The following is a 121,896-nucleotide window of genomic DNA, read 5'->3' as shown; positions in this document are numbered from 1 at the left end:
ACAGTCACGCTCCAGTCTTGTGCCTTAATCATCTGCTTCTGGAGCCCCTTCACCAGAACTGCAACCAGTCAGAGGAAAGGGAAAATCAGTATCGAGGTTAAGTGGAGCACCAGCTATGGGCCCAGCACTGTGGACAATGGAAAGGCAGCTCTGTCCTCAAGGATTTCAGTTAAACTCAAGATCAAAGCTGGCCAGGTGCGGTGGCTCATGCTTGTAATCCCAGCACTTTGGGAGGCCAAGGCAAGTGGATGACTTGACGTCAGGAGTTCGAGACCAGCCCGACCAACATGGTGAAACCCCGTCTCTACTAAAAATACAAAATTAGCCGGGTGTGGTAGCACACGCCTGTAATCCCAGCTACTTGGGAGGGTGAGGCAGGAGAATCGCTTGAACCCAGGAGGTGGAGGTTGCAGTGAGTCAAAATCGTGCCACTGCACTCTAGCCTGGGCAACAAGAGCAAAACGCCGTTTCAAGAAAAAAAGCAAAACAAAGATTAACGCTAAAGAAAGAAATTGATTGAGGGATACCATCTCTCAGTACAGCTGGGCTTTTCAAGGACCAAGGACCAGAAAGTCACCAGGAGGCAGCAGTCTCTGAGGCTCATTTTTCATGGCTACATCTTCGAGCAGTTAGCTCCATTCTCTCTCTGCAGAGTGGCTTCTTCTGCTTCACTTGTCTGTGGCCCATCCTGACGCCCCCCCAAACAGTCACCTAACCCCTGAGACCACATCACTCAGCTGAATTCTCTATCCCAAGCCTGGCTCCTGGGAAAGACTTGCCTAGCCAAACTCAGCTTCTGATTGATTCTCCCTGGGTATCCTGGGTACACACCTCAGATCCAATCAGCTGCAACCCGAGAGCATGGAGGTCACATGATCCCAACAGGGTGCTGAGATATGTTTGAATAGGGTGGGAATGCTGAATGGGGCTTAAAAAAAACCATAATTCATTCATATTTCTTCTTGCTGCTCGCTGACAGCCCTGGGGCCATGTGGGTTGCTACTTCCATTTCCCCCATCTTTGTGCTTTTATATTTACTTTAGGAACAAAAACATCATTGAGAGGAAATAAAAGAACTAGAATCTTCTGGTTCTTGCCTTCTTAGCTTCTCCCTCCTTCCCTTCCTTTCTTCCTTCCCTCCCCCTTTCCTTCCCTTCCCTTTCTTCCCCTCCCCTCCCCTCATCTCTTCCTTCCCTCTCTCTCTCCTCCCTTCCCCTCCCTTCCCTTCCCCTCTTCATTTCCTTTCCCTTCCGTCCTTCCTTTTCTCCCTCCCTCCCTTCCCCTTCTATTCATCTTCCTTCCTCTTTTCTCTCCTTCCTTTTTCTTCCTTTCTTCTTTTCCAGTCCAAAGAGAGAAAATCCTGAGGATAATACTAGCCCTGAACTGACAAGCAAACAGGACAAATGTGCTTTGGGGAATTTTGAGTGAAGGTGGCCTCCTGCTTTGACAGGTGGTTTTAACTCAATACTGCAGAGAATTTCCTTGCCTTGAGGCACTATTTAGGACTCCAAACCTGGCGGTTAAAGTTTCCAGCTAACATTCTCTCTGCCTTCATTTTAGAAAGAGGTGAGCCTATGCTCTGTATTGTGTATCACTACATGTCCATTATAATCTGAATAATTTTCTACTTGATCATTTCCAGGCATACAAGCAGGGTTCCTATATGCTATTTCCATTGCACTCCCATCTGTGGGAAGAGTCATGAACTGTTGAGGCCAAAGCAGGGCCTCTAGTGAGTTGAAGATTGAGCCCTTTATTGGTTTCCTATGAACTCTATAACAAATTGTTACAAAGTTGGTGACCAATAACAACAGAGACGTGTTCTCTCACAGTTCTGGAGGCCAGAAGCCCAAAATCATATTAACTGGTCTGAAATCAAGGTGTCAGCAGGGGGCTGCATCCTTCAGGGGCCCTAGGGGAGAATCTGTTCCTTGCTTCTTCCTGATTCCAGTGTCTGCTGGCATTCTTGGACTTGTAGATTCATCACTCTCATCTCTGCCTCTGGGATCACATTGCCTCCTTCTCTTCTGTGGATATACTCTCCCTCTTTTGCTTGTGAGGACATTTGTGGTTGGCATGAAGAGCCTACCTGGCTAATCCAGGACAGTCCCATCATCTCCAATCCTTAATTTAATCAAAGCTGCAAAAACTTTACAAGATAATAGTCACTGGTTCCAGGGATTAGGGTCTGATACCTTTGGGGACCACCCATCAGCCCACCCAAGTCCTACAACTCCTTCTCCCCCATGGAGGGTCTAGACTAGGGAGACATCCCAAAAGGTGTCTACCGGAAGCCAGATTGAGAGCTCTTCCACAAAGTCATGTCTCAAGTCATCTGGGTCCTTGCTCTTCTCTTTTGTTTTCCTCCCATTTATCCTCTGGTTGGAAAGAAGCACAGAGAGTAACAGGAAAGCAAGCCCAGCCCAGGGACATGAGACACAGAGAGCCATGAGTCAGCTCAGGAGTGGGCAGGGGAACGGACCAGGCCTCCGGGTGTCCCACGCCACAAAGCCAATCCCAATATCTCCCCTTTTAATAATGCATTGCATAAGGAAAGTGAAAGCTTGGAACTTTAGCTGCTGCTGCCAATCTTGAGATAAGAAAGTGATCACTGCCTGTCATCCCTTCCCTCTCCACCAGAGCTTGTTAGGAAACATCTGGGCCTGGGAATCTTCTTCCCACCAGGTTTGACACCCAGCAGGCTGGCTCCATGCCTACCAATAGCAGGAAGGCTTCCTTTGGACTTGTTTTCCTGGACTCTCACTTCATGGTCAAGACCCTGACCTTATAGGTCTCCATTCCCCTCCCGTGTCCCATCTTCAACCGTGTGTGATTCCCTGGGCATTTCTTATTCATTGCACTGCTTTTCTGGGCTGCACAGTCACTTTCCCCCTCCAGGGGGACATGCTCACCCACCTCCTACAATTACACAGCCTGTCAGTTCTGGGGGCAGAGAACAAGCTGCACTGAGCTCCCTCCTGGACTAGTTCTCAGGAGAGGGAGATAGGAAGGAGGTCTAGACAGGTAGAAAGCTGCTGTTTAAACAACCAGAACTTTCTTTTGGGCACATGGGTCAACAGGGACAACCTCTGAACGTGAGAAGTACAAGTCTCATTCAGAGTCTGGAAAAGCTCTTCATACTGAGCTGTTTGGTGGGGTGTTTAGGAACCTAGGTCTTGGAGCCAGGAAACCTGGGCTCAAACCCCAGCTCTGCCGCTTACTGGCAGTGTACACAGGGCACTGGCATTAACCTAAATCCTCCGTGAGCCAACCCAAAATGGCATTATTACCAGACTTGGGTCCGGACGAAATGGGATGATGTGTGAAATGCTCAGCACGACACCTGGCATAAGTGTTCAGTACACATTAGCTATTATTTTTGCTGTTTTTCCCTAAGAAAGTCAGTACTGGAAGAGCTGCTAAAGTAACTCAACACCCAAATGTACTACATATAAAATATTTTATTATAAAAAGCTCCATTGTGTGGCATTTCAAAAAGAACAGAACATTTCCTACAGTTTTCCTTTTCTCGCTATTACACAGAAGAGACTAGTTAAGTGTACCAATTAAGACTACCACGTATCACATGCCTAAGTTCATCAGGCCTCAAGCCCTCAACGAAAGACAGCACCAGGGGCTCTGCGAGGGCTGCCATCGAGCCTCACCACTTAATTCATAACACAGCCTGTGTCCTTCCTACAAAGCCAGGTCGTATTTCCTACCCTCGGTTCAGGACTCCAGCGAAGACAGCAAACACAAAACTTGTTTTTTTTTTTGTTTTTTTTTGAAATGAAACAACCACAGTCTAAACCAGCTGCTAGGAACCCCTTCCTAGCTGGAAAGGAGAATGTGACCTGCGATTCAGAGTTAAGAGGATTAGGAGATGCCTGTGGTGAGTGTGGTCCACAGATTCACCAGCTCCAAGGCAGCATCTCTTTCCAAGGCACCTGCAGCAGGAGGCAGTGTGGGACCACAGTCACTCCTGATACAGAGAATCCCCTCCCCCCATCCAAATGGCTCTGTGCACAGCTGGCCTCTCCGTTTCTCAACCGTGGCTCACGGGGCTTTTTTAGAGTCTTAGGGGCAGAAGGTGTGAGAGACAGGAGGGAGTGTGGCTCAAGTGGGGCCGTTCAGTCGGGTGGCCGGGTGTCGGGGGCCTTCTCCTGGACTTCATCATACTGCGGTGGAGGAGTCAAAGGCTCTATCGAGGGAGGAGGGACGTTTTTGTCTGGGAGGTTGATCCTAAAGTCTTTGAGGTGAAGCTTTTCGGATTTAATCCTACGAACTTTGAGCGGTTTCAGCCGTTTGGCCAACTTAGAGTTCTGCCTGTCAGGGGTGTTCCCGTGGCTGGCCTCCACATCAGCCCTGGTGGTTGTGGGGGTGTTCTCATCGAGCCCTGTCAGTGACTCATAGGATGGGAGAGAGATGCTCAGTCTCGGGTTCTGCTCCATTCCCCTTGCCTCTGAGTAGTTTGTATTCATCACTTCCTCGTAGCTGGGGACATAGTACCTTGAGGCAGCCTCCTCCTCCTCTTCTTCCTCCTGGCTGCGAGAAGACACACAGAGACAGGGAGAGTGTTAGCATGCACTCAAGTCATCCAAAAATCCCAAAGGGATGGGCTCCAAAGAGTCCACACACAGCAGCCTTGGAAGTAACAAATGGGTCTTAGAGGCAATAAAAGCGAACATTCCAAGTGTTGGGCTCTCTTCTAAGTACTTTAACACATAGGAACCAATTTCAGATTCCTAACAACACTGTAAGTATTATTCATGCAGGACAGGTGAGTCCCCAAACCAGGGCTTAGCCTGGGAGGGTACTTGGCTTCACCCAGGAAGGAATCCAAGGGTGAGCCAGTGATGTTAGACGATCATTCTTTACTGAAGGGCAGACACTGCTCCTTGTGGACGACTCATAGGCAGTACACCCAGAGTCGGCAACATAGGGGCTCTTGGAAATTGCCTTTATATCCACTTATACCCACTTTCAATCACATGCAAATTAAGGGGTGGGTTAATGCAAATGGAGGGGCAAGCTATTTAGAACTTTCTAGGAAAGGGGCGGTAACTTCTGGGTCGTTACCACGGAAAGGGATGGTAACTGTCAGGTTGTTGCCGTGGCAATTGTAAACTGTTACGGCACTGCTGAGAGTGTCCCATGCTGATGAACAATGAGGGCAGCTATGTTATCACCCTCATCACCGTTCGCTGGTTTTGGCTAGTTTGTTCTAACCTTATCTCATCTGGACCACATCCTGTTTTGGTCAGCAGGGTTATGACCAGAAAACAAGTCCTGCCAGTTTCTATCTCACTATTATTATATCCAATTTATAGATGGACTGGGATACATCAAGATTAAGTGACTTGGTCAGACCTTCAGGAAATGGGAGGCCAGAACTGAACACCATACTCTCAACTACTGCACCATGTTATCTGGGTGTTAAACTTCCTTTGCCTTGAGTCTGTCCCACTTAGCAACATGCCAGGTGAGCTCTTCCATGCTCAGCTGGGTCCTTTGGCCAAAGGCAACACAAAAATGTACGAAGTAGCTACCAACTTTCAGTAAAATGGTTGCCTCCAGGTAGAGGAAGAATATCTGAAATGTAACATTTATGTGTGTCTCAAATGATTCTGTAATTTTATCTTCCACGTTTACCCCAAGACTCAAAAAGATCAGGTCCTCCTCAGCCTTATTCTCATTTGACTGTTGAAAGAGAAAACCAAAAAGTCGGGATGTTTTCTCCACATTGACAGGAATTAACGCCAATAGGCACTTTCCAGGACCCTACACTTGAACCTGTGGGGTGATCATGGCCAACATCGGAAACCTCAAGGCCCACCTTGGTTCTCCTCCCACCTTCCTTTAGGAATGAGCCCAGTGTGCTCACAGCTAGGGGAGGGGATGATGAGTGATTGATATTCCTTCTTTGTTCTTTTCTATATTTCTCAAGTTTTCTAGAATAAGCATGTGTAATGGTTAATTTTAGGTGTCAACCTGACTGGCCACGGTTGTCCAGATTAAATGTTGTGAGAGTGAGGATGTTTCTGGAAGATATTAGTATTCAACTCGGTGGGCTCAGTAAGGCAGAGTCCCCTCTTCAGTGTGTTGGCACCCTCCAACCCACGGAGGCCCTCGATAGACGGAAAGTCAGAGCAAGCAGGAATTTGACTCTCCTCTCCCTGCCTCACTGCTTGAGCTGGGCCATCCCATTTCATCCTCTCCTGCTCTCAGACTAGGATTTACACCCTCACTTCCCTTGGTTCTCAGTCAGGCCTTCAAACTCAGAATGAATTACACCCCTTGATTTCCTGGGTCTGCAGCTTACAGAATCGTGGGACTTTTTAGCTTCCATAATTCCAGGAACCAATTCCTCATAATAAATCTCCATTAAGAAAAAAAAAAAAAAAAATATATATATATATATATATATATATATATATATATATATCTCCCACTGGTTCTGTTTCTCTGGAGAACCCTGACCAATATAGCATGTATTATCTTTTGTTATCAGAAAATGAGTTTAATTTGGAAATTGTATATACCCTCTTACACCCACTCTCAATTATGTGCAAATTAAGGGGTGGGTTAATGCATATTGAGGGGCAGGCTATTTAGAACTTTCTAGGAAAGGGATGGTAACTTCAGGGTCATTACCATGGAAAGGGGTGGTAACTGGTAACATTGGAGGGCAGAAATCACTTCAATATAATGAGATTTTTTTTCTTCTGGTGTATACCCACAAGCAGTATTGCTGGATCATTTGGTAGCTCTATTTTGAGTTTTCTGAAGAACCTCTAAACGTCTCCATAGTGGCTGCACTAATTTACATTCCCACCGTTAGTGTACAGGGTTTCCTTTAATCCATATTAAATTAAGAACAATTCCCCTCCCACTATAAAGATAAGAAATGCTTGTAGAAAATTCAAACGACACAGAAACATCTAATGAAGAAAAGAAAAACATCCCATATCCTTCTACCTGGAGACTGACCAGTGTAACATTCTGGGGTACACCTCTTCTACCCCTCCAATCCCACAGCCACAACATCTGATGGGACCAGAACCTGACCAAAGATGCCATATTACATCATCCCCTCCTCAGTGCTGTGGCTACGGTGCCACATTAACAAATCCAGATCAACAGCGGCTGCAGAGAACTCCACTGAGTAGGTACATCTGCATTTCACTTCGTAAATGGGTTTTTAGGCTGTTTCTAAGTTTTTGTTATCCTAAACAACGTTCTGATAAATATACTGGTACAAACTCCTTTGAACTTGTGGGACTGTCTCCCAGGGATAAACTCTTAGAATCTTCAGTATTGCCCCTTATGGTGAAACTCTTCAGAAAGTTTATAGCAGTCAACATTCCATCAGCCATTCATCTTCCCTACAACCCTCCAACAGTAGGGGCTGTCTATCTTAACCAATATGATGGGCCAAAAAAAAAAAAAAAAAAAAAAAAAAATATATATATATATATATATATATATATATATATATATCTTTTTGCTTGCATTTCATGATTAATGAAGTTGAACATCTATTGGCTGAACATCCAGGGAATATTTATAAGCTTTATCTGTTTCCTATTGGCATATTCATCTTACATATTCATTTGTAAGGACTCTTTTTATAATAGGGGTATCAACTATTACCATATGTCCCCCATATCACTTATCTTTTAAATTTGTTGGTGGCATTTTTGCACACGTGGAAAATTGCTTCCCAGCCATTTCAAATCAAAGCATATCCACAGCACGCTGGGGTGAAGGGACAGGCACTGAGTGTGAAGGCGCTGGTCACCCCAGGCCTTGCTCAGTGGCCCTGGGCAGGTCAAAATGTTGGTTCACTTAAGAGTAATGGACTCCAGCTCCACCCAAGTTGCTGCAAAAGACAGGTTTTTTGTTTGTTTTTTTTTTGAGGCAGAGTCTTGCTCTGACGCCCAGGCTGAAGTGCAGTGGTGCGATCTCGGCTCAGAGCAACCTCTATGCCTAGCTACTTTTCGTATTTTTAGTACAGATGGGGTTTCGTCACGTTGGCCAGGCTGGTCTCAACTCCTGACCTCAAGTGATCCACCTGCCTTGGCCTTCCAAAGTTCTGGGAGTACAGGCCTGAGCCACTGCACCTGGCCCAAAAGACAGTATTTTGTTCCTTTTTATGGCTGAATAGTATTCCATGGTGTAAAAATCTATTGTAATAAAATTAAAAAAAAAAAAATCTTGGTTCACCTGTAATCCATTGTACCACTCTATTTGGGAAGCTCTGGTAGAAAAGTCTAAAGTTATCTGTAAAATGATAAACTCTTTACAGAGCCTTCATAGGCAAACATGGGACAGTAAAGTCTTGTAGATGACAGTCTCTTCACCACAGAAAGGTGTGCACATGTGTGTATGTGCATGCATGCGTGCCCATCCCTGATCCGGGGAGGGAAGGGGACGGTCAGGCCTCACCTGTCTTCCTCCTGGGCATGATGCCCGGCGCCTGTCGGGTGCTGGACGTGGGCCAGGTCCTCACCCTGCCGCTGCTTCCTCTTGTCCCTGATACTCAGGCAGATGGAAAGCAGCAGCAGCATCACCCCTGCCCCGACCAGCACGTAGGCCACGGAGAAGGTCTTGCTCTTGAGGATGCTACCACCCGCCTCAGTCTTGTTGCTGCCCTGAGCTGTTGGCTTCTCAGCTGCACTGAAACCAGGTACCAGGTTCCACATGGCCATGATCACCCCAAGGACCAGCATCCCCAGGCCGATGGCGGTCAGCGCATAGTGCGAGCCGTTGGCCTTGGACTGGGCCATCCTGTCAGTGGGAGGAGGGCGAGGCCCGGTTCCAAGAGAGAAAATAAATATACAAAAAGGAGCAGTCACAACAAAGCCCCGTTAAATGCACCCCACAAAATTGCTCGCCCCACGCTAGAAAAACATCAGCCAAACTCCGGAGGGATGGTTCTGAGCAATCAGGTGGACTCCTGTGTAGATGGCTGCGGCGGAAGGGCCTGCAAGGAAGGCAGAAAGAGCAGAGAGAACGATCAGTTCCGATTCCAGGCGCTCTGTGAACGGGGCGGCTCTGCTCTCGAAGGAGTTAAGCCGCAGCACCGAGCCCGCTGGCTCTGGCTGGGCCTCGCCTTTGATGCATTCCAGATGTCTTACGTGTGAGGCTGCAAGAAGGGAGGCTGGTCTGCCCACCCCCTACTCCCTGAAAAGGAAAAGCCAGACCTTGCCCTGCAGGAGGCCAGAAAGGTCAGAGCTCAGGTCATTAAAACATTGTGTGGAATTTAATGAAATGCAGTAAAATCTCAGCTCTGGATGGAGGCTGCTCTCGGAGAGTGAGGGATGGGCTGAATGGGCCACAATTGATAGTTTTAACAGGCTCGCCTGGGGGACAGGGCCTCAACCAATGGTATGTCCAGGCCAAACAGCCTACTGCTCTCTGTCCACCACTCTCAAGGGCTCTCTATTTCCTGCAGGAGAAAATCCAGCTTCTTAGAATGTTGCTGCTCATGGTGGCCTTAGCCTGGGTCCTGCCTCTCCTATGGCATCTCCCAGCCTGCCTTTCTTTGCACATGCCCACCCCCCCCCCCACACCCTCCAGAACTCCTCAGTTCTCTGGTTACCCCAGCTCAGGTGCCTCTTTCATGTGCTCCCCAAAGCCTCCAGCAACCACTGTAGTGAGTCTCTCTCTTCCCATAACCACAGCATCCATCATCATCTCTAAGCCTGGCACACAGCAGGGACTCAAAAAATGTTTGCAGAGTCAATGCTGGATAAAATGAATAGAGGCCACGAGAAGCCACCCAGCAAGACAAGCTTCTCTGAAGCCGCACCGAGTTCTCCCTTTGTTAAAGCGGGCAGAGGCCTGCACATTCTTGCTCTTCACTCCTGTGCCCAGCTGGACAAAATAAACCTTCTTTCCACCAAGCAGCTCAGAGACCCTGCGCTAAAGGGAACAGCCCGCAGTCCCGGGATTCCACAGCATTTGTCGGTTGTGAGTGAGCCAGAGAAGCATTCACTTAAGGTTTTAGGTTAGAACATTTCCAAGGACCCAGGAGGAGAAGCTAGCAATGCCCCTGGCAAAACCGCACCCCCCATTTCTCAGCCCATAAGTTATTCCTGTGACAGGCACTTTTGTAAAACAGTAAAATTTACAAGATGTTTAGCTGGGCAAGGTCCTGTTTACAATTCTGCGTTCTTTCCAGTCTCTCCAAAAGGATGGCTGACCAGGCTGCTTGAAATCTGATGCTGTGAAGATATTTTCTTATGAAACTGTGAGCTTATCTGAAATTGACCACTTTGTTAAAAGATACTTTAAAAATATTTGGAGTAACAACCTTTATCAGCTTGAAGTCTGTTCCTTCTCTTTTTTTTTTGCTCAACAAATATTTCTTCTGCATCTAACTACCTGCTAAGCAGCATGTTAGGCACTGGAGAAACAGCAGCGAGCAAGTTAAGGATTAGCAGAGCTCACACCTGTAATCTCAGCACCTTGGGAGGCCAAGGCAGGAGGATCACTTGAGGTCGGGAGTTCGAGATCAGCCCAACTCACATGGAGAAACCCTGTCTCTACTAAAAATACAAAATTAGCCAGGCGTGGCGGCGCAGGAGAATAGCTTGAACTTGGGAGGCAGAGGTTGCGGTGAGCTGAGATCGCACCATTGTACTCCAGCTTGGGCAACAAGAGTGAAACTCCGTCTCAAAAAAAAAAAAGGATTAGTAGAGCTTCTAGGCCAGCAGGAAAATTATCTATAGGGAATACCAATAAAGTGGGAGGGAAATATAGGAACTGTGGGATTAGACAGCAGGGTGTCCTAGTTCAGGGCTGTGGGACACACGGCAAGTCTACGTGGGGGAAAGTCCCACTGGCGTCATTGGGCCTGCACTCTGAATGCACAGCACTGTGTGTGTGCATGTGTGTGAATGCACCGGCCCTGCTCTTGAAGGAGTTAGGAAGAAGCACCAAGGTATACTAGTGCATGAACACATGCGTTGGTGCATGTTTATGCACACATGAGCACGTGTGCATACCTGTGAGCACCTGTGTACGTATGCATCCATATGGATGGAATATGAACAGGTAGGTGTGGGCATGTGTGTGGTGTGCAGGGTGCTGAATAGGGATCCCACTGCAGACCGCTGCGGTAGGACCGGTCGGGAAGGGCATCACACACAAGGATACTTGTTTCTTACAGTATCACTAGTGGCTGGCAAAAGGAAGGATGGGGGCTCTGGCAGCCTTAGCAAAGCACTGGTTCTGTCAAATGGATCCGAGACAAGGTCGGATTCGGAGGGTGGAGACGTGCACACCAGGGGCTGGTGCCGGAAGCAGGAGTGATGCAACTACCACGTTCTGAGCACCTGCTAAGTGCCTGACAGGGAGGCCCTGTACCTGGGGCGCCGAGAGTGATTTGAGCTGCCTTAACCCCCTCCCTGCCTGCTCTCATTAATTCTCCATTCCAGCTTTAGCCTTGTGCTGCATGAAAGACAGGCTCCAGATGCGGGTCACGGGCGGAGATGAAAATGTCAGGACTGGCGGGGTACGATGGCTCATGCCTGTTATCCCAGCACTTCGGGAGGCTGAGACGGGCAGATCACGAGGTCAGGAGATTGAGACCAGCCTGGCTAACACGGTGAAACCCCATCTCTACTAAAAATATATATATACATGAAAAATTAGCCAGGCATGGTAGCACGTGCATGTAATCCCATCTACTCGGGAGGCTGAGGCAGGAGAATCGGGTGAACCTGGGAGGCAGAGGTTGCAGTGAGCTGAGATGGAGCCATTCCCTCCAGCCTGGACTACAGAGTGAGACTCCGTCTCAAAAAAGAAAAAAAAAAAAAAAAGGATTAATACATTTTTTTTGATCTGATAAACTGTCAGTGATTAAAAACAGGTGATAATACTCAGTGTGGAGAAAGGTGTTGGGATGGCAATTTCATGGTATTTTTTTAGATGACAAGTTTTGGCATTTGTAGAACAAAAGTTTCAAAAATGTTTCTACCCTTTGGCTCCAACGTCTAAGAATTATGTACAGAGATATTCATCACAGCTTTACAGTGGTGAGAAGCTAGAAGCTACTTCAATAGCCAATAATCCAGATCAGGGTAATAAATTACGGTTCATGCACTTATGAAATTATGGTCTCAAAGCAGCTAATATATTTTTAAATCAAACAACAAGGTTAAAACAACAGTATGTTCAGCTTGATTCTAATTTTATAAAAATTCTTTATACACAGATGAATATATGGGAAAAAGAAGCCTGGATGATTGTATTTACATTAAAATAAAAGAGACAATGTATTTAAATATATACACACGTATGTAAAAATCCCAGGGGACACCTTCCAGCCTTGTACCAATGATTGCTTCTGGGAATAAAGGAAACTTGGAAAGTGTACCCTTCACTCTCTATTTCTCTCTTGTGAATTTTTACAATCTGACCGTATTGCTGCATGGTAGCATCGCTGAGTGGTTAAGAGCGAGCTTGGGACCCAGGCTATCCAGGCTCAGATCCTCACTCTATTCCTTCCCGGCTGTGTGACCCCTGGCAAGTTACTTAACCTCTCTGTGTCTCAGTTTCCACAACTGTAAAATGGAGATAGAAACTCTCGGCTGGGTGTGGTGTGTCACGCCTCTAATGCCAGCACTTTGGGAGGTTGAGGCGGGTGGATCATGAGGTCAGGAGATCGAGACCATCCTGGACAACATGGTGAAACCCCGTCTCTACTAAAATACAAAGAATAAGCCGGTGTGGTTGTGCACATCTGTAGTCTTAGCTACTCGGGAGACTGAGGCAGGGGAATCACTTGAACCTGGGAGGTGGAGGTTGCAGTGAGCCGAGATCTCGCCACAGCACTCCAGCCTGGCGACAGTACAAGACTCCATCTCAAAAAAAAAAAAAAAAAAAACCCCAAAAAACAAAACAAACAAACAAAAACACACACAAAACTCTCTAGTACCTACCTCATAGGGGAGTTATGATAAATCAACAATATATATAAAGCGCTGAGAGCAGCATGTGAGCAGCACAGCCATAAGTGCTTAAACAGACAAAAACTTGTGATTTAATATTAGAACTTGTATTCTCAGTGGGTAAAATCACCCACAAGGGGCAAGAACTGTTTCCTGGGGATGGGGTGAGAAAAATCTTGGCTATTACTGTGGTTTGTGACCCTCCACAGGGCCACAGACATAAATAGATACACAGTGCATCCTTGGCGTTACATTTCAAGTACTCCAAAAAGAACGTCTAAAAGACTTCTCAGGGAGGGCAAGGTGGGGGGAAAGGCTGAGAACCACTATTTAATGTATCGTAGTAAGTTTCACAACAGTTGGATTATCTATTATGATGTTTATAGTTATTTTCCCTGTGTGATGGAATTAACGATGATTTTCATTTTCTTTTTCTTCCTGGGAGAATAAGAATTAGAAAACAGAAGTGCCTATGTGTTGCTTTCATAAACTAGTTTTGGTTTTCTGGGTTCGTGGCAGGGTCACGTGTGTGACGGTCACATACACTTGTTCTTCAGTTCAGCCCTGTCTTTGGGGACCGTGATCTTGATGGGTCCGTGGGGAGTGTAGCAACCTGGCTCCCAGAGGGTTAGCTGCTCAGCTGTTTGTCCTGTTTCTGGCTTGTTGACCCTGGACAGCACTCCAGTTATATTTAGCATGGTTTTCTTTCCCTTTCAAAAATATGGAAAGAAGCTAATTTTATGCTTAGAGAATTTGGAACACACAGCTTTCGATATGTCCCTGAAACAGAGCAGGCTTGGTGGGCAGTCTGGGGTTCTGGCTTGGCCAAACTCAACCTCTAGAGCCCTCCTCATGTCTGAGGAGGCCCTAAGGGGAGACATGAATGATTCTACATCTGAGTTTTTTTAAAAAAATTATTAACCAGTTAGAAAGGTTCCTACCTGTTGTTACTTGAGGAGACTCAGGGCAGGCCTGAAGGCAGCTCTTCATGCTAGAGTCTTGAGTTAAAGATCCACCTATAAAAAACCACAGAGATGCAGCCTTCTAAGTAAGCTGTGAGCATTGCAATTGGAGTCACCTGTGGGGGAGATATATGCTTTCTTTGTTTTTAGGGGGAAAGGGTAGGGGTTGGGGTAGGTGTCTGTGTAAGACAAGTGGTCCCAGAAGAAGCCAGAATTCTGTACGAAGAATATGAGTTGCAGAAGGATAACATGGTAGCTAACATTTATCAAGCCCTCTCATGGTTTTATCCACCTTAGACACATGCTCCAGAGAATATCAGAGGAAACACTCTCAGGTCATCTTATAAGGAACATATAGACCTTGACACCAAAACTAGAAAAGGACAGGCCAGTCTGACCCAACAGCCCAAACAAAAATCAGCAAATGGAATCCAATCTTTTTTTTTTTTTTTTTTTTTTTTTTTTTAAGATGGAGTTTCACTCCGTTGCCCAAGCTTGGAGCGCAGTGGTGCAATCTCAGCTCACTGCAACCTCCACCTTCTGGGTTCAAGTGAGTCTCCTGCCTCAGCCTCCCAAGTAGCTGGACAACAGGCGCACACCCCAATGCCTGGCTAATTTTTATATTTTTAGTACAGACAGGGTTTTGCCATGTTGACCAGGCTGGTCTTGAACTCCTGACCTCAGGAGATCTGCCCGCCTTGGCCTTCCAAAGTGCTGGCATTACAGGCGTGAGCACCCAGCCTCAATCATGTTTTTTAAAATGATAACACATCACAGCCAGGTGAGGTGGCTCACGCCTGTAATCCCAGCACTTCGGGAGGCCGATGCGGGTGGATCACGAGGTCAGGAGATCCAGACCGTCCTGGCCAACATGGTGAAACCCCATCTCTACTAAAATTCCAGAAAATTTAGCTGGGCGTGCTGGAGTGCGCTTACAGTCCCAGCTACTCAGAAGGCTGAAGCAGGAGAATCGCTTGAACCCAGGAGGTGGAGGTTGCAGTGAGCTGAGATCACACCACTGTACTCCAGCCTGGCGACAGGGTGAGACTCCATCTAAAAAAAAAAAAAAAAAAGAGATAACATATCACAGTGAAGATGGGTTTATCCCAAGAATGCAGGGTTTGGTTCAACATTAGAAATTGGTCCCAGGAGAAAAGATAAACCAGAACAGTGTCACTCTGTGGTGTACTACGCAGCAGTGAAGGTGAGTCAACTGCAGCTGTGTGCACCAGTGAGGATAATCCTGACAAACCTAATGTTGAACAGAAAAGCAGCCTGCGGAAGAAAGCACACTGCCGAAGTCCACTTAAAGGAAGTTCAAAACCAGGCAAAACCAAACCATACCTTGCTCCATTTTTGCACTATGAGGAAGAAATGCAAAGACTATAAACTAAAATTCAGGACAAATTCAGGCTATCTTCTGGCCAGGCACAGTGGCTCACACCTGTAATGCCAGCACTTTGGGAGGTCAAGGTGACAGAATCGCTTGAGGTCAGGAGTTTGAGACCAGCCCGGGCACTATAGTGAGACCCCATCTCTACAAAAATAAATAAATGAATAAAAGCCCAGTGTGTGGTTCACACCTGTAGTCTCAGTTAGTTGGGAGGCTGAGGTGGGAGGCTCTGCTTGAGCCTAGGAGGTCAAGGCTGCAGTGAGCCTTGAGTGTGCCACTGCACTATAGCCTGGGTGACAGAATGAGACCCTGTCTCAAAAACACAACAAACAAACAAAAACTCACTCCTGAAGAAATAAAGAACGAAGAATGGTATTGGGGAGGGGAACAGCGGAGGGTACATGAGTGTTTTACTACAATATTCCTTAAAATTCATTATATCTTATATGTACTCTTTTGAATGACTGAAATATTTTGTAACAAGAATGTCCAAAAACCCATCGACGTGTTTTTATTACTCTTAGCTTAAAATCCAAACTCCTTGGCCAGGGCCCTCAAGCCCCATCAGACGGGATGAGGCCCTGTCTTGCTGTGACAGCTTGTATCTCCTGCTCACCAGCCCTCGGTGGTTTCCTTTCTGCTCCTCAGCAGCACCAACCCCTTCCTACCACAAGGCCTTGGCACTTGCTATACCTACTGCTTGAAACCAACCTTCCACCTGTCTCTTTTGTCTGGCTATTTATTTTTGTACTGAAAATTTTTTTAAAAATTATTTTTAGAGACAGGGTCTTTCTTTGTCACCCAGGCTGGAGTGCAGTGGTACGATCATAGCTCATTGCAGCCTTGAACTCCCAGGCTCAAGTGATCCTCCCGCCTCAGACTCCCAAGTACCTGGGACTACAGGTGCGCACCATCACACCCAGCTAATGTTTTAATTTTTAATCTTTTTGTAGAGATGGGGTCTTGCTGTGTTGCCCAGGCTGGTCTTGAACTCCTGGCCTCAAGCAATCCTCCTGCCTTGGCCTTACCAAAGTGCTGGGATTGCAGGCATGAGCCACCATGCTTGGCCATCTGGCGACTTCTCAGTAGAGACCTCTGGTTTTCAGCTGGAATGCCACCTCCTCAGTGAACACCTCTCCGACTACCCAATGGAAATGTGTCCCCCTCCCCACCCACAGCTACACTCAGGTCCCCTGCTGAGTTCCTTGCTTTCCTTCCCAGGGATGGCTGATAACACACTGCAGTCAGTACTAATCTCAGTTTTGCTTTTTCGCTGGCTCTCCGTCTCCCCAGCTGGAGTATGAATTCTCTGAAACAAGGCTTCTGTCTGTCTTGTCCATGCGTGCTCCAGGCCCCAGCACCGCCTGCCAGGAACTACTCAGGTACTGAGCAGATATTTATAGAACAAATACATGAATATCTGGCCAGTTCCAAAGTTTAACCAATGTCTCATTCAATGAGGGGAAATTCCCAGTCCGAGGCTGACCCTGAAGCGGAGAGGATTAGAAAGAGCTAACTTTCAGGAAGAGCCGATACCCAAATCTTGTATCTGTATGCAAATAATTTGCTGGCAACATGAGAAAAACATGCAGAATAAATGTGATTTCCATTGTGACCTGAGAAAGTGTCTGTATTAGAACTCCCGGGTGGGGCTGGAGGTTTCAGCGGCTGCCTGATATTCACAGGTGGAAGTCAGCAGGAGGGCATGGGAGCCTTTAGCCTCATGCCTCCATCCTGGGCAGAGGCTCTTTCCACTCCCGTGCACGCCTTTGGCCAACCAGAGCTGGCAGGGAGGGGCTGTGCTGTGGGTGTGGAGGAGTGGGCGCTGGGGAGGGAGACCCAGCTCCAGGCATCAGTGTGGCTGACGCCTGAGTGGGGCCATCACAGCCAGGCACATCTGGATTGACTATCCATGAACTTGAACGTGAAGACAACGACTGAAATAAGATGGCACAATGGAAAGCAGTGCTGCCCGGGCTGAAATAGATAAAGGGCCCAAGCATTGATGGCTGGGCCTTCCCGCTGAATTGCAGAAACTCTCCAGGACATAGTTGAAAAAATGGGCATTGGATGTAGACCCTCCCGTGGCCACTGTGTTCTGTGCCGCAGCCCTGGAAGGTGCAGTGGCAGAAGCGCCCAGCCCAGTTGGCTTTAGTGGGAGGAGGTCTTGCCAGTTGGAGGCGGCTGGCAGTGCTACCAACCCCCGTGACAAAGGGGCTCCTTGAGCATTCTCCCTGCACCGACCTCTTCCTGCCAAGCTGCATAATTGGGAAAGGGATCCCAGGTTCCACCGGGCTGCGCTACGTTCTCATCACAAAGGAGGAATTCAGTGGGGCTCTCTGGGCCAAGTTTCAGCCTACAATCACTTTTGTCACAAGTTCCAGTCCCATGCAGTGGGGGCAGGAAGAGAGGCGCTGAGCGGCTGCTCCTGTCCCGCCTGGGAGGGAGTTTCAGGCCACCTCCCCAAGGACCAAGGTCAAAGGGTGTCAGGTTCCTGTTTCAACAGAGCGCAGGGAGTCTTTTAGACTGTGCACTCAGGAAAAACAAAAAGCAATGTGCAAATGAGGCATAAAGGCAGGGGAGTGTGGAGGAGGGCTGCCCAGCTGCAGAGAGCTGATGGGAAAAAGAAGAAAGGCTGTTAAGTAATACACAAGGCAAGGGTAAGAATAATAACGGTAACAATAATAGTCCCCTCAGCAGCTATCATGAAAGCAGCAGCAGCAGCTGATCCTCAGCATGAATCAGGCGCATTTCTAAACTCACCCGATCCTCACCGCCACCCTTCAAGGAATGATCCGCCCCACCATCTTAGAGTCTCAGACAGGGTAAGTCATTTGCCTTGAGCCACACAGCCGGTAAGTGGCAGTCGACTCATAATGAAATCCAGCTGACTGTGAAGTCCACCTGTGCCCGAGCTGTGCGGGTTCCCACAAAGCTGAGTCCCTGGGGGCCACTTTCTGGGCAAGGCACCCAGGTTTCCAGAGGTGCTTCAGGACGGAGGTGCAAGGGGTGACAGGTAAATGTTTCTCTTTCTGTTCTCTCGTTCTTTCTCTTTCTCTTTTTCTTTCTTTCTGCTCTTTCTTTTTCTTTTTTTTGACAGGGTCTCACTCTGTCACCCAGGCTGAAGTGGCATGATCTTGGCTTACCGCACCCTTGACCTCCCAGGCTCAAGCAAGGAGCTTGGACTACAGGCACACGCCACCACGTCTGGCTAATTTTTCTGTCTTTTGTAGAGAAAGGGTCTCGCTCTGTTGCCCAGGCTGGTCTTGATTTCCTGGGCTCAAGCGATCTGCCTGCCTCAGCCTCCCAAAGTTCTGGGATTACCAAGCATGAACCACTGGACTCGAACACTTCTTTTAAAATGACTTGTTGAAGATTTTGATTTAAACAATTCCCGGTCCCCTCCTGTGCGCCAGGGGCTTTGGTAGATACAGAAATGTGTGAGACAGACCTTTAGGATACAGCCGGAAGACAGGTGATTCTCCCTAATGGAAGGGAAGTCAACATCAGAGAAAGAGGCAGCATGTGTTGAACGCCGATTCTGTGCCAGGCCCTCTGGGGAGCTCTTTCCGTGCATAATTGTTTAATAGTTATTGGTTCTATTTTATAGATAAGGACACAGGTTCCAAGAGGTAAAGTAATTTATCTAAGGTCACACAGCGAGTGCACGGCAGGGGTAGGGTGTACCTGACTCTAAAACCCATGCTTTTTTTTTTTTTTGAGACGGAGTTTCACTCTGTCACCAGGCTGGAGTGCAGTGATGCAATCTCAGCTCACTGCAACCTCTGCCTATCAGGTTCAAGCGATTACCCTGCCTCACTTCCCGAGTAGCTGGGATTACAGGCACAGGCCACCATACCCAGCTAATTTTTGTATTTTTAGTAGAGATAGGGTTTCACCACGTTGGCCAGGATGGTCTTGATCTCTTGACCTTGCGATCTGCCTGCCTTGGCCTCCCAAAGTGCTGGGATTTCAGACATGTGCCACTGCGCCTGGCCTAGAACCCATGTTTTTAAACACCAAGTAGCACTGCGAAATGGAGCATGTCTGAAGAGGTTCCGAAAAGAGTGATGGATTCAATTTGAGGAGGGGAGGGAGAAGGAAGATCCACACACAGCACTTCGGGGCCTCGAGGCCTCTGTGACCTTCCTCTGGGTGGCATTTGGGGGTAAGAAATCAGGGTATTCCACAGTGAGGGCTCAGCCTCAGGAATCCCACCACAATGGGAAAGTGGGCATCTTCCAGAGTATGTCATGGCTGGCAGAGAAAAGAGGCAGCTTCCCTCCCTGACTCCAAACACAAGATGTCCGTGAATTTTAGGAAACCTGACATCAGCAGGGTCCTTGCTAATCCAAGTGAGTGTTGGAGAAAGAAGGGAAGACACGTCCATCCTGAAGACTCCAGGGACCAGAAGCAGAAGCAGCGGGTTCATGAACGGCACATCTTTTCCGCTTGACGTAGTGTCTTTCCCTAAGCAAGTGGCTGGGGTGCAGCCTCATTTAGAAGGCTGGCACAGGGGACCCAGTCACATTCAGTGTTTCTTGGGAAACGTGACATCTCTGTGTCTCCTTCTGCCAGGATAGCACGGAGGGATCGAGACCTCTTGTTCCCGTCAGCCCGATGCGAATCTGGCGCCTCGAACCTTCTCCAGGCTCTGGCCATGACATCAGCAGCCCCCCAACCCTGGCAAAGAAGGCTAAGCACAGGCTCTGACCACCAGCCAGCCCCCCAGCCCCCAACCACCAGCACATAGTTAGGGCACCGACACACCAAGTGCTTTACACGATTTAGCTCATTCATCCCATCCAACAATCCTATAAGGGAGGTAGCGTCATCCCCATCTCTAACCATTTTATCAAGGAATAGTCTGAGGCACACAGCGGTGTGCCCAAAGTCTCAGCTTAGTGAGTGGCAGCCCCTCACCACAAAGCCCCCTCGTCTAGGCCGCCCTCATCTACCAGGTAGTAGAAAAGCCAGCCTTTCCGCTAAAGCGGGGCAGAGTTTCCATCAGTGAGGTCTCACTCTCTCACCCCGGCTGGAGAGCAGTGGCATGATCTCGGCTCACTGCGCCTTCCGCCTTCCAGGTTCAAGCGATTCTCCTGCCTCAGCCTCCTGAGTAGCTGGGATTAGAGGTGTGTGCTACCACGCCCGGCTTATTTTTGTATTTTTCGTAGAGATGGGGTTTCACTATGTTGGCCAGGCTGGTCTTGAACTCCTGACCTCAGGTGATCCACGCTGGGATTACAGGCATGAGCCGCCGCACCCAGCCTAGGCGGACACCTCTGGAGGCTTAGTCCTGGAATCTGAAGAGTGGGAGGACCGGGGGCCTGGAAGAGAAGCTGGAGACAGTCCCGTGTTACTGCCTCCGCTCGGTGTTCCTGGTGGCCAGCCAGGCTCGTGTCAACTTCGGGGCCATCTGGACACAGCATTTGTCCTTGTGTGGCAGGCAGTTCTGGACACCGACTGGATTCATTTGGTTTGTCTTCCCCAAGGGGCATTTAGCAGCAAAAAAGCAGAGAAGGGCAGAGATGAGAATTTATCAAATCAGGGACTGCAGAGGGTGCTGGTGAGTATCCACTCCACGTGCCACGCCGTGGGGCGGGGAGCCTGGACTCCAGACCAGAGGCCGGGTTTGTATCTCAGCTCTGTAACTTAGTAATTACCCAGACATGACAATTCTTAGGGCTCTCAGTCCTACCTCAGTCATCTGTGCAAAGTGAGTTTTACTGGGTTCATAAGTTATGAGCTCCGAGGTTTTTTTTTTTTTTTTTTTTTTGAGACAGAGTTTCGCTCTTGTTACCCAGGCTGGAGTGCAATGGTGCGATCTCGGCTCACCGCAACCTCCGCCTCCTGGGTTCAAGCAATTCTCCTGCCTCAGCCTCCTGAGTACCTGGGATTACAGGCACGCACCACCATGCCCAGCTAATTTTTTGTATTTTTAGTAGAGACGGGGTTTCACCATGTTGACCAGGATGGTCTCGATCTCTTGACCTCGTGATCCACCCGCTTCGGCCTCCCAAAGTGCTGGGATTACAGGCTTGAGCCACCGCGCCCGGCCTCTTGAGCTCCGAGTTTTGATTACAGGTGTTTATTCATTTATCCAACAAAATATTAACTGAGCACCTACTATGGACCAAGGCCCGATCTAAGCGCTGAGGATACAGAAACAATCAAAACAGACAGAAGGCCTTGTCCCCATAGAGCTCACGTTCGAGGCTGTGGTATGGTAAAAGGTAATACAGACTAGAAGAAAGTGACACAGCTGGAGGGTGTGATTTTTAAAATGGCAGCCAGGCACGCAGTCACCAAGAAAATGATATCTGAGCAGAGATTCGAAAGATGAGGGGGGAGGAATCACGCAAATACCTGGGGAAGAACATTCCAGGTGGAGGAGGGAACCACAGAGCCAAGGCTTTAAGACAGGAGCCTGCCTGGCAGTTTCCGGGGACCACAAAGCTGAAGAACCCGTGAGTGAATAAGTGAGGACCTTGACCCAGTGCCGGGCAGATGGTAGCCGCTCTAATTGTAGCAGAAATCATTTACAGGCCGTGGAGGAGGTGGGCGTCCATTCGTCTTTACAGAGGCCCAGAAGGGGTCAGAGGCCATTCAAGTTAGGGGCAGAGAAGAAGCTGGGGTCCTGCTCAGGGTTCTTTGCCGCTCAACACCCCGTGTTTCTTGGAATTTGGGAGCAGGCACCTGGGAGGCTGAATCATGGTCTTCAAAGATATCCAGGTCCTAATTTCTGGAATTCGTTAACTGTTAGTCTATATGGAAAAGGTGTCTTTTGGGACATGATTAAGTTAAGAATCTTGCAATGGGGAGGATTACATCGGATCATCCAGGTGGGCCCCATTTGGTGAGTAGTGCCCTCGCTTGGTCCATACTAGGTGCTCAGTTAATATTTTGTTGGGTAAATGAATAAACACCTGTAATCAAAACTCTGAGGAAAGCAGAAAGGTCAAAGGAGGAAGCAGGAGATGGGATCATGGAAGCAGGAGGAGGTGAGGAGGGGGTCACCAGCCCGAGGATGCAGGTGGCCTCCCGGAGCTGGAAAAGGCAGGGAGACGGATGCTCCCCTGCAGCACTGCCCGTGAAACTGATGTTGGACTTCCGGCTTCCAGAACTGCAAGATAATAAATGGGCGTTGCTTTCAGCCATGAAGTTAGGAGTGATTAGTATGGCAGACCCAGGAAACTCCTGCAGGCGGCGATCCCGTTCACACCCGTGTAGATCCCGTTCACCCCTGTGCATGGCGCCTGACAGCACACAGTTTCCCTACCCCGTAGTTGGTTTGATTGGACACAGTTCCTTAATCCTGATAAAACCAATGGCTTGTTGAACCATGCGCCCTCTCCTCGCGTGGCCAGGTTGGAGGGAGGCTCAGCATGGCGGAGCACCTCTAGCAAGTTTGCATTTTAACCCAGGATTCTGCTGTTGAGCCAAGTTTACACTTGTTCTAACATTGCCGGGACAAAAAACCGTGATAAAGGTATTCTCATGCTTGAGTCAGCGGGCACCCCACTGCCTGGGGGCTCCAAACCGCAGTTCCAAAGTGCTGACGACAGGACAAGACTGATGTTTATTTCAAGTACTCATTAGATGAGGGCTTTTAAGTCCAAACTCGAGGTACGTGTCGCAGCCAGCCAGCCCACTGCAGGCGGATGAGTCCTGTAGAAGCAAAAGCCCTCTGTGTTCCCAGACTTTTCTCAGACCAGCTCTGCTTCTGGAGATGAGGGCGCCGTTTGAGAAAGCTTGTCCTGCCCATATCTGGACATTTTCTTTTTTAGCCACAGTAATGCCGTCTAGAAGTGGTTCCCAAACCTGCTGCCAAGAGCCCTTTTGGTATTGAGCTGAGCTGGTCCAGCCCCCTTCCCTCGCCGTCCCCCGTTCCCACGTCATACCTGACATTCCTACTAGAGGCATTTTAGCCAGAGCTGCTTTCTTGAGGCCTGGGTTTCCTTCCTGCCTCCGATTTTTAGGAAGTTACTTGTTATACTTGTTTTTTTTTCCCCAACTGTTACATTTTGGAATTGTGGCAACTACAGTGACCATTCTCCTGAGCTCCTGTGAGGTGCCAGTTGGGTGCTTTACATGCCTTTATTATTACTTATTCTTACTATTAATTTCATGTATTCTATTTTGTTTTTATTTATAAAATTTTAATATTCATTATATATTTACTTTATTAATTTTGTGTTCTGTTATTTATAAAAATTTAATATTTAAGTACTTTTCTTAACAATCTATTGTGCATATCATTTACTTAATATAATCATATTCTAATTTATCAGTTATTTATTATCATGCTTAAACTTCCCAAGGACCTGATAAAAAAAGTTTCTAGAATAAGCCCCATTTCACAGAAGAGGAGCCTGGAGTTCAGGGAAGTTTAGCAACTTGCTCAGTCACATAGCGAATGGTGCAGCAAAGATTCAAACTAGACACAACTCACTCCGAGCAATTAGTTTTGTTGTTGTTGTTGTTGTTGTTGTTGTTGTTGTTTTTTGAGACTAAGTCTAACTGTCGCCCAGGCTGGAGTGCAGTGGTGCGATCTCGGCTCACTGCAGCCTCCACCTCCCGGGTTCAAGTGATTCTCTTGCCTCAGCCTCCCAAGTAGCTAGGATTACACGCTCCTGCCACCACACCCGGCTAATTTTTGTATTTTTAGTAGTGACAGGGTTTCACTGTGTTGGCCAGGCTAGTCTTGAACTCCTGACCTCGTGATCTGCCCACCTTGGCCTCCCAAAATGCTGGGATTACCAGTGTGAGCCACCGTGCCTGTCCCGAGTGATTAGTTTTATCAGAATAAAGGAACTGTGCCCAGTCAAACCAACTCTTGGGTAAGCAGACAGCTCGTATGCTGGCAGGTGCCATACACAGGTGTGAGGCACCTGTAGCACGCCCCACTGCCCAGTGACCCCAAGACCCCCACTCCCACGAAGAGACCCTTCCCCTGCTGCGGCTGCCAGAAACTCTCCTAGGTCAATTTCAGTCTCTGTGGCCAGGAGATACAATTCCCTGCTTTTCTTAGTGTCATTTCCCTTCATAAAAACCAGCTTCTCCGATGTGAGTCACTCAGTCCCCTGCAACTCTGATACTCATCTGGATGTGTTGTAAATAATTGACGCTGAGATGTTTAATCATAAAACTGAAATTGAGGTTAAAACAGGACAGCTTGCGGCGGAAGGGAGGGGAGGGGAGATGAAGAGCTTGTATTCGTTTGCTGGGGCTGACATAACCAGTGCCACAGACAGGGTGGCTAAAACAACAAAAATCGATTTCTTCACAATTCGATAGGCTGGAAGTCCAAGATCAAGGTTGGTTCCTTCTGAGGCTGCTCTCTGTAGATGACCACCTGTTCCTCATGTCCTCAAGTGGTTGTCCCCATGTGTGTGTTTGCGTCCTGATCGCTCTCTCTCTTTTTTTCTTTTTTGAGATAGAGTCTCGCTCTGTTGCCCAGGCTGGAATACAGTGGCACGATCACAGTTCACTGTAGTCTCAATATCCCAGGCTCAAGCAATCCTCCCGCCTTAGCCTCCTGAGTAGCTGAGGACTATAGGTGCATGCCACCAAGCCTGGCGTGTGTGTGTGTGTGTGTGTGTGTGTGTGTGTGTGTGTGTGTGTATGTGTGTGTCTATATGTATGTATGTATAATTTTTTTGTAAAGATGGAGTCTCCCAGTATAGCCAGGCTGGTCTCAAAATCCTGGGCTCAAGTGATTCTCTTTCTACAGGGACACCAGTGATATTGGATTAGGGCTCATTCGTGACTATTTCACCTTAATCCCCTATGTAAAGGCCCTATCTCCAAATGCAATCCCATTCTGAATACTGGGGACAGGAGGCTTAAACACAGGAATTTTAGGGGGACGCAATCCAGGCCACATTTGCTTCGCTTAGCTCCTCTTTCCCACTGGGTAATAAAAAAGATCTACCCTGGACCGAGCACTTACAACCTCCACGGTATCACTAATGCGTTTCACACATCATCTCCCTGTAGCCCCAGGAAGGAAGGGCCATGGTCCCCACTTCACAGAGAAGTCAAAGCACATGAGCGCACTGGAGGGAACTAAATCCCACCTTGCCCAGCAGCAGCAAGGATGCAATATAGGTCCCACAGGGTTGAGGGGTGAGGGTGTTATCCATGTGGAGGGTTATCCAGTGGAGTGTTTGGCTGGCTGTGTGCGGATACCACAGGGAAAGGCTCATCATTTCAGAGCTGGAAGACGCTGGTGACAGAGAAACATGGAGGTCGGGGAGATAGGGGAGTATGGCAGCTGAAGCCAAGGACCCTGGCATGCATCTGCTTCACTAGCTGCTCCGTACACCCCTCAGAACCTCAGTTTCCTCATCTGTGTTTGGTGCTGCCAAGACATGACGCTGTAGGGACAAGCTGGTATCATGATTCTCTGACCCATGGCTAGTCCACCCTCACAACCACCCACTCCCCCGGGTTTTAAGGTCTCCATGAACTGGCTGGGTGCAGTGGCTCATGCCTATAATACCAGCACTTTGGGAGGCTGAGGTGTGTGGATCACCTGAAGGTCAGGAGTTCGAGACCAGCCTGGCCAACACAGTGAAACCCTGTCTCTACTTAAAATATAAACAATTAGCTGGGCGTGGTCAGACACCTATAATCCTAGCTACTCAGGAGGCTGAGGCAGGAGAATCCCTTGAACCCAGGAGGCGGATGCTGCAGTGAGCCAAGATCATACCACTGCACTCCAGCCTGGGCAACAAGAATGAAACTTCGTGTCAAAAAAAAAAAAAAAGTCTTCCTGAACTAAAAAAAGACACAATCGACTTTCTTCACAGCCAGCATGCCATTCAGAAGTGGCCTCACTGTCTCTAGAGGAGCCCTGGTGAAACTTCTATGCTGGAAACTGCTTTCACAGGGGGCTCACTGGGCACAGCTTGGGTGGTTTTCCCCTCTGCCACATCAATCTATAAACACCAAGCAGGTCCCAGCTAAGGGCCAGAAATGGGGCTGACCTCCTGAGGAATGCACCAGTGAGATCTGGCCTAGGTGAGATGTCACCTGCAGGGCCCGGCTCACCTCCACGCACGGTGAGCTGCTGATCTTGTCTCCTTCTACCTGTGCTGGAGGGAGAGAAAGAAAAGACAGCGTGCTGACTCACTGGTCTGACGTTTTCGTCTGGTCAGTAGGGTGGTTTAATTTTGCCTGACCAGGTGGGATGGTTCGCGTCTGTGATCCCAGCACTTTGGGAAGCCAAGGCAGGTGAATCACTTAAGATCAGGAGTTCAAGACCAGCCCGGTCAACATGATGAAACCTCATCTCTACTAAAAATATAAAAATTAGCGGGGCATGGTGGCTGACCCCTGTAGTCCCAGCTACTCAGGAGGCTGAGGCAGGGGAATCACTTGAAGCCATGAGGCGGAGGTTGCAGTGAGCAGAGGTGGCACCACTGCACTCCAGCCTGGGCGACACAGTGAGACTCTGTCTCAAAAAATCATAATTTTGCGTATTTGTGGTTCCCAATATCCATGTTCCTCTTCCTCCATAGCAAGCTGATGCTTGGCTTTCCGTGGCTTCCTAGAATAAAGATAGCCGTTCCCAGCCTCTTAGGCAGCTTACTAGCTGTTGCATGTGACTAAGTTCTGGCCAATGGGATATTAGCAGGGTGTGTATAGGGAGTGGGGCACATTCAGGAAGCGTTCTTAAATGAAGAGACATGTCTCTCCCTGCTTCCCGCTTCCTGTTGGTTGTAGTGAAGATGTGATGGCTGGAGCTCAAGCAGCCAAACTGGGGCATGAGGTAGAGAATGGGAGAGCAACAAGATACAAAGAGCCTAGGTCCCTGAGGATCACGAAGCTGCCCTTTCAGCCTGGACTGCTGAGCTCTGGACTCTATTTACATAAGAAAAATAAAGGTTTATTTTATTGAATCGGATTTTTTTTTTTTTTTTTTTTTGGTCAGGGATAGCCAAAGCTAAGCCTGCCCACGTAGCCTGAGAGACTCACGGTTGTAGGAGCAAAGGTGGGCAGCTACGCTGGGTGCAGATGCCACAAAGGGACATAGTTTCGGAGCTGGGGTCCCTGGTGACAGGGACACATGGCGATCGGGGAAGTAGAGGGCTATGGCAGCTGAAGGCAGGTCCCTGGCATGCATCTGCTTCACTAGCTGCTCCTTCCGCCCCTGAGGACCTCAGTTTCCTCATCTGCAAAATGGCAATCATGATACCATCCTGACGAGAGAATACACGGATTCTGTGCCCATAATCAGAGCCCTGGTCATCACACGCCCTTGGCAGGAATGAGGTGAGTGATTCAGTACGGGGCTTTTAGAGAAAGCCTCAGCCAGAAGCAGGCTAAGAAGATGGCCGGGGTAGAGAATCGGAAAAGTGTTCTTCAGGCAGAGAGGCCGGGAAGCCCTGAAAATGCAGGGTCTAAAGGTCACAAGAGCAGGTGCCCAACAGGGAGGGGCACTGGTCAGTCTCAAGCGCCCCAGAGAAGTTAGTAGGTGCTGTTGTTTCGCCTGCTCAGCAGCCGCTCCCATCCTGCTGGGAACAGTGCCTGGCTTTCCTTCTTTAGTGCCCTCCCCATTCTCAGTCCATAGGGTTGACCTTGATTCTGGCTCAAGGGACAGGCACATGCCCAGGCCTGGCCAATCAGGGCCTCCCACACTCCTGGGCAAAGTAATAATTTCAAGATGGACACGTGATCCATGCTGGGTCAATGAGTTTCAAATTTCAACACTTTCCCTGGAATTGCTGAGAAAGAGACACTGCTCCATTGCACATGCAGCTCAGATGCAGCTCAGAGTGGTGGGTAGACAGAGCTTGCCTGGGAATGAATGAACATAGCAGAAAGCAGAACCAAATGGCAGGGAGTGAGTGTCCTCAGGATGCTGTTAGCAAACCTGGATGCTGCTATGTCTGAAGAACAACCCCTGGAATGCTCAGGGATAAGAGCTCATTCATTATGTTGAGTTTTCTGTCCCTTGCATTTGAAAGAGTCCTAGAATGCCAGAACTAGAAACTGAATTCTAGTCAACACTCAACTTTAGAATTCTGCACTACAACCGGGGCCAACGGGCTGAATTAATAAGTGACTTGAAATTATGCTGTCATTGTTTTTTCTTTCTTTTCTTTTTTTTTTTTTTTGAGGCAGAGTCTTACTTTTGTCGCCCAGGCTGAGTGCAATAGCACAATCTCAGCTCACTGCAACCTCCGCCTCCTGAGTTCAAGAGATTCTCCTGCCTCAGCCTCCCGAGTAGCTGGGATTATAGGTGACTGCCACCACATCCAGCTACTTTTTTATATTTTTAGTAGAGACGGGGTTTTGCCATGTTGGCCAGGCTGGTCTTGAACTCATGACCTGGTGATCCACCTGCCTTGGCCTCCCAGAATGCTGGGATTACAGGTGTGGGCCACCGTGCCTAGCTGTCATTGTTTTTCAGTGCACATACTTGTTCATAAATCTCTTTAAATTGGAAATTGGGGAAAAAATATTTTGAAATGATCCATAAAATTGGATGGTCATTCTGGTACCCGCCTGGAAGCACTGAATTCAATAAAACTAAAGGACTGGGCACAGTGGTACACACCTGCAATGCCAGTGCTTTGGGAGGCTGAAGTGGGAGGATTGCTTAAGGCTGGGAGTTTGAAACCAGCCTGGGCAACACAGCAAGATCCTGTCTCTTGCTATGTGTGCTGGTGGCACACATTGGTCGTCCCAGCTGCTCAGGAAGCTGAGGTGGGAGAATCACTTGAACCCAGGAGTCTGAGGCTGCTGTGAATTTTCATCACACCACTGCACTCCAGCCTGGGTAACCATGCTTGAGACCGTATCTCTAGAAAACAAAGTCTCCACAAACCCCATCCCAGTGGTGGCTGGTAAACTGGCTCTCTCTCCCTCCCCGTGGGTGTTCACATGCACATACACACACACACACACACACACACACACACAGAGCCCAGATTTGTAGTGAGTGCCACTGCCCATTGCTGTGGTATAAATATTCCCACCGCGGCACTGTCCAGCTACTGACTTAACGTCACTGAACTCAGAGCAGGAAGGAGTTGTACACGATCGGCTGTTGCGAAATGATCCAGGCTCACTCTGGTACGGCACTGCTGCCCTTCACCTGAGTTCACATCCCATGCAGGGGCGGTGGGCGAGGCTGTCCACCGCAGACTGCTGGAGGCAGCGTGGTGTCTCTGGTTGGGGGGTGGATGGGTGGATGAGCCAGGTGCACACCACGCAGGGCTTTGCAGTTGTTAGATGCATCGAGCGAGATGCACAGGCAGCAAAGTAACAGGAAGAAAAACTCAGGGCTGAGGACTGCCTCCATCTTTTAAGTGAGTGGGAGGGAATGTTTTGCCTCGAATAAGCCATCGAGTTGCAGGTCTCTGAGGACCCACACATAATTGATACTCTCAACACATCTCAGAAAAAGAAGTTCAGCCAGGACTGCTTGGGCTTCTTTCCCACAAGCCACATCTCCCGGGAATCCTGCTGGGTCAAGGCAGAGGGCAGTCAGTTGGGCAGCGGACGCTCGTCAGCAGCCGGGCTCTGTGCTCAGGCTGCTGGAGTCTGGAATCGGGCTCGTAGCTACTAGCTGTGCCACCCTGGGCCAGTTCTTCCCTGAGTCTCAGAATGGGGGTGACGTGAGGACAAAGTGACACGTGGCAAGCACCAGCAGGTAGTAATCTCAGAACTCAAGGAAGAATCAGTGAGTCAAGAGACTCAACAAGGGACTCAGAGAAGGAGCTAGAACATCCTAGAGAATGAGGGCAAAACCAGTTCCTTTGAGGTAGCCTAGAGAAGATGAATGAGGGTGGTGGTCTCATGGGAACAATCTTTGGAGACAAGAGAGTCCCAATAAACTCTATGGGACTCAAGATGTGGCCAGTCTGCATTGGGATGTGTTATTAAGGTGTAAATCACACACCAGATTGCTAAGGCTTATCAGGATAAAAAGAAAATCTCACTAACATTTTCATATTAATGACATGTTGAGATGACATATTTTGGATATATCAAGTAAAATATATTATTAAAATTAATTTTTCCTGTTTCTTTGTCCTTCTATAAAAAAGATATGGTTACCAGAAAATTTAAAATTATATATGGGGCAGGCTGGTGCCGTGGCTCATGCTTGTAATCCCAGCACTTTGGGAGGCCGAGTCGGGCAGATCATGAGGTCAGGAGTTCAAGACTAGCCTGACCAATATGGTGAAACCCTGTCACTACTAAAAATACAAAAATTAGCTGGGTGTGGTGGCACATGCCTGTAGTCCCAGATACTCCAGAGGTTGAGGCATGACAATCATTTGAACCCGGGAGGTCAAGATTGCAGTGAGCCCCTATGGCACCATTGCACTCCAGCCTGGGCGACTGAGGAAAAAAAAAAAAAAAAAAAAAAAAGAAACAGTGGTTCCCCAATTCTGCAAACATTTTTATATTAATTACATGTTGACATGACATATTTTGGACATGTCGAGCTAAATATATTATTATAATCAATTGTACCTGTTTCTTTGTCCTTTTTTTAAAAAGGTATGGTTACCAGGAAATTTAAAATTATATTTGGGCTTTGAATTCTATTTCTGTTGGAAAGCGTGGCTGCAGGAGGTTAAGCTTTCAGGGGCGTGAATTTTTGTCATTTTTGTTCACTGCTCTCTCTAGTTCAAGAACAAGCCAGGCCAGAGGAGCTTAATAGATGTTTGTTGAAGGAAGGAATAGCATGGCATAGTGGTATAGTGGAATTTGTTGAGAGAATTAGTAGTTGACTTAGCAGTAGAGTGGAATATAGATGGATTTTGGAGTCTGTGGGATTAATTCTGTACATCCCTGGCAATGCACTTCACCTCCTCATCTGTTAAAAAGAAAATGCTGGCCAGGTGCAGTGGCTCACACCTATTATACCAGTACTTTGGGAGGCCAAGGCGGATGAATCACTTGAGGTCAGGAGTTCAAGACCAGTCTGACCAACATGGTGAAACCCCGTCTCTACTAAAAAAAGAGTATACAAAATTTAGCTGGGCATGGTGATGCGTACCTGTAATCCCAGCCACTCAGGAGGCTGAGGCAGGAGAATCGCTTGAACTCCGGGGGTGGAGGCTGCAGTGAGTTGAGACTGTGCCACTGCACTCTAGCTTGGGGTACAGAGTAAGGCTCTGTCTTAAAATAAAAATGAAGATGAAAAGGCTGTTTACTGCCCCAGCCACTTCTGAAAGTCCAGGTCTGGCACAGGACAGGCACACTGCAAGCTGCTGCTGTCATTTGCTGTGGGAAACCTGGGGAGGCGGGGAGCGGGAGAGCAGTGCCAGAGGGCTGCTGCCTTTCTGGGTGTGTGACTGGTAACCCCAAGTCAGGCACCAGCCTGTGATCTCAAGCAGCTGCTGAGAGGTTTATCCCAAGACAGAAGGGCCCAGATCGATCCCACTGTAGGAACTGCAGCCAGTTTCCCCACGAAGACAGGCAGTGGCAGCTTGGAGGGGGAGGCTGACAGCCAGCAGCAGGTGCAATTGGGGACTAGGGGAGGTACCTCCATGGGCCACCTGGAATGGCTCCAATTTAGAAACCCCCAGGGTAGGCCGGGTGCGGTGGCTCACACCTGTAATCCCAACACTTTGGGAGGCCAAGGCAGGTGGATCATTTGAAGTCAGGAGTTTGAGACCAGCCTGGTCAACATGGTGAAACCCCATCTCTACTACAAATATAAAAATTAGCTGGGTGTGGCTGCGCACACCCATAATCCCAGCTACTTGGGAGGCTGAGGCAGAAGAATTGCTTGAACTGGTGAGGCGGAGATTGCTGTGAGCTGAAATTGTGCCACTGAACTCCAGGTTGAGCAACAGAGTGAGACTCAATCTCAAAAAAAAGAAAAAGAAAAAGAAAGAAAAAAGAAAAAAAAGAAACCTCCAGAGGGACAGTGCAGACTATGGGCTTATCGGATTCCTCCCCAGAGGGGCCCTCTGTGGGCTGCTATGCTGGTGCTGTGTCTGGGCACCTTTGTGCTCTTGGCCAACGGCCTCTGAGAATGCCAGCCTGAGCCTGGGGAGCCGGCGGTGACGGCCTTTGCTGGGACCCTCCTGTGGGCCCAGGGGGACAAAAGTGGCTCTCAATCCAGCACATGCACACTGAAGCAAGTTAAAGGATTTAGTCTGAAGCACAGAAGCAGATAGGGCCACATAGCGAGTAGTAGCTGGTACACATTTGGTGAGTGGGGCAGCATCTCCTTCTCCCACTGCTGCTGAGATGCAGAAATCAGTCAAATTCAGTATGAAATGGAATAGATCAAAGGCATGAGTCAGCCAATGAGGGTCCCAGAAAAGTGAAAAGTAGCACTGTCCAATGCCGACCTGGAACAAGGAGTCCAAGAAGGAGCTCCAGATGCTGCTGTGACCATGCAGGTTCCGGGCAGGATTGTCGAGGCAGGGAACAATGAATATGTCCCATTTTCAAGACCAGCAGATCTTGATCTTATTCAATCAACTCTCTTTAAACCCCTGGTGCCAAAAACACCACGTCGTGTACGTACACTAAGTGAAAGATCCCTAGATTTTCTGGATTTAGAAAGACCTCTGGCTGGGTCTCATGCCTGTAATCCCAGTACCTTGGGTGGCCGAGGTGGTCAGATCACGAGGTCAGGAATCTGAGACCAGCCTGGCCAACATAGTGAAACCCCGTCTCTACTAAAAATACAAAAAATTAGCTAGGCATGGTGGCAGGCACCTGTAATCCCAGCTACTCGGGAGGCTGAGGCAGGAGAATTGCTTGAACTCAGGAGGCGCAGGTTGCAGTGAGCTGAGATCACGCCACTGCACTCCAGCCTGGGCAACAAAAAAAGAAAGAAAGAAAGAAAGAAAGACTTCTTACAATCCCTGAAAATGAAGAAATCTGTACAGTTGGCAGACTCGAGAGAGCGCGGTCTATGAGTGAAATGCTGTTCACTAAAACGGACAGGTGGTCAGAAATGATCCTCTCCGTGTTGTGTGGTGGGTGGGTCTGCAGCCGCCACTTCTGACCCTCATCATGACAACGTCGGGTATGGCATTTCAAATACAGACACAAGGAACGTCGGACCACCTGACTGCTGTAGATGCCGCTTCAGAAAGCTACAGTAATCTGCTTTGGGCAGATTAAGGAATCTCTCTGGGCCTGAGTGTCGCATGGGAATGGCAGTGTGGCTGCCCTTCCCAGCAGGGGTTTCTAGGGGCTGGGTGAGGCAACCTGGACCAATGACTGTTCCTCAGCTGACCTGATGTGGGTGAAAACTTGATAGATGGCTACCCATTTCTGCAAGAAGGGATGTGTTAATTTCATGTTGTTAATTTCGATATAGCAAATGCCATCAACTTAGTGGCTTTAAGCCACACAAATGTGACCAAGGGCTGTGTTCCTTTTGGAGCCTTCAGGGGAGAAATCCATTTCCTCGCCTCTTCCAGCTTCTAGAGGCTACCTGCCCTTTTTGGCTGCTGGAACCTTCTTCCATCTTCAAAGCACATCCCTCCGACTTCTGCTTTGCTCATCACATCTCCGGCTCTGACTCCAGCCTGCCTGCCTCCTCCTTCTAAGAACTTTTGGGACATGATGCTCACTTGGATAACTCGGGATCATCTTTCTGTCTCAAAGTCCTTACTTCAACCACACCAGCAAAGGCCCTTTTACCATATAATGTAAATAGTCACAGATTCTAAGATTAGGATGTAGATATTTAGGGGGTGGGGCTGGGAGGCATTATTTAGCCTAGTACAAGGGCCACAGGCACAATCCCGTATAATTTAAAGGAAATTCACTGGCTTTTTACGGACTGTCCCCCAGGATAAGATTTCCTACCCTGGTATCTGGCAGCATGGCTCTTGCAGCTTCAGGTGGATCTAGACAATGTGTCAGATTCCAAATTGGAGTACACGTTTTCAGAGGGCCTTTTGTTTTTAAAAGCATGCATCAGGAGCCTGAGGCAAGAGGATCTCTTGAACCCAGGAGGTGGAGATTGTGGTGAGCCAAGATCGCGCCATTGCACTCCAGCCTAGGCAACAAGAGCAAAACTCCATTTAAAAAAAAAAGCATGTATGCATCTTCAGATCATCTTCAGAAGGGCTAACACGCAACGGATGCTCCCTCTGAGCCTGGATGATCATCTCATGTCATCATGCAACAACCACCACTGCCATTCCTATGCTAGAGTCACAGATACTCAGGCCCAGAGAGGTTCTTTAATCTGCCCAAAGCCTCATGTTAATAAGTAGCAGGGCACGCTGTGAGACAGTGAGTCCAGAGTCTATCCTCTTGACCCCTCTAAAATCCTGTCCCTCGCCTGCCCCCAAGCCCTGCTCTAAAAGGAGTTTTTAATCTATGCACCAGTTCCATGAACAAGGTACTCCTTTATCTAAGGTCAGAAGCAGAGGTTTGCTAATGACAAAAAGAGGGAAGGGGACGAGGGGTTGTCTCAGGCCATCAATAGCAAAGATGAATGCCAATGTGTTAACTAATTTGCCTTGAAGACAAGGGTCAAGGCTGAATGCTGCAAGGGTCTCTCTGCACCTTGGTTCAGCCCCTGCAATCCAGGGCTCACTGGGCTGCCTGAAGCCTTATGTCCAGGAACTCTGCCATCTCTGGGCTACACAGATGAATCTGAACCCACAGGCCTAGAGCCCTGTCCCGGTACCAGGCTCAGAGTTGGACATTTTGGATGTCATCTTTGTGACTGGAATCATCCCAGCACTCCCTGGCTGCTATCTCATCCCTGCTGTAACAGGAGGGAAGGGAGCTGAGGTCACAGGCTCATAGCGCTGTGCAGATTCAAACCCAGATCCTCCTCCTGAAAGCCTCATGGTGGATGTCCCGGCCTCTGGTGCGTCAGTGAGTGTTCCGTCAGGCCAGGAGCTACGCCAGCATCAACTCTACCCTCTGGGGTGTTTAGATCCAAAGACGAGCTAAGGAATTGTCATTCCACATGTTTAGGCATGGAATGGAGGCGGCCAGAGGGGCGAAGGCCAGCAAGGGTCAAGACTGCCTCCTGGGCCTGGAGGAACTTCCGGGCTGAACAACAACCACAATAACAATAGTAATGACAACGGCCGGGCTAGGTGGCTCACACCTGTAATCTCAGAACTTTAGGGGGCCAAGGCAGGTGGATCACCTGAGGTCAGGAGTTTGAGACCAGCCTAGCTAACATGGTGAAAACCTGTCTCTATTAAAAAAAAAAAAAAAAAAAAAAAAAAAAAAAAAAAAAAAAAAGGATAATTAGCCAGGCCTGGTGAAGGGCACCTGTAATTCCAGTTACTCAGGAGGCTGAGGTGAGAGAATCAGTTGACCTGGGAAGCAGAGGTTGCAGTGAGCAATAGATCACACCACTGTACTCCAGCCTGGGCAACACAGCGAGATTCTGTCTCCAAAAAAATATATATCATGACCAAATAACAGCTGCTATTTCCTGAGTGCCCCCTATGAGCTGGGCATGGATGGCTGGATAGTGCTGCCAGGGAGGGTGGGCCCTGGAGGGGCAGAAGCAAAGCTGCTGACCTCTGGCTGCTCTCTCTCCAGACATCCATTCAGCAAACATCAACCCGAAGCAGCAGTCATCCAGGTGCTGGGGAACATGGAAATGCCATCTCGGGGAAATGACCCAGTGCCACGTCCCCCACAGGGACGCCCTCTCTTTACAAAAGCCTAATACCAAATAGGAATGTCCCAAACAGGTAAACTGAGGGATGCTTCTTGTTATCAGAAAAGAAGTCACTGCAGGGACCCTTGACATAGAACGCTATTGTCTTTCTCCGGAATGTAAAGCTGTCCAAGCCGTTGCACAAGTGATTCCCAACAAGGGTCTTTGGAGGCCCCAGGGTTTGGCCATGCTGGGCTGGGGGAGCCAGGCTGTCCAGGGTTACCTTGATGAGCACTCATGTGATGTGGTGGCCACGCCACGTGCTTGCATACCAGGCAGGGCCCCTTTCTTGCAGAGTCTAAGGCTGGGCGTGGTCAGGCCTAGCCAATCAGTTCTTCTCTGTCCCAGGGGGCGGGACTATGGCCCAGGCAGAACCAGTGGGGTTCAGTTCTTTGCTTAGGAGGAAGCACTGAGACTCCCATCCCTCTGGGTTTGCGGGAAGCAGCCTGGAGCGGCTGGTGGCCCTCCTGTCTTCGCAAGGGGAGAGGCGGGGACCAGCAGGGAGGTTAAGTGAGCCGAAGTGGAGATCGAGAGAAACTCCAGAGGATAACTCCAGCTGGACCTGGCAATGTTTCCACTGTATGAACCAAAAACACTCTTTTGCCTAATAAAATGTTTTAAATGAAACAAGTGACTAAAACAGTAAAACAAAACAGGTCAGCTGCCACCCTCTATCCCGCTTTTCTGAGGCCAGCTTGGAGCCAACAGCGTGAGCAGCCAATGCCACCTGCGCCCACGCATCCTCTCAGCTTGCAGTCAGGCTGCTGGCACCTGCAAAAGTGGGGGTTCGGGAATGGAGGCTGAGAGTCAGGGCCTGAGGGTTATCAGAGCTCTTTCCTTGGCCGGGCTGTTTTGAGGGTGGCTGCTAAGGTCACTCACTAAGAGAGGGCTGTGGCCCCGGCAGTGAGGGAAGAAGGACAGAGTCCCAGGGCTGCAAGTGGGAAATGTCTCCTAGGCCACTGCCCTAGAAGACGCCAGGCCATAGAGAGGATCATAAATCACTGGGTGGAAATGCCTCTGGGCTGTTAGCAGGAAATAGAGGGTGGAAGAACCAGGCCTGTCCTTGAAAATGTTATCGTCAGGGTTATGATACACATTCAGCAAACAGATACAGGAGAAAAGAAAGGAAGCAGAGATGGATTGAAGGGCACGTCAGAGCAGGCAGACAGCGCCGGGCTCCATCTCCTCCCTATGGGCCGGGTACGGCGCAAGCACCCACAGGCATCACCGGCCTCTGCCCTCAGCCTCCTGCATACCCAAGATGGGCAAGGAGAAGAAGCCGCAGTGAGACCAAGGGCAGGAAGGAACAGAGAGGCATGGACAGCACAAAGGAGGGAAAAGCGAGCAGAAGTGCAGGGGACCTTCGGAAGCTCAGGGGAGGAAGAGATGAGGGCAGGGCGATGGGGGCAGCGTGAATTCAGATCCAGTCCCGAGGAGGCAAGTGGGCATGGAGATCCGCTGGGGGAGGGGTGGACCGGGGGCTGGGGGGTGAGGATGCTGTGTTGGAAGGAGGGTGACTGTGGCTGCAGCTGCGTGCTCCCACCGAACACTTGTGGCCTCTCTGGTCAAACAGCCCAACCTCTGCTAGGCCTGCGGCTGCTGGAGGGGCCGGCCCAGTGCAGGGTTTGGGTAGAGATGGGCCGTCAGTCTCACACACACCCACACACACCCACACACACACACACACACACACCCCCACACACCCCCACAGTGGGGCTGCCCCACAAGCTAGCCACTTTGCATTCCTCACAATGTTTTCCCCAAGGACAAAGGGCAGGAGGAGCACAAGGCAGCCAGCCGGCTTCAGGACGGCCACCCACTTCCTGCTTAGTCCGGATCAACCCCCACACCTCACCTGGATACAGACTGCGAAGGCCTCCCTGGTGATCTCTCTGCCCCCTGGCCTGCCCTCTCTCCACTGCTCTCAGACGGGTCCTTCCAAAAGGCAAATGCGACCATCCCACCTTCAGGCATGATCCCTCCATGGCTCCCTATGACTGCCCCCCAGGATTAAGCCCTGCTCATAAGGCTCTTCATGGTCCTAGTGCCTGCACTCCTCTCAGGCCTGGGTTAATTTCCATGCACAATCTCATTTAATCCTCCCCACCCCTCAATACAGAACCCCATTCTACAGCTGTCTTCAGTGAAGCTAGGAGAGGCTAAGTAAACTTTGTCCATTTACAGATCAGCAGAGTCACCATCTTCCTCATCTGGGCTCAAAACCAAGGTCAGCCATGACCCCTGGCTCTCGCTCATTCAGGGGCAAGTCACAAACATCCATTAGTCACAAATGCCCATCTCACTCTCCTTTTCTGTTTTCACTGCTGCCATTCTGGGGTAGACATTTACTCCTCATCGTACCTAACGGGCTTCCTTTCCCGTCTTTCCTGTCCATCCAATTCACCCAGCACACTACCACCATTTTGATTCTCCGGGAATAGCCGTTTTCTATCTGGTTACTCCCTGCTCAAGAACATTCAGTGGCTCCCCAGTGCCAAACTATCAAAGACCAGACTCTTCACGTCCTTTACCAGCAACCTGCGGAGTCTGGAAAAACCAGTGGGGAGGCTTCCCAGGGTGCCTTCCTAGGCTTCTCTCCACTGGCTGAGTGGGAGGAGGGGGCAGCGTCCTTCCCTTGGGCTCAGGGCACAGGTAGCTGGAGGGCAGGGCAGGATTCCAGCTGCTGGGGCCCTCACTGCTGCCATGGACTCGGCCTCCCTGACCTGCAGAGTCCTTGCTTGGGGTTCTACAGGGGGTAGACACAGTTCTTTCCACTTGGGGGCTTCTGTGAGGCCTTTAAAGGGATGACAGCATGGATAATAGGAGGGTGACCACAGCCGCAGCACTCCACGTGTGAGCTTGCACTCCAAACTGACCTCTGAATAGCTCAGGTACCCACGAATGGACACGCGAAGGTGATGCTCAGTTCAGCCCGTGAAAAGAGATTCAACCGGTCTTCCCAGACTACACAGTTCAAGTTCACAGACTGGTAAAATTCCTCCCATTTTTGGAGACCACCTGTCACAGCATTTAGGAAGTACAAGGCTAAGAATGTCCGTTTTGTCAGCCATCATGACCAACCTCACATATAGACATGGCCAAGAAAAATAAATCAGAAACATAATCCGTAACTCTGCGTCACGCCAAACATCTGAAGTTAATATCCCAGCAGAAGAAGGGACTATTTATTACAAGGTGATTTCCCCACTTCCAAGAAGTCTTGGGCCTCAGTTTCCCCCCTCTCCAGTAAAAACATGGGTAGGACTGTGTTATCCCAACATTTCTTCCTGCATTGAAATTCTCAGGTTTCATGAGTTAGTCCCAGTTACAGAAGTCTGCCCAGGTCCCAAGGATGGCAGTTTTTGGAGAGTTCTTTGGAGAAAAGAAAGAATATCACAACTGACAGAATAGATAAAGTTTTGGGCAATGTGGTGGTCACCTCCTGCATGGGGAAGGAACAGAAGAGATTTGACAAAATGAACAGGCGTCTTTTCCTGTGGCGGGCTCAGGTCTCCTAAATTTTGAGCATCTCCCAAGCATGACTTCGCCGGTGAGGTAGCTTACAGGAAATCGGCTTATATGGAAGAATGAAGTCTGGACCATCATGCACACTGGGAACAACAGTTATCTTTGGGGCATGGGGGTCGGGGTGGGGGTGGGGCAGGCAGGACACTTCTGCCTTCCTGTCCTTCTACCCCAGGTTTCTTTACTTTGGCTCCACTGACATGTTGGCAGACAATTCTTTGTTGGGGGCACCGTGCTGTGCAATGAAGGTAGTGTAACAACATCTCTGGTCTCTACCTACTAGATACCAGTAGCATCTCCCCAGCTGGGGCAACCAAGAATGCCTCCAGACATTGCCAAATGTCCCATGGGAGGGCAAAATCACCCCTGCTTTGAGAGCTACTACTCTATACTATCGAGCAGGCGTCCCCAAACTACGGCCCGCAGGCCGCATGTGGCCCCCTGAGGCCATTTATCCGGCCCCCCGCCGCACTTCAGGAAGGGGCACCTCTTTCATTGGTAGTCAGTGAGAGGAGCATAGTATGTGGCGGCCCTCTAACGGTCTGAGGGACAGTGAACTGGCCCCCTGTGTAAAAAGTTTGGGGACGCCTGCTATTGAGTTTTAAAAACTTAAGATAAGCGCATGTGCTAATGTATAATCTGAAGGATAGCTCTATTTAACCCCTCAGCAAATGTGGTTGATTTTACCTGTTCAAAGGTCTCAGATCCACCTACTTTCTGCTTCTGCCATCACTGCCACCTTTGTCTAAGCCACCGTTACCTGGACAATGATATCAGTTTCCAACCTGGTCTCTGTGCGGCTGCCCTGGCACCAGTGAATTTTCACACAGCAGCCAAAATGAGCTTCTAGAAGCATCCTTGAGTCATGTCACTCCTCTGCCTGGCTTCCTCCTATCCTGAGAATAAAATGCAAACACCCCACTTGCCTTCAAGGTACTCTGCTGTCCGGACCTGGATCCACCCTCTGCCCTCTGTCGGTCCCTGGCCACTCACAGTGTGGTCTTGCAGCGCCAGCAGCTCTGGGAGCTGGTTAGAAACGCAAGGCCAGGCGCGGTGGCACACACCTGCAATCCCAGCACGTTGGGAGGCTGAGGTGAGCAGATCACAAGGTCAAGAGATCGAGACCATCCTGGCCAACATGGTGAAAACCTGTCTTTACTGAAAATACAAAAATTAGCCAGGTGTGGTAGTGCACACCTGGAGTCCCAGCTACGCAGGAGGCTGAGGCAGGAGAATTGCTTGAACCCAGGAGATGGAGGTTATAGTGAGCTGAGATCACCCCACTGCACTTCAGCCGGGCCACAGAGTCAGACTCCATCACAAACAAACAAATAAACAAACAAACAAAAAACAGTAAAGAAAAAGAAAAGAGAAATGCAGACACCCTATGGCCTCCCCGGACCTGCTGGATTGGACCCTGCAGGTGGCACCTGCGCCTTCATGCTTGAAATGAGCGGCTGCGGCCCCACTGTCCTCACCGGCTCCTTCTCATCTGTCACTTAAATGTGACCTCCACAGTGAGGCTTTCCAAATGGGACATTTGCAAGTAGGTCCCCATGCAATTCTCTGTCTTAGCATCTCGCTGGTTTTGGACATAGCTGTGATCACAACAGGTAATCATCTTGTTTATGTTATTTCCTGCCTGCTTCTAGCTCCATAGCCCACAACCCTGGTGTAAGCTCTAGGAAGGCGGACACAGGGCAGATGGCAGCAGATGCAGAGAAGGCACTCAGAAAATAGTATTGGGAGGAATACTGGCCACGTATATTGTGCGTTTTCTTATTGTGGTAAGTTTTCTTTACAATAATTATCTTGTTTGTTTATTTATTTATTTGAGATAGAGTCTTGCTCTGTCGCCCAGACCAGAGTGCAGTGGCACAATCTTGGCTCACTGCAACCTCTGCCTCCTGGATTCAAGCAATTCTCCTGCCTCAGCCTCCAGAATAGCTGGGATTACAGGTATGCGCCACCATGCCGGGCTAATTTTTGTATTTTTAGTAGAGATGGGGTTTCACCATCTTGGCCAGGCTGGTCTTGAACTCCTGACTTTGTGATCCACCCACTTTGGCTTCCCAAAGTGCTGGGATTACAGGCGTGAGCCACCGCACCTGGCTTTGTTTATGCTTCATGCAACCTACAGGTGAGATAGATACCATATGATAATCTCCCTTTTACAAATGAGGAAATGGAGGCAAAGGCCATAAAGTTTTGTAGCTGGTAATTGGCAGAGTTGGGCCATCTGGGGCTGGGTGGGGGCGTGACCCCACTCCTGTAACTGTACCTTTTACCTCTGCACGATACTGCCTTATTTGTAAATCAAGTAGCACATTACACACATGAGGGATGCTTGACATCGAACAGCATTTCCTAGTGAATGCTTCTATAAAAAAAGAATTCTGCTGTTGGGGGATATTTATCCCTTGTGTGCTTTTTTGGTAAATGACATCTTGGACTCAGAATCTGTTTCAGCGAAGTCCACAGATCCATATGTTCCCAAAGTGTGTTGATTTTACCAGCAGACATAAAACAAGTCCAACCGGGAAGAGGCTGAGACTACTCAAATGTAGAAGCCATCGGCTGGGCATGGGGACTCTCATCTGTATCCTAGTACTTTGGGAGGCTGAGACGGGAGGATCACTTGAGGTCAGGAGTTTGAGAGCAGCCTGGCCAACATGGTGAAATCCCGTCTCTACTAAAAATATAAAAATTAGCTGGGGGTGACGGTGGGTACCTGCAGTCTCAGCTACTATGGAGGCTGAGGTAGGAGAATCACTTGAGCCTATGAGGCGGAAGTTGCAGTGAGCTGAGATCACGCCACTGCACTCCAGCCTGGGTGACAGAGTGAGACTCTGTGCCCTGCTCAATCCTCCCGAAAAAGGAGTCGATATTTCTGTGTCCTGTCAGGCTGACCTTCCCTCCTCACAGCCTCCCGGTAAATAATCTTTCAGCATTGGAGATCTGGTCCTTTCCTTCTATGGCCTTTCTTGCCTGTCCTCTTTCTTGCTCCAAGCTACCTTGGATAGTTATTTCCAGAATTTAATATTCAGGACAATCCATTCTAGATAGAACGGGGGGGGGGGGGCTCAGTTTTGCAAATGAGGAACCTGAAGCTCAGAGAGGTGAAGTAATTTGCTCAAAGTCACACAGCCAGTCGGCAAGAGCCCCAGAGCTTGAACAGTTCAACTCCAAGTGGCCCTGGAATGCTGATGATCACGTAAGCTGAGGCTTGCTGACGTTGTACTAAGAGCTTGCCTGCTGGATCTTACAACAGTCCCATCGGGCAGACGCCATGACCATGCCCACTTTACAGATGAGGAGACTGAGGCTCACAGAGGAAGAGTGACACATTCTCAAGGTCATGCAGCCAAGAAGAGTACAGGGGATTTGACTCTAGAAGGGATGCCCTATTACGTACTGCCATTCTGCTTTCAGCCGAATGCAGTCACACATTTTAATTAATTAATTAAATTATTTATTTATTTATTTATTGAGACGGAGTTTCACTTTTGTTGCCCAGGCTGGAGTGCAATGGCGCGATCTCGGCTCACCGCAACCTCCGCCTCCTGGCTTCAAGCGATTCTCCTGCTTCAGCCTCCCGAGTAGCTGGGATTACAAGCGCCCGCCACCACACCCAGCTAATTTTTGTATTTTTAGTAGAGTCAGGGTTTCACCATGTTGGTCAGGCTCGTCTTGAACTCCTGACCTCAGGTGATCCACCCACCTCGGCCTCCCAAAGTGCTGGGATGACAGGCATGAGCCACCAAGCCCAGACAGTCACCTATTTTTAATTTATAAACCAGCCCTCGTGGAGTTTCATGCAGGCAGCCAGATGTCACGGTTTGATGGCTCACCTTTTATTTTTGTTTTCGACCCAAAGAAAACAGAGGGCTTGAGAAACCCATGCTGTGGTTCCCACAACACAGGCAAAACACTAAAACAAGCATACAAAATAAACAAACAAAAGGGTTGTTTGTTCACCTTGAGCCCTGTCTGGTCGAGCACCTGCCAGAAAGCCAGAACAGTGGGACAGGAAGCTCACCATTCAGTTAGACATGAGGGTAACCATCAGCCCGAATGTCTCGCAAGAGAGTAAAGCAAGATGGTTAGGAACTGGAGCCTGGGAACGAGGCTTTGGGTTTTTAAAAGGAGGAATCCAAAAGATGGTTTAATTTCAGAGCTTAAGAGTCCCTGGATGTGGTTCAAAATGGCTTTTTGCTACACCTGTTGCCACTTGCCACCTGGAGGCTATCCTGTCACTTCCTCAAAGGCATAAAGGACAACTTCCCATCCTACTGCAACCTGGAGCCCTGCCCAGCTCTGTCACAAACCTAGAGAGGTGTGTGACCTCGCAGATGACAGCAATATCAGCTGACAAGTCCGGCAGGCTCGTGGTGTGCTGGGTGGCCTTCTATGCACTTCATACCTATGGACTCGTTTCATCCTCACTGTAGCCTGTTAAGGCTGGTGTTAGCACTCCCATTTTAAAGATGAGGAAACTGAAGTTTGAGGCATTAAGTAAACTTGTCCAAGGTCCCACAGCTGGTAGAACAGGGATGTGAAATCATTCTTGGAGACGGAGTTTCGCTTTTGTTGCCCAGGCTGGAGTGCAATGGCACGATCTCGGCTCACTGCAACCTCCACCTCCTGGGTTCAAGCTATTCTCCTGCCTCAGCCTCTCGAGTAGCTGGAATTACAAGTGCCTGTCACCATGCCCAGCTAATTTTTGTATTTTTAGTAGAGACAGGGTTTCGCTATGTTGGTCAGGCTGGTCTCAAACTCCTGATCTCAGGTGATCCACCCACCTTGGTCTCCCAAAGTGCTGGGATTATAGGCATGAGCCACTGTGCCCGGCCAGTCACACATTTTTAATTTATAAACCAGCCCTTCTGGGTTCAAGCAATTCTCCTGCCTCAGCCTTCAGAAAGCACACAGCCTTCTTCCATAAGGACAAGTCTCTCATTCTGCCAGTGATGGAGTCTCCTTCCAGTCTGTGGGGGTCTTCTGCATTCATCCCTATCCCACAAAGCTGCTGACCGTGTGGTGCAGTGAACAGAGTCAGGAGTTGGGCAGACCCAAGTTTCAATCCCAGCTCCTCCACTTCCTAGCTGTATGACCTTGGGTGAGGGACTTGACGTCTCTGAGCCTTTGATTTTGCTCTGCGGACGAGAATAGCACCTTGCCTAGAGGATATAAGGATTAAATTCGATGATAATAGTTAACATTTCCTAAGTGGTCCCCAAGCTAAAGGCTCTGGGAGGGAAGAAGTACTGCTACTGTCTTCATGTTACAGATGAGGAGCTGAGCCTCAGAGAGGTTAGGTCACTTGTACAGAGAAACACAGCCAATCATGGAGAAGTGGGGGGCTCCGAGCCTCAGCCCCTATGAACTACACAACGCATCCGCTCATGCAACCAAAACAGCCAGCCTAGTGTCCATAACACAGCAGCTTCTCAACACACAGCCAAAATCATTATCTGGAGGGCTTCCAGGGAGACAGAACTCAAGAGAGTGCCTGTCTGGCTCTGCCCGACGCCCAGTGCCTGATGTACCTCCGCACTCTGCAAGTGAGTGCCGCCTTCCGTTCCCAGCATGGCGGGCCCTGTGATGGCCGGCACATGGCCAGGATCTGTCTGGTGACTGAGGGGGCTTTGTCTCTAGCTTAGAGCTGGTCTTGCTGACGATCAGGAGACAGCCCTGGGACCAGACTTTGACCCCAATTAGGTTTATGCTTAAAAACAGCCTAATGGTAAGTGCTCAGCAACTCTGCTGGCCGGAGGAGAGTTTAGCATTTAGTGTCTGGCGGTGCCAGCTGCAGGCTGGGCATCAACACTCGGCGCTTGCTGAGCATGGAGATGCTTGTGGGTCACACCCTAGATCTGCTGACTCGGTTGCCAAGGCTGGGGCGGAGGTACCTGCTCATTTACGTATTTGTTTACTGAAGATGCAGTTTATATACAGTAAAATGTACAGATGTTAGTGTGCGCTTAGATGCACTTTGAGAACTGTACATATCCATGGAACCACTGCCCAGATAGAAGACCTTTCCGTGACTCCAGAAACTTCCCTTGTATGCTCATACCTTCTTTCGGTCTACCTTTCTGCCTTATTTTACCATCGGTTAGTTTTGCTTGTACTAGAAGGTTCTGTGTTTGTGTTGCTTTTTGAGACAGGGTCTTGCTCTGTCACCCAGGCTGGAGTACAATGGATCTTGGCTCACGGCAGCCTCAACCTCCTAGGCTCAAGCCATCCTTCCCATTTCAGCCTCCTGAGTAGCTGAGATTACAGGCGTGTACCATCATGCATGCTAATTTTTATATTTTTTGTAGAGACAAGGTTTCGCCATGTTGCCCAGGCTGGTCTTGAACTCCTGGGCTCAAGTGATCCTCCCACCTCAGCCTCCCAAAGTGCTTGCATTAGGCATGAGCTATTGCACCAGCTAGAAGTTTCTAGACATGGAATCACCCAGAATGTGCCCTCTGTTTGCCTTCGTTTGCTCCTCCATGGCGTCGCCTGTATTCCGGTTCCTTTCCTTCCTTTAACTTTCTGAGTAGCGTCGGCTGTGTGTCTGTATCAGTTTGTTTACCTGTTGGCCTGCTGACGGACAGCCGGGATGTTTCCTCCACTAGAGGAAATGTAAAATGTCATACATAACGCTGCTATGACCCTCTGTGGACCAGTCTGTGTGAAGAAGGCAGATGTGTGCCTTCCTCTCCATAAATACCCAGGAGTGCAATTGCTGGGTCACAGGTGGAAGCATCATTTAAATAATCTGTTCAGGTGCCACAGCTGCCCAATTGGGGTGCAACTCCCCAGTCTCTTCTCCTTTAAGCCCCATGTCCAGATGCCAAGCCCCTGGAGGTTCCAAGATCTGTTCCAAGATCTGCTCTGAGTCACAGAGGCATCAGTTTTCCTAACGAGCAGCCTCTGAGTCATTCCACATTTTGATTCCCATTTAGCTTTGAAAGTTGAACCGATTCTGGGTCGTTTGTTCTGACTAATGAGATCAGCTGTTCATATCAGGGCTAAAAGCCCACGGAGAGAACACAAGGAAAGCTGCAGTTGCCAAGGCTTCAGCCAGGTTTCCTGACCCCTTCCCCTACAGTCTACAGATCGAATGAGCTGCTAAATTGCACCATTCGCGGTCCTGCCTCTAACCTCCCTGTTAAGGGACCTCCAGGGAACCAATGCGATTTAGCAGAGGCGGTAGAGCAAGGTGGTTAGAGTCAGTGGAGATAAAAATCCAGGTCTGTCTGGATGGTCTTAGGCAAACTGCTTCACCTTTCTGAGCCTCAATGTCCTCATCTGTAAAATGGGCACACCAGCAGTACTACCTCATGATACTGGAGTGTATGAAGTATATAAAAGGAGATGGTAGGTGAGCCACAGAGGGGTGTCAAGAAGCAAAGGGAGCAGCAGTTTGAGACCCTGCTGTTATCTGAGGACCCCTGAAGCACCTCCCTTGTGGTTTGCTAAACTTGTAGATTCCTGGGCCAGATAAAGAACTTGCAGAATCAGAATTCGGGGTAAGGCCCAGGATCTGCTTTTAATTAGCCAAGTGATCCCGATGCTCACGAAAACCTCAAAGCCCTCATTCTGGGGCGCAGACCCAAGAGGAGTCTGGGGAATAGGCCAAGCTTGAGGATACAGGGACAGGTGGGGTAGGAGGACCGGGAAGGTAATTAAGGCTTGGAAGAGCCGCCGTGGGCAACCGAGCCAGGGAGGGCCAGGGACAAGTCAAAGGGACGGCTTTACTCCTCCACCAAGACTGTCTCCTGGCTCTGCCCCAGGGAACCCCTCCTCCACCCCTGCTCACCGAGCAAGACTCCAGCCTGGCCACATAAGGCTCCAGCCACAAGGCCCTCACGTGGCCTGGTGGTTCAACTCAGGAAAGTGCTAAGTGCCTGTGCAAGGCAGGCATTATCGAGCCGGGGTCAAAAGTTCTGGTTCTAGGTTTGGCTCCTAGCTGTGTTACTTCCTTCCTGGTTGGGTGAATTTGAGAGTGTTATTTCAGCTGGGCCAGGAAGAGGGTTTCATAAGTGGTATCTCCCTAATGGAGTTTCCAGCACTCACGAGCGCGTGTGGGTAGAAGACTTAACACGACGTTAGGCACACGCTATGCGTGCCTAATTAGGTAGGTGTCGCATTAGGTAGGTATGCGACAGTGCTGGGCTCATCTCACTTCCTCTTTAGGGATGGGGATGGGGTTGGTGACCACTGATGATCTGGGGAGATTCTGCAACCCATTCTCTAAGGCTTAACTAAGCCAGTGTTCCGACAGTTGCTTCATACGAGGGTTCAAATCATGCAATCCTAAGTAATCAAGCAGTCAAATGAAAAAGTTTCCCAAATCTAAAACAATAAAATGGTTAAGAGACGTATAGAGAAGGCGGCAGAGAGGTGCTGCACATCCGTCACCAATTAACCACAGAGACAGGCCGTCCCTCCTGTCTGTGACCACCTAATGCCTTCGGGATCCAGCTGCTCACCCGGGAGGAGCTGCTCCTCCCAGTCTGTGTCCTCTTTTGCCAAATGACCATCCCCGTTGCCGAAGCCTCCTCTACAATCCCGTCCTCCCCGGCGCCTGGTCCCTCCCGACTTCACCATTCCACTGCCAGGGCATATCATTCTCCTGGTGGCCTGGGCTTGAAATCTCAGTGACCTTGGGCATTCTCTCCTCTCCCTGACCCCACCACTGTAACATACACACATTCTCAGGTTTCAAACTGGCAGCTCCAGGACTCTAACTGGCCCATGGAAGCGTCTTATTTGGCCTGCGAAGTGTTCGTTACTTATTTGACATAATATGAAGTAATTGCCAATGTTGAGAACGGGGGTGATCTCATATGCCAGACTTGAACATCTGATCTCTCTGGCCTAAATTCTGACGTGCTGCTGAGTCATGGCTCCGTCCTCAGGAAAGGGCCTGACCCCCCACTTTGCCACAATCCCCAGCACTCCCTGCTGCCTCCCATCTGGCCAGACTCTCCTTAATATCCCCTGCTAGCTCCGTCCACAGCTTTGCAACTCCTGCCCACATCCATGTTCCGTTGGCTCCCAAACTTGTTACTTCTCTTCCCCAAAATCCTGTTTAGTGATTGTTCCTGCCTCATTCATGTTCTTCTCACTTCTCAGCCTGGCTGATGGTGATAATAACTGGCTCCTCTAAGGCTTTCCCAGCTTCCATGCCTGGCCATGCCAACCCTCCAGCCACTGTATCTATCAAGACTTCAGAGTCCCTCACAGCACACAGGATGAAGTCCCAGCGCCCCAGTGAGGGTGTGGACCACCTCATCCAACCTGAATCCCTGAATTCCTTGATCACTCACTTGGTACGGGGCCCCGCACCAGGCACCCATGATCCAGGGTGGAGAAAAACATGTTCTCTCTCAGGGGAAGCCCAGGGTCATGCCATGGACATGTCCAAGGAGGGAAACAGTCCTGGGTCTGTCGCCCAGCCTCTGCAGCCCTCCACTTGCCGTGCTGTGGTTTTCTCTCCTCTCCCAGCCCATCCCGGAGGCCTCCCCTCCTTCCACGTCTGGCTCTATTCCCCTTTCTCTCGGAAGCCTCCCGCCATGGCCAGCGGGGAGTGGCTCTCGAGTTCTGTTCATGCAGGTTGTTGGTATCAGCCAGCTGCTACTGGCCATTTAGAGACGTCTTGAGGGTGCTGGTTTCATTCCCGCTTTATCTTTCTAACTCAAGTTTAACGCGCAGAGCTCAACACCTGTGTTCTCATTGCTGCCTCTGGGCATTTTCACATTCACCTAGGACTCCTCTAACAGTGGGCATAGGACTGTTCACAGGAAGCCTCAACAAATCTCTGTTGACTTCATTCATTCATTCATTTAGTCATTCATTCATTCACTTATTCATTCATTTCAACAAACATTGACTGAGCAGTGGGTTGTCGGGCACTATGAACACAGAAGTGAGCCAGACAAAGGCCTGTTCTCACAAAGCTTCTCTTTTCCTGAAAGAGACAAACAAGTAAAGGGACAGCCTATCAGGAGGTGTCTGGAAAAGAAAACAGGAGAATCTAAGAGTAAAGGGACAGGATGGTTCTTTTGACTGATCAAGAAAAGGACTTTCAGAGAGGACAGCATTTTCACTGAGACTGACGAGGTGGCAGCCGACTTGGGGGGCGGGGAAGTCCCAGGCAGAGTGACACGGTTCGGCTGCGCCGCCACCTGAATCACACCTTCATTTGTAATAACTCCCACATGTCAAGGACGGGGCCAGGTGGAGATAATGGAATCATGGGGGCAGCTTCCCCCATACTGCTCTCGTGGTAGTGAATAAGTCACATGAGATCTTATGGTTTTAGAAATGGGAGTTCCCCTGCACAAGCTCTGTCTCTTGCCTGCCACCATGTAAGACATGACTTTGCTCCTCACTCACCTTCTGCCATGATGGTGGGGCCTCCCCAGGATGTGGAACTGTGAGTCCATTAAACCTCTTGCCTTTATAAATTACCCAGTCTTGGGTATGTCTCATGTCTTTATGAGCAGCGTGAGAACAGACTAATACACAGAGGTAGCCAGTGCAAAGGCCCTGCGGCAGAAATCACCTTGGAGGAAATGCAAGATAGAAGGGCAACAGAAAACCACTCAGGAGACACGGCCCTGCTTATTTTCTTTATTTATTTAGATGGAATTTTGCTCTTGTTGCCCTATTTATTTATTTAATGAGATGAAGTTACATTTTTGTTGCCCAGACTAGAGTGCAGTGGTGCAGTCTTGGCTCACTGCAACCTCTGCCTCCCAGGTTCAAGTGATTCTCCTGCCTCAGCCTCCAAATAGCTGGGATTACAGGCACCCGCCACTACACCCAGCTAATTTTTGTATTTTTAGTAGAGATGAGGTTTCACCATGTTGGCCAGGCTGGTCTCAAACTCCTGACCTCAGATGATCTGCCTGCCTCAACCTCCCAAAGTGCTGCGATTACCGAAGCTGAGTCACCACACTTGGCCGTAGTTTACAGTCAAAGTTGACAAATGGAAAAGAACTTGCGGTGAGTTTGATTGGAGCGGGAGAGATGAAGGGGACAGAGGATTTTAGTGTCAGCCACCAAAAGGCTGGTAGGGTGCTGTTATAGACGTAATATCTGTGCCCATCCAAAATTTCTATGTTGAAGCCCTAACTTCCAACATATTAGGAAATAGGGCTTTGGATAGGTAATTAAGGTCAGACAAGGTCATGAAGGTGGGGCCCTGGTCTGATGGGATTAGTGCCCTCATAAAAAGAGATTCCAGAGAGTTCTGTCTGCACACATGCATCAAGGAAAGACCACGTGAGGACACAGCACAGTGAGGTGTCGGCCATTCGCAAGCCAGCAAGAGAGCCTTTGCCAGAAACAGAACACTGCTGGGTCTTAAACTTCAGCCTCCAGAACTTTGAGAAAATAAATTTCTATCATGCAAGCCATCCAGTGTATGACATTCGCTATGGCAACCTGAGCCCTTTACTGAGATAGGAAAGTTTCAAATTCTGAATAAAATGTGCCTAGGTCTCCAGGATGAAACATTTCAGAGTTGAAACCGGTACAGGAAAACAACAGAGCTGGCTGTGGTGGCTCACGTCAGTAATCCCCAGCACTTTGGGAGGCTAAGGCAGGAGGATCTCTTGAGCCCAGGAATTTGAGACCAACCTGGGCAACATAGCAAGACCCCATTTCTACAAAAGTTAAAGAATAGCCATGCATGGTGGCAGCATGCCCATTGTCCCAGCTACTCAGGAGGCTGAGGTGGGAGGACGGCTGGAGTCCAGGAGGTGGAGGCTGTAGTGAGCCAAGATCAAGCCACTGTACTCCAGCCTGGGCAACAGAGTGAGATCCATCTGAAAAAGAAAAAGGAAAATGATGGGATCCTATCAGTGAAGGCTACAGAAGTGTGTCTAAGGCACAGAACCTGGCCTGTCATTCAGAGATGCCCCATGCTCGCCTGTCTCTCAGCCTTTGCCCAGTGCTGACAGCTGCTCTCAGAGGTCCGGCCCTGATTTCTGATCTTCCCCAACCTCCTTCCAGTGGAACTGCAAAACCCTGTTTTCCTTACTGCTGCTTTTGCTTCCTGTGGAAATAACAGCTTCTTTATAAGTCACATTTGAAAGTTACTGTTCCCTTTATCAGGTGGCCTGGCCCTGGAGCACTGCCTTGACCCACTGAAGAGCAGGTATTATGAAACATTACAACTTGCCTTCTGGAAAAAGTAGCTTGTTCTACTCACACAGACCACAACCGTCTTACCTAGTTCAGGTGACAACTAACATCAAGATGACAGGCACAAAAAGAAAGTCATAGAAGCATTCAGCATGTGGTAAAATGTCCAAGATTCCAGGCTGAAGAAAGGGTGTTTTTAGATAAGCAGAACTGGAAGTTGAAAGGCTCTTCTTTGACAATTTTTTTTTTAGATGGAGTTTATGAAATTTGCTTAAAGAAAAAACAAGCAAATGATATTTATATAAAACAATGCCTGGAATGTGAACTGAGACTTTAAAGACTTTAAAGCAAATATAGTTTTCACGATGGCAGGAAAACAATCCGTATTAAGAATATGATCAGGTTGGCCGGGCACGGTGGCTCACGCCTGTAATCTCAACACTTTGGGAGGCCAAGGTGGGTGGATCACTTGACTTCAGGAGTTCGAGACCAGCCTGGCCAACATGGTGAAACCCCATCTCTAGTAAAAATACAAAAAATTAGCTGAGCATGGTGGTGTGCGCCTGTAATCACAGTTACCCAGAAGGCTGAGGTAGGAGAATCGCTTGAACTCAGGAGGCGGAGGTAGCAGTGCGCTGAGATTGCACCACTGCACATCAGCCTGGGCAACAAGAGTCAAACTCCATCTCAAAAAAAAAAAAAAGAAAAAAAGAAAGAATACAATCAGGTTAAGCCCCCAGATTCCTAAGTAAAAAGAGGAGATGCTGGGCCCATCTGACCTACTCCCAGGCATGTCTAGGGACAACTATTAACTGGATTAAGCACAATAATACTTTGCCTGCCAGAAGTTTGTTACACACGGCCTCATTCGGTTCCCACAACCCTCACGAGATAGGCAGGCATTGAGCCCATTCATTTAATAGCTGAGCACATATCCTCAGGGGATATATTCCAAGACCCCCAGTGGATGCCTGAAAGGACAGTCAGCACACGACCTTACAGATACTATGTTTTCTGATCTGATAACCCGGACAGCTCCTAAGTGACCGATGAGCAGGTAGTGTCTGCAGCACCCATCTGCTGGACAGAGGGACGATTCACATCCGGAGCAGGACAGAGTGGGACAGTGTGAGACTTCACCACATCAGATGGTGCACAATTGAAAACTTATGGATCATTTCTTTCTGGAATTTTCCATTTAATATTCTCAGGTCATAGTTGACCATGGGTAACTGAAATAGTGGGAAGTGAAATGATCCTGTGTTGTCGACAATATAGGATCATAAAGGGTTAAGTCACTTGCTCAAGATCACAAAGTTGGCAAGTGGTGGAACCAGAATTCTAACCCCTGGCTCACTTTCTCCCCCCGTCCCTCTCTCCCTCTCTCCCTCCCTCCCTTCCTTCCTTCTTTTCTTTTCTTTCTTTCTTTCCCTTCCTCCCTCCCTCCTCCTTCCTTTCCCAGTTTTTTTTCTTTTTTTTTTTGAGACAGGATCTCATTCACTCTGTTCCCCAGGCTGGAGTACAGTAGCACAATCTTGGCTCACTGCAGCCTTCACCTCCCAGGCTCAGGTGACGCTACCACCTCAGCCTCCCAAGTAGCTGGGACTACAGGCATGCGTCACCATGCTCCACTAATTTTAGTATTTTTTTTTTTTCTTTTTTGCAGAGATGGAGTTTTGCCATGTTGTCCAGACTGGTCTTGAACTCCTGGGCTCAAGTGATCCACCTGCCTCAGCCTCCCAAAGTGCTGGGATTACAGGTATGAGCCACTGTGCCTGGCCAGAGCCCACTTTCTTTTCCATACATCCGAAGTTCCAAACCTGGCTGGATATTTGAATCAGCTAGAGAACTTGTTTAAAAATCTGATTCCTGCGTCCCACTGCTGAGGTCTGACTTGGCAGGCCTGGGCTGGGGCCTGGCAATCTGTTTTTATTAAGATCTCAGCTGATGATCTGAGCAAGGATGCTGGGATGGACCAGATCTGTGCCTGCTAGAAGGTCTTGTCAAGAGAGTCAGGGAACCCCCAGCAGAGCCCCAGAAACCACCCTGGGCTCAAGGAGGAGGGTCTGCGGTCAGGACTGATTCATCTGTTGTGGTAGTTCCTGCTGTGCCGGATTGGTTAAGCTGGAACTGCATTTCCCAGAATCCCCTTCCCTGAGCGGTTTTAGGCTCCAGTTGGCCAAAAGAGGAATCTGTGGTAAGCTGGGAGGTGGAAGTGAAGCGGCAGCCATTGCACTCTAGAGGTCATCATGATTGGATGCGGTGAGAGACAGCCCCGTGGGTTCCGGCAGATTCCAGCCTGTCCTCCACTCTGCATCCAGCCCTTTCTCCTGACTGCTGGTCCTGTTACCACCCCGGGACACTTAGCTGGGGATGGACCGGAAAACAGCCGGCTGTAGACTTCTCCACTGGTTTCCTCGTGTACTCAGGGCCAGGGGGTGATGTCTCTGACCCCTGGCAACTCTTTCACCTTCACTTCTGCTGCTCCCCTATGAATGCATAGATCGAATTCCCATAATAAACCCCTTATCCCATAGGCCATAGAAGTTTGGCTTCTCTGATTGACCCTGAAGGATGCCATCATCCACTCTGTCCTGCAAACCTGTTGATCTAAAACAGCGGTCTTCCGGTGTGGCCCGAATCAACAGCATCAGCGTCACCAGGAGCTGGTTAGAAATGCACATTCTGGGGCCCCACTTAGGTGCACTGAATCAGAAACTTGGGGTGGAGGATGTGGTGGGGGAGGAAGGGCCCAGCAATCTGTGTTTTTGGGTTTGTTGTTGTTGTTTGTTTGTTTTGAGACAGAGTCTCGCACTGTCGTCCTGGCTGGAGTGCAATGGTGCGATCTCAGCTCACTGCTACTTCCATCTCCCGGGTTCAGCAATTCTCCTGCCTCAGCCTCCCGAGTACGTGGGATTACAGGCATACACACCACATCTGGCTAATTTTTTGTATTTCTAGTAGAGGCTGGATTTCACTATGTTGGCCAGACTGGTCTCGAACTCCTGACCTCATGATCCGCTTGCCTTGGCCTCCCAAAGTGCTGTGATTACACATGTGAGATACTGCACCTGGCCCAATCTGTGTTTTAACAGGACCCCCACCCCAGAGGATTCTAACACAAGCTGAAGATGGAGAACTTCAAGCAGGCATTTAGAAAACCTGTCTCCATTTCTGTTTGGGATGATGTAGCAGTTCTGGGAAAAGACAGGTGATGGTCACACAGCACTGTAAATGTGGTTGATGCTCCTGAATTGCACACTTAAAAATGGTTGAAATAGGCCAGGTGTGGTGGGGGCTCACGCCTGTAATTCCAGCACTTTGGGAGCCCGAGATGTGCAGATCACTTGAACCTGGGAATTTGATATCAGCCTGGGCAACATGGCAAAACCCTGTCTCTACCAAAAAATAGAAAAACTAGCCAATGTGGTGACATGTGCCTGTGGTCCCAGCTACTCAGGAGGCTGAGGTGGAAGGATCGCTTGTGCCTGGGAGGCAGAGGCTGCAGGAGCTGAGATCATGTCCCTGCACTCCAGCCCACGTGGCAGAGCAAGATCTTGTTTCAAATTTTAAAAAGGTTAAAATAGTTTTTAAAAATTTTTAAAAAGCTTAGAAGCCATACACAAAAAGGTCACATATTGTGTGATTCCATTTTTATGCAATGTCCAGAAAGACAGAAAGCAGATAGGTGGTTGCCAGCAGCGGGGTTGGTGGGGGAGGGTGGCGATGGGGAGGGAATGCTTAGTGGGTACGGGGCTCTTTTTGGGGCGATGATAATGTTTTGGAACTAGATAGAGGTGGCAGTTGCACAACAATGTGAGTGTACAAGATACCAGGAAATTGTTCATTTTAACATGGTTGATGTGATGCTCTGTGAATTTCTAAGGCTCACCGTTGTATCTCTGAGAGTTAGCATTTATTGAGACGCTTTGCTAAGTATCATTTCCTTCTCACCCCAACCCAGGGAGGGTGGCATTATTATTATTCCCATTTAATGGATGTGGAACCCAGGCAGTCTAACTCCAGAATCTGTGCTTTGAATCAAAATGCCATTATGCCCAGAACCATGAGTTATTTCTTTGTGCAGAAGACAGAAACCAGACATCAGCCACAGCCGCCCTGATCACATTTAAAAGCAGTATGAGGTGACAGGGATCATCGAGCTTTATCTTGCTCTATAGCAGAGGGCCGGGGGAGAGGAGGGAAGGTAGAAGACGGGCTTGCTCATGGGTCCATACTCCCAGGCATTCTGAGATAAAGCCCCATGGCTCTCAGATGTACTTGGCGTGGATTTGAAATGGACTTATTAGAATGGAAAGATTTTCAAAAATAACCATGACAGTGACACCGAAAAATGTACTGAACATGTACAGTGTTAAGTACTTTTATAGTTTAATCTTGACAAAATCCTAAAACTATTCTCCCCATTTCGAGAAAGTGAGCCATGGTTCAAGGTCACCCAGATCATTAGGACCATTTGAACTTAAAGCTGTTACTTTAATACAAAGTCACACGTTTCTCTGTAGGAAGCTCAGAAAGTACAGGTTTGAAAAGACAAGACAGACTGGGTGTGGTGGCTCACGCCTGTAATCCCAGCACTTTGGGAGGCTGAGGCAGGCAGATCACAAGATCAGGAGTTTGAGACCAGCCTGGCTAATACGGTGAAACTCCATCTTTACTAAAAATACAAAAATTAGCTGGGCGTTGTGGTATGCACCTGTAATCCCAGCTACTCGAGAGGCTGAGGCAGGAGAATCGCTTGAACCCAGGAGGTGGAGGTTGCAGTGAGCCAAGATCACACCACTGCACTCAGGCCTGGGCAACAGAGGGAGACTCCATCTCAAAAAACAACAGTAATGAGGCTGGGCGCGGTGGCTCACGCCTGTAATCCCAGCACTTTGGGAGGCCGAGGCAGGTGGATCACAAGGTCAAGAGATTGAGACCATCCTGGTCAACATGGTGAAACCCCGTCACTACTAAAAATACAAAAAATTAGCTGGGATGGTGGCGCGTGCCTGTAATCCCAGCTACTCAGGAGGCTGAGGCAGGAGAATTGCCTGAACCCAGGAGGTAGAGGTTGCAGTGAGCCGAGATCGCGCCACTGCACTCCAGCCTGGGTAACAAGAGTGAAACTCCGTCTCAAAAAAAAAAAAAAAAAAAAAAGAGACAGAGGGAATAAAAATTACTTGTAATCTGTTAGGAATAATCATTAGAAACATTATAGTAAATAGTCAACTTTTTATTCTTTGCGTATTTTTTTGAGATAAAAAATGGACCAGCTTCATAATCTGCCTTTCTACAATAGCAAATTAGACTCATCTTTCTAAGTCTTCAAAGCCTCTGCGTCACTGCCATTTTGAATGGCCATGTGGTGTTCCCCTTGCATAACCTTGTAGAAACCACAGCAGATTTTCCAGCTTTCCTATGGGACATTTGGGTTGTTTCTACGAGAACAATTTCAGCTGGGAAAAATGTTTTAATCAGGTTGCTGAAATTTATCAAACTTCCTCCCTGAAATGAGCAGTAACATGGTGGTGGGGCAGGGGGCAGGGATCAGCTTTTGGGGGGTTGATATTTGCTACTGGATAGACCCAAGCACCAAGCAACATAGTCTCATGCACATTTATTTCAGGGGCAAATTTTTTGGGGGAAAGGGCTCTAATTTTTATATGTTGAACCTGAAAATTTTCACCCGAAGACAAAGTTAAAAAAAAAGTCTCTCAGATTTACCCATCTCACTCCTTAAAAAGAAGAGCTTGATTCCTTGGCAACAAAGAAGTAATGTTCCTCAGAATCCCAAGTTATCTCTGGCTTCCCAGTTCTGAAGTTACATACCAGGTAAATCTAGTTAGATGCCAGTATTCTTGTTTCTCACCCCAGCATAAGAGTTAAGAATACAGACTCTGGAATGAGACTGGCTGAGTTGAAATCCCGGCTCCATTCCTTTACTTTCTAGCTGTGGGACCTGTTAGTAGCTCACTAAACCCTTGGGGGGGGAAGTGCTGAAGACAGACTGAATGACTGTGTGGAGCCAAGACTCCACCTTCCCACCCAGTACATGAAAATGTAACTGGCGTGCCTTAAGTCCTTGAAATGTGGGGTAGTTTGCACTGTAGCTAGCATACTCCTGCCTCAGTTTCCCCAACATAGAACTGTTTGAGCATCAAATGACTTAAGAGTGATGGGAAAGCTTAGGTGCTCCCCGCTCCAACTCTAGATACTGACTCTTATCAAGGATAGTTCCCAAACATCTGTAACGTTTGTCATGAGCTGGATACGGCTCTGCCTCCCTGGAATTTCCCTAAACTCTTCTTGAATATTTTTCAGCCTGAAGCCCTCTTGTGGGAAGCAAGTTCGTCTACTCCTTTCCGTGATAAGTTCCCAGTCACTGGCTCACCCTGGGCAGGAGAATATGCGTGTTCTAAAGCTACCAACAGACTTCCTCAGACACAGTGAGTCAGTACAAACACACAGGCATGGTTGAAGAACTCCACGACCTTCGTCTCTTTTGGCTCAGCCAGGCACAGTTCCTTTTAGCCCAAGACAAAACAGCCTAAGCCTTATAAATCAATGGCTCTACCAGCTTCCAATCATAAAACCAAGGGGCAATAATACAGCAAATTGAAATGTGTACATTCTGAGTTACAGCCAATTACAGATTTATCCAAGCTCATTATATATTTATCTGCCATTTATCTGTGAAAGATCACGTCTACGGTCCTTCCTTTCTTCTTTTCTTCCCCACCCGCTTCTTTCTTCTGGTGCACCGATCCCTTTGAGAATCTGATGAAAGCTACTGACCTGCCACAGAAAAATGCAGAGATAGAATGCTTGGCAATTTCAGGTGGTTAGCGGGTCCTTAAAGGTGACCGAGGACCCTCACATGAGTTATTGCAAGTTTGAAATTACCCAATAATTTCATAATGATCCTGACAACTATAATACTTTATTGCTTCGATTATCGGGAAAACATCTAAAAGCAGCATTTTAAAAGCGTCATTATACGCAGAGACAATTTCTAGAAGTATATACAAGAAATTGCAGATGGTGGCTACCTCTCACATAAGGGCCTGGAATGAAAGGGAGAGGTATATTTTTTCACTGGACATCCTTTTAGACTGTTTTTTTTTTTTTTAAACCATGTGCACATATTAGTTTCTTAAGAAAAAGAGTTAATTAAAAAATTATTTAAGTGAAGAACTTTCACGACTCATTGTCATATCCATGCCTGTGATATGGGGAAGGGAGAGTCATCAATGGGGAGGCAGTCAGCCTCCTACCTAGCAGGGTGGAACTCACATCAGCTGGCAAAAGTGAAAGCATCACTCCAGGAAAGACAAATGGTTTCTACTGGGTCTTCAATATAGGTCACTGAGGTTCCAAATGGGAGGAGAAGTGATCGCCAGTTTTCCTTAGGTCCCTGCATAGCCCTGCTGCTGGCCAGAGGAACTGGCCCAAACCTTCTAAGTTTGGTCATTTCATATAAAGATAAACATATACTCACACACAGACCCAACAATTCCACTCCTAGGTATTTGCTCAAGAGAAATGAAAACATATGTTGATACTAAAACCTCTGAATGTTTATAGCAGCTTTCATCATAATCACCAAAAAGGAGACACAATCTAAATATCCTTTTAACAGGTGAAGGGGTAAGTAAACTGTGGTCTTGCACATTCACACCATGGAATAAACGCAGTGTGGGGAAATCGCAAATGTATTCTACTGAGCAGAAGCAGCCAGACTCCAAAGGCATCATACTGTATAATTCCATTTACACGATATCCTGGAAAGGACAAAACTGTAAGGACAAGAAACAGATCAGTGCCTGCTGGGGGCGGAGGCGGGACAGACTACAAAGCAGCAGCAGGAGAGAATTTTGGGGGGTGATGGAACTTTTCTTTACCTTGATTGTGGTGGTGGTGGTTACATGACTGCCTGTGTTTGTCAAAACTCGTCGAACTGTGCTCCAGTGGAAAATTACACGTGTATACAAAATACAATGCTGGGCAAGCATTTTCTTTTCTTTTTTCCTTTTTTGAGATGGAGTTTCACTCTGTCATCCAGACCAGAGTGCAGTGGTGTGATCTTGGCTCACTGCAAACTCTGCCTCCTGGGTTCAAGCAATTCTCCTGCCTAAGCCTCCCGAGTAGTTGAGATTACAGGTACGCACCACCATACCCAGCTAATTTTGTATTTTTGGTAGAGATGGGCTTTCACCATGTTGGCCAGGCTGGTCTCGAACTCCTGACCTCAAGTTATCTGCCTCCCTGGGTCTCCCAAAGCGCTGGGATTACAGCGTGAGCCACCGCACCCAGCCCTGGGCGAGTATTTTCTCATAGCTGCCTGTGAGTCGGGTGCTGTGGCTTCCACCATGCTCCTATCTTAGCTTCCTAAGTCTCAGAAGAGAGGCCAAGGGTGAACCAACCACCAGCAGTGGTAGCTGATGTCTTCAAACCTCTCTACAGTTCACAAAGTACCTGGCCTGGCAGTAATCCCTGTGGGGTACATAACAAGCCTTTGGGTCTTCAGCATAGGTCATTAAAGTTCCAAATGGGAGGAGAGGGTGTTATCAATAACAGTTTTCTCTTGTTATGAAAACAATGCTTGTTTATGAAATAAAAATTAGTTAAACATGGATTAGCAGAAAGAAAATCCAAACCCCTCATTGGCCCCCCCCCATCCATAACTACTGCTGATAAATATCCATGATGGTGTGCATGCTTACTGTGAGCTGTGTAAACAAAACACTTTTTTTGTTTTTTACAAAAATGGAATATTACTGCAATGTGGTTTTATGACCACCCCCCGCTTTTTTTTTTGAGGCAAAGTCTCACTCTGTCGCCCAGGCTGGAGTGCCGTGGCATGATCTCAGCTCACCACAACCTCCGCCTCCCAGTATAACCCTAATTTTAAAAATTTGATGTATATGGACAATCTTTCATATCATCAGTATTCATTGACACTGGAATTTTTAGTGGTTGAGAACCACTTCAGTATATGAAAGAGCTGCAATTTACATCAGCAATTCCCTGTTGCTGCAAATATATTTGATTTCTAGTTTTATTGCTATTATAAAAAATAGTGTTGAAATTAACTCTTATACAACCATAAATCGTTACCTCGGGATAACAAGATAAAATCTTGGCATCGAAGATTTTTAATATGGAGATTAAAATTGTGGAATTAAAAGTGTCTTAAAGCGAAGCATTTTAAAGGTTTGGGCCTGCATCTTCAGACTGTTCTCCAATGTACTCTTTCACGCTGATCTCCTGAAACCACTACGTCCCAGTTAGCATTCTTTATTTAAATTAAAATTTTATAACTTTTAAAATGTTTTAGATTTCCTGTGTGAAAGATGGCATTGTTTTAATCGGCATTTCCTTTACTATGATGGAGTTGAATAATGATTCTTTTTTTCCCCATGTACTAATTGGCTACCAGCATTCTTTCTTCTTCTTTTTTTTTTTGAGACAGGGTCACCAGGCTGGATGGAGTGCAGAGGCATAGTCACTGCTTACTGCAGCCTCTACCTCCCGGACTCATGAAATCCTCCCACCTCAGCCTCCCAAGTGACTGAGACTACAGGTCCCAGCTATTCGAGAGGCTGAGGCAGGAGAATCGCTTGACCCTGGGAGGTGGAGGTTGCAGTGAGCCGAGATCGTGCCACTGGGTAACAGAGTGAGATTATCTCAAAAAAAAAAAGATGCCAACATTAGGGGAAGTTGGGTAAAGGGTAGACGGAAACACTCCATATTACCTTTGCAACTTTTTTTTTTTTGAGACAAGGTCTTGCTCTATTGCCCAGGCTGGAGTGCCGTAGCACGATCTCGGCTTATTGCATGCAACCTCCACCTCCTGGGTTCAAGTGATTTTCCTGCCTCAGCCTCCCGAGTACCTGGAATTACAGGTGCGCACCACCACACCTGGCTAATTTTGTATTTTTAGTAGAGGCAGGTCTCACCATGCTAGCCAGGCTCGTCTCGAACTCCTGACTTTGTGATCCACCTGTCTCAGCCTCTTAAAGTGCTGGGATTACAAGTGTGAGCCACTGCACCTGGCTACTTTTTTATAAATCTAAAATTATTCCAAAGTTAAACAAATTTTTTTAGAGTCTTGGCTAGGACTGTCGTTGGAGGGATTAGAAATAAAATGGGTTTCTCGTTTGTTGCCATTATTATGCAAAATAACAGTGTCCAAACTAACTCCTTATATTCATTAATTGTTTCCTTAGGATAAACTTCCGGAATTGAAATAATTGTGATTTTTCAATTGGGCAGTCTAGAAAGATAGGCAGAAAGAACAGGAAGGAATAAAGCCACCAAAGTTCCTGGCTTTGAGCAGGGGTCCGAGGAAGGTGGTGGGGAAAGTAGTTCCTTGTGACTGATGGCAGTTGAATTGCGGGTAAGGCAGCAGTAATAGGTCTGGAAAGATTAACCGAGGCCAACTCTTAAAAAGTCCAGGCTTTATAGTGTTGAAAGTTAAAGAGCTTAGCCTCGGCTTGATCCTGCCTTCAGTAGGGAAGTGGCAAAGATTTCAGATCAGTGCATTGGACACGGTTGTTGATTTGTTATTTTACTTGTTGGTTTCCTAGTTGACTGACTCCTCCCTGCCACCTGATAAGGTGTAAGCTCCAAGAGGGCAGGAACTGAGCCTGTCTCAGGCATTGTTTTCCCCCAAAGCCTGGAAGAACACCTGGTCTGTAGAGAGAACGCAACGATGTGGCTGAATGACTATCTGAGTCTTGTTTCCAAAATGACTCCCGCCACCCCGCCACCCCACCACCAATTTTTATTGTGATAAAATGCATATGACATAAAATTTACTATCATAACCATTTTTACATGAACAGTTTAGCGGCATTAAGTACATTCATACTGCTGTGCAACCATCACCATCATTCATCCACAGAAGGCTTTCATTTTACAAAACTGAGACTCCTTACCCATTAAACCCTAACTCCCCGTCCCCCTTCCCCCACCCCGCCTCTGACAACCAACATTCTACTTTCCATCTCTACGAGGCCGCCTGCTCTAGGTTCCTCATACAAGTAGAATCATATAGTATTTGTCTTTCTGTAACTGGTTTATTTCACTTAGCATAATGTCCTCAAGGTTCGTCTGTGTTGCAGCCTGGTGTCAGAATTTCCTTCCGTAGTGAGGCTGAATAATACTCCATTGTATAGATAAACCACATTTTGCTTATCCATTCATTCTTAGATGGATACTTAGGTTGTTTCCGTATTTTAGCTCTCATGAGTAATGCCCATATCAACATGGGTGTACAAATACCTCTTCAAAAACCTGTTTTCAATTGTTTTGAGTATTGATACAGGTTGGATATTGGTCCTCTTCAAATCTCATGTTGAAATTTGAGCCCCAGGCTGGGCGTGGTGGCTCATGCCTGTAATCCTAGCACTTTGAGAGGCGCAGGCGGGTGGAATAATTCGAGGCCAGGAGTTCGACACCAGCCTGGCCAACATGGTAAAACCCCTTCTCTACTAAAAATACAAAAATTAGCTGGGCATGGTGGCACATGCCTGTAATCCCAGCTACTAGGGAAGCTGAGGCAGGAGAATCACTTGAACCCAGGAGGCAGAGGTTGCAGTGAGCTGAGATTGTGCCATTGCACTCCAGCCTGGGTGACAGACTGAGACTCTCAAAAAAGAAATTTGATCCCCACTGTTGAAGGTGGGGTCTAGTGGGTGTTTGGTTGATGGGGCGGATCCCTCCTTAATGACTTTGTGCCCAGAGATCTGGTTATTAAAGAGTCATGTGTCTCACCTTGTCTCACCACGTGATGCCTGCTTTCCTTCCACCATGAGTCAAAGCTTCCTGAGGCCCCTACTAGAAGCAGCGGCTAGTGCCATGCTTCTTGTACAGCCTTATATATCTGTGAGCTAAATAAACCTGTTTTTTTTTTTTTTTTTGAGACAGTCTTGTTCTGTCACTAGGCTGAAGTGCAATGGTGTGCTCTTGGCTCACTGAAACCTCTACCTCCCAGGTTCAAGCGATTCTCTTGCCTCAGCCTCCCAAATAGCTGTGACTACAGGTGCCGGCCACCACGCCCAGCAAATTTTTGTATTTTTAGTAGAGACGGGGTTTCAACCTGTTGGCCAGGATGGTCTCCATCTCTTACCTTGTGATCCGCCTGCCTTGGCCTCCCAAAGTACTGGAATTACAGGCATGAGCCCCAGTGCCTGACCAATAAACCTCTTTTCTTTATAAATTACTCAGTCTCAGGTATTCCTTTATAGCAACACAAATGGACTAAGACATGTATGCTGCTGGACAAACTGCTTAAGCCTATGGTTATTCAATTTTAATTTTTTGAGAAAGTGCCGTACCTAAAATCTCTTTTTTTTTTTTTTTTTTTTTTGAGATGGAGTCTCACTCTGTCGTCCAGGCTAGAGTGCAGTGGCACGATCTCGGCTCACTGCAACCTCTGCCTCCTGGCTTCAGGTGATTCTCCTACCTCAGCTTCCCTAGTAGCTGGGATTACAGGCATGTGCCACCATGCCCAGCTAATTTTTTTTTTTTTTTTTTTTGAGACGGAGTTTCGCTCTTGTTACCCAGGCTGGAATGTAATGGCGCGATCTCGGCTCACCGCAACCTCCGCCTCCTGGGTTCAGGCAATTCTCCTGCCTCAGCCTCCTGAGTAGCTGGGATTACAGGCACGAGCCACCATGCCCAGCTAATTTTTTGTATTTTTAGTAGAGACAGGGTTTCATCATGTTGACCAGGATGGTCTCGATCTCTCGACCTTGTGATCCACCCACCTCGGCCTCCCAAAGTGCTGGGATTACAGGCTTGAGCCACCGCACCCGGCTAATTTTTGTATTTTTAGTAGAGACGGGGTTTCACTATGTTGTCGAGGCTGGTCTCGAACTCCTGGCCTGAAGTGATCGGCCCACCTCAGCCTCCTGAAGTGCTGTAATTACAGGCGTGAGCCCTGCCCCCAGCACCCAAAATGACTTTTAAGAAGAGACTATATAAAATATTTTTTCCACCTCTGCCCCCAGGATCTGCCCTGAGTGTGGTGTTTCTACACTCAGTATTGGCCTTTGTGAATGAAGCTCTCTTACACCTTGGGGACTTTGCATAAGCAGCTGCAACCACCAGGAAGACCTCTGGCTGCTGCTGCTGCTGCACCCTCCGCCCCCGGCCCGCGTTCTCCACTTCAGCTCAGACTGCACTGTTTCTGAAAATCCTTCCTGACTCTCCAAGTTTGGGTTAAGCCTCTTCCTTCTCAGGCTGCACTTCCTCCTCTTTATTCAAGTATTAAGGTCCAATCCCTGCTGCCTCCCGTAGGGGATCAGCTCCACCCGGGGCAGGGGCTGACTCTCCCTTGTTCCTGGGCTCAGTGCCTGGCACACCACATGTATCAGAAGATTTGTTTAAAATGATGGTGCCTGTGTTTAGCCACAGACAATTTCCCTCAAAAGAAGAGAATTTGCATCTGTCATTGTTTGAAAACAATAATTACCCACAGGCAGTTCCAATACCTAATTGCTTTTCTCCAAATTGCAGGCAGTTTTAATGACGTGGAACGTGAGGTCTCTTACGGTAACTTAAGAAAGTTTGAGTGAGTGTTGGTTTTTTGTTTGTTTTTTTAATCATATTCTGGCCGGGTGCAGTGGCTCATACCTGTAATCCAAGCACTTTGAGAGGCTGAGGCGGGTGGATCACTTGAGGTCAGGAGTTCAAGACCAGCCTAACCAACATGGTAAAATCCCTATCTCTAATAAAAGTACAAAAATTGGCCGGGGGGTGGTGGCATGTGCCTGTAATCCCAGCTACAGGAGAATCACTTGAATCCTGGAGGCAGAGGTTGCAGTGAGCCAAGATCACACCACTGCTTGCCGCTGTAATCCCAGCACTTCGGGAGGTCAAGCTGGGCAGATCACGAGATCAGGAGATCGAGACCATCCTGACTAACACAGTGAAACCCCATCCCTACTAAGAATACAAAAAATTAGCCAGGTGTGGTGCCTGTAGTCCCAGCTACTCGGGAGGCTGAGGCAGGGGAATTGCTTAAACCTGGGAGGCAGAGGTTGCAGTGAGCCGAAATCGTGCCACTGCACTCCAGCCTGGGTGATAGCGCAAGACTCCAGCTCAAAAAAAAAAAAAAAAAAAAACAAACAAAAAAAACCCGAAAAGAACTGTGGTGAGTTCTCATTCTGCCAGGTTCTGCCAGGATTTGGTGACCCTGGGCTTATCATCTCAAAGGCCTCTAAGGCCCAGATATGAGCCTGGGAAGCTTCCATTGGTAAAGCTCTGGGGACGTTAAAAAACAAAGAAATGCCAGAACAGGGTTATTAACACTGTGCTGTTTGAAATGTGGCCCTGAAAAAAATGAATGCTTTGTGCATCTCAGCAATATTAATTGGGTTGTTGGCACGAGAGCGACGAGCTTCAGTATAAACATTAATTCCTAGTGCATGCAACAGTGTGGCCCATGAGGTCACAGGATGCACCGTGAACGTGTGTTTTGAGCTGCTCATTTGGGGGAGTCAAGGGTCCACATTTGCAGATTCTCCTCCATGAGACGCCTGAGCGCCACCTCCCCCGCAGCAGAGGCCCCAGCCTCTGTGTTTCATGGCCTCAGTTTCTTCTAAGAATTAAGGAGGGTAGATTAGCAACGGCTATCAACTTCCTGTTTTATGTTTAAAGTCAGAGTTTTACAAATGGATGTTTTGTGTCAGTAGCATCTGGAGTGTTTGTGAGTAGAGCTTCCTTCCTGCTGGCCCGGCCGCCCCCACTCAGCTCCGTCCCTGCAAACCCCTCAGTTGCTTCTGGGACCCATCCAAAGAATCCCGAGTTTCTCAGGATCACGTTATAAAAACCAGTGAGCCAGAGCTACACTGCCCAAGTTCTTACTGTGCAGTTGGAGATAGATTTTTACCTAGTGACTCAGTACACATCTACAGTTAACTGAAAGTTTTACTAAGGAATATTTCTCGTGACAGGAAATGCACTCTGTTTTCTAGTCTACTTTCTTCTATTTCACATTTTTTTTTTTTTGGAGATGGAGTTTCGCTCTTGTTGCCCAGGTTGGAGTGCAGTGGCGCAATCTCGGCTCACTGCAACCTCCGCCTCCCAGGTTCAAGCAATTCTCCTGCCTCAGCCTTCCGAGTAGCTGGGATTATAGGCATGTGCCATGATGTCTGGCTAATTTTTGTATTTTTCAAAGAGACAGGATTACTCTATGTTGGTCAGGCTGGTCTTGAACTCCCAATCTCAGGTGATCCACCCGCCTCGGCCTCCCAAAGTGCTGGGATTACAGGCGTGAGCCACTGCACCTGGCCACTCTATTTCACCTTTTAAAAGCCAGCAGAAAACCACTCGATACGAAAATCCACTAATAATAGTGGCTGTCCACAGTCTGTAAACATTAGCTTAGAAAATCTCCAAGATACCAGTACTTCTAGTACTGATGATTTCTGGCATTAACAAAGCTGTGATCCTGTTAGAGAGTGGCAGAGAACCCATCCCCTCCTGTCCCCACAGTGGGGTGTCCTACCTGAATCACCCGACTAGGAAACATTCTCTGCACATCTTTGCCATTGAGATGCCTACTCCGTCAGAGCCAGGTGTGGAGAGGAGCATGCCAAATACTGACTTTTCTAGAGCTCTGCACTTGCCTCGCCCCAGGCCTAATCCCAGGGAGATTTGGGGCAAGGGGCAGTGACGGTGGGATACACTTGGCTAGGTTAAAACAAACATAGCAAAAATAAATACATACATAAAAATCAGAAGAAACAAAGCTCTCTCCCTGCCTCTGTGTGAATTTGGGTCACACCCATCACGCCCAGATGGCCCATGGCTTCCATTTCTGAGTTCAGAGAGAACTGCTTCCCCACACCCCACAGTGATGCAGAAAAATGTCCCTCTGGACTCCCACAGTGGTGAATCGGAAATGTCTTTGCACTGTGCACAGCAAAGGGTTTTTACAGGGTTTGGGCCAAGGGAATACGTGGTAGCCATCAAGGGGTGGAAGCGCATGAGACCCACAGGTTAAAACTTGTGTGAAGGCCGGGCGCGGTGGCTCAAGCCTGTAATCCCAGCACTTTGGGAGGCTGAGGCGGGTGGATCACAAGGTCAAGAGATCGAGACCATCCTGGTCAACATGGTGAAACCCTGTCTCTACTAAAAATACAACAAATTAGCTGGGCATGGTGGCGCGTGCCTGTGATCCCAGCTACTCAGGAGGCTGAGGCAGGAGAATTGCCTGAACCCAGGAGGCAGAGGTTGCGGTGAGCCAAGATCGCGCCATTGCACTCCAGCCTGGGTAGCAAGAGCGAAACTCCGTCTCAAAAAAAAAAAAAAAAAAAAAAACAAAAAAACCTGTGTGAAGTCACTCATATTATCACGTGAAGATAAAACGCACCGTCATGATGAATTGAAAACCCAGGACACAGCCTGCGCACAGTGACTCTCGCCTATAATCCCAGCCCTTTGGGAGGCTGAGGTGGGAGGATCACTTGAGCCCAGGAGTTCGAGACCAGCCTGGGCAACACACAGAGACCTTGTCTCTATTTTTTCAAAAACAAAACAAAACAACAACAGTAGCAAACCAGGACATAAACAGCTCAGCAAACAAGCAAACAAAAAACCTGAATAAAATGCCGCAAATAAGAACAGGGCTTGCCAGCCTTCACGTTTCATCTGCTCGTTTTTACAAGGAACACGTACTTCTTTTGTAATCTGGGGACAAAAACAACTTTAAAAGCCTGCCATCCAGAGGCACGTTATCAAGTCTGGCCAAGGGAGTGCCAGGTAAACGCACTCACTAGCTCATGCCGTGGTGTTAATGCCAGTTTGAACAGACAGGACCTGAAAATGCACAGACACACTCCTCAGCGTGCACCCCTCATCTTTCAGGACCCTCAGCCCTTACTCCTCCTGGCCATGTCACGATGGACGCCACAGAAAGACCTGGTAGTGCAGAGAGAAAGGGGATCTTGGAGGAGGAGGGTGCTCTGTTTTGTTTTTCAGGAATCATCCTGAAAATCATTCGAGACGAACTCCAGAGCCTTGGGTTCTGGTCCTGACTGTGATCTCAGGCAAGTTTCGTCTCTTCCCGGGGTCTTGGTCTCCCCATTGTCAAATAAGCAGAGTGGATTTTCTGATGGCTAAGATCCCTCCGGCCCTGATACTCTAAGATCTAAAGCGACCAGCATTCAGGTTTAAGGGCTGCTAAGTCTGATAAATCCAGGGCAAGAGAGAATGTGGACACTTTAGGTTGCTCTACCCAGGTAAACACCACAGACAGAAGGTGAGGACCAGCCAGCAGTCTTGAAATGGGAGCTGAGGGGAGAAGGTGTCGAGGGTCAAGGGAGCGTGTGTCCTGGTACCAGGAAATCAAACAAACGGCCTGTTTCTCAGGCGCGAGAGCTCCCAGGAGGGGTGGCCATGGCAGCACACGCTCAATCCAGGGAAAGGGAGAATAAAACATTCCCAGGGTAGGCTGGGCCCCCTGTCCAGGCTGGGGAGGAGCTCAACTCTAGGACGGCACTTGAAAGACTAAGAGATCGAGAAACCTGGGGCCCAGAACAGTCTTGGTCCCAAATGTGGCCAGGCCTCCTGGGTTAACGCAAAGGACCCTAGAAGGGAGTCTGGAGAGCTGGGTTCCAGTCCCAGTTCTGCTGCTGAACTGCTGCGTGTCCTTGGGCAAGTCCCTTCCCCTTTCTGACTTTTGTTTGTCAAATGAGAATGACGTCTCTGATGACCTGAAGGTCCTCTCCACCTGAGACATTCTAGAATCTTCCTGTCCCCTCCAAGCAGACGGATACTTAAAGCAAAGAGAAGGATATTCTCACAGCCTTCACTGCAGAGGATTCCTCCAAGCTTCAGCACAGAAACAAAAAGTGAAAGCAAAAGTCAGCAGCCAGAAGCATCCATGTCCCCAGTCAGTAGCCCCCCATACCACGTCCCCAGTTGGTAGCCCCCCATACCACACCCCGGTCAGAAGGCAACTGAGCTTCTGAAACTTTCCCGGCACCGATGGAGACAATGCTTCTCATTCCCTTGACTCCCATCTTAATTTGGGACTGGGGGAAGATCATCCACACTAAAGCTCCTCACACTATGACCTCTTGCAGCCCAAGAGGTCTGAGGGGTTTATAGCCAGCCCTGCAGAGGGAGGGAGGAACATTGACCAGAAACACATTCTACTAAAATGGGAGCCCCAGAAGCTCCAGCTGCCCTCTGCCTCCAGCCTTCTCATCCCTCACACAGACAGAGAAACCCCCAGGCCTCTGACATCTGGAGCCTGCAGGTGGAGGGGCTTGAGTCTTGCCAATATCTTACACTTGCTCACTACTGGCAGAAGACTGGGCTGGCAGTTTGGGCCTCACATAGAACCCCAGAATCTCACCCTTGACCAGCAGTCATGGGTGAGGGCCCATATAGTACTCACTGCTTCCTGTCTGGGCCTCCCATCCAGCTCCCCCATTCATTCCCACCGCCCCCACCAACCCACAGGCCAGCCTCTCTCTCTTAGGAGTCTTCTCTAGAATCCTGGCCAACTTCCAGGCAGCCAGGATTATCTTCTTAACGTATGGATGGGATCAGACGTTAAGAAGATAATGTCTTCTTATCTTCTGCTTAGAGAACTTGAATGAAAGGGACATCTTTCTCCGTGGTGTTCATCTAGGACACCTAGGACAGTGCCTGGCCCACAGAAGGTGCTCAGTCAACATCTGTTGAATGATTCCAAGATAGCCCCCAGCTGCCCAGTCCAGCTTATTCCAGACCTTCCATTCCCTTTACTCTTCTCCACCCTCCACCGCCTGAGCACCTTCACCAGCCCAGCCCAGCACAGCCCATGCGCTCTCTTTGCCTGTGCTGTTCCATCGGCCCAGCCACCCTTCCTGCCCTGTCCCCTGGGGAGACTCTAGTTTCCTGATGAATATTCCAATATTCTTTTCTTCGCAGGACCTCTTGAGTTAGTTCCTTTCTTCTGTTCCCGCCTAAGCTCCGCGAAGTAACTTACTATACAGTACCTCATGGGCTAGGTATGAATACCCCACCTTGGTCTTGGAGGTTCCCATCCCATTTTACAGATGAAGAAACTGAGGCTCAGAGAGGTCAGGTCACACAGCCAGCAAGTGGTGTGACCTGACTGTATCGCCAATTCTGTAACACTCGTCATGAGTATTTCTGACTCCCTCACTAGGCTGGAGGCTCCCTGAGGCCCCTGGGCCCTGGATCACCGGGGCAGGCCCCAGACACCCCATCAGGGAGCTGTCAGCTCAGACGCCATGAGGAGCAGATGCACCACCAGCCTTCTCTCTTTCTCTTTCTCTGGCCTTTTCTCCCAGTCTGGGGGTACCTCTCTCAATTGGTGGAGAGAGATATTTGGAGGGACAGGGGCTCTGTCCTAACAGGTCAGGATTTCCGGAGTGTGAAAGCTGTTCCCGGTCCCACGGCCCACAGTTCCCTAGACAAGCTGTTCTCCATTCAAAAGGAAAGCCAGAAGCCGGCCCTAGAAGGGCAATCCCTCCACCCGCTGCCCTACCTCCGCAGGCTCGGGTCCGGCCGCGCCCACCTTGTCCCCGCCCACCCGCTCCGGCAGCCCCGGGTTCCCAGCACCCAGATCTCCTGCGCTGCTGGGAAGGACCCGCGGCCCCACGCATCGTCACAAACACCTCGGAGCGCTGTGCAGGGCACCCCACGGCTGCTCCCTGGGGAAACCGTGCGGGGGTCCAGGTCTCTGGCACCCATCCCTGGTTGGGAAAGAGACCATCATCCTGCAATGCAGACCTGGCGCGCCGGGCCACACACCTCCCGTTTGTGCGCTGACTTGAGATCTGATTTGGATTCTGTTCTCCCCTAAGTCCGGTAACCTAACTTACTGCCGAGTGCTTGCTGGGTGCTGGGCATGAATGCCCCGACGCAGCCTGGGACGTTATCATGTCCCCTCCACAGATGAAGAAACCGATGCGCTCAGGGAGGAAGGTCTCGAGTTTCAATCCACTTTGCTCACGTCCGATTCTTTAAACCCGTGTTTACTGGTAGCGACACACACACACACACACACACACACACACACACACACGAATCTAAATCCCTAAAAGGACACACAAACACCAATCTAAATCCCTAAAAGGCCACGACTTCCGTAGAGGAGTAAGAGATGCGGGAGCAAAGCGCCAAGCTGGTTTCCCGGGACCTACTGGGAAGTTCTGCTCCTAACCACGCACTGAAGGCGTCTTTGGCGAGGCCAAGGGTTCAAAGCCCGCCGGGAGGAGGGCACCTGTCCCCGCCAACAGGGGGCCCCCAAGACCAGCTGCCTTTCCCAGGCCAGCTGGCCGGGCGCGGTGCCCGGAAGGCGGGAGTGTCCCGCACTGGCGGGGCGCGGTCGCTGAGGGTGCGGGGCGCGGAGTCCTCCGGGTGGTCGACCCCCGGCGGGAAGCGCTGGGCGGACGGAAGGGCGACCCACACGGCTCTCGGCCCCCTTCCCAGGCCCTGAGGGGAACCCACAGCACTCCGCGGGGCGCGGCGGGCGCCACGCGCGGCGGCTCAGACTCACCCGGGAGGCAGCCGGTCCGGCTCCGTCTCCGCTGGGCGGCCGGGGGCTGGGGGCTTCGTGACCCCCGCGGCGCCCCGGCCGGCCTCCTCCGGGGGCGCGATCGCGGGGCTGGAGTTTGGGAGATTCTCAGCGAGGGAACGCGGTGGCGGAGTGAGCGCACTGCCAGCTCGGGGACCGGGATGGGGACGCAGGAAGCGCGGCTCGGGAGCGCCGGCGTGCAGGAGGGTGGGACCGCGGGAGGCGGAGGGCGGCGCCGGCCGGGAGCGGCCTCCAGCACGGAGAAGTACCGCCCACCGGCCGACCCTCCCTCGCGGCCCTCGGCGCCACCCCCCAGCCCGAGGCGCGGGATCGCAGCTGCGCAGGGCGGGTGCCCACTCCTCGGCGTCCGCCGGGGGAGTGCGCAGTGCGGCCTGGGGGCTGAGCCTGAGTTCTCCCCCACGAGATGGACGAGAGGGGGTCGGGAGAAAATAGAGCCCTGAGGCCCCCTCCTCCCTAGGGCCTGGGGAATCGGTGTGCCGGCGTGTGTGTGTGCGCGCGCGCGCGTGTGTGACACGGGTGGTGGTCGGGAGATGTCTTAAGCCAGGAGTCCCAGATTTTAGGGGTTTAAGTAGAGCTGGGAGACCCGTTTCCTTCCCAGACCTGGCGCAGACGCGGAGGTGCAGCTCCACCAGCCGCCCCGCGGCGCCTTTACCTGGCGGGACACTCACCTCTTCCCCTTCCTGGGGAGGCCGCCGCCTCCCTCTCCACCTTCTGCCCTGGGCTGGTGCCCGGCGAGGTGAGTGACGGGCAGAGGTAGGGAAGGAGGAAGTGAGTTTTTTAAAAACCGAGTCAGCTCACGCCCTCGGCCAGGGTCCCCACCCGCGGCCTGGGCCGCAGGGCGCCTTCGGGATCGCACGCCTGAGTCCCGGCCCCGGTGGGGCCCATTCCGGGTTCCTGCGCGCGGGCACTGGATGGGGGCGCGTTGCACCGGAGCCGCCCTTGCTGAGGGCTCATCCCCAGGTTTGCCGAGAACTTTCTCGGCGAGGCACCGGCTGGCGTTCTCCCACCCCGCAAGTGGCAGGCGGGCAGCCAGTCTCTGCTCGGATCCCGGGAGGCCGCGAGCTGCTGCCGAGTCCTGGCTCCGGGGAGGGCAAACCCGAGCTCGGCGCGGACGTCTCTTACCCGCGGCTCTGCCTCCGCCCCTTGGAGATTTGCCATCGGAACCGCGTGGCTGTGGCGCCCGAACTAGGGTGGGCTAGGCTTAGCCAGACCACCAAAAAAAACGTGGATTCTAAACACAGAGGGAAGAGCCAGCCCCATCCCCTCTCTCAATCTTAGATTTTTTTTTTTTTTTTTTTAAGGTCAGGCCGGGTCCCCTTTTTGGGTGAGCGTCCAGCCCTTTGAAGTTCAAACACCGAGAAGCCGATAGGCAGCTGGCGGGCGTCGCAGGATCGAGCCGAGGACTGAAGGCGCCTCCTACCGGGAATCCACCGCCGCCAGACGAAAATAGGTTGCAGGCGAGTTCACTTCCAAAGGCGGAATTCATGGGTACATAAGGTGTCCGCGTGTGTATACCTGCCGGGTTGTAACATGTGGCTATCCCCGCCCCCCATTCTGGCTTCTTAACTTGCATGCTAACAGTTCCACGAACCTTGGCGTCTACAAAAAGGCAACTTTGGGTCTGTCTTATGATTTGGGGGGGTGGGAAGGCATTTGGGGAAACAGTCTCCATGTCTATAACAGCAACTGCTATTCCTCACATTCTTACTATGAACTAGGCGCGGGGTTACCCCCGACATCCCCTGAACCATCTCATTTAAGCCTCAGAACCTGGGAGGCAGTGATTAGTTATGCCCTCTTTACAGAAGAGAAAGCTGAGGCTTAAGGAGGTGAGATCATTTTGCCCAGTGAAAACACAGCTGGGAAGGATCTAGACTCAAGTTGGTCCGCTCCAGAGCTGCTGCTCTCCCTGCCATAGGATAATTCCTCCTGTCTGCACATACTCTCCACCCTGAGAGAACATTCCCCTTCCTGGCTGCCTGCAAATGCTTAATAAATACTTGATGGATGAATGAAAGCCCCGGATAATAACCATGATTTTAGTGAAAGGGGAGAACCCTTTGTGTAGGCAGGTACATATAATAACATGCTCCCATTTATGAGCTGTGTGTATTCATCCCAAAGTTTAGACAGTGCATGCGGGGACCTTCCCAGGCTCCAAAGGAGGGGCAGGAAACAGTCACGTAGCTCTCAGATAAGACCAAGAATCCGGTTTTCATTTGACTCTGCAAGACAGACTTTGGAGAGGCCTGGGGCGGGGGGTGGGGGGTGATGTTAATGTCAGCACAGCTTCCGCAGCTCCTAATCTGAAGACAAAAAGCCGCTGTACTTTTCCATGCCAGGATCATCCCAGACCCGCCCCACTCCGCTCCAGACCCAACTGGGCAGGTCTTGTTTATCACGGGATATCATCTTCAGAGTGTTCCATTTAAGCAGGCTCACCCTGGCTGATCTGGGGAGAGGCTGACAAATTCTCAGCCAAAGCTGAGGCCCAGGCAAAACTGAAGAAGCCACCAAAAAAAAGCGTCTTTCTCCTGATCCTTCTCCCCTCCACAGCCCTCTCCCTCTGCGTGGTTAGTTTCTCTGAATCTTCCCAGGCTCTCTGTGGCCCCTTGAGCCTCACCTAAGTTAACTGCCAACTCCTTCCATTAAGTGTCAGATGACAAGGGCCTGAGCTGTGTCCTTGGAGGAAAGATCCAAAGAAATGACTTTCAAATGGTAGAGTTTCTATTATTATAATAGGCAGTGAGGAATATGCCAGTTACCATTGACTGAACCCTGCATTTCACATGAGCTGGATACATTGTGTTATTTGATCCCCAAAACAGCCCTAGAAGGAAGAGTCTATTATTCCAGTTTTTCAGGTGAGGCCGTTAAAGACTCAGATAAGTTAGGTACCTGACTCTGCTAGCAAGTGATAAAGTACTGGCCGGGCGCAGTGGCTCCTGCTTGTAATCCCAGCACTTTGGGAGGCCAAGGCAGGTGGATCACTTGAGGTCGGGAGTTTGAGACCAGCCTGACCAACATGGAAAAACCCCATCTCTACTAAAAATATGAAATTAGCTGAGCGTAGTGGCTCCTGCCTATAATCCTAGCTACTTGGGAGGCTGAGGAAGGAGAACTGCTTGAACCTGGGAGGTGGAGGTTGCGGTGAGCCGAGATTGTGCCACTGCACAGCAGCCTGGGCAACAAGAGTGAGACTCCATCTTAAAAAAAAAAAGAATATTTGAATGTGGGGCCTTTGCAGGGCTCTTGCTCTAAATCACTATGCTAGGAACCCCTATTTGTGATAAGCAGAATAATGGCTGCCCAAAGATGTTCACAACCTGATCCCCAGAACTGGTTACGTGCAAAGTTGGGATCCTGGAGATTATCGTTAATTATCCTGGTGAGTCCAGTTTTGTCACAAGGGTTCCTACAGAGGGAGGCAGGAGGGTCAGAGTTAGAGAGGGAGGCGTGATGATAGAAGTAGAGATCGGAATGATACCGTTTCTGAACAAGGGTCAGTAGCCAAGAAATGTGGGCAGCCTCTAGGAGCTAAAAAAAGGAAAGGAACGGAGCTCAGCCAGAGCGCCCAGCAGCTCAGCTCTGCAGATCCGTTTTGGACATCAGACCTCCAGAACTGTAAGAAGAGAGTAAATTGTGTTGTTCTAAGCCATGACGTTTGGGATAATTTGTCGCAGCAGCGGGAGGAAACTAATACATCCTGCAAACTGAGTCACCTAGGCAGATGTTCATTTCACCTGCCTTTTTGGTTGACTGTGCACTGTAAGCCTCTGCAGAGGAACCACGACGTAGCCTACATCATGGATTGAGAAAGAAGACAGGATTCCGTCACCTTAGTCCTTGGTTTCTGAATCCTCTGCCATTTGTGAGCTGTGTGGCCTTGGGGCTATGTCTTGTCCTCTCTGAGCCTCAGTTTCTTCATGTGTAAAAACAGAGATGCTAATAATACCTATTTAGCAGGACCGACTCGGGAATCAGGTGAACTAGTAGGTGACAACATGCCCAGTGTGGTCTGAACATGAGTTGTTGGGAGCATTACCCTGTCTAGTTCTGAAAGCCTGACTTCCAAGAGGAGAGGATGCTGTTCTGGGAATTCCCGAGGCATTACATTTTTATTCTTTCTGACTGAATGGGTAAATAACACCAGTGTTTTAAAGTATTCGACTGTCCCTGGCCAGGACTCCAGTCTGTCATGCCTGATTTTCCAGGCACAGCAATGAAAGTGAGGCTGGAAAGTCAGCTCTTAGAAATAGATCATTAAGCAGAGCAACTCACACATGTGCTCAGGAATATACATCCAAGAGTTTTTGTTGCTGCTTAGTTGTAATGGTGAAAAATGGTCACCAGCCTCAATGCCCAGAACTAGGAGATATGCTAAGGAAATTGTGGTGTAGTTTCAGGCTGGCACACTATGAAGTCTCAACAAAGAATGAGGAAGAGCTATCTGAAATGGAAGAATGTCCAAGATGTATCTTTCACTGAGAAAGGTAAGACACTAAATATGATACTACACAAACAACTTTTTTTTTTTTTTTGAGATGGAGTCTCACTCTGTCACCTAGGCTAGAGTGCAGTGGTGCCATTTCAGTTCACTGCAATGTCCGCCTCCCGGGTTCAATCGATTTTCCTGCCTCAGCCTCCCGAGTAGCTGGGATTACAGGTGCACACCACCATGCCGGGCTAATTTTTCGTATTTTTAGTAGAGATGGGGTTTCACTATGTTGGCCAGGCTGGTCTCGAACTTTTGACCTCAAGTGATCCACCCGCCTCACCTCCCAAAGTGCTGGGATTACAGGCATGAGCCACCATGCCTGGCTCACAAATGACTATTTATTTATTTATTTAGAGACAGAGTTTCACTTTTATTGCCAGGCTAGCATGCAACCACCTGATCTCAGCCACTGCAATCTCCGCCTTCCCAGTTTCAAGCGATTCTGCTGTCTCAGCCTCCCGAATAGCTGGGATTACAGGCATGTGCCACCACGCCCTGCTAATTTTGTATTTTCAGCAGAGACATGGTTTCTCCATGTTGGTCAGGTGGGTCTCGAACTCCCAACCTCAGGTGATCTGTCTGCCTCGGTCTCCCAAAGTGCTGGGAATACAGATGTGAGCCACCGCACCTGGTACAAATGACTTTTTAAAAAGATGTAGACATGTGTATATTTGATTATGCACAGAAAGACTGTGGGAGGAATCAAACCAAATAGATTACCCTTAGAAACTGAGCGATGTGTATATTGGGGAGGTAATTTTATTTTTCAATGAGAATGTATTCATAAGTTGACTGGGAGCCACCTGTATTGTCTACCAGGAGCGTATCCTCCTGTGTCCTCCCATGCTTGCTCTGTTCTCTGCCATCTGTCACTCTTTTTTCTTGCTTGGTTCTAAGCAGGTAACCCTCTCTTCCCACTGATATTTTTTTTTTTTTGAGACAGGGTCTTGCTCTGTCATCCAGGCTGGGGTGCAATGGCATAATCTTGGCTCACTGCAGTCTCCACTTCCTTGGCTCAAGTGATTCTTCCACCTCAGCCTCCTGAGTAGCTGGGACTATAGCCATGCGCCACCACACCTGGCTAATTTTTATTTTTGTAGAGACATGTTACCTAGGCTGGTCTCAAAATCATGGGCTTAAGTGATCTGATTGCCTGGGCTTCCCAAAGTGCTAGGATTACAGGTGTGAGCCACAGCGCCCGGCCCCCGCTTACTCTTAATGTGGGCTCATTTCTAAACCCACAAGGAGCTGAGCCATGTCTGTGCTGTATGACTCTTGCCAAAATCAGCAGTAAATCACGTATGTGCACTTTCAACCTGGCCTTTTCCGGAAGCAGTGCTCATTAATCACTGGGAAGGGATGTGTCTTACATGTAGGTTTTACCAGTGGCATACTGGCCCAGCCTTGCTGAAGGTTGAATCAGGTCTGTGTGGCAGACAAATTGTGCTCACATAGCGCAAAGCAAAGTTGGATCGTTGGACCATTAGTTGAAATAAAACAGTTTTGTCCCATTTCCTGAAAAAGTTTGATTCTGGAAGTGTGTTTCTACCTGAGTTACTAGTGTAACTGGACCTGTGTAGACAACCCAGAATGGAGCTTCTGAGCATGTCGTGGCATTGGCTTACGCATTCTTGAGACCCCTGATAGCAGCCAGCCAGCATTTCTATCTCCCCATCACTCCATCTTCTCTTGTTCTCCAGCTTGTAGAAACTTCCCTCTAAGCCTCAGCATGATTGCAGTTCATCTGGCTGCTTCCTAACTAATGCCCCGCTCCCAAACGCTCCCCCTTTAATCCATTCTCTATGTTGTAAAGTCAGCAATTCAGTAGGTGCCATTGTCCTCTCATGCAGTCCAGCCTCCTCTGCAAGGACATGCAGGACTTCCTAAGTGGGTGGGCCCTTCTCGTGAGCTCAGCCTCGTTACTCATCGTCCCTCGGGTTCCATGCTCACTCATCTTCCCATGGGTCTCTTTTTCATCAGCAATGAAACCTTTCCCAGAAGCTCCCGGTAAAACTTCCTTGATACCTCCTTTGCCGGAACTGGATCATATACCTGTCACTGGCAAGGACGCTCAAAAAGAGCGTAGACTCTCAGGATTCACCTGGAGTCACCTGGGGGTTGGCGAAGACACCTGAACTAAACGGAGGTTGACAACAGGAAGAATGCCAGTGGCTGTCGGAAGCCCCCAGCGGGTCCCTGCAGCCGGTAACCTCGAGCCCGGGGAGCCTGCCGTGCTGGACTGGCACACACTGAAGCAGGAAAGCCAACCGCAGAGGGAGCAGGAGAAAGAAGCAACCTGGATTACCGCTGGCCCTCCAGTTCTGTTCTTCCCAGGAATTTTCTTTCCTGATGCATTTCTGTTTCTTGTAATGAAAGGACGCTAAGAAAGTCCCTTTGAAGCTTTGACAAGCAGCTGAAGAGTAGTGCCAGAGGCCAGGCCTGGGTGCCCTGACCCTTTCTGCTAGTTAACTAACTGCCCAGGGCCCTGTGGGATGGAATTCCAGGGAAATCCACTCACCTCTTGGATAAGCCAATGAAAATAATAGCAGCCAACCATCATCCAGTGCTGACCAGGGCCAAGCAGTCTGCTGCACCCTGTACCAGGCCTGATGCATCTGATCAGGCTCATAACCACATGAGGAAGGTACTGTATTTCCCCTTTTCACAGATGGGGAAACTGAAACACAGAGAGGTTAAGTGACTTGACCATAAACACTGAGCTGGCAAAGCTGGGGTCTAGGGATGGCCCCAGGCTGCCTAGAGGCTGTGTTCTCGAAGCTTCTCTACCCTGGCTCTCGTGGAATTGGTGCTTGCGACACCCTTCAGATGGGACTCTGGGTTTGGAGACTGGATCATAAACCTGGGGACAGAGGGGCCCAAAGGGAGAGAGAAGCATGACAGTAACTCCCACACCCGTCATGACCCTGGTCACCCACGTGCTCTGTCATGCTGCTGCAGTGGGATGATTCTGCACTTGATGAACATCTTTTTTTCCTCCCTTTTGTTCCTTCCAGACAGTGGCTCTTCTTCCTTTGGGGGAAGCCTTATCCAGCAGAAAAGCAGAGATGCTTTTGACTTTCAAGAACTGATACTTGGGCATTATAAGAGCCTGGGCTTTGAGTTTCAAAAGCGGAAGTCTCAGACCGGGTATAGTGGCTCACGCCTGTAATCCCAGCACTTTGGGAGGCCAAGGCAGGTGAATCACGAGGTCAGGAGATGTAGACCATCCTGGCTAACACAGCAAAACCCCATCTCTACTAAAAATACAAAAAACTAGCTGGGCATGGTGGCACATGCCTGTAGTCTAGCTACTTGGGAGGCTGAGGCAGGAGAATTGCTTGAACCTAGGAGGCGGAAGTTGCAGTGAGCTAAGATTGCGCCACTGCACTCCAGCCTGGGCAACAGAGCAAGATTCTGTCTCAAAAAAAAAAAAAAAAAAAAAAAGTGGAAGTCCCAAAGTTTTCTAGGAATAAAATTTGTGTCATTAACAAAACATCTGGAAGACTGAGCAAGATGAATCGTTTCCCCATGACCGAGATGAAGTCAAGTGCCCTGGGCCAGGGGTCTGAGCAGAGGGTCTGAGGAGAGTGGATGAGCCATAATGTGATGTGGGGCTCTAGGGAGGTGAGTGGCTCCCAAGCACCAGCCCTGCCCTGGCTTCATGGGTAAATGTGACTTTCGGGCAAGCTCAGGAGAGCACCTGCCCCTCCCCCGCAAGGCACAGATGCGGGGTCGGGGGGGAGGGAGTAATTGGCAGAAGGGTGAGGCAGCCTTGCCGAGGTTTACCAAGCTCTGCCAACATCTCCCGTGTGCCCGAGACAAGGGAGGAAGACGCTGAGAGGAGAAGAATGAAGCCAGGCACGGAGACTTCCAGGAGGCCTAGGCAGCGACACCTGCCATCAGGAAGACGGTAGTGAGGCCAACACAGCAGGTGTCAGGGGAGACCAGACGCTGCCCCCTGCCTGGGCCTTGGAACTTTCTGAGCTTCCTCTGCCCCAGCAACAAATTTAGACACAACCCAGGGCGAGAGGTAGGGAGGCCCTGATTAAATATGGCTAGGTGTCTTTCCACCAGCAGAATGGGGACTTGAAATACAAAAGTAAGTACAGTTGTGAGAGTAGAAGTCATGTTTCTTGCACATTCAGGATGTGGACTGGTCCTTCTGGTTTCCCTGCTGTTCCTCAAAGGGCTTTGCATGTTCTGCTCTGCTTTCTTGCTCATTTCTACACAAAGGAAGGAGGTTGCCAGGTTTCTGTAGGAGAAACAGATGAGGCAGAATCATAGAGCAGAGGTCACAATATTCTTCCCGCCCTTTCTATCAGTCTCTCCTTCCTACTATCCAAGCTGTCCCAATCCCCTCCCCTGCAGAAAAGTCTCCCAGTGTCAACATAGCAGAGTGGACGGTTCTTTGTACCTACTTGATCATGACTATAAACCCTCAACCAGCAGTGTGCCCGCTCTGACCCTACCTGTCACTGTATCTACTTGGGTGCAAGTCAGTATTACACAATGGTGTCTAGGTAGCAGTTGTCTTTGTGGTGACTCTTTGAGATCTTTAGATCAGGGTTTTGCAGCTTTGGCACCACTGGCATTCAGGCTGGGTAACTCTTTGTTGTGGGGGACTGTCTGCTACATTGCAGGATGCCAAACAGCTTCCCTGGCTCTACTCACCAGGTGCCAGGAGCACCCTTCTCCCCAGCTGTGACAACCAAACTGCCTCTAGACATTGGTCAGCGGTTTCCCCTGATGGCAGGAGAACCAGCCCATTAAGAACTGCTGCTTAAGTGGGTTCAGTGGCTCATGTCTGTAATCCCAACACTTTGGGAGGCTGAGGTGGGTGGATCACTTCAGACCAGGGGTTCGAGACCAGCCTGGCATGGCGAAACTCGGTCTTTACAAAAACAAAACTTATGGGTGTGGTGGTAGGATCCTGTAGTCCCGGCTACTTGGGAGACTGAGGTGAGAGGACTGCTTGAACTTGGGAGGTTGAGGCTGCAGTGAGCTGAGATGGCGCCATTGCACTCCAGCCTGGGTGACAGACTGCAATCCTGTCTAAAAAATAAAAACCAAACAAACAAAAGAACTGTTGCTTAAAACATTGAACGCAGGATCCTCGGCATTGATGTCCAGGAGGACAGACAGCAAATATAGTCAGAAAATCAGTGGCCTCCAGGTCTAAAGACCTGGGTTCAAGCCCCAGTTCCATCACTTCCTGCTTGTGTGATTTTGAGCAAGTCATATAGCTTTTCTGAGCTTCAGTTTCCCTATATGTGTATTGGGGAATAATAAATGATCTTAGGTTAGCTTTGTTCACTGCAGTACCCCCAATACCTAGAATAACGCAGGGCACATAGGAAGTGCTCAATACAGATGGGTTGACTGATCAACTCTAGCTCTGCTCCACCTCCCCCACCCCCAGAGCTTCTGCAGGGTTCAAATGCAAAAGTTTGTGAGAACTTCCATGACGGAGGAGTCACAGGAAATACTGCATCCCATTCATATTCAGAAAAACAACAGCTACCAGCTGGTAGCTGACATTTTCTAAATTAATTTTATAAATCATAAAGATTCGTAATAGTCAAAAACTGGGAACAAACCAAATGTCTGTCAGTGGGAAATGGTCAAACTGTGGTACATCTATACCATGGAATACTACACAGCAAAAAAAAAAAAAAAAAATGGCCTGGCAGGATTGCTCACGCCTGTAATTCTAACATTTTGGGAGGTGAAGGAGAGTTGATGACTTGAGGTCAGGAGATCGAGACCAGCCTGGCCAACATAGCAAAACCCCATCTCTACTAAAAATACAAAAAATTAGCTGGTTGTGGTGGCACACACCTGTAATCCCAGCTTTTTGAGAGCCTGAGGCTTGAGAATTGCTTGAGCCCAGGAGGCAAAGGTTGCAGAGAACTGAGAACATGCCACTGCACTCCAGTCTGGGTGACAGAGCAAGACTGTCTCAAAAAATAAAACAAAACCCCTAAGTGGTTGATATATGCAACAACCTGGATAGATTTGAAGGGAATTATTCTAGGTAAAAAACCCCAGCAATCTCAAAAGATTACATACTCTATGATTCTATTTATATAATATTCTTGAACCAAATTTTATAGATGAAGAACCTTGCCAGGGGTTGGGGATGAAGATGGCCATGGTGTGGTCACCTGAGGGAGCTCATGTTGATGGAACAGTTCTGTATTTTTAAAAAAATGTTTAATTTTTAATTTTTATGGTTGTATAATGTGTATATTTATGGGATACATGAGATATTTTGATACATGCATACAATGTGTAATAATCACGTCATGGTGAATGGGGTCTCCATCACCTCAAGCATGTATCATTTCTTTGTGTTATGAACATTCTAATTTTTTAGTTATTTTAAAATGTACTATAAATTATTGTTGACTGTAGTCACCCTGTTGTGCTCTTAATACTAGATGTGATTCGTTCATTCATCTTATTCAAACTGTATTTTTGTACCCGTTACCCACCCGTCTTCCCCGTCACTCCCCATTGCCCATCCCACTCTCTGATAACCATCATTCTACTCTCTGTCTCTATGATTTCAATTGTTTTTTTGTTTTTATTTTTTGAGACAGAGTCTCGCTCTATCGCCAGGCTGGAGTGCAGTGGCGCTATCCCAGCTCTCTGCAACTTCTGTTTTCTGGTTTCAAGCAATTCTCCTGCCTCAGCCTCCCGAGTAGCTGGGACTATAGGCACGAACCACCACACCCAGCACATTTTTTTCTATTTTTAGTAGAGACGGGGTTTCACCATGTTGGCCAGGATGGTCTCCATCTCTTGACCTCCTGATCTACCCGCCTTGGCCTCCCCAAGTGCTGGGATTATAGGCGTGAGCCACCGTGCCCGGTTGATTTGAATTGTTTTAACTTTTAGCTCCCACAAATGAGTGAGAACATATGAAGTTTGTCTTTCTGTGCCTCACTTATTTCATTTAACAAAATGACCTCCAGTTTCATCCATGTTTTTTTTTTTTGCAAAGGACAGGCTCTCATCCTCTTTTATGGCTGGATAGTACCCCATTGTGTATATGCACCGCATTTTCTTTATCCACTCATCTGCTGATGGACGCTTAGATTGATTTCAAATCTTGGCTATTGTGAATAGTGCTTCAGTAAACATGGGCGTGCAGATATCTCTTTAATATACTGATTTCCTTTTTTTTCTTTTTCTTTCTTTTTTTTTTTGTTGAGATAGAGTCTCACTTTGTCGCCCAGGCTGGAGTGCAGTGGCGCAATCTCGGCTCACTGCAACCTCCGCCTCCTGGGTTCAAGTGATTCTCCTGCCTCAGCCTCCTGAGTAGCTGGGGTTACAGGCACGCACCATCATACCCAGCTAATTTTTGTATTTTTCATAGAGATGGGGTTTTACCATGTTGACCGGGATGGTCTCGATCTCCCGACTTCGTGATCTGCCCACTTCCGAAAGTGCTGGGATTACAGGCGTGAGCCACCGCGCCCGGCTGATTTCCTTTCTTTTGCCCTTATACCTAGGAGTTGAATTGCTGAATCATGCGGTAGCTCTAATTTTAGTTTTTTGAGGAACCTGCAAACTGTTCTGCCTAGTGGCTATACTAATTTACATTCCCACCAACAGTGTATGAGGGTTCCCTTTTCTGCATATTCTCTCATTCGTTTTGCAGGGTTTTTTGTTTGTTTGTTTTCTTGGAGGCAGAGTCTTGCTGTATCCCCCAGGCTGGAGTGCAGTGGCTCCATCTCCGCTCACTGCAACCTCCGCTTCCCGGATTCAAGTATTTCTCGTGCCTCAGCCTCCCAAGTAGCTGGGATTACAGGCACCTGCCACCACACCCAGCTAAGTTTTGTATTTTCAGTAGAGACAGGGTTTTGCCATGTTGGCCAGGCTGATCTCAAACTCCTGACTTCAGGTGATCCACCCACCTTGGCCTCCCAAAGAGCTGGGATTACAGGCATGAGCCACTGCACCCACCCCAGTTCTGTGTTTTGGCTGTGGCACTGGTTACACAAATTTACATAAATGATAAAACTGCATGGAATCACAGGAGTGTGATCTATGCAAATGATAAAATGATAAAACAGCATGGCATCATATACACATGAATATAGGTGACGCATGAAACCAATGCTGTAGAATAAGCCCTGTGGATTATACCAATGTCAGTTTCCTGGCTGTGATATTGCACCATAGCTTTACAAGATGTTGCCACTGGGGGAGGCTGGGTGAAGGGCATGGAAGATCTCCCTGTGTATTTTTTTCAATTTCCTTTGAATCAGTAATCACTTTACAATAAAGACTTTTAACTCACGTAATAAATACATACATACATAGGGAGATGGGCAAAAAATTATCAAAAGCATGTATGGTGTCAAAAAAGTTAAATTCCCCAAATTACCAGAGGACGTTTGAGACTCATACCACAAATGAAGCCGGCAGGAAATGGAACTGATTTTCCACGACTCAGTCTAACTTATCTTACGAGTCCCCACTCTTGCCAGGTGGCGGAAATGTTTCCCTCCCCCTTTGGCTGGAATCTCATCTAAGTTCTGAGGGCCTGATGCCATACCAAAGCCACCCCGCCCGGAGGACACCTGGTTCCTGTTCCCAGACTGGCTGCCAGCGTTTGGTCTATGTAAGCCTCTGCCAAGCTGTCCTTCACCCGAAACCCACCACCATGCTGTGCCCAATGGAAGCCTTGCAGGAAGACAAGCCACTACCTGGTGTCCAGCAATTCAAATGTCGTCCTCAGATGTTTTGTTTGGCCCATAGAGTACTTTAAATCACTACTTTCCAATATTCGAAATGGGGCATTTTCACATACAAGTGTAGATATCTGGGCTCGTCCTCTTTGCTCACGTTGCCTGGGGCAGCAATCAGCTGGACCCCACTGTGTGGCACGTGCCCCTTGAACCCGGGCACACCTCCTTGTGGGTTCATCACGGTCTGCACCATGTCTGCCGCCTTCATTTGGCTGGATTCACTCTTTCGCTGCTGACAACGTGGAAACTCAAGGTGGCAGCCCTCACTCGTCCTCACTTCTGTCCCACTTTGGGGTCTCTGGGGATCATTTTTCACCTCCTGCTCCTTGCTGGGGTGCAGAGAAACTTTGCGGCGCTATCTCAGACCCAACTGCCGAGGGATGGCCCTTCGATCTAGGGCCTTGCTGCCTCCTGTGCCCGCCCCGGGCTCCACACAGGAACGGGGCACTGTGGGACACAGCCCAGGGACCTCGCTCTCGGGTTGCCTTGCTTGTTTTCAGACCTCATCCTCCTGATCCGGGAACTTTGATCTCAAGAGGCTGAAGCCTTGCAGGTCTGGGTCTGCGTCCCGTTCCGCGCAACGCCACATCTGTTCCATTGTCTACCTGTGCCGGTCCTTTCTGTTTCTCCCCATCTCTAGACTGTTGAAAATTAAAAAAAAAAAACAAACAAACAAACAAACAAAAAAAACAGGACACTTTGCCTCCCTTTCCCTACTGTTCACCCCTTCCTGGAGGTAGTAAGCTAACAGCTGCCTGAATTTTAGGATGTGGGGCAACAGACAAAATTGGGAATGTGAAATGCATTGGTTAATTCAAATGTATCACCCTCAAAATCTTTCTCCCCATGCCAGACACTGCACTAAGCATTTAGACCCATTTTCTCCCATTTCCACGTCAAAGAGGAAATGGGGCTCAGGGAGATAAGTGTTGGCCCGAAGTGGATGGCCAGTGAGGGGGCAGAGCTGGGACTTGAACCCAGAGTCCATCCTCTTTACCACTTGCTTCCCACAAAGGTGTGGCTTTATTTCACAGCCCCAATTCTTGCTTCCCACACTCCCAGGTCCCCACGAATCTCCAGCGGGCAGAGACCAGTGGGAATTGTTACCTGGGTGAAATACCTGGTTGAGCTTTTCTTTTCTTTCTTCTTTCTTTCTTTCTTTCTTTCTTTCTTTCTTTCTTTCTTTCTTTCTTTCTTTCTTTCTTTCTTTCTTTCTTTCTTTCTTTCTTTTCTTTCTTTCTTTCTTTCTTTCTTTCTTTTTTTTTTGTTGCAGGGGGCTGGGGGGAGTCTTGCTCTGTCTCCCAGGTTGGAGTGCAGTGGCATGATCTTGGCTCATTGCAACCTCTGCCTCCTGCCGGGTTCAAGCGATTCTTCTGCCTCAGCCTCCTGAGTAGCTGAGACTACAGGCGTGCACCACCACGCCCAGCTAATTTTTTGTATTTTTAGGAGAGATAGGCTTTCGCCATGCTGGCCAGGCTGATGTCGAACTCTTGACCTCGTGATCCACGACCTGCCTCGGCCTCCCAAAATGCTGGAATTACAGGTGTGAGCCACTGTGCCCTGCCCTGGTCGAGCTTTTCCTAAAGCCCACCTCTGAGGATGGCTAGCCCATCCCTGGCTGATTGGGGTGGATAGGGTTACTGACACAGTAAAATGTCCTAACCCTTGACATCCTTCCCTCAACCGCATCGGGAGAGTCCAGCCAGCTGGAGCAGATAGATCAGCTGCCCAGAGAAAGGCAGGGATCAAAATGGACAAGACCAGAGGCTGAGTCAGAACTTTGGCAAATCTAGTTACAGGGACAGGGGAGAGGCTGGCAACCATCAATTTGAAAATCGACAGTCCTCCCTGCAAGCTGGACAAAGCCATTTCTTGGAAAATCCAATTAGAATTCAGACCCTTGTGGGCAGCCCTGGATTTTCTGCTGCTCAGCTCCCTGCAGAGCCTGGCCCAGCAGCCCTTTGGCTGTCCCACGTCAGAGGGCCCTGCTAGTGACAGATGAGCTTGTTAGTCACTGTGCCCCCTGACAGCTGCTGTCTCTGAGCACTCAGGCAGGAAGGCATTCCTTTGTCACCCCGGGTGGGCAGGAACACCTGATAAGCCGTCTGCCTGGCCAACCCTCTGTGTGCCAGGGGGCTTTGCTTGGAGGCTGGTATTCTAGGCACTGTGCAGCCTGTGGGGCTGGGAACGGTGGCTGAGTCAGTGCAGCCCTAGGCAGAGACTGACACACTCTGATGTCTTCGGGTTCTCTCATTCTTGGGCACTCACGCCTGGGACTGGTTTGGATGGCACTATTGACCTACTGACCCTTTATTTGACCAGAAAGGAGAATTGGTTTTTTGTTGTCGTCGTTGTTGTTTTGTTTTCGAGACGGAGTCTTTCTCTGTTGCCCAGACTAGAGTGCAGTGGCACAATCTCGGCTCACTGCAGCCTCCGCCTCCTGGGTTCAAGCGATTCTCCTGCCTTGGCCTCCCAAGTGACTGGGATTACAGGCACGTGCCACTATACCCAGCTAATGTTTGTATTTTTAGTAGAGACAAGGTTTCACCATGTTGGCTGGTCTTGAACTCCTGACCTCAGATGATCCACCTGCCTCGGTCTCCCAAAGTGCTGGGATTACAGGTGTGAGCCACTGTGCCTGGCCGATGAATATTTACGTATGTATATACTCATGTAGCTACTGCCTGGATCAAAATCAAGAGCATTCCCTGATCCAAGGAAGATTCTCTTGTATCCTCTTCCAGTCAAAACCCCTAAAATTAACCTCAGCTTGAACCTTCATCACCATGAATGAGTTCTGCCTACTTTTGAACTTCAAATAAACAGAAATCATGCGGTATGTATTCTTTTGTGTCTAGCTTCTTTCATCATGATCAAGGCTGGGAGATCCAGCCAGGGTGTTATGTATAGCTGTATTCTTCTTCATTGCTGTGTAATACTCCATTGTATGACTATACCATACCTTATATTTTTACTCTCCCATTGATGAGCTTTAGGGTTGTTTCTAATTTGGGGTTATGATGGATAAAGCAGCTATGGTCATTTTTGCACATGTCTTTGGCACCCAGAAGCATTCATTTCTGCCAAGCATGCACTCAGGGGAGCTTTCAAACTTTGTAGTCATTCTACTTGAAAAGGGAAAAGGGATCTGGTCATGTGTCCCTCACCTCCCCCATCCCATCTCCACTCTACACCAGGTTCTGGGCTCCAGGTGTGGGAGCTGAGAGGCAGAAAGAAGAGAAAGGGCACCACGTCGCAGCAGCCACATTCAGTAGAAGGTGTAAAAACCCTTGTTGCTGGCTGAGTATGGCGGCTCACTCCTGTAATCCCAGCACTTTGGAAGGCTGAGTTAGGTGGATCACCTGATGTCAGGAGTTCAAGACCAGCCTGGCCAACATGGCAAAACCCTGTTTCTACTAAAAATACAAAAATTAGCTAGGTGCAGTGGCAGGTGCCTGTAATCCCAGCTACGTGGGAGGCTGAGGCAAGAGCATTGCTTGAACCTGGGAGGTGGAGGTTCCAGTGAGCCGAGATTGCGTCATTGCACTCTAGTCTGGGTGACAGAGTGAGACTCTGTCTTAAAAACAAACCAACGAACAAACCCTCTTGCCAACAGCACTTCCCCTTTTAAAAAGGTCATTTAGTCTTTTGCTAGAAATGTGCATGAGAGGTTTACTGAGCCTTGGGAGAAGGTTCCCTTCCCGATGGTGCCTGTTGACCTGAGATCACCTAGTCTAATCTTCCGATTTTACAGATAGGAACTGGTGTCCGGGGAAGGGAGTGACTCTTCCAAAGCCACACAGCTGGTAAATGACAGGGTCAGGAACACCGTGAGCTTTAGCTTCGAGTGGCTTTGTCTGTAAATTGGGAGGAACGAATTAGAGGCAGTGATCTTCTCCAGAGATAATTGGGCTACATTGGAGCCACTGTCCTTAACATTTAGGGTTTTCTAGTAACAGTTCTTTCATGATTTTTAGATGGAAGTTTTTATTTTTTAAATTTATTCTTTTTTTCAACTTTTATTTTCGATTCAGTGGGTACATATGCAAGTTTGTTACAAAGGTATATTTCATGATGCTGAGGTTTGGGGTATGATCAAAGCCATCACCCAGGTAGTGAGCATGGTACCTAACAGGTCATTTTCAACCCTCCCCCTCCCCCTCATAGTCTCCAGGGTCTGTTGTTCCCATCTTTTGGTCCATGTGTCGACGCCAGATTTCATATTTATTCTATTCAACATTCAAGAGATCTTTTTGAGGCCAGGTGCGGTGGCTCACGCCTGTAATCCCAGCACTTTGGGAGGCCGAGGTGGGTAGATCACGAGATCAAGAGATCGAGACCATTGTGGCTAACATGGTGAAACCCTGTCTCTACTATTTTGTAAAAATACAAAAATTATCTGGGCATGGTTGTGTGTGCTTGTAATCCCAGATACTCGGGAGACTGAGGCGGGAGAATCGCTTGAACCCGGGAGGCGGAGGTGGCAGTGAGCCGAGATTGCACCACTGCATTCCAGCGTGGTGACAGAGTGAGACTCGGTCTTTAAAAAAAAAAAAAAAAAACTACTAAAAATAAAAAACGTTAGCCAGTCTTCATGGCGAGCACTTGTAATCCCAACTACTCAGGAGGCTGAGGTAGGAGAATCACTTGCACTCGGGAGGCAGAGGTTGTAGTGAACTGAGATGGTGCCATTGCATGCCAGCCTGGGCCACAAGAGAGAAACTCTGTCTCAAAAAAAAAAAATGGCTGGTGGCAGGCCTGGACTTTACATCTCATTTTCTGCTTAAGTCTGTTTGAGATTGATTTTCTACAACTTGCAAATGACAAAGATGCCCCATGATGTTACTTAATGGCCATGGTCGCCTCGGACCATACGCATGCCGGCTACCAGCTTGGAAAAGAACTTGTCTCAGCAGCCCCTACTGGTGATCAGGGCATTACTACCTGATTACAAGTGTCCCAAATGCCAAGTGCCTGCCGGGCTACATCCATTCTGCATGACTGTGCTCTGCTCACACGTCAGCACAGCCTCCCAGACAAAGAGAAAGTAGAGGAGCAGGGAACAGGACAGGCAAGGAAGAATCAGAGGGACTTCTGCCCCAATCACAGGCACTCTGATGCACACACACATCTGCACGCACACAGGCACACATATTTACATGGTTCAAGAGCTTAGTCCTGCGTTGTTAGAGAATCCAATGAGACATTTTCCTGGGCTGACTTTGGGGAAGGGACCTAAAAGGAGAAATCTAGAAGAATGAGGTGAACCTTATACCTGAAACTCAATGGTCTTCATCTTCATACAGAGCACACCTGCTTTGCATGTAAAGGGGTCTTACTGTAGGACTCGCATCAACCTGCCAGATGTCCTGTTGGCTCTGCCTACAAAAACATTGCCAGAACGTGCCTCCACCGCTGTCTCTGCCTGGTCCAGGCTCCGTCATCTGTCACTGGATTATTGTCACAGCCTCTTAAATGGTCTCCGTGCTTCCACCCATCCCCCCACAATCTATTCTCCACGCAACAGCCAGAGGAGGCTTCAGAAACGTTAAGTCAGATCTTGTCACTCTGATCGAAACTGTCTGAAGGATCTGCATCTCATAAAAGTCAATATCCTTGGCCAGGCGCAGGGACTCATGTCTGTAATCCCAGCACTTAAGGCAGGTGGATCACTTGCGGTCAGGAGTTGGAGACCAGCCTGACCAGCGTGGTGAAACCCCATCTCTACTAAAAATACAAAATTAGCTGGGCGTGGTGGCACGTGCTTGTAATCCCAGCTGCTGAGGAGGTTGAGGCAGGAGAATCGCTTGAACCCGGGAGGTGGAGGTTGCAGGGAGCAGAGACTGTGCCATTGCACTCCAGCCTGGGGGACAGAGCAAGACTTCATCTCAAAAAAAAAAAAAAGTCCAAAAAAAAAGTTATAGGTCACCTTATGGTAATCTATAATGCCCTACTGATTCCCTCTGCCCACCTCACTTCTCTGCCCTCAGCTCCCACCACCCTTCCACTGACTTCACTGCAGCCAAAAGGTCCTCCTCAGTGTTCTTCAGCTCTGCCCTCTGCGGCCTCTGACCCCAGGGCCTTTGCATTTACTGCCCCCTCTGCCCAGAATGGGACAAACGGTGTCACCTAGATGAACTCTCTCCAGCTCTTGGCTTCACCTCTTCTGTGCTGTCTTATTCTTAGGGAGCCTCTCTCTTTCATTATAGTGGCTCTGGCTCCTCCAGGCTGTCATCCTCCCAGGTACAAGGGGAAAAGAGAGTACTTCTCTTGGCCAATAGTTTAATGTAAGTCCTGGAATGGAACTGTATTGGCTCTGATGGGGTCACACGCTCATTGCTGACCCAATCCCCAGGGGCAGACGGGACTGGAACCCTAACTTAGCTCCCAGGCTCCACCCAAACCACAGGGCCCCTTGTGGGATATGGGGAGGGAACAGGTGGGCTGAACTTGCAGCTATGATCAAATACTAACGGCAACAATAAAAATGATAACAACAATAATAGTAATAGTAGCCAGTATTTACACAGTGCTTGCTCTGGTCTCAGGAGCAGGAAGGATGGAGAGTGTCTAAGAACTGGGCCAGATGCACCTGTCAGGGTGTCTTAGGTAACTTTTACCTTGGGGTGCGCGATTGGGCTGGGAAATCGGTGATGTCCAATCTTGTCTGCCTGTTAGGAACTTCTTTTAAAGAATAACTATGGGCCAGGTGTGCTGTCTCACACCTGTAATCCCAACACTTTGGGAGGCCAAGGTGGGTGGATCACGAGATCAGGAGTTCAAGACCAGCTTGGCCAACATGGTGAAAACCCATCTCTACTAAAAACACAAAAATTAGCTGGGCATGGTGGTGCGTTTCCGTAATCTCAGCTACTTGGGAGGCTGAGGCAGGAGAATTGCTTGAACCAGGACCCAGGAGGTGGAGGTTGTAATGAGCTGGGATCATGCCACTGCACTCCAGCCTGGACTACAGAGTGAGACTCCGTCTCAAAAAAAAAAAAACCAAAAAACAAAAAAACCCCAAAACAACAACAACAAAAACACCTGTGAAGCCCACCTCAGACCAATTGAATAGGAATCTTCTGGGGTGGAGAGGAAGCCTAACATTAGAGTTTAAAAAACTCTCCAGGTGTTTTGAACATGTCTTGGTTCTGGGTATTAGTCCGTTCTTATGCTGCTCTAGGGACATACCTGAGACTGGGTAATCTATAAAGGAAAGAGATTTAATTGACTCACAGGACGGCATGGCTGAGGAGGCCCCAGGAAACTTACAGTCCTGGCAGAAAGGGAAGGAAACATATCCTTCTTCATGGGGTGGCAGGAAGGAGAAGAATGAGAGCTGAGCAGAGGTGAAAGATGCTTATAAAACCGTCAAATCTCGTGAAAATTTACTATCATAAGAGTAGTATGGGGGAATCGCCCCCATGATTCAATTGCCCCCCACTGGGTCCCTCCCATGGCACGTGGGGATTGTGGGAACTACAATTCAAGATGAGATTTGGGTGGGGACACAGCCAGACCACATCACTCTGGTCCTAAGCACTGGCTAGCTCATTGTGTCTGGGGTGTGCCATCTGCAGTTTCAGCAACCACCCAGGTGACTCTCATGCTCATTTATAGCTTGAGGGTCTCTGCACAAGGGCCCAATTTCCCATCATTGCTTTGCACCCTGGGATCAACAGATAAGGCTGGTCCTGACCAGAAGGGACTTACTGGTCACCTGAGATCACCTGTTGGTCACCTGAGGACTGAAAGAAAAACCGTTTCAGGCACCTCATGACGATTCTGCAGGGGAACTTGACGCAAGGTCTCTTTTATGAGTCTAAGAATCCTTGAAATTGCCCTGGCTCTTTAGAAAGACCCTAGTTTTATTTCTTATATTCTTATTTTCTGATGAAATTAGTGGTATCTTTCTTTTCTGGAGGAAAAAAAATTAGTCCTTGCCCTTATTTCTCTCCTCCCAGGTGTGGAGTTCTACAGATAAATGGAGGTTCTTTAATAGCGGGGCTGCCTGGGGGAGAAAAAGTTCTTTGGGCCTTATTTACCCAATGACGTTTCAGCTGACAAAGCACACTGAATGCCCTGATTGTAATATTCAGGGAAGTTTTGTGGGTGCTGGCCAGTCCACACCCGAACCAGGTACATTTCAAAAGTTTCTTGATAGGCGGGTGCCTTAAATAAAATTAAAATATATTTTCTTGACTGATATGGCTGATCACGCCTGTAATCTCACACTTTGGGAGGCCAAGAGGCGAGGAGAGCCTGAGGCCAGGAGTTTGAAACCAACCTGGGCATAGAAAGTCCCCATCTCTACCAATATATATATATGTGTATGTATATAGACACATACAAACAAACACAATATGTATATATACACACAGATACATGTTTTTTTCCTTATAGCGACAGTGTTATTAAAACAAAGGTGGTTTTCCAACTTTGCCCACAAATATCTATTAGCTCATATTCCTTCACAGGGCTGCAGCAAGGAGAAGAATGAGAGCCAAGCAAAGGGGAAAGACCCTTATAAAACCATCAGACCTCGTAGAAAGTAGGCTGGGTGCAGTGGCTCACACCTGTAACTCCAGCACTTTGGGAGGCCGAGGTGGGCGAATCACCTGAGTTCGGGACCAGCCTGGACAACATGGTGAAACCCCATCTCTACTAAAAATACAAAAATAAGCCAGGTATGGTTGTGCGCCATAATCCCAGCTACGTGGGAGGCCGAGGCAGGAGAATCACTTGAGCCTGGGAGGTGGAGGTTGCAGTGAGCTGAGATCTCACCACTGCTCTCCAGCCAGGGCGACAGAGCAAGACTCTGTCTTGAAAACAAACAAAAAAAGAGAAAGTACTATCACAACATGAACAACTTATCACTTACGTAACTTATCTAAGATTTTAGATGGGAACATATGAAAACTGATTCCAGAGTTAGTAGAACCTGTGTTGTGGGAAAACTGTTCACATTTCCCTCTTAGCCCAAATGTTGGGCATACAATTCACTTATCTTTTTTTTTTTTTTTCCAGTTTCTGTCTTCCAAGTCCATTTTATTTTCTGAACCACAGTAATATTAGTTCAGGAAATGGGTGGTGGGTGACAAGTACCTCTGTTGGGTGACAGGGCGTGGGGCAGTCCTGAAATGAGAATTCCCTGTGGTTGACATGCATAAGAAAGCCTGTGAGCTGGAGCCCAGCTGTCCCCATCTGCCAAGCCCACAGCCGGTGATGGGACCCAGGCCGTTTCTATTCCCTCCGGGCTGTGCTAAGGGACTCAGAAGCCCACATGCTGTGTGGCATAAACACCACTTGCTGGGGTCGCAGGACATGGGGGAAGGGCCTCCGATGAGTGGGCATCTTGGAGCAAAGGCAGCAAGCTGGGCTGGGACTGGGGACCTGGTGCTGGCCCTGCCCAGTTCTCCTGGGCAAGGCAGCACGGCTGAGCCACCAAGGTGAGGGTCTGTGTGGCCCAGTGTCCTGACCATAAATAAGATCCCCATCTTTTCTAGAAGCCACAGCATCAGGGCTGGAAGGAACTGAGTTGTTCAGATGCTTTCCTTTCTAGATGGATGAGAAGCTGAGATCAGCAAAGGTTGTGGCTTACATGGCCAGGATCACACAGCCAGTCAGAGGCGGTGCTGGACTTGAACTTGTGTCCTCTGACTGCCGGTCCAAGGCCTGTTTACTCTGCTCTGATACCTTCTTCTCTTTTCTACATTTTTCTCAAAATCAAGTTAAAGAGGGCGGTGGCTCTGTTGTCCCCAGAGCACAAATGAGGCACACTGGAGAGCCTTCCTGAGGCCCCCAGAGGCAGGACACCCCCCTTTTGTTCCTTCTGTGTCCTAGGCGCCCCATGTGAGCTACCATGACTCTTTTTTATTTTTATTTTTTAGACGGACTCTCACTTATTCTGTGGCCTGGGCTGGAGTGCAGTGATGCAATCTCAGCTCACTGCTACCTCCGCCTTTCCAGTTCAAACAATTCTCCTGCTTCAGCCTCCCAAGCAGCTGGGATTACAGGCCTGCACCACTATGCCCAGCTAATTTTTGTGTTTTTAGTAGCGATGGGGTTTCACCATGTTGGCCAGGCTGGTTTTGAACTCCTCATCTCAGGTGATCTGCCCACCTTGGCCTCCCAAAGTGCTGGGATTACAGCGTGAGCCACTGCACCTGGCCCCATGACTCTTGGTGAATGTATGCTTACCTGTCTTCTTCTTGTATTACGTAAGCCCCTTGAGGGCAGGGACCACAACCCATTTGTTTATCTCCTAAGGCAGGCATCCCCAAACTACGGCCTGCGGGCCGCATGTGGCCCCCTGAGGCCATTTATCCGGCCCCCCGCCGCACTTCAGGAAGCGGCACCTCTTTCATTGGTGGTCAGTGAGAGGAGCACAGTATGTGGCGGCCCTCCAACGGCCTGAGGGACAGTGAACTGGCCCCCGGTGTAAAAAGTTTGGGGACGCCTGGTCTAAGGCAAGCTCAGGGTCCCTTCCAGAAAATGTGAATGATAAGCGTTTGATGAATGAGTACACGAAATTAACACCACGATTTATTTTTATTCCAGATAGAATCCCATACAGCTTCTCCACCTCCCCTATGCCCTCCTCACAAGAACCCCTTTCCATTCTGATGCACTGAACGGGGGTGCAGTGAGCTCAGCAGCAAGCGTCGCCTAAGGGTGAGTGGTATTTGAAGGGCTCGGCTGCTCCAATGCCCTTTTTACATGGGTCTCATCCAATCTCCCAGCAGCCCAGGGAGACAAAGGGACAGCTACTCCCGTGCCCCTTTTCCAGAGAAAGCAACTGAGATTGGGTCATCATCGAGGCCCAGGTCATGCAGGTGACCTTCAGGAGTGTGGCACAAACCTAAGGGCAGGACCCCGGGTGAAGCCTGGTCTCTCTTGGCTGGGCTGGTCGGGACGGGCAGGGGCTGATGACAGGCAGCCTCCCTGGCCTACCCAGAAGTCCTTCCTGGTCAGGGGTGAGCCGTGGCTCTCTTGCTCCTAGAGAGAGCTTGCATGGGGGGTCCTCCTTGCCCTTTGGGGTTCCATGGAGCACTGTCCGACAGGCTTCGCTTTGAGGGTTTCTCCTTTAAGCGGTGATTATAGACCTGTTCTGTTTACCAGGGTTAAGAAGAGTGAGGTCCCTGTATGAGCTCTAGTCCTGGCTCTGACCACAGCAAGGGACATCTCTCTGGGCCTTGGTGTCCTCATCTGTGACATGGGCTTCTCCGACTGGATAAACCCACTGTCCTTATGAAAGGAGGTCCCCTAGCTTGCTCTACATCCTGACCTGTCCCGTTCAGGAAATGAAGCACTGGGCCCAGTACTCTCTGATGCTTCTGCTGGTTAGGAAAGTCTTCTGGGCTCTTCTGGAAGATTCTGGAAAAGGCTCCAGTCCTGCATCTGCAGTGGTTCCAGAGCAAGCTGCTCCTCCAGCCGAGGCACGCCCATTCAGAAGCTCGGGGTGCAACGGGAAAGGAGGCGGCTGCACCTGCTATGCTGAAGACCAGCGAGAGGGCCGCCCTCAGGGTGTCCTTTGTCCGGCTCCTCCCTGGAAGTCCCACATCCCATCTCTCTGGGTTTCTGGACGCAGCCTTTCTTAACAGGAGGAGCCCAGGGCGCCACTCCTTGTTAGAGCTTCGCACCAGCCCCTTGGCCTCAACCTGGAGGTGACCCCTGCCCCCAGAGGCAGCCACCCGCCCTCGGACTCCAGGGGCTCACTAGGTCAACGCCGCAATGGGGACAAAACGGATGACAAGCGCTGTCACTGATTGTCACTGACAAATCACAAACATGCCGTGCAAGACCCTGTGCCAAGTGCTTACGTCTACCTTCCCATCATATCCTCGGGAGGTTACTGTCACCCCAGCCCAGAGAGGCTAGGTGCACACCCCAGGTCACACTGCTGGTGAAAGGCAGACGGGGCAGCTGCAGAGCGCGGGGTCTTAGCTCGGCATCTCACCTGAAGCCGGACTTGAAGCAATAATTTGGAGAGATGTGGCTCAGTGATTGCATGCACCCGTCTACAGCAGGGAAGGTGAACTTTTCTGTCCCTAGATGTCCCTGGGACCTGTCGGGATGGCCCTGGACCCCTGGCCACTGCTTGGAAGTGGTTCATAGGAGCAAGACCCATGGGCGGATATCAAGGAAGGAATGAAAAACATTTTTTCCTTTTCTGAAAAGTGGAGTTCTGCTCTCTTAGATCATACCATTGTGACATTGATCACAAATGTCGCTCAAATCTTTGTGGATGCCTGTTCCCTTGTGCCATCAGCTCCCTGAGGGCAGGGGCTGGGGTTGCTTTGGTTCAGTGATGAATGCCCAGTGTCCAGCATGGTACCTGGCATGTGGGAGGCATTTGATGAACCAGCCCCTCGGCAGTGAAGATGATGCTGCATCAAGCACCGTGTGTGGATTTTTCTCGGGTGGGGCGCTAAGGCATTCACCTGCAGCGCTGGGTGGTGGCTGCTCCTCGGGAGGTGAAGATCCCATGCTCCCTCTGAGTCGCATGGTTTCAGGTCGGGTTGTCTGTGTCCAGGTGCTGTGCTGTGAGGGCTGGGGGTCTCCATCTTGGGCAACGGCTTCTCGCAGACACCTGCTCAGCCAGGCCAGAGACCCCAGCAGCCAGCCAGCTGCTGTTTCTCAGTCTGGTCCCTGCCAGGCCAAAGCAGGGACAAGACAGGCAACAGGTGCCCTTGGGAGATGCAGTTAAGGGCAGGGTTGTGCTTCGCCGGGGCTGCACGCTGGCAGGCACAGACTTGCTTTAGGATACTACATTTTATCTCGAACTAATTCTGACCACTTTCTCATTCTATGCAACAAAACTCTCACATTTGCGGGGCACAGCGGTGCACTGGAGGCTGAGGTGGGAGGATTGCTTGAGCCCAGGGGTTCAAATCTACCCTGGGCAAAATAGCAAGGCCTTGTCTCTAGAAAAAACAAAACGATTTGCTTTATTATATACAATGTCACTTTTCCATGCCTCAGTTTCTTCATCTGTAAAATGGTGAAAATACCAACACTCGCCTTGTGGAATTGCTATGAGGACTGAATACATTTCATTCTATTTAAAGAACTTAGAATAATGCCTGTCACCTAGTAAGCTGTCACAAGGTTAGCTATTATTATTATCACCAATGTTGTTACTATTATTCATCTCGTTAACTTACTAGCTGTCTTGAATCAGTTGCATGGGGGTGGCCCCTACTCTGGTTTCAATGCACTCTTAAGAGCCGTCTGCACGCTCCGGGGGAGAAAGGGTGATGTTGCTGGATATTGTTCTTCTTGGGCATATTAGTTATCTATTCCCAGGTTACAAATGACGCCAAAACGTAGTGGTTCTGTGCAAAACAGTATTGATTATTTCACAGGTTCTGTGAGTCAGGATGGAAGCTGGTGCCCCTCGTTCAAGGCCTGGCACAGGCTGCAGTCAAGGTGGTAGACAGGCTGCAATATCCTGAGGGTCAACTGGGGAGGGACCTGCTTCCAGGCTCACCCACGTGGTCGCTGGTAGAACTCAACTGCTTGCGGGCTATTGGCCAGAGACCACTTTAGTTCCTTTAGACCACTTTAGACCCCAAATGGGTCTCTTTATGGGACAGCTTACAGCTTTGGCAGCCGGCCTTATCAATGCAAGCAGATGAGAGAGAGAGAGAGAGAGAGAGAGAGAGAGAGAGAGAGAGAGAGAGAAAGAGAGACAGAGAGAGAGAGAGAGAGAGAGAGAGAGAGAGCGCACATACACATATGTAAGCAAGATGGAGGTCAGTCTTTCATAACCTAATCTCAGGAGTGACAGCCCATCATTTTTGCTGGATTCTATTCCTAGAAGCAAGTCATGATCAAGGAGAGGGGACTTCGCAAAAGATGGGGTCATTGGGAGCCATTAGAAGCTGTCTGCTCTGTTGGGGGTACACCACCTTGAGATCATGGGCATCAGAAAGTACCAAGTTTGATGCCAACTTTAAAAAATCGTATGATTGATCTTAAACTCCTAGCCCCAAATGATCCTCATGCCTTGGCCTCCCAAAGTGCTGGGATGACAGGCATGTACTGCCATGCCCACCCCAAAGCCAGCTGTTTCTCTTACCTAGTGTTAAAATAAAATGGGACACCATTAGGCTGAGGTGGCTCCCATGCCCTGGGTCCCTACATAAACAAGGTGAAACTCGATCTTAGCCAGTCATAAAAGACCAGCTAAACATTAATTACATAATCAGGAACTTTCCACCAGGATCATCTAAATGAGGAAACTGCCCAAACCCTAGTCAAGTAATTTCTTTATTTTTTACATTCCTTATTTAATTTCTCTGATTTTCACCTTATGAAAACCCTCCCTTCAAACTCCTCTGGAGGAGCCCTGAACCACCTTTGATTTGGTGCTGCCCAGTTCATGAATTGTGATTTGCTCGAATAAACTCTAACTTTTTAACATGACATCATTGATCTTTTAACGCCTGCGGTGTGAGTCCCACACGTTGCTCTACCTCACCGAGCCTCATCTGTAACTTGGAGCTGAGCCGAGGATCAGATGTTACCCACCTTGATGAGCCACCTTGCCCAGGGCATGAGTTTCCCATGGCAGTTGGAGGACATTGTCACAAACTTGGTGGATTATTCTTACACAGTTCTGTGGCCCGAAATAGGACATGGGACTCACTGGGCTGAAATCAAAGTCTCAGCAGGGCTGTGTCCCTTTCGGAAGGCTCTAGGGAGAAACCATTTCCCTGTCCGTTCCAGCATTGAGAGGCTGCCTGCACTCCTTGGTCTGTGGCACCTCCCTCCATCTTCGCAGCCAGGAACGGAAGCGGAGTCTTCCTCACTTTGCCTCATTCTGACCTTTTCAGTAGCCACACTTAACTCTGACCTACTTCTTTCTTCTTCACCCGGCATTAAAGACTTCTGTGGCTACATTGGGCTCACCAGGTAATCTAATCTAGATATTCTTCCTATTTTTAGGTCAACTGATTAGCAACACTCATCTCACCCACAACCTTAGCTCCCTCTCCCTCTTCGATACCCTCTCTAAGGTATCACAGTCACGGGGTCTAGGGATCAGGGTCTGGGCCTCTCTGGGTACTCATCATTCTGCTGACCACAGAGTCCTTCCTTGAATCTGTTTTCATGTGACACAAGGGCCTCCCCTTTCCCACATGCCACACCTGGCTGCCTGATTGTCCCTGCAGGAGTCCTGGCACCCAGAGGAGGGGGCACTCTCTACATGCCCAGGGGCCAGCAGAGTCCTTTGAATCTGTTTTCATGTGACCCCAGGGCCTCCCCTTTCCCACCGTACCCTACTTTTAATACTACTAGTTATGTGATCGGGGCCAGTGTCTTAGCTTTTTCCTGCTTCTGTGAAGTAGGGGTAAGGGTTCCTGTCTGCCAGGATTACAGCAAAGACTAATTAGATCACAGGTAAAGGGCACAGGGCCCAGGCCTTGGGAATTGGGTCCTTATAGCAGTTTCACTGCTTGGGTCTATTTGGGAGGACCATGCCCTTATATCAGTGATATATTTATGAGAGGATTGTCTGGATGCTGCTTAAATGTCACACCTGGCTGCCTGATTGTCCCTGTGGGGGTCCTGGCCCAGAGGAGGGGGCAGTCCCCACATGCCCAGGGGCCGGGAAGAAGGCTCATGAATTGTGTAGGAACATGAAGAGAAGGCAGGCGGCTTGCCAAAGTGATGTTCAGGGTCATGCTTCGAGGTTCCCACGTGTGTGTGCGTGACTCCCTGGGGCTGCCCACGTGGTCCTGTGGTCCTATGGTTTCACTCCAGGAGGCCACCTGCCTGCTACCCCTCAGAGGAAGAGAAACAGCTGCTGCTTCGTGTTGGAGGCCTCGTGCCTGGCATTCCTCGGGCCATTCCTCGGCTTGTCTCCTGCTGGGTGAGTGTCATCCTCACAGAGTGCTGGGCTCAGGATCCGGGCTCCTGGCTGGAAGGGAACCTGGGTGGGTTAACAGGTTTTATTATTTGTCCTGAGGCCAGCTTTCAGATGTTTCTGGCATCCTGTGGAGGAAATAAAACGAAAGCCATTTCCCCACCAGAAGCCACCCTTTGGGATTACAGAGAGCCTGCAGCGATGGTGGGGGGCCCTGCCCACCTGAAACTGTCTACTGGGCCTGGATCTCTGGGTGGCCTGGGTCGCTTTGTTCCTTCTTGGGCTGAACTGGGCTGGGCTGGGCTGGTGAGGGGCGTATTGTCCTGCCGCCTAGTGGCGAGTGCTGGGACTGCGAGTTATAATGCCCAGGCGCTGCCTACAGCGGAGCGGTTCATCCAGGGGTGGTGGTCCCAAGCCCCTGGTCACGCCACGGAATCACCAAAGGAAGTTTATAAACTACAGAGGCGGGGCCGGGCGCGGTGGCTCACGCCTGTAATCCCAGCATTTTGGGAGGCCGAGGCGGGTGGATCACAAGGTCAAGAGATGGAGACCATCCTGGCCAACATGGTGAAACCCCGTCTCTACTAAAAATACAAAAAAAAAAAAAAAAAAAAAATTAACTGGACATGGTGGCGCGTGCCTGTAATCCCAGCTACTCGGGAGGCTGAGGCAGGAGAGTCGCTTGAACCCAGGAGGCGGGGGTTGTGGTGAGCTGAGATCGCGCCATTGCACTCCAGCCTGGGTAACAAGAGCGAAACTCCATCTAAAAAACAAAAACAAAAAAAAACAAAAAACAAACAAACAAACAAAAACTACAGAGGCTCTGGACTCACCCCACACCTAGTGAATCAGAAATCCTGAGGCCTGGAAATAAACATTTTAGCTTTAGCGTGTGGAATCTCCGAGGCCCTGTCTCAAAATCCCAAACTACTGGCTTTGGAGTAGGACCTAGAAATTGGAATTTTTAACAAGAGTGCTCCAGTGGCTCTCGTGAGCACCTTGACTTGAACACTAGTGATTCAGCTGCCTGCAAGATATATGAGGCAACTGTGGGATACAGACTATTTTAGAAGCTGATACAATATTCGATCATATTACTAGAAGCATAAAGTCCAGGTTAAGGGAGGATAGTCGTTAAAAACCTCTGGGTTCAAATCTTACTTTTGATACCATTAGTTATGTGACCTGTGGCCAATGTCTTAACTTTTTTCTGCCTCTGTGAAGTAGGGATAAGAGTGTCTGTCTGCCAGGATTACAGCAAGGACTCAGATCACAGGTAAAGGGCACAGGGCTTGGGCCTTGGGAACTGGGTCCTGTATTGCAGTTCCACTGCTTGGGTCTATTTGGCAGGACCGTGTCCTTATTTCAATGATGTATTTATGAGAGGATTGTCTGGAGAAGGAGGAGATGGAACGGGAGACTGTGGAAGAAGGACCAAGGGACATGGAGACGCTTGAGGGCCTGTAGTGGGGTCGGGGGAAGGAGATGTTTTGGAAGGGAGGCATTTATGCTGCTTAAAAGAAAAAAAACAACAGCCGGGCATGGTGGCTCACACCTGTAATCTCAGCACTTTGGGAGGCCAAGACAGGCAGATCACCTGAGCTCAAGAGTTCGAGACCAGCCTGACCAACATGGCAAAACCCCGTCTCTACTAAAAATACAAAAATTAGCCAGGCGTGGTAGTGGTTGCCTGTAACCCCAGCTACTCGGGAGGCTGAGGCATGAGAATCACCTGAACCCAGGAGACGAAAGTTGCAGTGAGCCGAGATCGCGCCACTGCACTCCAGCCTGAGTGATAGAGTGAGACTCTGTCTCCCCAGAAGACAAAATAAAACAAATAACAGAGGGTCAACGTGGAAGAGGGACCAGGAGGTAGTGATGGGAAATCCCCATGAGCAAGTGGGTCAAGAAGGGCACAGGCAGACTCATGGTTCAGGGAACTCAACCACAGGAGCCTGCAGGCAGAGGCTGCATGAGGAATCTGTTAGGTGCCATAGAGCAGTGGTCCCCAACTGCGACACTTACGTCCCTCATGGAGTGTGATCTTGGGGACATGCAGGTGAGCATTTGCAGGAATATTTATATGCATCTTTATGTGCAAACTTGGCACAGTGAGGCACACATGTCTGTACCCACATCTACGTATTAGGACAAGCCAGTGTCTTAGGTCTGGTTACACAGACACAGGCGGTGATGTCAGGTCTGAGCCTGATTTAAAATAGGCAGCTGTGAAGCCCATAATAGTAGAGCGGGGTGTGGATGTGGTCGGAGCAGTCAGTGTGGTCCTGTGGAACCCAGCCTCAGAGGAACTTTCTGCTTGGGTTTGGAGACGGGTGTCCGTGACATGGAGTGGCTTGCCTGTGAGTGAGGACTCCACCCCAGGACCTTCGCTCCTCTGTCACAAAGAGAGAGGGTGTTTCTGCAAAATTACCATTTTTAGGAAGGCAGTCTGAAACCTCTGGTGCCCGTGTTGCTGGAGTTTGCTGGGTTAGGTGACCACAAAACCAAATGAACCTGCCCACCTGACATGCGTCTCCTATACTCCTCGCTCTTGCTTTGTCTGTTTCTTTTCTTCACAGCACCTGCTGACATGACACATATGTATTTTTGTATTATTTCAGGCCAGAGACTGTTTTGTCAGTAGATTTATTTCATACAGTGCTGGCATAAGGCATACACTCAGCAAGTGTTTGTTGAATGAATACATGATGGAAGCCACTTTGATAAGACTTGCTCCAGTTGTCTGGGGACACCCGTTGTGTGGCCATCTACCTCTGAAGGCTCCTGGAAGAGCATCTTGCACCGAATGCGCCAGGGCTCTGTGCTGTCAGGGGGCTGTTGGCGCCATCCTCTTGCCTCTGCTGATCTCTATCCTGAGCTAGAACTGGAGTGATCCTGGAGAGGGGCCTGGCCGGAAGAGAGCCATGTGGGAGCCCTGTGAAGAAACCAGAAGAGAGGCGATGGTCCTGGGGTGTCCAGATGGTGGCAGGGCAGTGAGGAGACACAGAGCCAGGACTTGCCCACAAAAGCAGCTTGGCTTCTGACTCTGCAACAGGCTCAAGGGGGTGGCATTGTAACCAAAATGCACACTCAGCTGCCGGCCATTCGCAGGGTGTAATTAACAAGAGCTAGTCTGGTGTAAAGAAAGTGACTATTCCGAAGCTAGCCTAGGGGAAGAAGAACGGGCTTCCTGCCTTCAGGGTTCCGCCTTGCCTTTGGAGCAGAAAGTGAGCGCTTTTAAAGGGGCCTGCACAGGGGTGTAAGTGGGCAGGTGGGGGTTCCACATGGTAGCTTGGCGCCTTGTTCACTGGGACTAGAGTTGGCATCTTCATGGGCATACTGTGTGTTGTCAATGAACTGTTTTCTCTCGAGGCAGCCTCCTGGTGAGTGAGTGAGAGTTTTGCTTTGGAGCTTCCAAGCGCAGGGTCAGATGAGCTTGCCCTGCAGGCAGGGTGTGGCCAAGAGGAGGTGAAAGGCTGTAACTGCATTTCTGAAGAGCTGAGTAGGAAATGGAGACCACGGAGAAATGGAGAAAAGAAGATACTAAAGAATAATAGTAACTCCTTGTCTTTTTCTTAGAAAAATAGGGGCACTCGCTTACACATCTCTAGCAGCAAAACTGGATCAATTAAAAAAAACAGAAGAATTTAGGATTCTTTCATGCTTCCAAGTTCTGTATAATGCAGATAGAGTCCTTAAAATGCAGGTGAGAGTTGTGCGTGTGCATGTGTGTGTGTGTGTGCATGTGTGTATGTGTGTGCATGTGTGCATGTGTGTGTGCATGTGTGTATGTGTGTGCATGTGTGTATGTGTGTGCATGTGTGTGCATGTGTGTGTGTGTGCATGTGTGTATGTGTGTGCATGTGTGCATGTGTGTGTGCATGTGTGTATGTGTGTGCATGTGTGTATGTGTGTGTATGTGTGTGCATGTGTGTGGTACGTAGGAGCTGGGAGAAAGGGTGGGAGTCCCCTCAGTGCCAAGGCCAGTGGACGGTGGGTCCCTTGCCTGGGCATCTTCTCCAGTCAGGCAGGTGGAATCCAATTCTAGCTGCCTTGAGCTGGTGATGGGGGTAGCGTGTGAGGCTCCTCCGGGCTGAATTGCATGCCCTCAAAATTCAGATGTTGAGTAACTAAGGGCGTATTTAGAGATCAGGTCTTTAAAGAGGTAATTAAGTTCAAATGAGGTCAGATGGGTGGCCCTAAGCCAACACGACTATAAGAGGAGGTGATTTGGATACACACACGCGTAGAGAGGCAGCTGCAGGAGGACCGCAAGGAGAAGATGGCCATTTGCAAGCCCAGGAGAGGGGCCTCGGAAGAAGCCGACCCTGCTGGCATCCTGATGTGGGGCTTCTAGCCTCCAGGACCACAGGCAAGTCCACGTCTGTCGTGCAAGCCCCGTGGCCTATGGCACTTGGTTATGGCAGCCCTAGCAAACTAACACGCAGAGAAACGGGAATGGTAGGGTGGCAGTGGTGAGTGTGTCACAACCAAACCACAGAAAGCAGGGGTGGCTCTGGCCTCAGGGCCGACTAGATCTGAGAATAGATCCACTGTCCTTGCCCTCCTCCTTCATCTTGGCACCTGACTCTGGGTGGGCCCCGTTCTCTCGGGCAATTCCTTGTGGGTGGGATGTGACAGCCTGCAGCTCCAGGACCCGTCGTACAGCTTCAGATCCAAAAGAAAGCGGGAACTCACCTCCACCTGTGATTCTCAGCCCCATCGGGAGGGATTCTGATTTTAACTTCTCAGGTCTAGAGTCTAGTCCCGGGCCTTTCATCATGGGCCAGGGCTGCAGGGCTGGACTGTCCAGTGGGGATCCTGCGACCTCCCTGAAGGCGGGGTTGGGGGTGAGGCAGGGGCACCAAGATCAGCGGGACCTCCCCCTCCAAGTACTTCATGGAGTGAAGGTGGAGCAGTTCCCCGAGGCCAGCCAGTGGGGAGGCAGTGGTCTCTGCAGGATGCTTTCCCCTCTTCACCCTGATTGGTTCCCACCCAGGAATTTCCCGTGAAATCCAAACCACAGGTCCCTGTGAGTGTGTGGAGTGGTGGTGGCTGGAGAGGCCGTGTGGCATCATGTGATGGGAGGGTTCCATTCTTTTTCTTCCTTCTCTAGGACTTGAGGTGGGACATGGGAGAACAGGCCCCCTCCTGGTTTGTCCAGCTGGCCCAGACATCCATTCCCCACCCAACCCACCACTTCACAACCAGGAAAAGACCTCAGAGAACATCTGCTCCAACTCCACCGAGGCTCAGACACGGTGAGGAGTTGGCCCCACGTCACACAGCCTGGTGTATGTGGCAGAGCCTGGGTGACAGTCAGTGCCACCAGGTCTTCCAGCTCCAACCTTGATTGGAAGGGGAGGGAGGCACGGCCACCACGTGCTGTATTAGTGGCAGGCCAGAATCACCTGCCCAGTGTGGCCGTGGGCAAGTGTCCAAAACGTGCCGGTTGTTTCCTATTGTCTATTTTTAAAAAATGATGGCCGGCTGCAGTGGCTCATACCTCTAATCCCAGCACTTTGGGAGGCTGAGGCGGGTAGATCACCTGAGGTCAAGAGTTCAAGACCAGCCTGACCAAAATAGTGAAATCCTGTCTCTACTAAAAATACAAAAGGCCACTTTAGAGGATACCCTAAGAGTTTTGCATACCCTAAGAACTGCAGGGTGCTCTTGGGCTGCTTTTTTCTCACCTCTGAAGAGCTGAAAAATCAGTGCATGCATTGTGTCCTCAGGCCATGAGGCCTGGGTGGGCCGGCTCCAGTCTTGATGAGCCTGCAGTCCTATCTAAGCCAATGGGATACCACCCTGAGACTTTGCTAGACCCACCTGGCAAGAGGGTCTCTCTTATGCAGGGGCTGCTGTCTGAGACTTTGTCTAGTGGCCATTTTGCTGACAAATGGGGACAGTCGGTCCGAGAATGAACTGGTATAGAGGAGAGCAAACCCAAGAGTTGAAGAAGGATGAGTGTCTTGAAAGCATCGTCGAACACCCTGGCGCCAGCTGTGTCTGAACCAACTGTCGACCTGGACTGTTCTTTACATATATGCTTCATTCCCGTTCACTGCATTTTCAAACCATCCTTTGAGCTGGGTTTCCGTCACTTGTCGCTGACTATTCAGGCCGTTCTTGCATTGCTATCAAGAAATCCCTGAAACTGAGTACTTTGTAAGAAAAGAAGTCTAATTGGCTCATGGTTCTGCAGGCTGCACAGGAAGTATGGTGCCGGCATCTGCTTCCAGGGAGGCCTCAAGAAGCTTCCAGTCATGGTGGAAGGCAGAAGGAGAACGGGCACATCACACGGTAAAAGCAGGAGCAAGAGAGAGAACATAGAGGGAAGGGGCTACCACTGACGACAGCCAGACACAGTGAGAACTCCCGACCACGAGGCTAGCGCCGAGAGGACGGAGCTAAACCATTCATTAGAAATCGGCCTCCATGGTCCAGTCACTTCCCACCAGACCTCACCTCCAACACTGGGGATTACAATTCTGCATGAGATTTGGGTGGGGACAAATATTTGAATGTATCACTGGCTCATATAAAAAATTCTACCTGCCCTAGCTGGGCGTAGCGGCTCACACATGTAATCCCAGCACTTTGGGAGGCCCAGGCAGGTGGATCACGAGATCAGGAGTTCAAGACCAGTCTGGCCAAGATAGCAAAATCCTATCTTGACAATGCAAAAATTAGCTGGGCACAGTGGCAGGTGGCTGTAATCCTAGCTACTCGGGAGGCTAAGCCAGGAGAATTGCTTGAATCCGAGCGGCAGAGGTTGCAATGAGCCAAGATTGTTCCACTGTGCTCCAGCCTGGGCGATAGAGTGAGACTCTGTCTCGAAAAAAAAAAAAAAAAGAAAAAAAAATTACCTGCCCTAGAGTCTTTTGTTTTTCTATCTGTGTTTTTCTGGAGCCTTCATTTTTTTCTTTTTCCTTTAGCCAGATTGGAAGCTTCTTGAGGGCAGGGCTTGTATGGTAAACTCAATCCCCTCTGGATGCTATGAGGCAGCACAGTCCAGTGGAACTTTCTGTGACAATGTCTGCTACAGCAGCCACCCACTAGCCACAGGTAGCTTTAGAGCACCTGTAATGTGGTGGTGTGACTGAGGAAGAGAGTTTTAAATTCTAATTTCATTTTAATTCATAATTTGAGTAGCCACATGTGGCCCGTGGCTGCCATATTGGCCGGCACGGCAGGGTAGTGCCTTGCATCGGCAGCTGTTGCTCTGTGAATTTTTATGTATTTCTCTGTTCATTTGCTTAACAGACAACAAGTTCCAGAGGCTATAATCTGGGTCTCCTCTGAGACATGGGAAACGTGGTCCAGGCGCAGTCACAGTCCCTACAGGCCCCCCAAAATTACCGTAAGGCAAGGGTGAGAATGTGGCATGTCTCAGAGGAGACCCAGATGATAGCCTCTGGAACTCAGTGAGATCCCTCGTGAGCTCCCAGAGAAATGTTGGGGGAGGTGGCGGGATTGCATAAGACTCCTCGAGGGCGGTTAGTCAAACACTGAGAGGAACCGATCTATCTGCGCTCTGCAGAGGAGCCCTTCTGGGATACAGGCCCCCATCTGAGAGGCAGCTGGAGGGGACAGGGTTAATGCAGACAGAGTTCAAGTTCTGGCTGTATTAGCAGTGATCACTTAAAAGGGTTCCTTCACTCACCGACTCTCGTCAGTGAAATGGTAATAGCATGAAGCCCTCGGGATGGTTTTAGGATTAAAAGAGATACTTGTGCAAAGCCTCAGCACACAGTAAGTGGTTAGAACAAACATATGTACAGAATCTTAGCTGCCAATTATTCTGAGGACTCAGCCCCCTCCTCCTGGGGGGCACCATGAGGCTTAGAGACTCAGGGATACCCAGCCCCTCACTCCCCTGACATGAGGCTCTACCCTTCCATGGGGGCTGGGTCTTCCTTTCTTGACTCCCCTCAGTGCCGGGGCTGCCCCGGCTGCAAGAAGAAAGAAGCCCTGCCTGGTCCAAGTGAACTGAGGGGAGCTGGGCGTGGCCCACCGGGTTGAGGACGCTGCACTCCCGGTTCATTCCCTGCCTTTGGAAATCAGCAGCACAACTTGCAGCCAGCGCGACTGAAAACAGGCATCTTGGGTAGATTCTTCCTGACACCTTAGTTGGCGTCCAATCAGCTATGCCCTGGCTACCGTGGTGCCGCCTCGTGGGCCCATTGCATTGGGCTGTAGCCTCATCAATGTGACTTAGCCATGAGCCAGAGCAGAGGGAAAGAGCAGACCGTTTGCAGAAGGCAGCACCTCGTGCCCACGTGCGGCACTTACGAAGCACTAATTGCATCAGGGATGACACAGATATGTGGGAGCCAGATCGAGGGGCCTGGGAGGGGGCAGAGGCCCAGAAGAGGATCTGCTACCTGATGCCCCTTCTGTACCCTTGGGAGATGAGCCCCTTGCCCCCAGCACTCCAGCCTATAGCTTCTTTGTAGACGTGGGGCTCTGCCTCTCCTGCCACAGGACCTTTGCACACACTGTCCATTCTGTCTAGAACCCTCTTCACCTGCTGAACTCCCTTCAACCCAGGCCTCACTTTCTCTTTTCCATATTAAATCCCCATATGAAAAGATATGAAAAGCCCTCTGCTATCAGACTTGACTACAGTTGGCTGGGTGTGGTGGCTCACCCCTGTAATCTCAGCATGCTGGGAGGCTGAGGTGGGGGTGGGGATTGATTGCCTCAGGAGTTCAAGATCAGCCTGGCAACATAGTGAAACCTCTACAAAAAAAAAAAAAAAGCCATCAGGTGTGGTGGCACATGCCTGCAGTCCCAGCTACTCCAGAGGCCGAGGTGGGAGGGTTGCTTAAGCCCAGAAGATTGAGGCTGCAGTGAGCTATCATCATGCCACTGCACTCCAGCCTGGGAGACAGAGCAAGGCTTCATCTCCCCAAAAAGAAAAAAAAAAAAAAGAAAAAAAAAAAGACTTAGACCACAGTGACACTTGGCTCAATAATTCATGTCTGTCTTCCCCACCAAGAAGGTAGTGGTTGGGCAATATTTCGTCACCATGATATCCTCAGCATCTCGCTCAGGGACTGCCTGACTGCCTGGGATGGTCGTCCCCCAGAACTTTGCCGAGCTGGCTCCTCAGACTTTTGGTCTCAGCTCAAAAATCCTCATATCCCCTGCCTTCTATTTGAAGTCCCTATCACACTTATCAGCACTTGAAATCAATCACCCTGGCCACTGGTGTGTTTCTCATCTCCCTTCATGACGTGTGTAAGTTCTGCCACTGGATCCCCAGCACCAAGGACAGGCCCTGGCTCGCAGGAGGATTTATTAATACAGTGTCTGTGGTCAGCCTAGAGAAACTGGCTGACCCCAGCCTGTCTCTCAGCATCTTCTAACTTTTCTCATCTCCTCCCCATTTAATACACACTTCCAGAGTGCTCAGCCCCTGCTGACGTGAGCAATGGGTGGTGAGTCAGGCTGGATTTCTGCCCCTTGAGAAGCATACAGCCTGGTTTGGGAGGGGTGGGGCTCTCTCGGGGCTGTTTGGATATCTGGGTGGAGCTTGCAAACCAGCCCCCACCTTGTGTGATTAGGGCTTTGCCGTCTGTGCGCCATCACCTTGGAACTCCACGTGAGACCCCTGGACCAGCAGCATCACTTGGAAGCTTGTCGGAAATGCTGATCTCAGGTGGGACTCTAGAATTCCCAGATTTGCACCTGCACCCCCAAAATACCTCCCACCAGATGACCTGAGGGCATGGGGCAGTCTGAAGAGCACTGTGCTGGGAGCCTGGGGTCCCACCCATAGAGACCCAGTCCTGCAATTTGAAGATGTAAGTGCCCTGAGGAGAGGTGACGGAGTGACACAATTGACACAAGGGGAGGAGACCTGTCAGGTGTCCTCTCCTGACTGCAAGTTCCTGGGGCAGAAGGCAATGCTCCCACAGGGACTTTTCTAGAGGCTCTGAGTGCACGTGAATTGCACTTTGAGTGATGCTACCTGCTAAGGTAAATCCTAAGCTGGAAAGCAGAGTGGGGGGCAGAGGGAGGCGAGGGTTGGGGGAGTATGTAATTGTGAGGATGAGCCTGAGATTTGGAGGCAGGTGGACTGGGTTCAAGTCCCTGCCCCAGGACTTTACAGAGCTGGGCAAGCCCCTCCACGTTTCTGGTCTCAGCTTCTGCATCTGGAAAATGGGTTCGTAATCTCATAAAGAGGCTGCTGGGAACACTCAATGAGAAAACACAGAAAAACAAAACAAAAAAAAAAAAACCCTCCTCCGTAAAGCGCTGTGCAGTAGTATTTATTGTTACAGTGTTAAAATTCACCTAGGAACCTCATCTTGTTCAGAGCCAGCTCATTTCCTCTGCAGCCACCAAATGCCCTTGTGTGTCAGGGCTCGGGAGATTCTTCTCGCTGGCCAGCCATCGGCAAGAATGCCAGACTCAGAGGTTGCCATTGCCCACAGGTTTTCTCCTCTCCGTTCATAGCAGGAAGAGCCCTCCAGAGCCTCAGAATGCAGGGCGGAAGTGGTGGTACCCAGGAAGCGTGGGCTCCGATGAAAAGGGAGTGCTGGGCCTGACTATGATCTCCTTCTCCCTAGGTCAGAGGGGCGTGGGTGCCCCTGGAGGGAATGCTGAGGTCACATCTGGCCAAATCTTTCTGTTCTGCCAGTACCCAGCCCTGTTCAGTGACCTCAAGCTTTTGGGTCCCCGTTCTGGGGCCCTCCCTGCCGGCCAGGCTCTGCAGAGATGCCCTTCTGCACACTCCCTCCTCTGCAGCCTGGGGTCCGAAAACAGCGTGAGAGACAGACAGAGTTCTAAAAGAAAGGTCCCACTCAGCCAAGGTCAAAGGGGCCTTGCAGAGGCACCCGGGGGATCAGGAAGCTGAGAGTCTACCAGGCAGGTGCCTTCTGCGCCCACGGGCACAGCTTTCCAAGAAACACATCCACATTGTCCCCAGGTCCAGATGCCACATCGCCCTGCAGGGACCAAGACCACACTCCGGCTGCTTGGACGGGCATAGCAGGTCACTGTCCTTCCTGTAGCTGGCCCTTCTGTATCCTTTGACAATCAGCTCGAGCCTCTCCGCCAAGTCTCCACCTTCTGTTCTTCCTGCCCACCCTTGAAGCAGAGTTGACATTTCGGGTTTTTCCAGCAGTCAAAGCTCACCCAATGTGACTCAATTTCACAGTCAACCCATCCTCATGTTGAGGAACCAGCTCCAAGTGCTCACTTGGCTGCCAGGGATGGGGAGCCTCATGGGTGAGAGAGGGCTGCGATGGCATAATCTAAATCACACGAGGCATTTGCAGTTGCCTGTGTTGCCCCAGGCCTGCTGGCCTCCTGCTGTGAATGTTTGGGGCGAGACCGTCTCCACCGGGGACCCGCAGTTGTCCACTTGTCCCCAGCAGGATCCAGGCTGGGAACAACGTAAGTGCCATTTCTGACAACCTGGGTGAACGTTGGTCTCAAATCATCAGCTCTGAGTCAGGCGCTCCGCTCAGTGCTGGCTCAGTCTGCGAGAATAGCTGCCTGCCCGAGCACGCTGCTGTTCCTGCCTCCCGAAAGGCAGATTCCGGGGTGCCAGGTCATCCAGGCCGGATGTGGCTTGGGAGTGACTTGCGGCACCAGGTAGGAGGGAGGTCTCACCTCCCCTCTCTCAGCTGTGGACTGCAGCTTCAGGACCCAGCGGATGAGGCTGGACGTCATGAAGATAACGGGATCTGGAATCTCAGCAAAGCCAAGCCACGTGCCAGAGATTCACCACCTGGGGCCCAGGATCAGAAGTGTGTCCCTTAGGAGGCCAAACATCCACCTGTCTACCAACTAGGCATTTGGTCTCAGATAGCAAGAAAAGCTGTGCTTATGTCGTTGTGGGGAAAGCCATGGTCTTCGGCACGGGAGAGGAGTAACTCTCAAGTTCATCAGAGCTTGGCGTCCCCCACGAGAGGAAACAATTTGGGTTTGTTTCTTAGAGGCTGACACAAGTGTTGCAAATCTTGGAAACTCAAACCCCAGTGCACATGGCCTCGAAGAAGGCCGAGCATCACGGTTCCAACAAGTGACTCGCTTTGATAACCCGACATGTAAGTAGAATTGCCATGCGTCCATCCTTCCCTAATCATCAGGTGGCTGTCGTCTGGTCAATGAACTGAAGCCCGAAGGCTTGAGTCAAACTGGCTTTCAAGGCTGGGCTGATGGGATTTATGTGTTTCTTGAGCCCTGTTGGAGGCTTTTGGCGAGTCTGAACATTGAACATTTCTTGTCCTCCTTCTGCACACTGCTCCAGCCGAAACAGAGTAGGAGGGAACCAGCTCCCTGTATTTCTGTGTTGTAAATGGGAACTGGCTACCCCGTAACTTCCCATTGTCTCCTGAGAGGTTACAAAGTGTGTTACAGATATTAGCAAGTGTTAATCCTCACAATGGCCCTGGGAGGGAACCGGAAGTATTGTCGATGAAAACATTGAGGCACAGAGAGGTGAGGCCACTGGGAAGAAGCCACACAGCTTAACAGTGGCAGGTCAAGAAAAGGGCTGGGGTTCTCCCACCAACACTGAATGACTTTGCTCTGTGGAGTCTGTGTCTCGGCTAGGACCTTGGTGAGCATTCCCGTGTTTCAGGTGACAGGGACATCACAGGTTTGTTGGGTTAACATGTCAAGCATTTCCCTGCCCCAGATCCCAGACTTACCACCATGCCCCATACCGTTGTCACTGAGTGAAGATAATGGGGTTTGGAATCTCAACAAAACCAAGCCACAGGCCTGAGATTCACCATATGGGGCCATCGGCCATCCCTGATCCTGTCGTCCCAATATCTTTAATTTTGTGGATAGGATAGCTGTGTCTCCTAGAAATGTGGCTGCTAAGCCCCACTCCTACACGGATCATTCCCCGGCACCCCACTCAGTGTAGCCACTCGGGGGCTGGATCGGCAAACAGCTCTTCAACACGTCCACCCCCATGCATCGCAGAGCTTTTCAGGCGAAAGGAATGACCAGCCCCCATTTTACATTCTCCCAAGAGAGATTCAGGGAGCCCGATCAGGACCCAAGTTCTTGGTCAAGGAGGGCAAGGATGCTGCAGCAAGGACCCCCCCACCCCCACCCTGTCCGACGTCTTGGCAAGAGGCCGCACTTCCTGCACCCAGCTCTGCCCGCTCTGAGCACGGCCAGTGCACTGGGCGCTGGGGTGTGGAGTTGGGGTCCCCTCTGCTCCTTCTAGAAGGGTGTTTTGGGAAACTATGGGCCTCTTCCCACCTTGGCAGCTCAGTTTAGGGCTCCAGGGACTGCTTGGCTGCTCCACAGTGACCGCCACTCTGAAGTGGGGCCTGCGTATCCTGGATGGAGGTGGGGCTGGACACTGTGACAGGTCCTCTGGGCCAGTCTCCAGTTGAGCAGGGAAGTCCATGGCTCACCTAAGGCAGGTGCGCTGGTGTCTTCTCTCCTGGGCGCTGTGCAGCTGAAACCACAGAGTCTGTTGGAATTTTGCCCAGGAGCAGGGGACAGCCTCAGCCTGCGGCCACTATGTACAGTAGGAATGACCCCCGGGGCCATCTGGCTGCTCTTCCTTCCTGGGTCTGTCGTGATGGGTCTGGTGGAACCACCAGGTCCTTACACGTTGGTGACCTCCAGGCTGTTGTAGCCTTCCAGACGGCACTGTTCCAGCCTGCTCTGGGGGTCATCATCTCCGCAATCTTCATTTTGAAGAGAGCCATAGTCATCATGGAAATCGGGGTCTTTGCTGCTGAAGCCTCTTCCTATCTTCCCCAGGGGCAGCTGAGAAGACAAGAATATGATCAAAGGACAGGAAGAAGAGAAAGAAGAATTAAGAATCGAGGTCTGGGAAACGTCTCCAATCCTAACTGCTCTGAGACCTTGAGTAACTTAGCCTCCGTGTGCTCCTCCTCTTAGTAATGATACTCCCTGCTCAGGGAGACTGAGCGGAGCTTGTGAGTGACCGCTAGGGGAGGGCTTTATGTCCCCACCCGGAAGGATTCAGTTGGTTACCAAGGGCAAGGACAAATATCGTCAGTCTAATTATTCCTGATTGAAAAAGTCTCCTTCTTCCCTTGCTGGTGGGTGGAGAGTTGAAGTGCGTCCTGGAGACTACCTGTGAGAATGTCTGAGCGGGCCCGTGAGGTCTCACTGCATTCCCAAGTCAAGGAGGAATATTCTAGATGGCCTGATGTGGCAGAAAGAATGCGGGTTTTGGCGACTCATCGACCCAGGTTCGGATCCCTGCTCTGCCCCTTCTCAGATGTGTGACCTTGGACAAGTCACTTCCTCTCTCTGGACCCATCTTCTGAGCTCCAAAATGGGAATAGTAGATTTTAAGTCCCAGGTTTGTGGTAAAAAGCGAAGTCCCACCAGTCTGGCCAACATGGTGAAACCCCGTCTCTCCCAAAAATATAAAAATGAGCCGGGCATGGTGGCGTGCTCCTGTAGTCCCCACTACTCAGGAGGCTGAGGCACGAGAATCGCTTGAACCCAGGAAGCAGAGGTTGCAGTGAGCTGAGATCGCGCCACTGCACTCCAGCTTGAAAGACAGAGCGAGACCCTGTCTCAAAAAAAAAAAAAAAAAAAAAAAAAAGTAAACTCCCATCTACAAAGTACATAGCAGGTGCTTGTACCGAGTAAGTACTTAATGGATAGTCATTCTTATTATCACACACAGTAGGCCTTCAACATACGTCTCTCTTACTGTACACTTCTGTGTGTTACAGTCACGTTAGTGCTTTGAAACTATTTATTTGACTGCCTTTCTTTCCGGACCAGTGTTTCCCAATCTTCTTCTTCTTCTTCTTTTTATTATTATTATGGCTCCCTAAGGAGACTTTTAGACCGCTTTCTCCTAATTGCACCCCTGCTGTGAAACTTTAATGCCACAGACATACTATGCTCTGCTATGTACCATAGGTACATCGGTGCTTTTACATAGAAGGAATAAGGATTTTTGCCACCCCCGCGACCCCTTGCCACCACCAAAACAAACTGCACTCTTTTGGGGACAATATCAGTCCCAGTGACCAGAAGGCACGTTCTAGAATGTGTTTCTTAAGGGTAAAGTGGCAATGTATTCATGCTTATGGATGTGTTCTTCACATGGCAGGAGTTTTGGATTACCCAGTTCTGCCATCTGTGTCTGTGCATTTCCATGGAGGAATCTGTGTCTGTTGGAGTCTGTGCGATCGAACCTGAGCTGCACTTGTTTTTATACTGTTTGCTTGGAGTCACCACAGGTTCATCTTAGCTATTAGTGAGGTCACTGATGTCCCAGATCGAAATCAGTGATTGCAGCTCAGCGTTTGGGGCTGCGCTGGAACCCTCTGGGCAGTCTGGCTGAATGTGGGATCCACCTTGCCCCAGAGATCTCGTGCTCCAGGAGGCCATGGTGGGTCCCAGAATCTGTCCGTTCAGTAACCGCCCCAGGTGAGTCTGATGCAGGCGGGCGAGGTCTGACTTTGAGATCCAGGCCACTACTCAAAGCCCTGTGGGGCCTCTGCACTGTACCTGAAGCATCGTGAAGGTTCCTCGAAGGTACATCCAGGTCATCTCTCCCGGATGCCCCCATGACCCAGCCTGGCACTCCACCTTCACAGGCCAACCCAGGAGCCACGGAGGTGCAGCCGGGAGGAGAAAAAAAGACCTGTTCTGGGTGTGCAGGATGCAGGCAAATACATCGAGGGGCTTACCCGGCCAGCCTTGGACTTGAGACCACTGCTGTTCTCCTCCTTCCCGGCCCGTGTGACGCTGGAGGCCCTGCCGGGGGGTGTTCCAAAACGCTCAGTCTCCCGGATGCCTGTGCAGCTGGGGAGAGGCCCATTTTGAGTCAGCAGGGGAGGCTCAGTCACCAACCCAGAGACACACACAAGCACACTGGTGACAATGACCGTGACTCATGACCTCCTACGTGCCGTCCTTGTGCTCAGCACTTTATAAGTGTGATTCTCACAATACGCCTGGGGCTTAGGGCTGCCAGCCCAGCACTACAGACGAGGGAGGAGGCCAGAGACAGCAAGCAATTTGTCCAAGATGACACAGCTATAAGCGGCAGAATCAAGATCTGAACTCAGTCCTCCAAAGTCTTGCTCTTAACTCCTGCAAACCTTACTGCAAAAGACTTGAGATGAGAATCTCAGCATGGTAGCTCATTAGTTGTGCTTGGAGAAGCCTGAGGAGTCTCTTCTGCTTCAAATTTGCAGTCTGTGTCCCCTACCTGACTTGCTGCCTGAAGTTACCCCCATGACTCCCTTCTTTGTGCAAAGGCATTGAAGCTTCTGTTAGAATAGGATTTAGCCAACTACAGCCTGCCTGCTGGCCAATTGCAGTGGGCAGACTGATTTGATAAATAAAGTTTTATTGGAACTCAGCTGTGCCCGTTCACTTATGTGTTGTCTATGACAGCTGTCTTGCTATAAGGACAGAGTTGTAGACTTTTGACAGAGATATTCTCTGGACTTTTACAGAAAAAGTCTGCATATTGATGCTGTGGATAAAGAGAGTCAGGGCAAGAGGCTCAGCCAGGAGCCAGACTCTCCACGGAGGTAGAATCATTAAAAGAAATGAAACTTCTAGGCCAGGTATGGTGGCTCATGCCTGTAATCCCAGCACTGTGGGAGGCCATGCGTGTGGATGACTTGAGGCCAGGAGTTCGAGACCAGCCTGGTCAACATGGTGAAACCCCATCTCTACTAAAAGTACAAAAAGAATTAGCTGGGCATGGTGGTGCACACCTGTAATCCCAGCTACTCTGAAGCTAAGGTTGAACCTCAGAAGAATCCCTTGAACCCTGGAGGTGGAGGTTGCAGCGAGCCAGGTTCGTGGTGGCACTGCACTCTAGCCTGGGCTGCAGAGCGAGACTCTGTCTCAGAAAAAAAAAAAAAAAAGAACCTTCTAGCATCTTTTAAGCTGCCTCAGAGAAGCTCTTCTTCTTCTGGGGCAAATTTTGCTGAGAAAGTTCCAGGGAGGGGAGTGGTGTATAGGAGACAGCACTGATTGAATGGAAAAGGAGCCACATTCTCGAACCCACGGTTCCACAGGCTTCCACATAACAGGCAGGCCCTTGCTCCGTGGCGGGTCAGGAAATGAGGTCTTCATGAATACCCTCTCTCCTCTACCTGGAGGAAGCAGTTCTAATGGCAGAAGCCACAGAATCTGCCATGTTGCCCAGGCTAGTCTCGAACTTCTGGGCTCTAGTGATCTACTGGCCTCGACCTCCCGAAGTGCTGGGATTACAAGCGTGAGCCACAGTGCTTGGCCAGCCCTGGTCTTAACAAGCTGTCCCCTGCATAGAAAGTGGGTGCCTTTCTGTAGACAAAGGAGTATGGGGTAACCTTGACCTCCACTGTGCCAAAGTATTCTCCCTCCTTATTTTTTTCCATAGTGGCTGAAATCCACCCCCATCTAGGCCTTTGGATTAAATCCCATGAAAACACAGAAGCTCTAGGGGATAAGCCAAGCACAGGGCTGGGGTCTTCAGAAGCTTTGAACTGACCTATTTAGTATTTCTAGTCACTTAGACCTCGAGGAAATGGTACGGTGGGAGGAGGCCTTTTGATGAGGGAAAGTTGTGGAGAACGGGGCATCTCACTGGAATCTCCTGAGTCAATGTAGGGCATTCCAGGCACTAAATAGGCATTGTGGTAGAGGAAGGAAGGTTGGGGGGTGGGAGCCAGCCTCTGCCAGCTGGGCCGTCCTGAGTGTTGAGTCTCAACCCATTAGCCAAGGATTTACAAGTCCGGAGAGGCGTAAGATGCTGTAGTGGAGAAAATGAATGGGAAAGAAAGAGTACTCATGGGCCACCCCCACGTGCTGGCACACTGTCAGCTCCTCACCGCAGTGGCTCAGGAAACCCTCTGCAAAGCCCTGGGAAGAAGAGTGATCATCCCCATTGCAAGCTGAAAAAACTGCGACTCAGAAAGGGTAAGGTTCTTGTCTCAAAGACTGGATAAAGAAAACGTGTCACATGTACACCATGGAATACTATGCAGCCATAAAAAGGATGGGTTCATGTCCTTTGCAGGGACATGGATGAAGCCGGAAACCATCATTCTCAGCAAACTAACACAGAAACAGAAAACCAAACACCGCATGTTCTCACTCATAAGTGGGAATTGGACAATGAGAACACATGAACCCGGGGAGGGGAACATCACACACCGGGGACTGTTGGGAGGTGGGGGGCTAGGGGAGGGAGAGCATTACGAGAAATACCTAATGTAGGTGACGGGGTGATGGGTGCAGCCAACCACCATGGCACGTGTATACCTGTGTAACAAACCTGCATGTTCTGCATATGTATTCCAGAATTTAAAGTCCAAGAAAAAAAAATGCAGCCTCAAAGACCCCGCTGGGCTCCATGGCACACAGGCCCACGCCTCTGGGCACTGAGCTGACCCAGTGTCTGGAGTCTGGGCTCACATTTCAGGGATGGTCTGAGGGTGGGGCGGGCAGAGTCTCATACGAGCTCAATGCGTCCTTTCACCACCATTTGGGTGGCCTGCTGAGTGACCGGAGAATAAATGTTTTCCATCGCCCCTGTCTTGGGAAGCCTGTCAGCCAAGGAGGTAGAACAGGTGACTAGGTTCTTTTATTCTGTGTTTGAGGGTCAAGTCTATTTGAGTTTGTAATGGAATTGTTCTTCTCCATTGGAATGCTAATGAGAATGCTGGAGCAAATTGACAGGAGACTCCCATGCAGCTATTCCAGAGGAAATGGTTGGCTGCTTGGAGATTCTTCTGTCTCCAGATGAAGGCAGAGCAGAAGCTGTCAGTTATGGATGGCATCTATGCATCAAGCGGGCTGCATACACTTTGCCTCACTGAACCTTTGTAAAGCTACAGGGTCGGTATGAGTCACCTGCCCTGTTACAGAGGAAGAAACTGAAGCTCAGAGAGGTAAAACCACTCGCTCATGTTCAACACAGCAAGAAAGCAGTGATGCTGGGACTCCAACCCACATTGCAGCCATTACCCCGCAGAGGAGGAACGGGAGGCGGCAGTCGTGGGGTTAGGGCTGGGATTGGAATAAATCGCTATTTATATTATTAGGTGTCTTTTGATGTACCGGTTCCTTTGCCAATTGCTTTATGCATTGTCTTACCTCATCTTGCCGTCGACTCTTTGGGTGGCAGATACTGATTATCATACTCATTCTGCAAATGAGGCGAGTAGGGTTCAGAGAAGTTAAGTAACTTGCCCAAGGTCACACAGCGGGGATTGGTGCTGCTGGGGTTTGAACCTGGGTTGCCTGGGGCTAGAGTGCCACAAGGCGTTCTGGATGGGTTTACGTCTTCACTTAGTTGTCTATGAAACTAGTCTTGACTGGATGGAAGACAAAGCCTTTCTTGGATGAGCAGAGACCCTCAGAGATCCATTTTAAAAAAAGGGAAAGAGAGGAAACCTGGAGCGGGAGCAGGCCCTGGGCTGGAACTCCACACCACCCACCTGCGAGGGCTTCTTCCCTCTCTGTAAGCTTCGTGAGGGCAGGACATGGATCACTCAAATGCCTGCTCACAGCAGGTGTTCAATGACTGCGGAGGGTGGCTTTCATGGCAAAATGGGCACTATTCCAGCCTAGATCCCAGGGGACAGAGATCAGTTCCTGAAAGAGCTTCTGACTAGTAGAGATCTGGTTCCAGTCCTGCTCCTCTTTTAGTGACAGGACATATCGCCTTCAAGGCACAGTTGGGGAGGGATCATGCGTTTTCATCAAAATGTTTGTTTTGGCTCTGCCAGTTCCCTGGCAGGTGCCTTTGGGACACCCCTGCTCCCCGCGGCATTCTTCCTGCCCACTGGTTTTATTCTCCAGGTCCTTAACGCACAGTCCTGTGACTGACACATTGTTGGTGCTGGACCGAGGTTTACTGGGAGAGGCAGGAAGTCAGTGTGTGTCAAAGCAGATATCGTGAGACTGCAGCAGAGACTTCTCGTTGGTGCCTTTGGGTCACGTGCATTGACAAAGTGGTGGGAGGAGGCTGGAGATGACGTCATATTGAGGCCCATAGCTCTTGGTGACTGTGGACCTGGGCAGAGTCATTTCCCTTCTGTCTTGTCATTGGGAGGTTCATTGCTTTCATCTCATTCTTGAAGGAGTCCCTGCCCTACAGAAACATAAGAACCCACTCTACTCGTCCCCAGCAGTCCCTTCTCTGGTGCTCCCTGACTAGTCTTAGACAGTCCTGAACACACCTGTCACCTCATGGGTGGTCAAGGGTTTAATCAGATTCACGAATGCCTGCTAATATTTAGCTAGAGCCGCCTCTCCAGGGCTCAGAAAAAAGTCTGTTACAGATCATGCGGCTCCAGAAGGGAGGTCAGGGGACGGGGATGATGCTGAGGAGAAAAGCCTTTTTCCTGGGTCTTTTGATTCAATCGCTCCTGGAAGAGGGTTTTGTTTTTGTTTTTCTGTTTTGTAGAGATGGACCCTCGCTCTGTCGCCCAGGCTAGAGTGCAGCGACATAGTCATAGCTCACTGAAGCCTCACACTCCCGGACTCAAGTCAACCCCCGCCTCAGCCTCCTGAGTAGCTGGGATCAGATGGTGCACTCCACCACCCCCAGCTGGTTTTTTAAATTTCTGGT

General features: G+C 49.5%; 2 protein-coding genes and 1 long non-coding RNA gene across 7 annotated transcripts in view; 1 reads left to right on the top strand and 2 right to left on the bottom strand.

The window, feature by feature from the left end:
- Window positions 1–3,441: 3,441 nt before the first annotated feature.
- TMEM51 (transmembrane protein 51) lies at window positions 3,442–72,935 on the bottom strand. Of its 3 annotated transcripts, none has more exons than XM_074380100.1 (4): window positions 72,871–72,935; window positions 13,901–13,975; window positions 8,449–8,986; window positions 3,442–4,545 (listed from the first exon to the last, which is right to left on the bottom strand). In XM_074380100.1, exons 3-4 carry the CDS (start codon window positions 8,787–8,789, stop codon window positions 4,131–4,133), a joined length of 756 nt encoding a protein of 251 aa, XP_074236201.1. In that variant the 5' UTR covers window positions 8,790–8,986; window positions 13,901–13,975; window positions 72,871–72,935; the 3' UTR covers window positions 3,442–4,130. The 3 variants fall into 3 exon arrangements, with proteins under 3 accessions (XP_074236201.1, XP_010343870.1, XP_039330247.1); XM_010345568.3 differs by lacking the exon at window positions 72,871–72,935 and adding an exon at window positions 72,164–72,450; XM_039474313.2 differs by lacking the exon at window positions 72,871–72,935 and adding an exon at window positions 72,164–72,494 and having other exon boundaries at window positions 4,400–4,541.
- Window positions 72,516–86,540, top strand: LOC141580211 (uncharacterized). 2 transcript variants are annotated; one of them, XR_012512318.1, is made up of 3 exons: window positions 72,516–72,673; window positions 73,504–76,695; window positions 85,199–86,540. It is a non-coding gene; the product is annotated as an uncharacterized LOC141580211 (long non-coding RNA). The 2 variants fall into 2 exon arrangements; XR_012512319.1 differs by lacking the exon at window positions 85,199–86,540 and adding an exon at window positions 78,681–81,186.
- A 25,057-nt stretch (window positions 86,541–111,597) lies between these two features.
- Window positions 111,598–121,896, bottom strand: part of KAZN (kazrin, periplakin interacting protein) — a 1,256,655-nt gene continuing 1,246,356 nt past the window's right edge. For both annotated transcript variants that reach the window (XM_074380096.1, XM_074380097.1), the window contains 2 exons: window positions 117,008–117,122; window positions 111,598–115,091 (listed from right to left, as the gene is read on the bottom strand). In XM_074380096.1, the coding sequence (XP_074236197.1) occupies window positions 114,927–115,091; window positions 117,008–117,122 (280 nt within the window). In that variant the 3' untranslated portion in view covers window positions 111,598–114,926. The remainder of the gene's footprint in view (window positions 115,092–117,007; window positions 117,123–121,896) is intronic.

This window comes from Saimiri boliviensis, chromosome 11, assembly GCF_048565385.1.
Source record: "Saimiri boliviensis isolate mSaiBol1 chromosome 11, mSaiBol1.pri, whole genome shotgun sequence".
Taxonomy (NCBI): Eukaryota; Metazoa; Chordata; class Mammalia; order Primates; family Cebidae; genus Saimiri; species Saimiri boliviensis.
This window is presented reverse-complemented; position numbering and strand designations above follow the sequence as displayed.

Coding starts and splice junctions, on each gene's coding strand:
- TMEM51 (XM_074380100.1), bottom strand. CDS start 8,789: ATGGCCCAGTCCAAGGCCAACGGCTCGCACTATGCGCTGACCGCCATC. Junction 4,546..8,448: donor CATGCCCAGGAGGAAGACAG/GTGAGGCCTGAC, acceptor GTCTTCTCGCAG/CCAGGAGGAAGAAGAGGAGG.